The sequence below is a fragment of the Siphateles boraxobius genome, unplaced genomic scaffold (assembly GCF_051911475.1).
Source record: "Siphateles boraxobius isolate OS27281-9 unplaced genomic scaffold, OSU_SipBor_1 111, whole genome shotgun sequence".
Classification (NCBI taxonomy): domain Eukaryota; kingdom Metazoa; phylum Chordata; class Actinopteri; order Cypriniformes; family Leuciscidae; genus Siphateles; species Siphateles boraxobius.
The window spans coordinates 988151-1132329 of NW_027508713.1; the positions used below are offsets into that span (position 1 = coordinate 988151).

The window sequence follows — 144179 nt, forward strand, 5'->3', positions numbered from 1 at the left end:
CTGCTCAAAGCGCTTCACATAGAAGGAACCTCCTCAACCACCACCAATGTGCAGCATCCACCTGGATGATGCGACGGCAGCCATATTGTGCCAGAACGCCCACCACATACAAGCTTACTGGTGGAGAGGAGACAGAGTGATGAAGCCAATTGGTATATATATACATGGGGATGATTAGGAGGCCATGAAGGACAGAGGCCACTGGGCAAATTTGGCCAGGATGCCGAGGTTACACCCCTACTCTTTCGAAAGACATCCTGGGATTTTTTGTGACCACAGAGAGTCAGGACCTCGGTTTAACGTCTCATCTGAAGGACAGATACAAATAAAGTGAACAGCATTAAAAGGTAATTTATATAAATATAACTATTATATTATGCCATGTGGTAGGTTTAATTTAAGTCTCAATTTGGTCCTGGAGTATCTTAAACTCTGGTTTAGACTAAGTCTAGGACTATTTAAAACCATGACATATAAAGCAGATAATCTGAAGATAAAGCTTAATCTCTCTCCTGGAAAACATCCCATTGAGAGAGAAGAGATGGATTGAACCAGACTCTGTAAATGAAGTTGAGTTGGACAGAATAGAACAATGATTGTATAGGCTATTAAACTTGAGAGATTGAACTTTGCCTATTAAAAAGCCTCAAAATAGTATCTATGAGTTCCTGTATTTCATAACACTGATAAACATGTTTTAAGTGTTGAAAGTGGCTCAATTATGATTATAAGGCAATTGCACCCTTTTTTTTCATTGTTGGATCGTTTTCATTGGGATTTTAAGTATTATTTAATCAAGAAAGAGCCATGATTTTTCTTTCACACAATGTTATTAATTTTAAATCGCATGTGTTTTTCCAGAGCATTTGTGCCACCATGTCAGGGAAAATATTTACCGCAAAGAAATCAATCCTCTGGATGGAAAAACTGTTGTTTGGGGGTTTTTTTTCTGTGATATTGATTATTGATTATGCATTTCTGCACAAATAAATGTGCAGATCAGTGTCTGATAGTTTTAATTTTTTTGGCATATTGTTCTCATAGAACACAAAAATCTCAGCTACAGCTTCTTTTAGCAGTAGCTAATACTAAAAACAGAAGAACCACATCAGGGCAAGAAAGGGCCGTTATTTACCTCAGTTCATGTTACAGAGAAGAACAGATTCACACACAGAAATGCAATAATATACACGACACCTACAGTTACAGTAGGAAATCAAGTAATGGTGTCGTGAACATGACAAATCAAGTAACAGCAACACTTACTTACATGATCCTGGTCATCAATTGAACAATGTAACTCTTTACAATAGAGAAAAACATCTAGCTGACGGTTTGGGCGGTATTTTCAAGTTTGTAGCTAAGCCACAGGAATTCAAGCTTGTTTTTGATTGAGAAAATGACGGAGAAAGTTTGCTGTGGACACGATATATCTACAGACTAGCGTTTCTTACTGAAACCTGTAGGAGTCGCTGTGACGCTCTTCAGTCCGCCGGTAAAACCACTGAAGAAAAGCCTGACGCGCTCTCAGACTGAGGTATGTTTAAACTGTTTGTGTGATCGTGTATTTTCTGTCTGTAGTGTTTTAATGAGCTTTAAATGAAGTACTTATTCGCAGTTATCATAAAAAAACGAATTAGCCATGATTTTACCAGAGTAACCATAGTCTAGCTTGGCATTTGTAATAATAAATAATAGTATATTTGTAGTTATAAACACACATTTACCGTTGTTTACTACAGTAGCTGTGTTTTAACTGTGATATTTGTAATAAAACCATAGTTAACATGTTTAATTTTCAATGCTGGACACTTAAATGACGCTTAGAAACGAGTACAAGTATCACAATATAATGTTTAATTTCTGAAATCTGTGTAAATCCAGCAGATAAATTTAAGTTTTAGATAATGATAATGTATTATAACTATATTCTTAGGATAATGAATTTAAACATAAACACGCCTAAACACATGTTTATTTTATATCTGTAATTAATATCTACCTGTGTATTGATAATTTCATAAATTGCGATCACTTTCTTATTCTGTGTAGTTCTGTTCTCCTTCATAATCGTTAGTCATTTTGAGTTTAAATCAGTGTAAGTTCATTATAATTCAATTCAATTCACATTTATTTGTATATCGCTTTTCACAATCACAATACACATCGTTTCAAAGCAGCTTCACAGAAAATGGGTCTACAATACAACTTAATTTAATACAAATGTGGATAAATGTGTCTTAATAATAGTAATAATAATACATTTTATTTAAATTGCGCTTTTCTTATACCCAAAGCGCTAGTAATATCTTTGTAATAATGATGATGTTTGTCTTCAGATGTTGACCATGACAGCACAGATGGATGTGATCTGCTGTAAATCAGTAGGAACGGATCTGTCCATGCTTGATATTGAGGATTTCATCACTGAAATCTGTCAGCTGAAGAAAGAGGTGGCGTCACTGGAGGCAAAGCTGAGAGAAAGAGGAGACAAACCCAACAGAGAGGTTTGAGCAGCTCATCATTTCATCCTTCAGCTCAATCAAACCAAAGTTGTGTTAGCTTCTCACTTCTTATGCACATCTCAAGTTAAGCCAGCAGCAAAATATGCTAACAAATCACCAATATAACCACTAGAGATAACTGCTGAGTAAAGGCTGATTTATACTTCTGCGTCAGACTTATGCCGGAGCCTCTACGCTGTAAACTACTCGTCGTTTTTCATTTATACTTCTGTGTCGTTTTCCACGTTGACGTGCAATTACACATGCATGTGAAACCCGAGGCAGGGGTTCTAGCAGACCAATCACAGCACTTGCGTCCACGTAGAATTGAGACATTGTTACATTTTTGCAGAGGTGCACGTCAGGGTACGCACAGCCTATGACGTAGCTACAGCGTGAGTTCGACGCAGAAGTATAAATTGGGCTTAATGAAGCTAATATAAACAGGTTGTTGTTTATTTGTGTTGATCTCTGATGTGTTTGTCAGGATCTGGAGAAGGTTTCAGTGTGTGTGACTGATGGGACAGAAGCTCAGGATTCAGTCTGGAGATCCAGAGACACACAGGACTCAGAACTCAGCCTCACTTTACTGTGTTATACTGACACTCAGGATCATGGATCCGCTGATCAAACCTCTGACTGTAATGCTGGAGAACAGCAGATGAAGATGTGCTCCGTCAAACTGGAGGACTGCAGGAACCTGATAAAGAGACAAGGAGAAGAAACCACAGCAGAGGAACAACAACAGAGACATGAGGAGGAGGAGGATGAAGATCAGAATGAGGATGATGAAGGAAATGATGTTGAGGATGAAGAAAATGAGGATGATGATGAGTTTATCCCTGCAGGTATGTTTCTGTATTTATTATCTTTTTTTATCGCAAATCATAGTAAGAATTTGGGTAAACATGTAGTTGTGTTCCTAAATCAGATGTGCAGACATTAGTTACTGTGAACCGATATGTTCACATTTTAAGTTAGACATTTTAACACCATTGTTTTGTTTAGTTTTCAGATGTGAATGGAGGTTCATCTAGTGATGAAGAAACAACCTCGACATCAAAAGATCAGCTGACGGTCAAGAGTTTCTCCTGCGTAACCTGTGGGAAAACATTGAGCTCACAGGGACATTTAGCGAGACATGAGAGAAAACACACAGAACAGAAAGACTTCACCTGCAAGAGATGCAACATCAGCTTTTCTACCTTAGAAGAGAAGAGACGTCATATAACAGAGCACAGCATGAAGAAGGAGTTTCACTGCGAACAATGCGGGAAGGATTTTTTCACCACTCCATCTAGTATGAGAGCTCATATGAAGACACACAGCGAAAAGACTTTCCACTGCAGTGAGTGCAACAAGTATTTCAGCACCAAAGGGAATCTTGATGCTCATAAGCGAATCCACACGGGTGAAAGGCCGTACAAGTGTCCTCACTGCGATAGAAGATTCACGTATGGATCTCATCTGACGAAGCATGTGCGCGTTCACACCAACGAGAGGCCGTACCAGTGCAGCGAATGTGGGAAAACCTTCACAAACTCAAGTTCTCTGAAGTCACACCAGAAAATACACTCTGAGGAGAAACCATATCAGTGTTCACACTGCGATAAACGATTCCGTCACAAACCTAATTTGATTTGCCATGAGAGGACTCACACCGGAGAGAAACCGTACCTGTGCTCCTACTGCGGGAAGAGCTTCTTTAGTCCGGCTCATTTCGGATTTCATCTGAGAGTTCACACTGGAGAAAGGCCGTATCACTGTAGCGTTTGTGGGAAGGGTTTCGGTAAACATGGTACCTTCAAAAATCACCAGCGGATTCATACAGGAGAAAGACCGTTCAAGTGTTCTCAGTGTGACAAGACGTTTGCTCGATCAGACGTCCTGAAGACTCATGAGCGAGTTCATACAGGAGAGAAGCCTTACCGCTGCTCCATCTGCGACGAGAGATTCGGTTATTTAGGGGGTTTTCAGACCCACCAGAAGAAACACACTAAAGAACAAACTGCTCCTGAATCATCCTAATGTCTTTTCATCAGTAAATCTGGATAAAAGACTCATTGAGCTCATCCTGAAACTGCACATTGAGCTCTTTCTGCCAGTAGGAGGCAGTGTCACATTGAGCTTGTGGATTGAGAGAGTAGAGATGGATTGAACTAAACTCTGTATATGTGCAAGTTGTGTTGGACAGAATAGAACAATGATTGTAACTTGAACTATTACTAGTACAGTTAATGTGTTTGACAAACACACTGTCACAGCAGCCAGACACAAAAAAATATATATATAATTAATGTTAATCCTCAATAACAACTTATGTAGACGTATGACAGAAATAAAGTCAGTCTGGTTAGAATTCGGGTTAACTGAAGAGAAAAGAAGACATTAAATCTGAAGATCTCAGCAGAGGAGGATTAAACAACTCCACAAACAGCATTACCAGATTCACTTATTACTAACCAGACTGACTTTATTTCTGTCAGATGTCTACAGAAGTTCTTATTGAGAATTAACAGAGGTTTAGATGTTGATGTTGTATTGAAAATATCTGGTCACCATTATGGTGATCATTGTTTCTTTCTGTTGGTCAGTTTGACTCTTGGCTTTTTGTGTGAGCTGGTGGTTTTTAACATACTATATATTGAAACGATTTTATATGGTTTTATGTGGTAAATAAATAATAGCTTAATGCTTATATTTAACACTCTATTACATGCCAAACATTTATTACTGTCTCAGAGACTGGAGATCCAGACATAAAAGTGCATTGGCATGTCAGACTTTTCTCTGTCTTGGTTTGCTAATTACCTGTTTTTAAATTTGTCACTTATATCCCTGTAAGGGTGCTTTTGGTTTTAATTAAAATATTTTCTTGTAATCAGGTCAAATATGTCTGTAGGTATAGATATTTGACACTAGGTGGGGATATTTGACAGCTTTTAGGTTGCAATATAATTACACTATAAAAGCCATGCATTATTACAAATACAAAAATATAACAAATATGTGACTATATTCTGGAAATAGGATCCAAACAGACACACACACACACACACACACACAATGACTAGACGTTTGTAAGTAATTTTATAAAAACCAAAATCCCCTTATAATTAGCAGCAAACTGCTACAGTTGATGAACATATTCCAGTATATTAACATAATCTTTAGCTTGTCCTTTCCTTCTTTCAAATCCTCTACAAAAGATTTATGAACCAAATGAAACTTTTTAAATTTACTGACTAACATATTAAACAAGTAAATTAACTGCAGTCATGTGATCATATATTAGAATACGGGGAGTTAACCTGAGCCGTCTCAGTCTGTCCTTCCATTCACCCGTCATTGATCCATCCAGATCAAGAAAGAGAAAGAGAGCAGTGAGCAGTGCAAGTAAAAGCGATCATTGAGCATCTGAATCAGAAAAAGAGGATTTCTAGAGAAATGGCACCACCAATTACAGGTCAGTAAATCAATCACCTGATTAATCTGATGTGGTTAATCAAGAAGAAAATTGATCTTATTCTGGACATTCTTACAAGATCTGATTATCTAACCACAAAATTAGAGAATAGACTATTTATCTCTAAACAAAGCTATTGGATTTCTAAAAATGACAACAGTAAAAAATGACAAAAATCATGGGAATACACATGAGAATAAAATCATTCGAGAAATTAGATACTAAGAAATCAGTTTATTGCTCGACCTGATAAAGGAATAATTCATAAATTAATCAGTTATATTGTCTACGCATGTGGAAAATAATTAAAAGAAAGCATAATGGTAAAAAAAAAAATTAATTACTAAACAAGATGTTTTATTTTTCCGTTGGTACTTGCTAAACCACTTGGCACTTGCGAAACTTGCAGTCATATGATTGTTCTAAGTGGTTGTTTACTGGTCCATTGTTTACTGAATCTCTATGACTCAGGTCTATCCTACAATTTAAAAGTCTATGAGACTTTCATCAGTTTTATAATCTTGCCAGGTGAAAGTGATCACTGTGAAACTTCAAGGACAAAAAGTACCATATTATTTCTAATCCATAACAAATTTTTATGATTAACTGATGTGTGTGTGTGTGTGTGTGTGTGTGTGTGTGTGTGTGTGTGTGTGTGTGTGTGTGTGTGTGTGTGTGTGTGTGTGTGTGTGTGTGTGTGAGATGTGTTATTTTGAAAACAATTTGTCTTTCTATCTTCAGGAGATCTGAGGATTGTTATGTTGGGTGTGACTGGAGCTGGAAAGAGTGGAACAGGAAACACCATCCTGGGCAGAGATGTGTTTGAAGTGAATTTGAATGCAGATTCAGTTACAAAACAATCTGAGAGAAAAATAACAAGACATGCTAGCAGGAGTATCTCGATAATTGACACTCCAGGCCTCCAAGATACATCAACCAAAATGTATCGAGAGAAAATGAAGGCAGAAATTAAGAAGTGTATGAAAATATCTGCTCCTGGTCCTCATGTGTTTCTGCTGGTCATCAGACTGGATGAGAGATTCACAGACGAAAAGAAGAACGCTGTGAAATGGATTCAGAAGAAGCTGCACGTTACACCGTCATTCTGTTCACTCATGCTGATTCACTACGTAAACCACTGAAAGAACGTATAGAAGAGAGTCGAGATCTACGGCAGTTTGTTATGAGCTGTGGTGGCAGATATCATGCATTCTGTAGAAAAGGAACTGTATTGCACTAATTACTATTACGATGCCAACCGTTTCAGAGGGTCGATTACCACATTTTGATGTCCAATGACCACGAGAGTAATGAAGAGCAAGCAGTTATACTAAGTTGTACTATTTTACTCTTAATATCATTGATTAACAATAATCAAATACAGTCTGTACATGTTCACCGTCAAAGGATTACACAAATGCAAAGAAAATGTATATATGAATAGCGTAGGCCTACACAAAATAATAAACAAAATAAACAATGACTTATTTCAACAGATTTGAAATTCAAGAATACAGATGTTAGCTGGTCTTGCGGTTTGGCAGTGAAAACAAAGATTGCAGCAGTCCGTGTTAGTCTTTACCGTTCTTTAAGATGTTCAGATGTCCAAAATAGATTTGTGAAGTTGGTCGTTGAGCTGCAATCTCAGGCCCTGATGTATGAGGAATCCTAATCTTCAATGACGCACATTCAAGAATCGTCATATGGAAACTTCAGCGTGAAGTTTAATACCATCCACTGCCAATCAAGGGCACAAATATTCTATTATGCAGTTCACAAAGTGAAGGCGCTGCAGAAAGACATTTTAATCTATCTTATTTACTGCTTTACAGGTAAGATTGCAGGACTCAGCTTCCCTCAGGATCCGAACGGAAAATATGATCCGCTTCCGCGCGAACTCAGATTAAACCATACCTCCTCACATTCAAATCAACGACCAACATAATAGCTGCACAGTCATTATAATAAATGAACACAAACTGAACATGAGCTTTTTTACACACTCAACAATGAGGACAGAGAGAATCAGGATCAAGTAAACAAGCTGCTGGATAAGATGGATGAAATTGTGCTTAAAAATGGAGGAAAGCACTACACTAATGAGATGTTTAATGATGTCCAGCGAAGGCTTAACTTGTGGAAAACTGCAATTACTTTAGGAGTAGTCTGTGGGGTACAGGTAGCAGCAATAGTAGTAATGAAGAAAAGCAAAAAGTAAAGTGAAAATATTAGCAGATTAGTCTTGAAATAGATTGAAAATCTGTTACAGGTTTTAAGTTTATTTCACTGTCATTATAATTTTGGAACTTTGGTTATTAAAGTCTTTTTATCCAAATGTTTAACAAACCTTTATCAGCAAAGCATTAAAGGGACAATGTGTAGTTTTTTAGGTATTTTATTATCTAAAATCAATATTTTAATTCATAAATATGTCCTCAATGGTGTACAAATACCTCTGCCAATTATCTGACTTATCCTCGTAAACGAAGAATTTATTATCTTTATATACATGTGACGGGAAGGTCCGCGAAGGCTTCCATGTAGTTCCGCCATCTTGAAAAACTGTAATAGCAGAGAGGGTTAAAAAGTACTAGGCCAACGCGTTTCAACAACACGTTTTCGTTCAGAGCCAGCATCACGTGACTGAAAGCAGCAGAAACGGAGGAGCAGAGCAGTGAGAGGCGCTTCACTGCCCCGGCAAGTCAGTCAGTAATTCATACTGTATAATTTGTTTGTTCGTTGTGTTGCAGTTTGTTTGAAATAACAAACCTGTTCACCCGAAGGAAAACTCGACGAAGTGCTATTAGAAGATATCCTCTCATAGCTTTTTGGTACATAACAACTACCGTAGATGCAACCATCATTTGAAAAAGTGAGGCGCTGGAGAGCACAATTCGTTTGAATGCAAAATACAATTTCACTGCTAGATGGGAGAAATTCCTACACAATGTCCCTTTGAACCAATGCATATTCAAAAAATGCAAGGCAAGTTTATTATATAGTAGGCCTACATTTCATACACTATGGTAATTCAAAGTGCTTTACACAGAAAGGAATTAAAATTTAAACAAAAAGTTGATTTGATGCCACAAAAGTATGTTTTTATTTTGTAGAACTTAAAAACTAAATAAATAGGTATATAGATATGTTACATAGATCAGATATAGATATAGATGCAATACACAAACATAAACTTGGAGGGCGGTTGTACATCTCTGTGACACAAACTGAGCCCAGCAAACACAGTACTTCAACGTGATGTCAGAAAGACACATTAAATTTGTGAAGATCTCAGCAGAGGATTAAACAACTCCACAAACAGCATTACCAGCTTCACTTATTACTAACCAGAAAACATTTAGTTGTTGCTCTACAATATTAATTAGCCATCAAGAATCAGTGTATGACTCTCAACAATGGTGACAATCAATGAAACGCTTCATGCTGCAGTGCATGCTGGGTACAACCAATCAAAACTCACCCATATATCCCAGTATGCCTTGCGGCATTAATAAATTATGCAGCTGGATTTTTTGTAGCTTGTTTTATGCTCAGGGGTGATCTGATTATCTGGATATTTTGTTTGATTGTCTCCATTGTTGAGATTCATATGATGTTTCTTGATGTCTTTGTGTGTCTAAGTAAAGCAATAGATGAAAGGTTTTTGTGCACTAAATAGTTTTTAAAAACCAAGTATATTATTTGATAAACAACACTGCTAGATATGCTGTAGAATCAAATGCTGCATGAAGCATTTCATTGATTGTCACCATTGTTGAGAGTCATACACTGATTCTTGATGGCTAAGTAATAATGTAGAGGAACAACTAATTTTTTTTAAATCATTTATATTACTTGATAAAGAACATTGCTCTCATGCTGTAAAATTAAATGGCTTCTATTATAAAACAACATTAAAAACACAAATCATCAATAATCAGTCAACATCACCTAATCTAATTTTCTCCAGGCTTTTTTGCCACAACAAATGTGCTTTATAAACACACAATTAAAGCAGCCAGAGAAAATGTTATACTAAATAGTCAAGTATAAACAAACGTTGGGTTTAGACATCAACCTGACTGTCATTTTCAACCAAAATATGACATCTGAATGACGTTGGATTAGTTAGAGTCCAACGTCTTCCTGACGTCACATTGACATACTGTGTTTGCTACTAACCAGACTGACTTTATTTCTGTCAGACGTCTAAAGTTCTGTTTGAGAATCAACAGAGGTTTAAATGTTGATGATTTATTGTTTTGTTTGTAGTCACCATGTTGGGCTTTAGTTGGGTGTTACAAATTACAAACTGCATAATTTAAAATTATTATCAGCCTAACTCAAGAGTCCGATAATGAAGAAGCTGCGCGTCCAACTCCTTCAATTTAATAGTCAGCATATCAAAACGGAATTGACTATGATATATGGGAAAAGAAAAGGGATCCGTTCCCCATTACTCCTTCCCCAGACTCATCCAGCTAATTATACAATATACATTTTTTTTCAATTAACTGATTCTAATTTTGCATCCATCGTCATCACTAATAATGTCATAATCTGATCTGATCTGTTAAAGTTATTTCAGTTTTTCGTGGTTTGAAACTGATCCTTGTAAATTTGCTTTTGTTTTCTTTTTGGACTTTAGATTTTCCATGAGTTTTGATAAATCAGTGTCTAAACATTTTTGTGAGTATATGGTTTACTTTTATTTGACAGTTTTTTTTGCCATCTTTAATGTTAGAAGACTTTGCAAGTAAGTAAATGTTTATGTCACCGGGTGATTGAGTAAATGAGCGGCAGGTGTGGAGGGAGTGGTGATTGGGGCACATGCTCCCAAAGTGGAGTATAAAAAAAGGGCCATTTTGAAGAGAGAAACGTCGAGGAAAGAGTGAAGACACAGGGAGAGAGGCACAAAGGCAGCGGAGGGAAGCCGTGAAAGAAGAGAACTTGTGGTATGTTTATTCCTCACAAAGTCTGAAAAACCACAAGCCAGCGGCATGAAGGATCCCGGCGGAGATATGAGTGGAGGCTTAATTCACTGGGAGGTATTGTGGATTGGAGTGTCTAGTGTGGAAACAAGCACGTTTGAAGTCTCGAGTGTTTTACTGATTGCACGAGTGCGGGAAATTCTAAATTCTACTTCCACTCGTAGTCTCAGCTGTTGCTGATCCTCTTTTGTTCAGTCTCTGTCGCCAGGAATGAAGAATCACTGAGCCGGTGAGCGAATGAGAAGCTATTAACTGTTACTGACCGTCTGATGTTCGGGATTGGAAGAATCACTGAGCCGGTGAGCGAATGAGAAGCTATTAACTGTTACTGACCCTCTGATGTTCAGAGCTGGTGGAACCACTGAGCCGGTGAGCGAATAAGAAGCTAAGAGCTGTTGCTGATCCTCTGTTGTTCAGTCTCTTTCACCAGGAATGAAGAATCACCGAGCCGGTGAGCGAACGAGAAGCTATGAACTGTTACTGACCCTCTGATGTTCAGAGCTCGAAGAATCACTGAGCCGGTGAGCGAATGAGAAGCTAAGAGCTGTTTCTGACCTTCTGATGTTCAGAGCTGGAGGAACCACTGAGCCGTCTCTGTCGCCAGGAAAGAAGAACCACGGAGCCAACTTTTTAAGACTTTTTATAATCCAATAAAGAGACATTATTATTTATTTTAACTTCTTGTCTGCCTCATGTGTGTCCACGGTCTGCTCCTCGGGCGGTGTTTCAGTTTAGGGGTGGGCGGCCCGCTGGCGCTCACCCCGACCTGTGACATTTAGTCTTCACTTAGGTCCTGTAGCTCCAACCGAGCTTGATGCAGCACAAGGTCATGGGTTTAATGACCAAGCAATGAATGAACTGATGAAATGTTGAATGCATAGATAAAAGCATCTGCCAAATACGTAAATGTATTAGTATTTAAAAAGGTACCTGCGCACAATTTCAGGCTGCAGTTTTACAGTTGGTGGGAACTTGGCATTAAATATTTTAATTTGTCATGACAAAACAGGCAAATGCAAGTTCATACTCTTAAGATTTTATTTTTTCAGAAAAATAAAAAATGCAACTGGAATAAAGAACAAATTTAATTTACTTTACTTCATTGTTGTTAATTTTACAGATAATATGAAATAAGCAAAGATGAATATGTGAGAATAAACAATATGAACATTTTTATTTTTTGCAGCTGAACATTTATTATGTCTGCAGTAAAATAAAGGATTCACAAAAAGTTGTTGAATTGGTTTCCAATTCAATGTGACATTACACTAGTCATTATGTTTTCATAACATTAAGACTCAATTCAAATGGAAAGTAAAATGTATATAGAATTCTAATTTGTATTTTCCATGATAATATGTGGAATGTATTAGTTGTGTTTATAATTCATTGAAATACTCTAGTTGGTAGGAAATTAAACTGTAATTTTGTATCCCTTAAAATAGCCAATATATGTACATTTATATTGATGATAAAAGTCCATCCCAAAGAGCTAGAGACTCTCATAAAGCTATTCTAGAGTACTGAAAAGTTTCTAGTCCTCTAAATACTTCTTTGCTGCTTCCGCTGCCCTTTCCACGCAGAAAACGCAGATGCGCCTCCTCTGGCCCCTGGAGATACAACTCCTGCCACTGCTTCTCCTGCGACTGCTAGTCCTCTCTGTCCAGCGTCTGTTAGCATCTGCTCCTTCCTAAACTTATCTTGAGCTGCTTTATACATGGCATTAGTGCAGTGCTTCGCTCCATTAAAACTGACCATTTTTTTTATCATTTGCAGTACACAGCAAAATCCCCAGTGTTAAATCAACACTGCTCAGAGCACATATGGTCCCACTCTACAGAGTGTTAAAGTAACACTGAAGCAGTGTTGAAGTTAATGAGGTAATGAAGTGATTAATTAAGTGATTATTGAGCATTAGTGATGAACACCTGCTGTTAACAAGCAGAATCACTGAAGGAAAGAGAAACACAAGAACTACAACTGACTTCAGACACAGCCTAACCCCTAAAATCCACTTCATCCGTCTATGGCGCGGAACGTCAGCGTCGCAGATGCCAGAGCTAATCGCGGCCATCATAGTCAATGCTCTTAAGTTCACCAGCTGCGGACGCAGCGCGTCTCAGCAGCGTCCCAGAGGCGTCTCTCCGCTCCGCTCCACAGAGAATAGGTAGCAGGTCTATTTTCGCCGCTTGCCGCGTCAAGCAGCACAGAGTACATTGTACCGGGCAGGAAGTCAGACACAGAACGGCATAAAGGATCCGGTCGAATTTTCAAAATAAAACACCCTGTGGAGACCAACGCTTCGCTGATGAAACGCGTCTGAGACGCTTCCAGTGGACTTTGACGCCAAGCTAGGTACACATCAAAAACTTGACGCTGACGTTCCCGCGCTGTAGACGGATCCAGTGGATTTTAGGGGTAAGATGAAATCAACTGAAGAGAAAATAAGACATTAAATCTGTGAAGATCTCAGCAGAGGATTAAACAACTCCACAAACAGCATTACCAGCTTCACTTCACTTATTGCTGGAAGTCAATTAGAACAATTTAAACTAATAAGGTTTCACTACACTCTCAGAAATAAAAGGTACGAAAGCTGTCACTGGGGCTGTACCTTTTCAAAAGGAACACTTTAGTACCTAAAGGGTTCATATTGGTACCTTAATGGTACATATTAGCAGCTGAACTCAGAGGTGGGTAATCCAGGGGTCAGAAAGTAAAAGTCCTGCCATAGTTTATTCCACCCATGAACTCAGTCAGCTGATTTCACTAATTAGTTATATCTCCTGTCTGAATTAGCAAATCCAGGTCAAGTGATTGGAACAAAATACTAAGGAGGACTTTTACTTTCTGAACCTGGACTTTACATCTCTGCATAGCAATGCCACATGTCAGCCAAGAGCAAAGAAATAAACCAGAACTGGACCTTACCGTAGCTAATAATAAACAACTCCACAAACAGCATTACCAGCTTCACTTATTACTAACCAGACTGACTTTATTTCTGTCAGACGTCTACACAAGTTTTTATTGAGAATTATCAGAGGTTTAACTCTTTCTCATTTGAAGTCACCATAACAGTGATTCGTGTTTCCATTAGTTGGGCTCTTAACTCTTATTGTATATTTTGGTTTTCCTGTCTGCTGTGACAGTGTGTTTGTCAAACACATTTGGAGCAGCAAAGAAAGCAAAAGTGAAATGAGATCAGGTGATGATGGTTACCTGTTGATGGTTTTATAATCTTCATGAAACAGACTGATTCACTGAGATATTTTAATCTAACAATTATTTTTTTCACATCACATAACTTGTGTTACTGCAGCATGAGATCAAGCAATAATATAACAATAAGTTAGAAGACCTTAACGAACATGAGCACAAAAAGTCAGTTTATAATGACACACACAGACATAAACAATCAGCGTATAAATCTCAACAATGGTGACAATCAAAAGTACTATGCTGCAATGCGTGCTGGATACCACCATAGTACAAAACTCCCAGCATGCATTGCAACATGAATAAATGATGCTGAATTGTCCTATAATTTAGTTTGATTCTAAATATTTGCTATTATTTTTTTCTGTTGTTTTTGTTGTGAATTAGTAGCTTTTCAGTGATGTTCTGAATTAATCTGTTTATCTAAATATTTGTGACTGTCACCATTGTTGAGATTCATGTGCTGATTGTTGATATCTGTGTGTCTCAGCGTAAGCCACATTTTTTTTAATTCATTTTTGGTTAAATGTCTAAACTGACTGTTACATTGCTGGACCTCTTGCAGCAGTAATACAGGGTTTGTGATGTGATTATATTAGTCGAACAAGATAATTGTTAGATTATAAAAATCTCAGTAAATCAGTCTACTTCATGATGATTATTAAACCATCACTAGGTAACCATCATCACCTGATCTTATTTCACTTTAGCTTCCTTTGCTGTTGCAGATGTGTTTAACAAACACACTGTCAAAGGAATCAAAAAAGACAAAATATAAAAAAAGAGTTAAGAGCCCAACTAATGGAAACACTAATCACCGTTATGGTGACTTCAAATGAAAGAGTTAAACCTCTGTTAATTCTCAATAAAACTTCTGTAGAAGTCTGACAGAAATAAAGTAAATCCGGTTAGTAATAAGGGAAGCTGGTAATGCTGTTTGTGTAGTTGTTTAATCCTCCTCTGCTGAGATCTTCACAGATTTAATGTCTTCTTTTCTCTTCCAGTTGATTTAATCTAAGGCTGTAGCTGAAATTACTCCACATTTAATATACACATATGTTTTGGCTACGATAAGGTCCAGTTCTGGTTTATTTCTTTGCTCTTGGCTGACATGTGGCATTGCTATGCAGAGGTGTAAAGTCCAGGTTTAGAAAGTAAAGTAGTATTAGTATTTTATTCCAATCACCTGGATTTGCTAATTCATACAGGAGATAGAACTAATTAGTGAAATCAGCTCATGGGTGGAATAAACATATGGCAGGACTTTTACTTTCTGACCCCTGGATTACCCACCTCTGATTTCAGGTGCTATTATGTACCATTAAGGTACCAATATGCACCCTTTAGGTACTAAAATGTACCTTTTGAAAAGGTACAGCCCCAGTGACAGCTTCCGTACCCTTTTTTCTGAGAGTGTATAGTCTGTCCTCAGAGAATACAAAAAAATATAACAGAAAAAGGACAGAACATATAACACCAATCATGGGTAAATAGGCTCTTCTTAGAAACTTTACTTCACACTGGAAATTTTTGCAGCTTTTTTTGGTTTGTCTTCTTTACATTTCCTATAATATTCCTTTCTAAACTCAATATAACTCAATATAAATAACTCTTGTTATTTGACTATACCAAGGTAAATTCAATTTTGAATTATAGGTCACCTTTAACATTCTAAAATGACTAGGGCTGTAAGGATGCCATATCATATGAAACCGAAATCGCGACACTCAGATCCACGAACCTGCAGAATCGCGACACACCCCTTCCAACTCCCAGCGTTATACCGTCCAGATCCAATGCTACCACATCTGTGAATTACTATTAGTATTATCTGAAGTTAACTTAACATTATAAAATACGTAGACCTACACCACAAAACTAGTTGAGGATAAATTATTTAAAATTTGGGAATTCCAGTGTTATGGACATGACATTTGCAGTCAAAACTTGAAATATAAATTCTCAGAAAATGCATTAATACAACAATATTGAAACGTCTGTTTATCCATAGGCTCCTCCCTGAAAGGAGTCCAGACATTAGAAAAATATCAGTCTACACATGCGTTTTATATTTAATATTAGGGAAATAGACAGTCATGCGTGACAAAAAAAATCTTTAACTTTAGGAAGCAACGAATTTTTTTTTTTTTTTTTTTTTTTATTCTCTGAATTACACTGCGCAAATCGGATGAAGAAGGGTTGGCTCTCCACAGAACATAAACTATTCATTTTATTTTATTTTTCGTGTTCGCATTTATGAGGAAAAAATAATGTTACATACGTGACAGTTCTCCGTTACGGACGCGACCGCTCTGAAGCGGCACTAAAAGACTGCTTTAAAACATTCACAGAGACCTTACACACACAAAGCCTTTCTTTAAAGTGAATTTCGTTTTGTATTAATTGTATCTTAATTTTAATCAATGTTTCGTCAACCAATTGCCTGGATTTAAGCGCGTGAACTGGAGCGCGTCTCATAAATGAACCGAAACTCAGCGTATAAGGTAGCCTATTCACGGACCTGAAAAATATATCTATATTGAAATGTCTACTTGTAAACAGAACAATTCAAAACGAAAGAAAACAGACTGCTCTCTGCTTATGAAATGAAATGTGCATTTCTCTCTGGTGCATTCACTACTGCGAAGATCGCGAGGCAGCATCGTCAACTTCAACTTGACTTTATTAATAAACAATTAAAATGTCTCCTTGCTATATTTGACATATTCATAATCATTGCTTTTGCCGGTTCTTTGTGACAGCTTTTCGGTGCTTTATCGGCAGCGCCGCCGCCCTTACATGAACTCACTACCGCATCAAAAACATGATTGCGTGATGAAAACATGAAAAGTACCACATAAACACAGCCTAACTGTTTAGAAAGAAAACACAGAACGAATAGCCTAATGCGCATACATCCATCTCGCAAATGCAGCCTACAGTCTTCTTCATGCCATCTTCACCATTAGCCGCTCAAAAAGTAATATGTTACTGTAATGCATTACTTTTGTAACGCGTTACTCCCAACACTGGTTACCGTCTTCAGTGTCATCCTTCAGAAATCATTCTTCTAATATGACAATTTGCAGTTGAAAATTTGCAGTTGAAAATGCTTAATGAAGTGTGGTAACTGTCATACTTTTTTTCAGGGTTCTCAGATCATCACAAAGAGTGAACTCCATTTATTTCAAACAGAAAGATTGTGGAACATGTAACGTCATTTACAGCGCGCCTCTGATATCTGCGCGCGCTTTCTTATGTCTTCCACAGAAAGCCGCGAACTCACGTAATTCAAAAAATAACGGTCATTTCCATTTACCGTCTGACTGACTAACATTTGTTTATCAATCGTCTTTATTTAATAATCACGTTACGATAGTGAATTAGTCTCTTGTCAACGCCATTGTTGTACAATGGTATTTTGATTGAGAAATGGTTTGGTGAAGCCTCTACTCTTATACTCCATCGCTCGAACTGTAGGAGGCGCTGTGACGTTATTTAGTCTACCGGTTCGGTAAAACCACTGAAGAAAGAAAGACAACTGGAGCTCTCACTCAGACGGTGAGTGTTTTATCTGTTTTACATTGTTTATGTGTTTTAGCACTCTGTGCTTGTTGTTGCTTTTTTCTAGTGATTTTATGATCTTAAATAAAGTTTTTCCTCGCACCCTCGTTTAATAAAAAATAACCATGATTTTACTATAGTAACCATAACAAATGCCCTGTTGTTTTACCACAGTAGCCATGATATTTGTAGTAAACAGTTAGGGGCGGTTTCCCGGACAAAGATTAAGCCTAGTCCTAGACTAAAATGGCCCTTTAAACCAGATTAACAGAAATCTGCTTTCTCTGTCATGGCTTTAAATAGTCTTAGATTTAGTTTTGTCCAGAGTTTAATAAGTTAATTTCCCGGAGGAAGACTAGAGTTACTCCAGGACTAAATTGAGGCTTAAATTAAACCTACCAGGAGGCAGATTTAACTTCAGATTAACTTTGTGTTTCAAAGAAAACACCTGCATTACTTGGATACACACACACACACGCATATATTAATATATAATTTAAACATTTAATTTTGTTTTAACGCCATTGTATCGAGTTTCTGGTTCAAAATGTTTTCATTTTGAAATATGTTTCAATCTAGTAACCCAGTCATACAAGGACATTCACTTCCAATCATGCTTTGCACAGGGCTGAAATGTACATTTTAAAATAAAGTGATATTTTATGAATTGTTTTTTAGCAAGATGAGAAAACGGAGAGACTTGTTAATGTTTAATGTTGTATTATTATGTTGGTATTCAAAAGTTTCTGCTATGTTAGTATTTTCGGGGGTTACCATTGTGGTGAAGTGTTGAGCCTGTGCTCGGACCGAGGACCTGCTGCCCAGCATTTTGTTTGTATCAATAATAAAGCAATGGTAGTATTCTAGTTGAAACTAGTATTGTTTCTAGACTGCCAACACCACATGTATAAAGAAATGTTATAGTAAGTTTGTTATGTAAATCACAGGAATAAACAAGCAGCATTAATTATTGTGTTATTTGAATAGTTCATGTTAAATGAAAACCATTCGTTGTCAATGAACACCATGGATACTAGTTGTACATCGTTGATATATATATATATATATATATATATATATATATATATATATATATATATATCATTAGAAACAGATTTCCCATTTCTTTTCTTTTGTTCCATAGCAGGTGTGTATAGATTATTTAGCTTGCTTAAAAATAATTTTCTCTTGTTAGTAAATGTTTTTTGATTGCAGTCTTTTTCTGATGCCATTGTTTTCCTTGGAATTGCTTCTCAGTTCCATGCAATTCTAAGATTTTCTGGAATTTAAACCCTGTCCGGGAAACCGCCCCTTAGTGTACTAATACAATGCTTAATTTTCAGTGCTAAATACTTTAAAAGGGTTCACTAGTTTGGAAAAAGGAGTAGAAATCGGACAATATTATGTTTAATCTTTGATTATATGCATGCAATTATCATATATTGTAACATTTCATAATATTCCTGCTCTGTGCTTGCTTAATATTAAACTAGCCTAAACAAAGCTCCTAAACACATTTACATCTGAAATAAAGTTGTCTGAATAGGCTATAAAACGATTAATAATAAGATGTTATTTTCTTAAATTCGGCTTATAATGTGTTTGTCTTCAGATGTTGACCATGAGAGCGCAGATGGATGTGATCTGCTGTAAATCAGTAGGAACGGATCTGTCCATGCTGGATATTGAGGATTTCATCACTGAAATCTGTCAGCTGAAGAAAGAGGTGGCGTCACTGGAGGCAAAGCTGAGAGAAAGAGGAGACAAACCCAACAGAGAGGTTTGAGCAGCTCATCATTTCATCCTTCAGCTCAATCAATCCAAAGTTGTGTTAGCTTCTCACTTCTTATGCACATCTCAAATGAAGTTAACAGCAAAATTTGCTAGCAAATCACCAATGTAACCACTAGAACTGCTGAGTAATGAGGCAAATATCAACAGGTTGTTGTTTATTTGTGTTGATCTATCATGTGTTTGTCAGGATCTGGAGAAGGTTTCAGTGTGTGTGACTGATGGGACAGAAGCTCAGGATTCAGTCTGGAGATCCAGAGACACACAGGACTCAGAGCTCAGCCTCACTTTACTGTGTTATACTGACGCTCAGGATCATGGATCCGCTGATCAAACCTCTGACTGTAACGCTGGAGAACAGCAGATGAAGATGTGCTTTGTCAAACTGGAGGACTGCAGGAACCTGATAGAGAGACGAGGAGAAGAAACCACAGCAGAGGAACAACAACAGAGCCATGAGGAGGAGGAGGAGGAGGAGGAAGATGAAGGAAATGATGTTGAGGATGAAGAAAATGAGGATGAGAATAATGGAAGTGATGACAATGATGATTTTATTCCTTCAGGTATGCATCTTCCATTTATTATCTTTTGTTATGGCAAATCATAGTAAGACTTTGGAACCTTATTGTAATGTGTTTCTGATTTGTTATGTCTCTTGAGTTCAGTGTTGGACATAGGGCTAGTGATCGACCGATATTGATTTTTTATAACCGATACCGATACAGATTATTTGCATGTGTATGTGCCCGATAACCGATATGCAGAACCGATATTTATTTACTGTTATACTTCTGTTTTTGGCACAATTATTACAACACAAATGAACTGAACTGAACAAACCATTTTATTTATAACAATCACTCCCTCCTTGCATACAAAAAAAAACCTTGATATTTATACACAAATAAATAGAGGGGTCTGAGTCCAAAAAATAAAGTGCACTTTGTTTAAAAATAAAAGCTTTGATGAGGTAAAAAATAAAGCACAAAAACTATTCTAACATATTTGGATATGTTTATTTGTTTTCATAAATGGTAAACTAATCAAATTACAATAAAAACATTTATATAATTACATTATATAATTTATATCTAAATTATACATATCATTTATAAGCATCAGCAGCAACAATGTTAACAATAGGCAAAATAAATGTTAAAAGTCTAATGTTTTCATATGGAAAAAATAATTGACAGGGGAGTCATATCACCTTTGCAGAAATGTAATTCATTTTAAACAGTTTTAGAAGGTTTATGTGCTGTTTAATAGGTTTAAACTAAGAGCGAGGAATAATTCACTGGGTAATATTAATTCACTGCATAATATTAGCTGGAATAGCCTACAACATCAGGAAAGTAACAAACAAAACAGCATATACATCATTGCATTTTCCAACTAGTATGTTATTAATTATTATTAATATTTTTGTCGGTCTAGATCATGAAATACTTTATGACAAAGTGCTGTTTATCTATGCATTTACACATAACTATAACATTAGGCTATACGTTACTCAACCGCGATCGCGCTTGCAGATAATAAATAATTAATTTCCACAAAGCGGTATATTTAGATGTCTATTAGCGAAATAATTGCTATGTAGTAAATGATAATATAATCTAGGGTGTTTAAACAAGATAATCTTGTCAAAAGTTTCATTCAGTGGCCGTGCTCGAGCATTCCTCATCATCAACCCAGTGAATGCTCAGCAATATGAACGAACTTTTTTTTCGAGACTAATGGTGAGCAAATACAACAGATAGAGAATTAAATTCAGCGCTTTTATTTTCAACATGCACTCATTCATGTCTGTTTTATTTAATTAGTGTAAAGTTACGTCTTTATTGGGGAAGGACGTGACGGATTACGCTACGTGGCTCAATGAGTTCGTCTCAATTTTTTAGAAACAAGCTGCATAAATAAACTATATCAGGAATTTATGTCTCAAATCTCATTTCTGCATGTCTGTTATGTTAAATAAAGTTGAATAATTAAAGCAAAGCAAGTAGAACATATACTTTACCTGTGCACAGAGTTGTTATTGACTGATCTCCTCAGACGCGGGCTGCAATGGCGGAATTCTCAAAACGGCCACAAGATGGCGCCGTTTATCGGAAAATCCGATATTACAAAACCGATTCCCGATTATGGGAAAATGCTTAAATATCGGGAAAAATATCGGTAAACCGATACATCGGTCGATCACTACATAGGGCTGGGCGATATATCGCATCACATTGTTATGCGCATCTCGTCAGTAAAGCCGGTTCCTTGATTAGTAGTAAATCGCCTTCACCTGCTTTCAGATGGAGCGGCATTTACTACAAAGAGCCATAGTTAACTGACAAGCTGAGCCATATCGCATTAATATCACGGACGTATCGCCAGCGATAATTAATGCGATATGGCTCAGCTTGACAGTTAACTACGGCTCTTTGTACACAGAAAAAACTCCAGTGTTAAATTAACACTCCTGCGAGTGTATAAGAGTCCACACTCAAGAGTGTTGAAGTTAATGAGATAATTAAGTGATTAATTTAGTGATGATTGAGCATTATTGAACACACCTAAAGCAGAATCACTGAAGGAGAAAATCTCAAATTGTAAGCCACCATTATGGGGATCATTGTTTACTTGAGGCCCTGTTTACACGAGAACGATTCTGGGTGAAAATGTAAAAAATATTTTATCGGATGTGCCTTTCTTTTACACGGCGACGGCGTTTTGGAGGCTTAAAAACGATAAAAAGTGAAACCACCCTCCAGAGTGGAAATTAGAGTTGAGCCGGATACTCGGCTGAAACGAGTATCCGGTACGGATAAAGCACTTTTGCCGAGTACGAGTATAATACGAGTAATACGAGTCAATATCTGTGCTCGGATTGAATAAAAATCCTCATTGGGTAGCTGACTGTGTCTGCGTTCTGTGATAGACTAGTCACAACGCCCCTCCCCTACACGCATACAGATTTGATTTATTGTGCTGCTGTGTCCCGCTCTGCTCACTCACACACAGAACACTCTCTCCCTCTGTCTCTCCCTCAGTCACTCAGGTTCGCGGGTCTTTTTTCCGTTAACGTTTAGGGTTTCTTCAGCTTCAGGTTTGTTTTTTACTTCGGTTTGTAGTACACTTACTTATTAACCAGTAGAGTTCTGGTAAACGTGGGGTTTGTTCAGACGTGGTGCTTGGTAGAATGCGACTCGCGTTGCGTCTCTGCCAGTCGGAGTTTTTTTTTTTTTTTTAAACCGTTTGTTTTACTTCATGCACTGAGTGTCTGACACTTTTTGCTGGATTTCGTTAAAAAAAATAAAGGAAGTGGTGGTATAAAACTATATTACAAATGAATTAGCTAGCAACACACACACACACTCTCTCTCTCTCTCTCTGCCGGTCATCTGAGTTTTTTTTTTAAACCGTCTGCTGGCTCTAACCAGTTTTTTTTTACTTCACGCACTGAGTGACACTTTCTTGCTGTATTTTATAAATAAAATAAAGGTAGTTGTGTTATAAATAATATTACAAATTAAGCTGCTACACTCACAAAAACACAAACACCCCCCCCCCCCCCCCTCTCATGATCAGTGATACAGAATAATGAGTAAATAGTTTTCTAATCAGCAATAAATAACAATTTCTGAACAACCCATATAAATTGCATGCTTAAAATACCATACCGGTTAAAGCCCCGCCCATTTCAAGACAACCTGACCCACTTCCGGGTTAAATCCCGCCCACTTCCGGGTTAGGCCCCGCCCAGTCCGAGTACAGATACAGATACAGATAATTCATATGGTTAACAGATACAGATACAGATAATGCTGTACTCGCTCATCCCTAGTGGAAATCTTAAAAACGATCCACCGTCGCGTTCCCATCTAAAACGTAAAAACGCAAATCTGCTCACTGTGGCTCTCGTTGCGTACGTGTTTACCTCACAGGCATGCGCCATTACAGGAAAATAACCCCAATATGTCGGATTATTTCCATACGTCGGACCTTCAAGTTGCCATAGCAGCTCTGATAAACGTACAAGAGTCTTTTCAGCAGTTGTACAAAATATTATCAGATATTTTGTTGTTGTGTCGCAGTGCTTCACATTGCCCCCTTGCCGCCTGGAGTGCATACTACATCGAATTTCACACACTTTTGCATCATCATATGCACGGGATTTCCCCCCGATAACGCTCATCTAAACGCAGAATAAAAAGTAATAACGTAACGCCACTTTTGCGTTTTCTCTTCAGATCGTTTCCGTGTAAACATAGCCTTAGTTGGGCTCTTGACCCTTATATTATTAACTTCAGATTTTGTTTGGCTGCTTTATCTGAGTTATAACTGCCAGATGAACAAAGAAAAGAAGTGATCTGATGGTGTTGGTTATATTTTGACAATCATCATTTGAACTTTGTTTTTGATTTATGTTGTTTGTTACAGCATAACTGTGATTTTGCATAAATATCCAGAATCTTAGCTAAATATAAAGGATTTCTTAAAAGTTGTTTTCTAAAAAAAAAAAATCTTTCTTTTAGGCACACACAGACTTCAAGATTCAGTCTATGCATCTCAACAATGGTGACAAGCAGAATATTCAATTAGGAAAAGTAAATTACATCGAAAATTCAGATCATAATTTATTCATATCGCAATGCATGATTAATGAGTTGTGATTGGTGGCAGCCACTGCAACATGCATTATTATTGTCACCATTGTTGAGATTCACAGGCTGATTATTGATGTCTGTGTTTCTAAATAAATCTATTTGAAAGTTTTTTGATCAGAACAATGTTTATTAAATATTTTGGATTATAAGAAACATACCTATACTCATATATGCTCTAAAATCACAAAGTTATTGCCAATAAGATTCATTTTCAGATCACAGCATGATTATGCCAGAATATAACCAACACTATCAGATCATACTTTTCTTTGTTCATTTGACTGTTATAATTAAATAACAGCAGACAAACAAATTTAAAGTGAATGTATGAAGGTTAAGAGCCCAACTAAAGCAAACACTGATCACCATAACGGTTGCTTACAATTTGTGTTTTCTCCTTCAGTGATTCTGCTTGTTAACATCAGGTGTCTTCAATAATGCTCAAACATCACTCAATTAATCACTTAATTATCTCATTAACTTTAACACTCTTGAGTGTTAATTTAACACTGGAGTTTGTGCTGTAGAGTAAATGCCGCTCCATCTGAAAGCAGGTGAAGGCGATTTACTACTAACCAAGGAACCAGCTTTACTGACGAGATGCACATAACAATATCGTGCGATATATCGCCTAGCCCTAGTTGGACATATCAGTTGTCCTTTCATTAAAGGGACATTGTGTAGAAGTTTCTCCCATCTAGCGATGAGCAAATTGTGCTCTCCAGCGCCTCGCTTTTTCAAATGCGTGTTGCATCTACGGTAGCTGTTATGTACCAAAAAGCTATGACAGGATGTCTTCTAATAGCACTTCGTCGAGTTTTCCTTCGGGTGAACAGGTTTGTTATTTCAAACAAACTGCAACTTGACACAACGAAGAAACGAATGTTACAGTATGGATTACTGACCGACTTGCCGGGCCAGTGAAGCGCCTCTCACTGCTCTGCTCCTCTGTTTCTGCTGCTTTCAGTCACGTGACGCTGGCTCTGAACGAAAACGCCTTGTGGAAACGCGTTGGCCTAGTACTTGTTGTCCCTCTCTGCTATTAAAGTTTTTCAAGATGGCGGAACAACATGGAAGCCTCCGTGGACCTACCCGTCACATGTATATGAAGATAATAAATTCTTTATTTACGAGGATAAGTCAGATAATTGGCAGAGGTATTTGTACACCATTGAAGACATATTTATGAATAAAAATATTGATTTTAGATAATAAAATACCTAAAAAGCTGCACATTGTCCCTTTAAAGTGAATCGGTTCAAATGGGTCATTAGTTCGCGAATCGGACGTGTTATTAACGAACCACGACACACATTGTGTGATTATCCCGGCAGTTTAGGACATCGCACAAGATTTGTGTCAACACAGAAAACGTTTCATCACTGGATGGATTTTATTTTTGTTTATTGAAAGTGTGGTTTATGTCTTCTGAATGTGTGGAACGCTTTTCAGGGAAGATAAGGCAACGTTATTTTAGCACAATTCACAACCAGCTGTAGTTCAGGAAAAAAAAACTTCGGTCTTCCGACCTTTTACCATCGTGTACTCTCAAAGATACTCGGGTCAACTCAATTCATTAATATGCGCGAGGGAGGGAGAGATAGCAAGACAGTTTGAAGACGATGAGAGTGTGCGCGCTCGCAACCGGGGCTTTCACTCTCTCTGCTCGTTCTCTGTTAAACAAGCGCAGCAGTCAGTCATCTACATCACTCACTCAGGCTTTGGCGGGACAATAATACGCTTTAGTAAGGCTGATAGAAAACAGCGCGCAAGTTCCAGTCTTCTTGCGCTTGATGTTTAAACCGACAGGAATTTAATGCAAATTGATAAACTCTCACTCTATGATGGTTAAACTTTGCAATTAATCAGCGAATCACAAGCATTACGGGCCGGGGAGCTGCTGGGCTGTAGCCTACTGATCATGAATCACAGATCAACTACGATCCCTATACTTGACATCGCACATCCTGTGATGTGACTATCGTGGATGCGCACATCGCGATATTGATGCTAAACTAATACATCGTGCAGCCCTAATTTGTATACTCTTTATTAACATGACTAACCATTAATAAAGCATTTAATAATGGATTTTTGAATTAACATTAACTAACTAATGGAACCTTATTGTATAGTCCTACTGACTTTTTAATACTTTTTTTTTTCTTTACAGATGTGAATGGCGGTTCTTCTACTGATGAAGAAACAACCTCAACATCAAAAGATCAGCTGAAGGTCAAGAGTTTCTCCTGTGTAACCTGTGGGAAAACATTGAGCTCACAGGGACATTTAGCGAGACATGAGAGAAAACACACAGAACAGAAAGACTTCACCTGCAAGAGATGCAACATCAGCTTTCCTACCTTAGAAGAGAAGAGACTTCATTCAAAAGATCACAGCGTGAAGAAGGAGTTTCATTGTGAACAGTGCGGGAAGAATTTTTTCACCTCTCCATCTAGTATTAGAGCTCATATGAAGACACACAGCAAAAAGACTTTCCACTGCAGTGAGTGCGACAAGTATTTCAGCACCAAACAACAACTTTCAAGTCATAATAGAATCCACACGGGCGATAAGCTTTTTCACTGTATTGAGTGCAACAAGTATTTCACCACCAAAGGGAATCTTGATGCTCACAAGCGAATCCACACCGGTGAAAGGCCGTACAAGTGTCCTCACTGTGAGAAGAGTTACAACCATGGATCCCATTTAAAGAAGCATGTGCGCGTTCACACCAACGAGAGGCCGTACCAGTGCAGCGAATGTGGGAAAACCTTCACAAACTCAAGCTGTCTAAAGTCACACCAGAAAATACACTCTGAGGGGAAACCATATCAGTGTTCACACTGCGATAAACGATTCCGTCACAAATTTTATTTTATTTGCCATGAGAGGACTCACACCGGAGAGAAACCGTACCTGTGCTCCTACTGCGGGAAGAGCTTCTTTAGTCCGGCTAATTTTGGACTTCATCTTAGAGTTCACACTGGAGAAAGGCCGTATCACTGTAGCGTCTGTGGGAAGAGTTTCGGTAAACATGGTACCTTCAAAAATCACCAGCGGATTCATACAGGAGAAAGACCGTTCAAGTGTTCTCAGTGTGACAAGACGTTTGCTCGATCAGACGTCCTGAAGACTCATGAGCGAGTTCATACAGGAGAGAAGCCTTACCGCTGCTCCATCTGCGACGAGAGATTCGCTTATTTAGGTAGTTTTCAGACCCACCAGAAGAAACACACTAAAGAACAAACTGCTCCTGAATCATCCTAGTGTCTTTTCATCAGTAAATCTGGATAAAGGACTCATTGAGCTCATCCTGAAACTGCACATTTCTTGTGAAATCGGATGAAGTAACCTGTTGATGGCTACGATGGTTGATGATGGCGTCATTTTAATCTAATGGAATATAACAATTTTGTTTTTCAATGAATATATTAACATTACAAACCCTCTGAAACTGCAGCATAAGATCCAGCAGTATTATAACAATTGGTTGGTATTTAATTACACTAACAGAATGAGGAGGACTAATTCTTTTAGCAGTTATTTAACACTTACTGAAAATCATGATGGAATGAGATGAGCCTTATTTCCCTCAGACACTTTGTTACACACAACTGAAATGATCCAGACATGGATATACAATAATACACTACAGATACAGTAACATGTTCAAAGGTCACACAGTCAGTTTTTGAAATGCCTCATTTACAAATCAACTTAAAGTAGCGCCTTAATAGTGTCTGTATGAACAGGTAAAGGAAGTCAAGCCTGTATTTACTTACTAGTAACCATAGCGACAGTGACCAAAGTAAACAGCATACAACAAAGCAGTGTAATGCAATAAAATATCCAAGTTTATTGTGTCACCTCTCTCCGTTTGTCTCAGGGAGTGTGTGCATTTATTCTTGTCTGCGTTCTGCTGAAGGGAGTGCAGTAAAAACAGCAAAATACTGTTAAGTATTATTTCAATTTAAAATCTGTTTTCTATTGAATCTATATTAAAATGTTGTTGTTTTTTTCAGTGAGTCTAATCTGCATTTTGATGGGCTGTTACCCTAATCTTCTTCAGTGTCATATGTTCCTACTATGCCAATGTGCTGTTCAAGAAAGCTTTATTATTAATGCTGTTGAAAATGCTTAATTAAGTGTGGTAACTGTCATACATGTTTCAGGGTTCTCAGATCATCAGAAAGAGTGAACAGCATTTATTTCAAACAGAAAGATTCTGGAACATGTAACGTCATTTACAGCGCGCCTCTGATATGTGCGCGCGCTTTCTCATGTCTTCCACAGAAAGCCGCGAACTCGCGTAATTCAAAAAATAACGGTCATTTCCATTTACCGTCTGGCTGACTAACATTTGTTTATCAATCGTCTTAATTTAATAATCACGTTACGATAGTGAATTAGTCTCTTGTCAACGGCAGTGAAGTACAATGGTATTTTGAATGAGAAACTTTTACTCCTTCGCTCGAACTGTAGGAGGCGCAGTTACGTTATTTAGTCTACCGGTTCGGTAAAACCACTGAAGAAAGAAAAACAACTGGAGCTCTCACTCAGACGGTGAGTGTTTTACATTGTTTATGTGTTTTAGCACTCTGTGCTTGTTGTTGCTTTTTTCTAGTGATTTTATGATCTTAAATAAAGTTTTTCCTCGCACCCTCGTTTAATAAAAAATAACCATTGTTTTACTATAGTAACCATAACAAATGCCCTGTTGTTTTACTACAGGTACCATGATATTTGTAGTAAACAGTTAGTGTACTCTAATACAATGCTTAATTTTCAGTGAAATACTTTAAAAGGGTTCACAAGTTTGGAAAAAGGAGAAGAAATCGGACAATATTATGTTTAATCTTTGATTATATGCATGCAATTATCATATATTGTAACATTTCATAATATTCCTGCTCTGTGCTTGCTCAATATTAAACTAAACAAAGCTCCTAAACACATTTACATCTGAAATAATGTTGTCTGAATAGGCTAAGACGATTAATAATAAGATGTTATTTTCTTATATTCGGCTTAAGATGTGTTTGTCTTCAGATGTTGACCATGAGAGCGCAGATGGATGTGATCTGCTGTAAATCAGTAGGAACGGATCTGTCCATGCTGGATATTGAGGATTTCATCACTGAAATCTGTCAGCTGAAGAAAGAGGTGGCGTCACTGAAGGCAAAGCTGAGAAAAAGAGGAGACAAACCTAACAGAGAGGTTTGAGCAGCTCATCATTTCATCCTTCAGCTCAATCAAACCAAAGTTTTGTTAGCTTCTCACTTCTTATGCACATCTCAAGTTAAGCCAGCAGCAAAATATGCAAACAAATCACCAATATAACCACTAGAGATAACTGCTGAGTAATGAGGCTAATATCAACATTATTATGATGTGTTTGTCAGGATCTGGAGAAGGTTTCAGTGTGTGTGACTGATGGGACAGAAGCTCAGGATTCAGTCTGGAGATCCAGAGACACACAGGACTCAGAGCTCAGCCTCACTTTACTGTGTTATACTGACGCTCAGGATCATGGATCCGCTGATCAAACCTCTGACTGTAATGCTGGAGAACAGCAGATGAAGATGTGCTCCGTCAAACTGGAGGACTGCAGGAACCTGATAGAGAGACGAGAAGAAGAAACCACAGCAGAGGAACAACAACAGCGCTTTAAGGAGGAGGAGGATGAAGATCAGAATGATGATGTTTATGATGATGATGACTTTGCTCCGCCAGGTATGTTTCTTCCCTTTATGATCAGATGTGCTGAATTAACAGAATTATTACTATTATTAAATTGTAAAAAATATTAAATATGTGCATACCTAAATTCATGCAGCATTTATAGCTAATTCTGCCAATTTGACACTGAGAACTCGTTATCCTGCTTTCAGAGGTGAGTGCCTGCTGTTGGGAATACAGTTGTGTAAGTCAGTTCAGGGAGGTAATAATTACCTCCGTCTTCAACACTATGAAGTTTTGAAGTTGGTAAACATGAAATTGTATGTCTTGGACAGATCACACAGAAGTTGTACACATCAAGAGACTTTTACGCTTTTAACTTCTCCTGGGTATATACAATTGGAGTGTCGATCAGGTAATTATATATCTCTGGCCACATGGATGCTTGGCCATTTCGTTTCATCGTTTAACCATTGACAAGGTGCTATGGCAATCGGATCTGTAAGACGTATCTCACTCACTAACGTCAATTTCATTGAATATCAGTGCTTATCGCTGGGTGACAAGCTGTTGTAATATGCGGAGAACATTTTATAAAATCAAATATAAACTCTATTTTTAAATCAAATTATTTTTTATATCGTATCCGTGTAATTCTCTAGCTGTTATAAGGCTATCTCTTCCGAGTCTTCTGCAACCTCGATATCCCGCATGTTTACAAACCTATAATTAGTCTATTGTTGCTGTATACTTGCACAACGTTCTTCAATTAATAATTTATTAGATGTACACAAGTCTGTTTTGTAAATCAACTTTACATTTTCAACATGATGCGGAAGAAAGCGAACTATGATTGGTTGCGTTACATGTCAGTCAAACGTCCTCTTCGGCGGTCCTTGGCTGATATTCTTTATTCATAAATACATGTAAGTGAATGTGTTTTGTCATTTAGAAACCTTTATAATGATCATGATTCATGTTAGTTGATCTATAAAGCACGACGGGCACCACCATATGAACCGCAGTTCAGAGAATTGTATTTGTCAGATTTACAACACGTCAATTCATCCACTTCTCCTGAAATACATGAAAGTGTCCGGTGAAGTAGGAGAATTGAGTAATAGTTACCTACAAAATGTGTATCTAACGTCAAAATGTGTATCTAACGTCATCAATTTGTAAAGGATTGTTATCGCCGCGTCCATAGACTGTGTGTGTTTTACAAACTATAAATGTATTGTTTTGCTACTTGTGTATTTAAATTTCTGAAACCTAAAATAAACCTTATGTGGTTGAAAACACTGCGTAGTTGTGATATATGACAGCGCTGTGCACGTCTGTCTCTTTCTCAGCTCCAGCCAACTCGCGAAGTTGATGATCACGCGATCTGAACGTTCTAATGGTTCAGCGGTGTGAATGATCGTACGCGTCAAAGGGTTAACTAGCGTTAAGTTTCTTACATTCATTTTGGAGAATCAGAGGGCAAGTATTTTGCAGTTTTGCAGCCTTTGCAGTTTGATAACCGCACTAAGACAGACATCACAATTTAAATTTTATTTTGACTAATCGTTCAGTTCTAGAAGTTACAGAAAAAGTTCAATATTTCATGCCCATTATGTTCCTTTCAGATGACAACGCTGGTTCATCTTCTGATGGAGAAACTGCCTCTGCATCCAAAGAGCTACAGACAAAAAAGGGATTCTCCTGTGGAAAAACATTCAGAAAACAGGAAAATGTAGCGATACGTGAGAGAAAACACACAGAACAGAACCCCTTTACCTGTAAGACATGCAACATTCACTTTTCTACCTCAAAAGAGAAGAGACTTCATTCCAAAGAGCACAGCGTGAAGAAGGAGTTTCGCTGTGAACAGTGCGGGAAGGATTTTTTCACCACTCCTTATAATATGAGAGCTCATATAAAGATGCACACTGGTGAAAAGCCTTACAAGTGTCCTCACTGTGAGAAGACGTTCAACCAGAGATCCCATCTAAAAAGCCATCTACTCACACACACCAATGAGAGGCCGTTTCAGTGCAGTGAATGTGGGAGTACCTTTAAAGACTCAAAATGTCTGAAGGCACACCAAAAAATACACTCTGATAACAGACCATATCAGTGTTCACACTGTGAGAAACGTTTCCGTCAGACGACTCACCGGAAAGCGCATGAGAGGATTCACACCGGAGAGAAACCGTACCTGTGCTCCTTCTGCGGGAAGAGCTTTGCTAGTCCATATTATTTCAAAGTTCACATGAGAGTTCACACTGGAGAAAGACCTTATCACTGTAGCGATTGTGGGAAGAGTTTTTATAATGCAAGTGACTTAAAAATACACAGGAGGACTCATACAGGAGAAAAACCTTTTAAATGCTCACATTGTAACAAGACTTTTGCTCGATCAAGTGCCATGAAGGTCCATGAGCGAATACATACAGGAGAGAAACCTTACCGCTGCTCCATCTGTGGCGAGAGTTTCGCTTTTAAATGGGGTTTTCAGACTCACCAGAAGAAACACGTTGCTCACGGTGCTCAAGATTCATCATAGCTTCATCATGTCATCGTTTTTAGGTTGTGTAAAAAAAAACACCTTGCAGTGTTACGGGACGTTATATTATGGTTGTAAAAAACCTAAAACTAGAATGTGTCTAGAACAGGGATGCCCAAACTGTCCTGCAGAGTTTATCTCCAACCATAATTAAACACACCTGAACCAGCTAATCAAGAGCTGAGTCTGAAATCTGCATATACCCTAAAATAGGGCAATATTTGAAGACACAGCCATTTGTGGTGGCGTCCAAAACCATAGTCGATGTTATCAAGGGCATTCATTCATTTCCCACAATGCACTGCAATGACAAGTGTACAACTAATATACACTCAGTGGCTATAGAATACCCATAATGCACTGTGAGGGTCGCGCTGAATAAAGTCCTGCATCTATCCAGAAGATGGCGCCCACAGCTCAATCATCCATCCATCCATTTTCCAAACCGCTGGTCGTATGTGGCGACAACGTAATATCATACAGGTATAAGTTCCTTTTTAAATGATTATTAAATAGTTTAATTAAGGTTTATACATCGTTTCCATGACAGAGTAGTATCTCACTAGTGGAGCTGCCAGTCTGCTCCGTTTCAAATGATTATTAAACTGCTTAAACTATGCAAAAGCGGAAGCCCTTCTAGTGCACTCAGTGTCTGAATTCACCCAATCGATTTCATTCACTCCTTCAAGTGAATGTCTCTGGCTACTCAACGTAACCGTAGTTCCCTGAGAGGAGGGAACGAGACATTACGTATGGAGAAAACCATTTTCCTCAAAATGCTGAAGCCTGATTGAATCAATCTTGCTTGCAAATAGCCAATGGGGTTCGAGTATTTGCCTGATTGGCTGTGTCAGCTACTATATAGGCGACGTCGGGCGCCAAAATACCTAGACCGCTAGATCGTTTTGGCAGGAGATGTGGCATCTTCACCTTCAGCATCTTCGCCTGCTTCTAAGCCTCGTGAACTTTTTGGAAAAAGGCCTCAACCGCGACACCGAATAGACCTTGCGGGCTTACCGGAGCATCAAGGAGCTGCTGCTTCTCCGCATCTCGGTGAGTGTAAGCCACAGGTGGCGATGCAGGACTACGAGGCTTCTCATACTGCGGCCGATTCCCTAGGCGACCTTCTTAGAAGTGGCCAGGGCCAGGCAGCTTCTGGAGGGACTCTGGGTTCGGGCCTTCCTCGTCCAGGGACCTCAGAAGTCACGTCTAGAAGAGGGCGTTCGACAATCCCACTGCTCGTGTGTATCTGGGAAATCGACCGGCCCACCACACATGCGGCAAAGAGACATCCTTGGTCATGATAATCCGCATACGCAAGAGGGGATCGCAATCCGCGTTGTCCACTCTAGTCCCGTATGTGAAACCAGGCTCCAGGTGAAGAATAAAGATGCTGAGGTATTTTGGCACCCGACGTCGCCTACGACGCAGCCAATCAGGCGAATACTCGAACGCCATTGGCTATTTGCAAGCAAAAAAGTGTTTCAATCAGGCTTCAGACTTTCAAGGAAAAAGGGATTTCCCCATACGTAATGTCGAGAAACTGACTCGATAAGGGAACTACATTCACTATATAGGAGTGGTGGTAACTATTAACTATATTAGTGGACTATAGGGAATAGTGAATGAGGCTATAGGGGGTGATTTTGAACACAGCAAAGGCCCATAGACTCAATGGAAACTTCCAGGCAAGTGTGTTGGAGCTGAACTGTGCAGGACGTTGGCCCTCCAGGAGCAGGATTGGACGCCCCTGTTCTCGAACATTATTAACTGTGTAGAAATGAATCCTCTGGATGAAAATCAACATTTCTTTGTGACAAATTTAAATTCTCTTGGTTGATCCAGAAATCGATATGACGTTATAAACTACAGGTACAGTAACATGTTCTAAGGTCACACTGTCAGTTTTTAGGATTGACAAATGGATCTCAATCTTAAAACGTCTCGTTCACAAAGCAACTTACATTTAACAGCCTTTGGAAGGCCTTTTTAAGATATGCTGACAGAACATGATCTTCCGTTACATTTTTCTTAAGTGTTTCTACTGATTGATGTTTTATTAACAAGGTTCGGGAGGAACACGTTCTAATGATCAAACAATAAAGCCATTCCAGCCAGCTGTCAGCAATCAGTAATCAACAGGTCCACTCAAACAGCAAGAGTAAAGCCTATAAATATACACAGTCGACTCACCCATATTCCTCGACAGTTTTCAGCATCCCTCCACCACCCCATCTCCTCACAATTGCCTAGTTATCTTCCTAAAAAGAGATACGGGGGGAGTACTCTGGGTTCGGGCCCAATTTCCGAGCTCGGAGCCCTCCCCCCGGACAGCACGCCAAATACGCATAACCATTTATTCTCTGATCGTTTGTAAGTGTGAACTTGTGAAATGAGAGTAAGATAATAATTTGAATCACTTTGCAGCATTTGTTCTCGTTGTTTTCTATAAGTCTGATTATCTAAAGCTGGAAAAGAAACAAGCTCATGTACTTATTGTAATGTTAAATTTATTAAAATTGTTGAGAAAATCGGAGTTCAAGTAAATGTAAAATAGTCAAAACATCTGAAAAAGAATAAAACAATCTGATTTCCCAGACAGCAACATAGTGATCCGGCCCAGATCACACGAAACTTGGATTTCACACGGGCCGAATCTGGGCCGTCACTATATGTTGCTGTCTGGGTTTCTAATGGTTAATGATTAAGTAAATTTCACATCAAAACATTTTGATTCAATACACTTCACTGAGACTGAGTTGCTCAGAAGTCTTTGCTTTAAAAAAAGAAATTCTACAGTTTAACGTGATTTGAGATGTTTCACATACTGTTCGTCTGTAATACTATTACCATTTCTAGTCAGTAAGACTGAAATTGAAGACTCAATTACAGTGTTGACCACATAAACAGTGCTGTCAATCGATAATACCTGGATAAAGCTATTCATCCTCAGTTGCAGATGAATAGGAAAACCTCCAAAATCTCCAAAACCATCAAACGCAAACATGCAAAATGATGCACAGACTGATATCTAGTCTTCTGACGGACTAGTTAATCACACACAACCTCTTTTTCTGTCGTTTACAGTAATGTTTAACTCGTGAAACCTATTTCTGTGATATCTGACAGATATTTTATGTAATCCATTGAGAGTTTAGTTCAGCTTCTCAGATAATCTCACAAAGTAAATTCAGTCCATTATTTCTAATCAGAAAACTCAATAAACATGTAAGAAGTCTGCAATTATAAAATAAATTTTGTGCCTGAATTGAAATAAGGTTCTTGTTTTACTAGAATGATGTGAAAGGCAGAACTAGTAGTTTCAAGTACTAACCGAACAGTGTGTCAAGTATGAGCTTGATTGCAGTGCAGTTATCTCACTGATTTTGTACAATAAACTGCGTATTGATGCCCCACTATGACATTTACACAATAAAGACAGTGTGTCTCTCTTATAGAGACACGTTTCCCGTCATGACGTCGCTGTAGAGTTCATCCGTCAGACTCTCGTAACGCCCCGAACGGCTGTTGAGGAAGTAGAGCTGGTCGCTGGTTTGTCCTGGGTCGAATCCCTCCTTCTGTAAGCGAGTTTTTTTTATTTTAAATGTGTCTGGGGATAAAAAAACATGAAATATTTTACACTGTTAAATTAAAGAAACAGTGAAACTCACAGCTGTAGTTGCCAGAACTTTACCATAAAAAAAATCTTGGTCGTAACATTTTAGGTTTTTATGGATTAAATCTGCAGTAGAAAAACAAACGTACATTTCTTTAACTGATATATGAATGAATGAATATATCAGTTTACTTATTAAAGTAAATTATAGGTGGTAAGGTTGTTGAGTCAAGATGAAAAAATAATAATTTTATAATAATAATAACAAATACATAAAAGAAAAGAAAAAATATTGTTAGTATAATGTTATAAGGTATAATGCTAGTTTACTAAAAGTACTCCTCTGTTCTGCACCTCCCCCACTTTTTTTTTCTTTTTTTTCCTTTTCTTTATGTATGTTTTTTTTTATTATAAAATTATGTTTTACTTATTTGAATAGAGTTTCAACCAGTGTATCTTATAAAGAGTTTTTATTAAAATCAATTACCTACCTTACCTACTTCAGTGTAATATGCTACCATATCATCACGCTTAACTGAGAATTTAAATAATTGTAGCATGACGATCGGGTAAGTGTACTTTGTATTTTGAGTAATTGTAATGTGATATCTATATCAGAAAAAAATCTGGTTTGGACAGGTGGATGATTTATTTTTAAAAGCAGATTTGGTTGACGTAACATATATATATATACATAGTTAGGGTAGTATTACCAATTAACAGGTTTTTAATTTAGCATTTTTACCATTGAATTTAGCTTTAATAATTGTTTACAGAGTATGTTTGAGGAAAACAATGTAAGATTGTGGGGGATTGTTTATGTATCCGTCACCTGTTTTGTCGACCTCAGGTAAAAGCCGTAAGAAGACGGGCCGAGCGTAAGAAGGAAGTGTGTTCTGCATATCTTTCAGAAGGGCCTCGCAGTCGAAGTTACCCGTCACATCCGCTATGGCGGCCATCCCTGCCTTCCCCTCCACACCTGATGAAGAAAAGGAACTATTTTATTGCATATACTCGGCTAAAAAAAAAAACCACTCCATTAAATAAACCATCTGCAGCATCTTTTCTTTATATAAAACGTCTTCTAGGGGTGTAACAATATATCATGTCACAATATATCGCAATACAAAAATCCAACAATATGTATCCAAAAATAAAATTTCTGTGTGAGGAAAAGAAATTCAAGTTCTCTGAGTTTTAGTGTCAGTACTACATTAAACTACTATATATAATGTATAATTATGCAATGTGGGAATATTTGTGGGTCCTGCTGATAATGCCAGATGTGTTATGTTACCAGTAAAAAGTCCAACATTATTTTAAATATATCTAGTCAGAATGGAAATATTTTGGTCTGAAATAATTCTGTGTTTTCAGCTTCAGAATGATGAATATTGTTATTCTGGTGTCTCTATTGTCCTGTTCATTGGGTTTCCAGCACCAAGTCCAATCCTAATCATTTACAGACACGATGTAGCACCACATTTAGCGTTTTAATCAACAGTACTTTTTTTGTTATTTCTTTTACCTTGTCTTGGAGTATAGCAATAATATGGGATCGTGAGTTCAGTATTGTGATATGCAGAGATGCTCACAAGTCTCTGAGCTAGAGTCCAAGTCAAGTCTCAAGTCTTTGAGCTAGTCCAAGTCAAGTCTCTGAGCCAGAGTCCAAGTCAAGTCTCAAGTCTTTAAGCTAGAGTCCAAGTCAAGTCTCAAGTCTTTGAGCTAGAGTCCAAGTCAGGTCTCAAGTCTTTAGACTAGAGTCTAAGTCAAGTCTCAAGTCTTTGAGCTAGAGTCCAAGTCAGGTCTCAAGTCTTTGAACTAGAGTCTAAGTCAAGTCTCAAGTCTTTGAACTAGAGTCCAAGTCAAGTCTCTGAGCTAGAGTCCAACTCAAGTCTCAAGTCTTTGAACTAGAGTCCAAGTCAAGTCTCAAGTCTCTGAGCTAGAGTCCAAGTCAAGTCTCAAGTCTTTGAGCTAGAGTCCAAGTCAAGTCTCTGAGCTAGGGTCCAAGTCAGGTCTCAAGTCTTTGAACTAGAGTCTAAGTCAAGTCTCAAGTCTTTGAGCTAGAGTCCAAGTCAAGTCTCAAGTCTCTGAGCTAGAGTCCAAGTCAAGTCTCAAGTCTCTGAGCTAGAGTCCAAGTCAAGTCAAAAGTCTTTGAGCTAGAGTCCAAGTCAAGTCTCAAGCACTGTTGCCAACTAATTTTCAGGGGAAGTTGCTAAAGGCAGATCGATTTGTTGCTAAAAGTTGCTAAATGACGTTGTGACGTCATTGCACTATGACGTAATTACGTAATCGCTACGCAAAACTATGCCATTATGTTATATGTATTATTTGAAATGCTAATTTAGATTTGCTTGTAAAATCCCCAAGACCTGTTTTCAATTGTGTGGTGATTTGTACAGCCCCAAGCAGCACACGAAGCAGGCATTTTTCTCAATTCCCGTAATGAGAGGTTTTGGAAAGTTGCCCTCTGCAATATGGCGGCGCCGTTGACATACGCTCCAGTGGCCAATAAGGCATCTTATTATGTCTATGGCCACGTCCCTGTCCTTGTTGTATTTTGTCTTCCGGTTTTCACAGCGATTTCCACAGTGATCTTAAGGAATTACGAATGAACCGCTCAGTCTATGTAGCTAGCTTGTACAAATGTGGTTTGGATTAGAGTCAGTTTCCAAAAGTTGATAAAATTGCCAAATAAATGTAAAAATTTGCTAAATTTGTTGCTAGGTGATTTTTGGCAAAAAAAAGTTGCTAGGGTAGTCAAAAAAGTTGCTAAATCTAGCAACAAAATTGCTAAGTTGGCAACACTGGTCTCAAGTCTCTGAGCTAGAGTCCAAGTCAAGTCTCAAGTCTCTGAGCTAGAGTCCAAGTCAAGTCTCAAGTATTTGAGCTAGAGTCTAAGTCAAGTCTCAAGCCTTTGAGCTAGAGTCTAAGTCAAGTCTCAAGTTTCTGAGCTAGAGTCCAAGTCAAGTCTCAAGTCTCTGAGCTAGAGTCAAGTCAAGTCTCTGAGCTAGAGTCCAAGTCAAGTCTCAAGTCTTTGAGCTAGAGTCCAAGTCAAGTCTCAAGTCTTTGAGCTAGAGTCCAAGCCAAGTCTCAAGTCTTTGAGCTAGAGTCTAAGTCAAGTCTCAAGTCTTTGAGCTGGAGTCCAAGTCAAGTCTCAAGTCTTTGAGCTAGAGTCTAAGTCAAGTCTCAAGTCTTTGAGCTAGAGTCCAAGTCAGGTCTCAAGTCTTTGAGCTAGAGTCTAAGTCAAGTCTCAAGTCTTTGAGCTAGAGTCTAAGTCAAGTCTCAAGTCTCTGAGCTAGAGTCCACCTCAAGTCTTTGAGCTAGAGTCCAAGTCAAGTCTCAAGTCTCTGAGCTAGAGTCCAAGTCAAGTCTCTGAGCTAGAGTCCAAGTCAAGTCTCAAGTCTTTGAGCTAGAGTCCAAGTCAAGTCTCATGTCTTTGAGCTAGAGTCCAAGTGAAGTCTCAAGTCTCTGAGCTAGAGTCCAAGTCAAGTCTCAAGTCTCTGAGCTAGAGTCCAAGTCAAGTCTCTAGTCTTTGAGCTAGAGTCCAAGTCAAGTCTCAAGTCTCTGAGCTAGAGTCCAAGTCAAGTCTCAAGTCTTTGAGCCAGAGTCCAAGTCAAGTCTCAAGTCTTTGAGCTAGAGTCCAAGTCAAGTCTCAAGTCTTACGATGAAAGGCACAGCAGCGGCCGGTGCAGTCGACATGTTTGTTTGTTGTCCTCTCATGTGTGGCCGCGCGCAGCCAATGTTATGTATGTTACGTAGGCAGGTTATACGTAACGGCGGGAGGGGAATAACAGCGAGCTCATCAGACGTTTCCTAAAAATAAACATTGTTCACGAGTCCCGCAGCTCGAGTAAAGTCTAAAGTCTTTTGAGGACGAGTCTCAAGTCGAGTCTGAAGTCACCGTGTGTACGACTTAAGTCGCACTCGAGTGCGACTCCATCTCTGGTGATATGTATCGGATCGTGACATGAGGGTCTCGTTACACTCCTAACGTCTTCGGCTAATGATTTCAAGCATGTCACCTGGCACTGAGACGCCGTAGACGGCCACGTCCGTCTGATTCAGCAGAGAGCTCAGGACTCCCTCCACCTCCGTGGTCGAGACGTTCTCGCCCCGCCAGCGAAACGTATCTCCGCCTCGGTCCCGGAAATACACGTACCCAAACTCGTCCATCACCATCAGATCACCTGAGACAGAAGAACAGTGAGAGGAATCCAAGAGCATCGTCCGCATCCGGAGAGCTCGACTTTACCTGATACATACGCAGAATCTCCCTTTCTGAAGACGTTGTGCGCAATCTTTTTACTGGTGGCCTCTTGATTCGCGTAGCCATCAAAGCGACGTAATGGATCATGTGGATTGATTCTGCCCACGATGATCCCTGGTTCTCCTAAAATGCTCAGAAAATACACAAAAAAAACTTGTTTTGTAGTGCTAAATGTTTTGTTGGTGCATATTTACACCGGGGTAATTATATATATATATATATAATATATATATATATTTTTTTTTTATAGCAGAACACAAAATACAGTTAAACGATACCATTAATACAAAATACAGAAAACAGAAAGTAGGATGTACGTGTAATTATGCGAAGTGTGTGTGTAAAATTGTGTTTCTTATATACGCAGAACAATGCTTATTTTATATATATATATATATATATATATATATATATATATATATATATATATCAATAGTAATAGTATAAAATAGATTTAATAAGGAAGATGAAAGGCGAGAGAAAGAAGAGAAAAAAATTCGGGTAATTATAGATAACTAAAAGAAAAAACATTTTTGTTACTTGAAATAAAATGCATGTTAACTGAAATAAAATATATATAGAAAAACACGTTTATTTTATTTCAGCTAGTTTCCAAGGCAAAAATTCTCATTTTTGTTTTGTTTAACTTAACGTACTAAAATAACTAAAACTCAAATAATAATTAAAACTATATAGACTTTTTTTTTTAAACTAATAAAAATGTCCAAAAAAAAATTTAAATGAAAAATATAAAAAACTAATTCAAACATTAATTAAAAAAACAAACATAGTATGTCAATGACACTAAGGTTACATTTACAGAACAGCGATGTACTCAAAATGGAAAAGTTTCTCCTTTGTGTTTTTTCGCGTACAAACGACAACATTGTCAAAATGATCCCGTACACTATAAACACGCTGAAATTTGCTGCCAGGCCAGTATTTGGCGACTTCATTTTGTGAATAAACAATACGCGCCTGTAATACTCACCGCCATGATGTCACCGTTCAAAATCACGTTTTTGTTGTTTACATGGAGACGATATCAGCATAATTTTCAAAAACGTGCACTTTGAAACTCATTTTCAAAAGCTAGCATTTTCAGGGCCCCAAAACACTGTTGTCGTGTAAATGAACGGCCAAAACGCATAGAAAGTTTCTCGTTTTTAGTTGAAAATGGTGTTCTTTAAATGGCCCCTAAAATAACAAAGATTTGCACCGGAAACTCTCATTTCACACTCCAAGTCATAATAAATGCTGGTTTCTCATTGGCTGTCAGTTGTCTCTGTTGTGAAACATGTTTTTTTTAAACTCAAAGCACAAACACACGAAGTGTACGTAACAGTTACCAGCCAGACAGAAGATGCCTTTTGACCCATTTACAAATTATCCACAAAGGAAGAACTTTTGAAGCACTTTCGAAATTCACTGGTTTACTCTGTCATGTTCTGTGTGTTCAGAAAACTGTGTGTTCGGTTTGATTCCAGTTGCCAGACAAATATATAGAAAACATTCACAACGTGATGTGCTAATATATTAGAAGAAACGATAAATCATTCATTCTACATCCACATACTTTGTTGAAGTAAGGGACAATGTACGATCACCAGATCATTTTTGCAAAATATACAATGCGGTTCAAAAGTTTGGGGTCGGTACGATTTTTTTTTTTTTTAAAGATACTGATCTTTTTAATCAACAAGGAAGCATTAAATTGATCAAAAGTGAAGTAATGCATAATGTTACAAAATATTTCTATGTCAAAGAACCTGAATATATGAAAATAAGCCTTAAGAGACTTTCAGAAACATTCAAACATCTCACTGAGCCCAAACTTTTTTGTTTCAATTATAAAGTTTAACGTCATTATACAAAAATATTTAATATTGTACGCAGTTTATTATTATTTAAATAAATCACATCTTGTGTGTGTTTCCAGGTTCAGATTGTGTGTGTGTGTGTGTGTGTGTGTGTGTGTGTGTGTGTGTGTGTGTGTGTGTGTGTGTGTGTGTGTGTGTGTGTGTGTGTGTGTGTGTGTGTGTGTGTGTGTGTGTGTGTGTGTGTTTCTCTCACCAGGTTTGCAGGGGACACACAGTCCTCGACTGTCCCTGATTAACTCCATGGTGTCCTCGTCGGCCCTCAGGAGCCGGATGGGATAAACGCTGGGCAGAATCACGCTGTTGAAGCCACACGCCCCCACCTGGCCGGAGGAGCACATTACACATAAATAACACACATAATACCTATTGGGCCCTATCACACACCCGGTGCAACCCGGAACGCAAGTGTTTTGCTAGTTTCAGCCCGACGCACTTATCATTTTCACATCCTACGTCACGGTGTTTAAATAGGAAATGCATCTGTGCGCCCATGCGCTGCTGGTGTGTGTTCTGGCGCATTGCTATTTTGAGGAACTGAAATAGACTGAAACATTGACCAACCTGGTCTAAAGTCAATGGCGCAATATTTTTTTGTTATTTAAAGACCGCGTTAATAATGTGTGCTTATAGGCGGGTCCACAACGCTCGTACACTCTGCTTATTACACACACACTCTGCTTACTTATTACACACACACACTCTGCTTACTTATTACACACACACTCTCTGCTTACTTATTACACACACACACACACACTCTCTGCTTACTTATTACACACCTTCTTCTTACTTATTACACACACACACTCTGCTTATTACAGACACACTCTGCTTACTTATTACACACACTCTGCACACACTCTGCTTATTACACACACACACTCTGCTTACTTATTACACACACTCTGCTTACTTATTACACACACAAGCACACTCTGCTTACTTATTACACAAACACACACACACACACACTCTCTGCTTATTACACACACACTCTCCTTACTTATTACACACCTTCTGCTTACTTATTACACACACACACACACACACACACACACACTCTGCTTACTTATTACACACACACTCTGCTTACTTATTACACACCTTCTGCTTACTTATTACACACACACTCTGCTTACTTATTACACACCTTCTGCTTACTTATTACACACACACATTCTGCTTATTATAGACACACTCTGCTTACTTATTAAACACACACACACTCTGCACATACTCTGCTTATTACACACTTTGCTTACTTATTACACACACACTCTGCTTACTTATTACACACTCTGCTTATTACACACAGACACGCTGCTTATTACAGCACACAAACATGCCAAATATTAAAAATAAAAGGATTACAATGTAAAACATTAATATTGTGTACATAAAGATATGGTGAATCCGGCTTGTCCCGTTGATGGTCTGCTTATGCTTTAAGCTCACACACACACACACACACACACACACACACACACACACACACACACACAATGGGGTCCAGAAACGTGCCGGCGCAGGAAAATAGACTTAAAATACTCTGTCATTTTTGGTCATTCAGACTTAAGAAATATAACAAAATAAACTGTTGAATGTCTATTTTTTTACGTGTTCACTTACAATAGAAATAAAACATTGTGCTTTTGTAAAATAAAGAAAATAAACAGGGTGTGCTTTCTGTCTCTCCATCTCCGTTAACCTTTTTTCTGGAGCACGTCTCTAAACTTAAACAAAACTCAGCGAATACTATTCACCCAAGCATGAGCAATACATCTTTATAATCATTTAAGTTTGTACTATTAAAATATCTAATTCAAAACTAAAATAAATATTCTCTGTTTATGTAATCTATAAAAAAAGAGAGAGGTGTCAGCCGATCTCATTATCGTTCACTCAGCTCATTATTCTGCTAATGTGACACGCCCACGGAGAGCGCGCGGTATTCAAACGCAAATGATCTAAGGCAAGCCATTCAAACATGCCAACGTCCACCAGCTGGTTTATAATACACATCATGTTTAATAAAAACTTGTACTTTACCTCGTCTTGCTACCTGTGAGGAATAATACTAATAACCCTGGAAAATGTACCAGTAGTGCTGGTAGTTTCATTTCGAGGAGCAACGGATCCAGCTGATGTAGTGTCTGTGTGTAGGCTAAATGATGAATGAACGGCACAGGCGCACGCGCGTTGTTTACTTCAGTTATACAGCGCGTGTCTGTGCCGTTCATTCACTCTCGCACCTACATTAGTATACGTTATTTTTACATGAACACATCCAAACTATATTGCTATAGCCTACTAAGATGAGTAAAAATAGACTGAAATATGTTGACATAGAATGTCTGTATAAGCAACAAACTGTAAATTAACATGTATATGCTAATATATCATGAACAATATGTTATAGACTAAATATGAATGTTTAGACAAGATTTTGTGATTAGTTTTGGATAGATTATAAAGTTTTGACTGTAAAAAAAGACTAATGTCACATTAAATAGTTAAGCTTTTGTTCACCACTTTCTGCTCATGTTAAATATACTATAGTATGATGTTTTGTCAAAAATAAAGCAGGTATATTGAATTATCAACTAAGATGTTATTATAGTGTTTGTTCCAATATTCAGTCTAATGAATCCTTACCTTTTTTAATACATATGATAAAATGTATACTTTTTACAAAGAAAGAATACACTTGAAATATTGTTAAAATTGTAATTGTTGTTGTAATTGTAACCTATTTGTAATTGGTTACAATTTGGACCCTGTGACACTCCTGTGTGAAAGGCTAATTAATATGCAGCTCATTATGTATGTGGCACATTATCCGGCCTTTGTCTTCTAAGGTGTGAACACGCCTCCATGCATATTGCCTTTCCAAACAAAAGGTGTCTTATAAAATTTAAATCAATGTATTGTTTTGTGTAAATGATTAGGCAGGATGATTTTAAGATCATTTTGAAGCAAAAACTATAGGCAACAACACTCATTAGTCAAAAGTCTTGTGGACACATATTTAGTATGTGTTTTGTGGCCTTATTTCAGACACTTTAAGTTTTAGTTTTTCAATTACCATGCATAAACAATATTCTCTCAAAAATGCAAACATGTACATACATTTTGCTCACATATTATGGTAGCCCTGTTTGTGCTAAATAGAGTGTAATTACACCTTTGCTATTAATATGTTTATAAGCAACTGAAAAAAGCACATATGTCAGGGCATGTCAGAACACCTCAAGGACCCCAAAAACACCCTGGACCCCAGAGGGTTAACCTCACGCACAAGCAGATCTGTTTGCTCTTTTGAGATGCGTTCAGTTTTTCCGCTTGCCAAATAGTGAATCCGCCATGACGCAAGCGCAACTGCCTTTTAAAGGGAATGGGAGATGAGACTCTGATTGGTTTATATCTCGTTACGCCCAAAACACACCCATTACTCATTAAGAGGATAAGGAACAATCCTTTCAGACCATGCGCTGGGAGCGCCGACCATTTTTGCCGTCTTTAAACTAGCAAAAGTGAAAAAAAAGCGACAAAAAAAAGCCTTGCGCTTTAGACCACGCGCTTAGATCGTCAAAATAGGGCCCATTAAATGTGATGAGTTCAGATTCACACACACCTTGTTGTCCATGTTGGCCAGGCTGCAGTTGCACTCGGTGGCTCCGTAAAACTCACCGATGCGCTTGATGTTGAAGCGTTTAGTGAACGCTTCCCAGACATTGGGCCGCAAACCGTTGCCCGTGGCAACACGCACCTTGTGCAGAGACTCGGACGCGCGGACCGGCTGTGCTAACAGGTACCGGCAGATCTCGCCGATGTACTGGACCACCTGCAAACACACACACACACACACACACACACACACACACACACACACACACACACACACACACACACACACACACACACACACACACACACACACACACAAACAGTCTGTAAGAAAGTGACTTTGTACTTAAAACTAGCAAAATTATCTGCCAATGGGGTAAGAAAACAAAATCTTAATTCAAATGGAAAACAAGATTATTTTTCTTAACTCATTGGCAGATAATTTTGCTTGTTTTAAGTAAAAACTCACTTAATTTGATATTTCTTTTATCAGGAAACAAGGCAGAATTTCTTATGGCGTTTTACTTATCTAGTAAATGCTGATTTCTTTTTAGATATTTTTTTTTAGAAACAAGAAAAAAACACTAAGAAAGAAAGCATTTTTTGCAGTGAATTTGCACCAAAATACTGTACAATTTGATTGGAATTACAAATGTACTGTAAAAGTCTGCAAATTTACTGTCCTTGCACAATTACAAGATGAGCTGCACTAGACGGATCTCTCGATGGCCAATCAAAACATGACAGTGATTGAGGTCAAAGGTCATCACCGTGCAGTTGTATTTGACACAGTCGTCCCAGAAACGACTGGCGGAAAACTTCCTGCGGATCACGACTGTCAGACCGTGCAGGAGACACTGCCCTACGCCCACGATGTTACCTGGAAAACACGGAACGAAGAGAGATGATTGGTTGATGTGACATAAACTACACATTCAATGGCCATTTCATAATGTAAAAAGGATCATTAATGTGGTAGTTCCTTTAAAAACTTGCAGAGACACAGAATAAAGTCTTGAATGTCACAACAGGCTTCATACTGAATACCTTTACTATATATATATATATATATAAAATCTATAGATCTATGTATATACTGTATATATACTGTATATATATATATATATATATATATATATATATATATATATATCTTTTTAATTATAGATATTTCTGGATTAAACATTGTTTTTTGATGCATTGGTCAAATTTGATATTTTCATAAAGTGTTGTTTCAGTAGAAAGAAAACAGGAAAGCTTTTAAGTGTTTTTTATTGCACTTTATCTATTTGCTTCCGTAGATTTCATATACAGTACATATTTTTTTTAAAGGCGTTTTTCTCTAAATTAGTTTTCTTTTCCACTTTAGCAGCACTTACATACACCAAACTTAACAGTTTTATTAATATCTATATCCTGAAGGTTTTTACTGAGGAGTTTGTACATATATAATTCGCCTGATAATTATTTAACATCTCAAAATAAGTTTTTTATCTCCACTTTAGCAGCACTTACATATATACACCAAACTTAAAAATGTTATTAATATCTATAATCTGAAGGTTTTTACTGAGGGGTTTGTTCATATAAAATTCACCTGATAAACATTTAATATTTTATTCATAAAGCTGTCAGAGTTATGTTTGGTTTTTGATCTGTTTCCCGGTTTTGTTCGTTTGTTCAGTTTCCATGGTTACCGTCATCATTAGTTCATTAGTTTCAGCTGTGTGTCATTTATTATCTAGTTTCAGTGTGTTATTTAAGCCTCACCCTGGCCTTCACTCGTTCAGTCTCTGTTAAGTTGAGATGTGTTTGCACTGTCTGTGTGTTTGTGTTTGTTTGTTTGCTTTTTGAGTTGAAATTAAACCTATTAGGGTTTTGTTAGAACCTGAGTCTTGTCTTCTTCAGCTTCCCTGCATACATCGTTACAAAACCTACGGTGTAAATGTCTTTTTCCTTACTGTTGACAGTATGTTCTGATTTATTTAGTGTAATAAAAACAGAAATCCAAAATCCTCTCTGTAAAAACTCTTACAAAATCAAATAAGAATTTTGAAACTGCTTTATTCAATCTTCATATTTACGTTCTAAATGTAAGTTGTTTTTTAATACCAGCGTAATATACACAAAACATGAAAAGTGTCCATATGCACTGGTAGTCATCCGTTATGGTTTTAAAAGGTCAGTGGTGATATCTGATGATAAAATGCTGGTATCTACAGGTGAAACTCGAAAAATTTTAATATCGTGCAAAAGTTCATGTGTTTCACTAATTCAAATTAAAAGGTGAAACTAATATATTTAGTATATATAACTATATACATATGCATGATTATACTTTTCAGAGGGCCGACATTTGTGTATTTAAAATCTTTTTTTTTATTGATTTCATGTAATATTCAAATTTTCTGAGATTTTCAATTTGGGGTTTTCATAAGCTGTAAGTCATAATCATCAAAATTATAACTTTTGCACGATATAAATTTTTTTTGAGTTTCCCCTGTACTTAAATTTATAGTATTTACTTAAACTGACTATGTAAATAATACACACAAAACTGCTGAATTTAAACAAACACCCATCTTACACAATATTTACTCAAACAAATGTTTTATCCATTGACAAGGCTGTTGGTAGATTATGGATTTGACCCAAGGTGAACTATTACACCGGTTGGTATATCAGTAAATTCAAAACTATTGGCCTGTACAAACTCAGGGTCACAGAATTAGTTTCGAGCTGACAAAACCAAACCAATCCAACCAGGCTTTGTTGGTACCATGATGCTGATCATCAACTCTCATGCTGATCAGGCTTTATACTGAGTTTAGGGGTTTAGGAGTGACATCAGTACCGAACAGCCAATCACATGCTGAGAAAAAGTGAAACTGCGATTTATTTCTCACTTCGGCAGAATATTACGAGATTTAAAAAAATTAAGAATTTAAACAAATTTACACAGCAAGAAGAAAATATCTGTCTATGAAACACAACAACTAAAAGAAAAAGTATTGCTATATCAGTGCATGTAACAGTTGATAAACGTATAGAGAGAATTGAACATTTCAACTCACATGTAGTCATTTTATAGATTTATCTATTGATTCTTAATCAAATTTATATTACCTTTATATATTTATTCAATAAAACTGTGCGTAATAATAATTGATAAACTAAAATTGTATTAAATTACATAAATCATATCTAAATCATACTATATTATTCATCTAAATAAGCATTACTAAAAGCCAGATGATTTTGTTTTTAAACATCATTTGCAACGTAGTGACCTTTAATTTACAGGTGGAGTGGCTCAAAGTGTCTCATTAAGAGAATAAAGGGGGTAAAAGTGGAGGTAAAGTGTCGCATCAGACATGTGACACTTTGCTCACAGCTGATTGGTCCATGTTCGGTTTGCAGCCTCTCACCCAGAACATCACCTGACCCGGACCAGGTTAGCCGTGAGTTACTATGGCGATGAACACCGCTAAAAGCCAAAACACTTTCATGGTGCCTAAAACCCAGAGTTGGAGCAAACTACACTGAAACATATCAGGCTAGCCAGCTAAAGCTAAGCTTCATGGTACAGACCCTGCTCTATATCCCTAGAATGAAGAGTTATTCAAGGTATTCTTAGCGATGTGGTGTTTTAATCGATAAGCTGAAATGGGGTGTGTTTCCCGAAAGCATCGTTAGCCAACTACGTTCGCAAGTTCCTTCGTTATCAGCAGTTCAACGAGTCTGTGTTTCCCGAAACCATCGTTGTAGCGAACATTCGCAAACAGCATCGCAGAGTTGTGTGTTTGAGCGACAGATCTCGACCTGCGGTTAGAAGCAGTTTCATGACTCAATAAATCCTGATCTGGAGCAAAATAATCAAGATGACATTCAGTACAACCTATATCTTTCATTTAGAATACATACAAATGTTATTTACGTGTTGTAGTTTGTCAAGAGATTGAAAGCACAGTTTTTGAAGTGTGTGTGTGTGTGTGTGTTTGTGTGCTCTAGTGCGCAAGAACGAGCCTATGATTGAATCAGAAAATAAAGCAAAATAACTGAAAAAAGAGATAAATAGTCCTCAGATGCCATTTCTGTAATTTATATCAAAACATCATTAATTAGCATTAATTCGATCAAAAGGAGTTTTATTAAAAGTAGTTATTACTCCATAACCTGCGTGACATCATTAAACAACGTGGCTGAACGACCGATTTGCGACATTATGGTTTCGGGAAACAGTCGTGACTGTGTGTGTGTGTGTGTGTGTGTGTGTGTGTGTGTGTGTGTGTGTGTGTGTGTGTGTGTGTGTGTGTGTGTGTGTGTGTGTGTGTGTGTGTGTGTGTGTGTGTGTGTGTGTGTCCTGCAAACCTGCGGAGTGATAGAGCGGCAGACAGCAGTAAACAACATCATCTGGCCGCAGACCGAACGAGTGATATCCGAACGCAGCGATGCGATAGTACCTGTTGACACACACACACACACACACAGTGAAACAGTCGTAGATGATGTTTGGTCAGTATTTTCAGAACAGTGTTGCACAAACCTGCTGTGAACCACGATGGCAGCTTTAGGTAAACCTGTGGTCCCCGAGGTGTAGATGTAAAATAGCCTGTCTGAGGCCAGAAACACACACCGCATGAGCACATACTGTATCACACACTTCCACAGTCTTGTTTGCAAAGATAATTATATTCATCTGTTTTTTTTTTTTTTTAAGTTCCCTTATATTTCAAGGTTGTCCATAACTGTAATAGCCCTGTTTTATTCCATTTACATGTGATCCCACAGATGCATTATGGGGGAAAGGTCAGGAATACATAGTGTGAATCATGTTTCCAGTTGTTTCAGATTTGACTGGCGTCTGGAGATGATTGTACCACCACACACACACACACACACACACACACACACACACACACACACACACACACACACACACACACACACACACACACGCGCGCGCTGTCAGCCCAGCTGACTGGGTCACAGGTGATTAACCAATGACAGTTCACCCTCTGACACATGTACACATTGACTCTGTGTGTGTGTTTCTCCTGATCCTGGTTTCTCTGCGTTCTCCTCAGGGACCGGATGTGTTTTCTGCTCTCTTTCTCCTTTCATTATGCTTTTCTCACACAATCTGCTTTTGTACCTCTCTCTCTCTCTCTCTCTCTCTCTCTCTCTCTCTCTCTCTCTCTCTCTCTCTCTCTCTCTGTCTCTCTCTCTCTCTCTCTCTGTCTCTCTCTCTCTCTCTCTCTCTCTCTGTCTCTCTCTCTCTCTCTCTCTCTCTCTCTCTCTCTCTCTCTCTCTCTCTCTGTCTCTCTCTCTCTCTCTCTCTCTCTCTCTCTCTCTCTCTCTGTCTCTCTCTCTCTCTCTCTCTCTGTCTCTCTCTCTCTCTCTCTCTCTCAGTCTCTCTTAGTCTCTCTCAGTCTCTCTCTCTCTCTCTCTCTCTCTCTCTCTCTCTCTCTCTCTCTCTCTCTCTCTCTCTCTCTCTCTCTCTCTCTCTCTCTCTCTCTCTCTCTCTCTGTCTCTCTCTCTCTCTCTCTCTCTCTCTCTCTCTCTCTCTGTCTCTCTCTCTCTCTCTCTCTCTGTCTCTCTCTCTCTCTCTCTCTCTCTCAGTCTCTCTCCTCTCTCTCAGTCTCTCTCTCTCTCTCTCTCTCAGTCTCTCTCTCTCTCTCTCTCTCTCTCTCTCTCTCTCTCTCTCTCTCTCAGTCTCTCTCTCTCTCTCTCTCTCTCTCTCTCTCTGCCACTGTGCTCTTGGCTGGTATGTAACCTTTTCCCCACTTTAACCACTCGCTCTCTGACTGAAAACACACGTGATCTCTCTTTTTAAAGGGGTGAATCTCATGCAACCTGCCAAAAAACACGTCCGGCTCGTTTTCAACTAGAACTCGCAAGAAAAAACAAACAAGAAATAATGATATGATATAATAAGAATCTGATGACAATCAACATTCCATAATAAATAATACATTTATTATTTGCATTCTATTTGCATTGGTTGCATTCCAAACAACCATAATAAATTGTTATTATTATTTATTATTACTCGATTCAGTATTTATCGTTGATTATAGCATTCAATTTATGTTGTTTTTTATGGTGCTGTATACATATATTTGACATTTGTTGGGGGTGGGAAAATGTGCTTTATTTTAATGAAAAGGTAAAAAACATAATGAAAAGGTCTTCTTTAGGCAAAATATCATTTCTTTTCATAATATTTTTCATAATGGTTTTGGCAGTGAAATGTGACCCGGATGTGGCTTCATGACAGCAAACATTTGAGATTGCAAAATCTAAAATATGTAAGACATGTGGAGGCATTTACCCCACTCTCTCTCACACACACCATAAATCATCCATACACACAGACAGTGAAGTGATGCTGGAAGTCCACCGACCGTTGAAGCCCTTGTTGTGTGTGAGGGCGGGTGGTGTGTGAGCGGATGAAGCCAGCAGCGAGTCCAGGTTCTGTGCCGACAGCGAGTCCAGCGTCTCGAGTCCAGGAGCCGCACCGGTGCAGAAGAGAGAGAGCGAGCGCAGAGACCCCTTCACCTCCGACAACACTGCACACACACACACACACACACACACACGTGAGCCATTCACAAGGGCTTTTTGTCACCACTGTGTTCATGGACTTTTCAGTTAGTTGTCATTAGTCACATGTTCCTCTATTCAGTTTCCCGCCACTAGTCTGTCTCCATGGTTACCATCATTAGTTCATCTGTATCACCTGTGTCCTGTTAATCACCATCATCTGTGTTTGCTATTTAGTTCCTCCAGTTCTCTCTGTCTTTGTCCGATCTCCGTTATGTGTGTGTTTATCCTGTCTGCCCGCTCTGAGAACTTTCATTAAAATAGATTCGTATCCTATCTAAGCCAACCGTGACACTTTTAGTGGAACTGATGCGACTTATTATTTATTTGATTTACTTATCACTATATTCATTAGTTATTACTATATTATTTTACACTGTTATATATTTGATTTATTTATTATCATTATTTGTATTTTTATTTATATACTATATTTATTATTTGTATATTATTATTCATTGTATTTATTTATTATCATTATTTATTACTTGATTGTTTATTGTTTATTTTATTTATTTATGATCATTATTTATGTTATTTTTACTATATTATTTATTTATTCTATTAATTTTATTTGAACGTGAAATATCAAAGGGCTTGTCCTTTTTTGACCCGTGCATTTACAAAACCATCGTTGCCTACTTTGTTAATGAATTAAACAATTAATTGAGCATCTGATTGGATAAAAATTTGTGTCTGGCTTTGACTAGATGATGTCACTAAAACTCATAATTAAATAAAAAAAATTGTCCATAGTAAATATTGTACTAAATACGAGGGGGAATTTTTTTTTTAAATGATATATATATATATATATATATATATATATATATATAATATATACACTCACCTAAAGGATTATTAGGAACACCATACTAATACTGTCTTTGACCCCCTTTCGCCTTCAGAACTGCCTTAATTCTACGTGGCATTGATTCAACAAGGTGCTGAAAGTATTCTTAAGAAATGTTGGCCCATATTGATAGGATAGCATCTTGCAGTTGATGGAGATTTGTGGGATGCACATCCAGGGCACGAAGCTCCCGTTCCACCACATCCCAAAGATGCTCTATTGGGTTGAGATCTGATGACTGTGGGGGCCATTTTAGTACAGTGAACTCATTGTCATGTTCAAGAAACCAATTTGAAATGATTCGAGCTTTGTGACATGTTGCATTATCCTGCTGGAAGTAGCCATCAGAGGATGGGTACATGGTGGCCATAAAGGGATGGACGTGGTCAGAAACAATGCTCAGGTAGGCCGTGGCATTTAAACGATGCCCAATTGGCACTAAGGGGCCTAAAGTGTGCCAAGAAAATATCCCCCACACCATTACACCACCACCACCAGCCTGCACAGTGGTAACAAGGCATGATGGATCCATGTTCTCATTCTGTTTACGCCAAATTCTGACTCTATCATCTGAATGTCTCAACAGAAATCGAGACTCATCAGACCAGGCAACATTTTTCCAGTCTTCAACTGTCCAATTTTGGTGAGCTCTTGCAAAGTGTAGCCTCTTTTTCCTATTTGTAGTGGAGATGAGTGGTACCCGGTGGGGTCTTCTGCTGTTGTAGCCCATCCGCCTCAAGGTTGTGCGTGTTGTGGCTTCACAAATGCTTTGCTGCATACCTCGGTTGTAACGAGTGGTTATTTCAGTCAAAGTTGCTCTTCTATCAGCTTGAATCAGTCGGCCCATTCTCCTCTGACCTCTAGCTTCAACAAGGCATTTTCGCCCACAGGACTGCCGCATACTGGATGTTTTTCCCTTTTCACACCATTCTTTGTAACCCTAGAAATGGTTGTGCGTGAAAATCCCAGTAACTGAGCAGATTGTGAAATACTCAGACCGGCCCGTCTGGCACCAACAACCATGCCACGCTCAAAATTGCTTAAATCAACTTTCTTTCCCATTCTGACATTCAGTTTGGAGTTCAGGAGATTGTCTTGACCAGGACCACACCCCTAAATGCATTGAAGCAACTGCCATGTGATTGGTTGATTATATAATTGCATTAATGAGAAATTGAACAGGTGTTCCTAATAATCCTTTAGGTGAGTGTATGTAATGTCAACATAATATACCTTGTAATATTTCAACAGATTTCAGTTATTAAACTCATTTTTAGTAAATGTTGTGCTAAAAATTAACCAAAAAAAAATAATTTGGTCTCATTTGCACATATTGAATTATGTATACCATCAGTTCTTAGACACAATTCTCATAATATTTCAACAGATTTTAGTTATTAAACTAATTTTGAGTAAATATTGTGCTAAAACTTAACAAAAAAAGTAATTTAGTCTCATTTGCTCATATTGAATTATGTATATACCATCAGTTATTAGACACACTTCTCACACAATGTCTCTACTGGCCATTGAAATAAATCACGTCAATTTAGTTCGCGAACAGACGAACAAAATAAAAAGTGCCTCTCACTGTCCAGATGCTCTGTCACTGACTAGTATATTTAAAATAATGTAAGTAATTTTTTACTGGTAACATAAGACATTTGACATTATCAGGGTCCACAAATATTCCCGCATTCCATTAATTATACATTATACTGTATATTGCAGTTTAATGTAGTACTGACACTAAAACTCGCACAGTAATTTTCATTTTGGGAGAACTATCCACGATACACATTGTTGCATTTTTGTATTGCGATTTATTGTGACACTATATATTGTTACGCCCCTCGTTATTAGACACACTTCTCATTCAATTTTCTCTACTGGCCATTGAAAAAAATCACGCCAGTTAAGTTTGCGAACAGACGACCAAAGTAAAGCGCATCTCACCGTCCAGAAGCTCCACCCCGAACACCATCCCGCGCGCTCCTGACGCGTTCACGCAGTGCATCAGCGAATCGCGCCGCAGGTTGAAATTGATGAACGCCGGCTCTACGCCCACTTTAGCCAGTCCGAGCCACAGCGCCACCGTGGGCAGGCGACTCTCCATGAAGATGGCCACCACGTCGCCCGACGCCCAGCCCTGCGTGACGGCCCACCGCGCCACAGCGTTAGAGCGCCGGTCCAGCTCGGAGAAGCTCCACACCTCGCCCGTGGACTCCTCTATAAGAGCTGGTTTGTCCGGGTGGAGCGCCACCTGCTGGGCGAATATAGACGGGACGGTGCTGCGTGTACGGGTGTAATGATCCATGAAGAATTTCACACGCAACAGTACGTACAGACCACTGGAAGAGACAAAGAAAGAGTTAAAGGTGCAGTCTGTAAGAATGACACTAGTGGTGGAAATAGGTACTGCAGTCCACATTCAAAATATCGGAGATCGTCGTTTCTCCCGCCTCCACAGACTCGACGGCGCTCATGCGGGTCGCCAGTTTGAGCACACGCAACAGGAACGAGTGCAATGGACAATGAAAATTATCCAGACCAAAACAATAACAATAACGTTTCCTCAATATATGCAAACATATTATGGTACTTTTATGCTTTAGTAGAGTGAAAAAGTTACATACAGCACCTTTAAATATGTGTATGTTATATGTAGTTCTATTTTTTAAAAGGTTTCATGACTAATAGTAGATGTGTCCATGTCAATTTTCACTGCGTCATTTTACACCACACAAGGGGTGGGCATCTGGGCAATCTTCCCAAAAGTTCATATTACGATCTTATAACAAACAACCACAATCCACGATCTGAATTGCGATCTTCCCAAGTTTGAGATGTAGTATCGAGAATATCCAGACTTGTACATTTCCACAATTTAAAAACAATCAGTTGTCAAAATAGTCATTAACCCCTGAGTTAAACTTTAAAGCAGTGATTTTTATTAAAACTACTGAAGTTATTCAGTCAAGAGCAGTGAATGGTTTTCTCTTTGTCTTTTGTTGAACATTAAAGCTACAGTCCGTAACTTTTTTGGGTTAAAAATGATCCAAAATACATTTTTGAGCAACTACATAACCAGCCAGTGTTTTCGAAACTATCCGCCTGCCGTGGCTCGATTCAAAACGGTAAGCTTGTAATAATGTTTTTAATTCCAGTGGTACTAGTGGATTTCTGCGGGAAATTCGAGCATGTCTTTGTGTCATTACGTCACATCTGTACAAATAAAGAAGAGTCTCGGCTAGTAGGCTACGAGTGTGAGGATGTTGAGCAGGAGATTTATAGCCTTTTCTCACAGCACTTGATATAATTAAACGTATTAATTTAATGGCGGATCCAGAAAGGTTCAAACAACAATCACCAGCAGGGACAACTGGAGAATCACCCGCTATAAAATGTGGCTACAGAAAAAAAAGAGCGAAAACAAGGATAAATATCTGAAGGGCATTAAATGTAGTCACGCAATGCTGATGTTGTTAACATTAACAATTTGAGAACAAAGTATAATTTGCACGGTTTGACGTGATATGATAAGCGATCGTTAGATTTAATCAGCGTGATTTACTGCAATGCTTTTTTACCCTTAGTTGGTCAGAACAAAAGTGGATGTTACTTGTTCATATGTTTATTTCTTCATACTTGTTCTGAGTAAATTTTCCGGTGAAAATTCTTATGTTGCTCATACTTCCAAAAAGTATAATCTGTGATTGCGAATGCCAGTCTCCACACCGACTGACAGCCGCACATTCTCCTCAAAACACTGGATTCATCCGCGCTGTGCCGTGCCGAGGCACAACCCACGTAAAGCTGATCATTCCGCCAATAACTGCAATTGCAGATTTCGAACAGAGATGGCGACAGAGAGGAAAAACTACGGACTGCAGCTTTAATGACACAGACAGCAGTATTTGCAATAGGGTTTAAAACTGAATGCATTGATCTAATATAATGACACGCATCCAATTTCTTTCCCAACAGTTTATTCATTTAAGACATAACTGACTGTCTGTATGTAAATACTCGGGAATACGGACATTTGGACATATTTTTGTGTATATTTGACCATTTAGGCGAGTGTCTGGAACCACAAGTATACTTTTCTCGTGGGGATCAGACTCTTTCGCAGTTTAATACGCTAACTCTTTTTTTTTAAGCATGTTCCGCACTAGACTTTACTTTACGACAGTCACATTATTTGATGTGAAGTTAAGTTTAGGCTTTTAAGGTGGGGATAGCGCACCGTTTTAAAGGAAATGAACGCCATGTCGCACAATAATCATTTTATCGTGATTATCATATTTTCATAATCGTTGAAGGTCAAAATCAAAACCGAAATGAAAATTTGATTCATCGCACAGCCCTACTGCTCGATCCCTACGATTCGCTTGAAAAGTGGATTGTGGACGTCTTCAAGATCGTCAGATCACCCACTGGTCCGAACAACATGACTAAACAAAGTGGGAGTACTTACATAATGTCTCTCTTGATGGTACATGCGGCCACATAGAGAAACCACCATCCTCCAGAACACAAATAAACTCCTAAAAGTGCCACCAAACTCCAGAACCACGAGAGCCCCAGGACACTCACTAACCCGGCCGCGATCACCGCCACTGGGGCACGAAACCCGTCTCCAGCACCCATCCTGGAGGACAGAAGACCAGACAAACGTGTTCATTGAGGAACTACATGGAGTATTGTCCTTCTGAAAATGTATTTCTGACACTGCATGACCTAAAATTATCCAGTGAAGGTGGAAAAAAAGTGATTAAAAAGGTGAAAACGAAATGGTTACCAGTTAGAAGACCTGCGATATACACTTTCCCTTAGACGTCCATCTACATTTTAACCTATAATTTTTATACTAATTATTGGTAAATCTTGGTAATGACATGTAATGGCATTTTTTCTTTTTTTAAACAAGTGGATGAGCCTTGAACCTGAACAAGTCTGCTACCTGTCAATAAAGTAAAAATATGAAATGTTTCTGAATTACAATTCTCATATACTGATGGTTTTGGTAATGACAGCTAATGTATCTAAAAATCTTAAAATAAATTGCATCTCGGAAATTGAAACTCTTTTTTCTGTTCCACTGTCATCACATCTCATTTCAAAAGTTTATGAATAAAATCAATTATACTCTAAAATGCTTGGTGTGATGGAAATGACAGCACAATTTTGGACAGTGATTCTTTATTACAAAAAGTATCAACTGCACATACCCAATTGAAAATGTTTAAATTATTCTGACAAAGTAAAAAAAAAAATAGAATTTCCTCATTTGATACTTTTTCTTACACTTTTTTTCTTCTTCAAAAAGACAGTAATCACAAAAATACAACTAAATCGTTTAGATATTTTTTAATCTATTCTGTAAACCTAAAATGGATGGAATAAAAACATATTTTCATCATCCATTATTTTAAAACGTTATCCTAACTGAAGAATCAACTAAATAAATTTAAAAGCATTGCGTAGGCTATAATAATTGTAAAGTAGCCTGATACGCTCACGAAACGCACTTGCCTGCGCCCCCGTTTGGTTTTGACCGCTGTTCAATCCTCTGACCAAATAAATCCCTCAGAAACGCTGAACGTTATAGCAGTTGACGAGAAATTATTGAGAAATGTGTGTAACGAACATACTTTCTACAGAAGATGACACCTAACCCTTTATTTACGCTCGCGAACTCTCACTTGGCTCACAGTGCGCGTTCCTAAGCCTGGAAGCCCCGCCTCCACGTTCAGGAGCACCGCTCTCATTGGTGGACTCAGCCGTCAATCACGGGCTCTCCGGGTTCTGCGTGTCTAGACTGGCTGTTTTGGGGTCCTGTCAGAACTCAACTCTCTGACAAACGAGGGACTGTCTCAGCTCACAACAAAATATGTTGTAAGAACGTTTTTATCACGTTCTCATTAAGTTATAAAACCGTCAGCGAGATCAGTATCATGTAGCCTACGCAACGTAATTTTAATGAATGACTCAATGTCGAAATATTATAACTCGCTATATTTCACAATTTGTTTGATTTCATAATAGTTTAAATAGGCCTAAAATGTGTAACAGATATGAGACACTTTGAAAGGGTTATTCACTTATCACCACTTCTATTTACTAAGGTTGTGGTAGTTTTTTCTCACGTGCACAGATTTTACTGTTCGCAAAACTCCTCTATCCTGAAGACACACAGTGTAATAAGTTGATGAGACAAATGAGATGATTTTTCCTTTCACACATGACCTCAGCTCTAAATCTTATCTTACGTATAATATAAAATTTAACAGACATCACTCAGTCTTAACATTCAATGAAGGCAGAAACAGGAAAAACAACAGGTTAGAAATAAGATTAATATGCACAAAAAATCAGGACTACTGTTTCTCAGTAAAATTATCAGCATAAATGAATTTGAAAAAAATATATATTTTAATCTATTTTCTGGAAATATTAGTAGCCTACACAAACACTTGCATACTTTGTTATATATTTATATATATATACCCTATATATTTCCGCAGTCTCTGATTAAATATCCATAGTAAAGCTGTCATAAATGAACTCTCTCTATTGTTTAAAACCCAGCTTCAGATTCACCTTTATAATCGAACCAAGATCTCCCTCAACACAATAAAACATTTATCATTTTTAATAAGCTGCCTTTTGAAGAAAAGACAAAAACAAACTAAATATTACGTTCAAATAATGGTGTGGTCAGTTTTATCTGTTCTTACATTACGGACACAGCCTTCGCTATGTTTTTCATAACAGAAAGAGCCTCCGCTTGCACTCGAGAAAGTGCAACTCGCTCATCAACTGCTTTGTGCCTGAATAAATCAAACGTTTTAAACAAACCTTTTGAGTGAATGATTCAATGACTCACTCGTTAAGACAACGATTTGCTGCCACCTATTGGTGGTTTTGGTTTCATATTTTAAAGTATATCATAGAATAGATATAATGCATATAGTGGTAAATTGAATGTATTTATAAATAGACTATTAGGAGTGAAATATGAAATAATATTGTTAAATATAACAGACAAAGATTAAAGATAATAAAGTAATTGCAGTTGAATTGGATACGTTTTTTTTGTCTTTTTTTTTCTCGTTGGCACATGCGCTATATGATGAACCCACATCTACAATATTCATCAGATGACAACAACACTTTGTGAAAGTCTTCATTTTTTACAGGAAGTGTTCAAGTGCCTTGTTTTCAGGAGTTTGTAAAAATCCACCAGCACTTTATATCTGTGACTCTCCAGTGCTGCTGTCGCTCCGCAGAGGTTTCTGTGAAAGTCAAAGGAAGAATGAAGAAGCTGAAGACACAAACACAGCATTAAAACACTCAAACACCCTCACTAGTGTATACTGTACCTGACTGCTGCTGGACCGGCTGACACGGTATTCTTCTTTCTTCTTATGCGGACAGACTGGACACTTTCGGATAAACAGATTGTAATACTCCGTCCTGACCTGAAGGGGGCGACAAAACAGCTAAAGCAAATGATGTTTGACTAAATAGTAAATTACAGTTTCTGGACAAACATAAATTGCGTGGATTCTGTATAGTGGTCCACTGAAAGGGATTTTCTGATGAAATAAACACTGTAACTAGCAGTTCACCCAGTAATGTGATGTGATTTACACACTGGGAATCATATCATACTTTTCACAAATAAAGAGCAGGTAATTTTACATACAGTACACAGAGAATATGACATGAATATGATGTAGTGGCCATTTGGTTATAGCAAAGCATAGTTTTAACAACACAAACTGGACATAGAGAGAAATGCTGAGACTTGACTTTATCTGCTTTCCTTCATCTCTTATTTTAATCATAAAAAAATCTGCATGAGCGATGAGTCCATGTCATTATAAATTCGCCCATTATTTGAAAACCCTCATTCCTCCAGATTCACTCTTTCGTGTTAAACACACACGAGGCACGTAAATCAGTGTCATTTATAATGAATTAAAATCATATTCGTTAGAGCCGACCCACCCTGTCAGCCATCATAACTCTACACAACACTCATTTCAATAAAACCAAGACATTTAACAGCCCATTACATTTGCCACTAGATGGAGCCGAATGTTTAAAAGACTCTTCTGATGAACAGGACGAACAAGAAATTACAAACACAAACTCTAAAGAGATTCAAAGAGACGTATTTAATAACTAGATTAATGAAAAACTAATCCAATAACAAAGCTATTTAAAAAAAAGAAAAAAGACTCTTTACCAGTGAATTAATCCAGCAGAGAAAAATGTCCACAGTCGTGCTGACAGACTTTTAACATTTGAACACCAAGACATTTTAAAACACACACTTCCCTTTGATACTGTAAAAAAAAAGTCATTCCACATGCAACAGAAGCATCATGACATCTATATTTCAAACAACCTGAATACAAATATGTTTGATAATATTACACAAATTCACAGCATCTCTTTAAGGAGTGGAAACACTCAAAAAAATGATTCAAGCCCTTCTTAGAGGTGACACATTTAAATCTAATTTGCTTTATTTAAATAAATCTATTTAAGATCATATGTGTAAATATATTTAATTGGTTTAACTAAAAAATTATTAATAGCTCCACTCAAAAAAAATATTCATTGGATGAACTCAATTAAGTTGTGGGCAGGATTTCCATCCAATAAATATATGTAGCCCCAACTCAATCTGAGTACATCCATTCAACAGAATGTAAATCAGTTAGCCTAACTCATTTGTAATAAATAGATGCAAAAGAATATAAACGAGAGAGGCTAGCTTATTTTTAACAAATACTTATCACTAACCAGAATGACTTTATTTCTGTCAGGCGTCTACAAATGTTTTATTGAGAATTAACAGGGGTTTAACTCTATGTTTTCCATTTGAAGTCACCATAACAGTGATCAATGATTCCATTAGTTGGGCTCTTAACTCTTATTATATCTATTGTCTCTTTTTGCTGCTGTGACAGTGTGTTTGTTAAACACATTTGGAGCAGCAAAGAAAGCTAAAGTGAAATGAGATCAGCTGATGATGGTTAATGGTTGATGGTTTTATAATCATCATGAACCAGACTGATTCACTGAGGTATTTTAATCTAACAATTATGTTTTTTTCACAACAAACCTTGATACTGCAGCATGAGATCAAGCATTATTATAACAATAAGTTCGAAAACTTTAACGAACATGAGCACAAAAAATCAGTTTCTGATGACACACACAGACATCAACAATCAGCGTATGAATCTCAACAATGGTGACAATCACAAATATTTAGATAAACAGATTAATTCAGAACACCACTGAAAAGCTACTAATTCACAACAAACACAACAGCAAAAAATAAAAGCAAATATTTAGAATCAAACAAAATTATAGGACAGTTCAGCTGCATAATTTATTCATGTTGCAATGCATGCTGGGAGTTTTGTACTATGGTGGTACCCAGCATGCATTGCAGCAAAGTACTTTTGATTGTCACCATTGTTGAGATTCATACGCTGATTGTTGATGTCTGTGTGTGTCATCAGAAACAGACTTTTTGTGCTCATGTTCGTTAAAGTCTTCAAACTTAGTGTTATAATATTCCTTGATCTCATGCTGCAAGGTATGTGTTGTGAAAAAAAAACATGAAAACATAATGGTTAGATTATAAAAACCTCAGTAAATCATTCTGTTTCATAATGATTATAAAACCATCAACAGGTAACCATCATCAGCTGATCTCACTTTAGCTTACTTTGCTGCTCCAAATGTGTTTAACAAACACACTGTCACAGCAGCCTAAAAAGACAATGGATATAATAAGAGTTAAGAGCCCAACTAATGGAAACACTAATCACTGTTATGGTAACTTTAAATGGAAAACAGTTATAAACCCCTGTTAATTTTCAATAAAACTTTTGTAGACATCTGACAGAAATAAAGTCAGTCTGGTTAGTAATAAGTATTTGATAGAAATAAGTTAATCAAGTCACTCATTTATATTCTTTTGCATCTATTTGATACAAATGAGTTAGGTTAACTAATTTACATTCTGTTGAATGGATGTACTCAGTTTGAGTTGGGGCTACATATATTTATTGGATGGAAATCCTGCCCACAACTTAATTGAGTCCATCCAATGAATTATTTTTTTGAGTGAAGTGCGTGTCCAACGTTTCGAAAGAAACCTGTTTTTATGACATACGCAGGACCCTGAAGCGCATATCGGTTCGAGTAAAAGAATATAAAGAGCAAGAGCCAAAGAAAACCACAAGAGAACCCGTTTCTCTTCAGCTCACTGACCACATATATCCTGCAAAACCTTACAAACACATTTCAGCACAGCAAAACAACTCACATTACCTCTAGATCATGTGGAATAGTCTGATCTATTTGATAATAGTCATTTTGAAGTTTTAAGAGTAATGTGTTGAGCTCAATATATAAATGCATAAAGTATTTTTATGATTTAAAATTATGATCCACCGTGAACGTGGTTTCCATTCTTTCAACATTTATAGGATGTTTACAGATATTCTGTCATTGATTTGTGGCTCATTGTATTTATTTAATTTGATCAGTTTTTAAAAGTACAATTTTTAAACCACACATGGATCATTTGTAAATCATAAACGTTTTTCCGCCTTTTCCTCATTAAACAGAGTAAATGTTGAAGGAGAACTGAACGATCAGCTCTTTAGAAACTTCTTTTCATCTTCTGTCTCTCTGTTCAGTCTCATGTGTCTCTCTGTGGGTTCCTGAATATGTCTGTTTGTTCATAGAAAAGATCTAAAAATAGAGCCTGAACCTTCACATGTTTTCTGTGGCTTTGAGATGGTCGGAAAATGACGGAAACACAAACACAAACACCACAGCCCAGCAGGCACAGTACGTCAATGTGACGTCAGGAAGACGTTGGACTCCAACTAATCCAACGTCAGCCAGACGTCATATTTTGGTTGAAAATGAAAGTCAGGTTGACATCTAAACCCAACGTTTGTTTGGCGTCAAGCTCCAACGTCAGACAGATGTTGAATTTTGGCTGGAATAATCACCGCAAAAAAATGTAACATGCATGGCAGCACATTAAATCTGTGAAGATTTCAGCAGAAGAGGAGTAAACAACTCAAACAGCATTACCAGCTTCACTTAATACTAACCAGACTGACTTTATTTCACTTCCGGTTTAATGAAATCAATAGTGGTATTTTAAAGTCACCATGATGGAGGTTAGCGTTTGCTTTAGTCGGACTCTTGACCCTTGATTCTTTATTGTAAAATTTACTCTGGCTGCTATAATTGTGTGTTTATAAAGCACATATTTTGGGGCAAAAATAAACTAGAGAAAATGAGGTTAGGTGATGTTGGCAGTTTATTGATGATGAAGTCATAGTCATGTAAGTGCTTGAGTCCCTGATCTTAATCAGAGTCTAATGTTTTGATTATATTGAACTTGTGTTTTTAATGTTGTTTTATAACAGAAGCCATTTCATTTTACAGCAAGAGAGCAATGTTGTTTATCAAATAATATAAAGGATTTTTAAAACATTTAGTGCATTAAACTTTTTCTTCTACATTATTACTTAGACATCAAGAATCAGCGTATGACTCTCAACAATGGTGACAATCAATGAAATGCTTTATGCTGCAGTGCATGCTGGGTACCACCAATCAAAACTCACCCATATCTCCCAGCATGCATTGTGGCATTAATAAATTATGCAGCTGGATTTTTTGTAGCTCATGAGTTGATCTGATTATCAGGATATTTTGTTTGATTGTCACCATTGTTGAGATTCATATGCTGTTTATTGATGTCTGTGTGTGTATAAGTAATGCCATAGATGAAAGGTTTTTGTGCACTAAATAGTATTTAAAAAAACAAGTATATTATGTGATGACACCGCTAGATATGCTGTAGAATCAAATGACTTCTATATGAAAACCACATTAAAACCAGAAGTATTAGTAAAATACTCAAAACAATAAAAAAAATCAGGGATTCAGGCAATTACATGATGATATCATAAATAAACAATCAACATCACCTGACCTCATTGTCTCATGGCTTTTTTAGCTACAAGTGTGCTTTATAAACCCACAATTATGGCAGCAAGAGAAAAAATTGTATTAGAGAGTTAAGGATCAAGACCACAACTAAAGCAAACGCTAACCACCATCATGGTGACTTTAAAATACAAAATATGATTTAATTAAAATTGAAATGAAATAAAGTAAATCTGGTTAGTTTTAAGTGAAGCTGGAAATAAGTGTACGGCCATGCATTTCACCTTTTTGTTTGGTTTATTCCAACCAAAATTCAACGACTGCACAACGTTGGAGCTTGACGTCAAACAAACATTGGATTTAGACGTCAACCCGACTTTCATTTTCAACCAAAATCCAACGTCTCACCGACGTCGTAGTCTATATCCCGTGCCTGCTGGGAGAGTTCATGAAATAGCTCATGACAAAAAGATATGCAAAGCCTTAATAATTATTAATAATATTTTTAATAATGGTTCAAATCAAGGCCTTGTCAAACAAAGTGTTGGTCTATAAATCGCACATTCACAGATGTAAAGCCCTCAGAGGGGATTGTGGGAAGATTAGTAGACAAATAAAGTGGATCTACTAATGAATCTGCTCAAGAATGTGCGATCTGAGATTAAAAAGAGAAAAACATGATGTGCAGAATGAAACTTACAAATGAAACACAAGAACTTAAGATCTCAACACAACATCAGCGATGAAAAACAGTGAGATGCATCTGACAAAACATTTTAAAATGCCCTAATTTATTGCAAATAATTATTTCATGGTTTAGGTTAGTCTTTAATAGTTATAATAATCTGCTTCATAGATGAATGTGTGTGTGTGTGTGTGTGTGTGTGTGTGTGTGTGTGTGTGTGTGTGTGTGTGTGTGTGTGTGTGTGTGTGTGTGTGTGTGTGTGTGTGTGTGTGTGTGTGTGTGTGTGTGTGGAACAGCATCACCTCATCTTAATAAACACTCAGTCACAGTGAATCCTCCAATCAGCAACAGAGTCAAACACAAGGAAATGATGTTGATCAAAGAGAAATCTGAAAAACACACAAACACATTAGGGAGAAACGGGGATTTAATCGCGGGGATGTAATCGCATGTGTGAAAAAAATGATAATAATAATAACGATAATAAAAATACTGTATATACTGTATATATATATATATATATATATATATATATATATATATATATATATATATATGTATGTATACAGTATATAAAGTATTTTACATTATTTTTTTAACTTATGATAAAATATATATATATCATAAGTATGAAACATTCATGGCAAATATGTAACCGGTCTCTGAGCATCTGTCGCTTGCGTGCTTCTTGAGATCTGGGGCCTCATTTATAAAACTGTGCGTAGGATCCTTACTAAAAGTGTATGTGCGCCAGAAAGCCAAAAATGGCGTACGAAAAAAAATATTTAGACTTATAAAACCGTGCGTACGCCAGAACCTGCGCAATTCACTTTATAAATCCCAGTCAGCGGAAGATTGCGCGCACATGCGTCTCCTCCCCGAAACAACCATATATGGAGCTTACAACGCCTAGTTTTACTATGCATATCCTCATCTGCATATCATTTGTATATGATTATTCATCCACGTGATAACATGTTTAGGTACAAGACATTAGGAAAATATGAAATGCGGATGTGCTGTCACATTATTACATTAATAAAAATCAATTAGTAGCCTATCCTTGCCTTGTTTTTGAATAAATACATTAAATAGTGTAAAATACATTTCGGAGAAAGTTTCTCCCAATCTTTTCCACTGGCCAAATAGTATTTTTAATTGATTTATGTTTTTAATGGAAACAGATAGACCTTGTTGCGCATTATTTGCACAGCAACTAGCATGCCAGAGGATAAGTGTTCGAAAGCATTGCATCCACAACAAATATTTCTATTTATTGAATATAAAAAATGTTGCAACTTCTCAGTAATTAGGGCCCGAGCGCCGATGGTGTGAGGACCCTCTTGGAATTGCTCTGTTTATTATGATTTCATGTAATTTAATTAATAACTCCATTAATCAGAATGGCATATTTAATCTAAATCTTTACAACAGAAGTAAAACAAAGTTTAAATCATTCTTTTATTTATTTAAACTGTTATTGTGAACATGAACTGTACTTATGATTAGGACTTATAATGAAGATCTATGGTTTCAGATGCGTTAGATTCTATATATGCGTCAGTTTCACTAAACGGCCCAACGCGCTCGCTGGCGCTGACATTTAAGAAGGGATGGATGTTTGCTTCATGTGATAGGCTTGGTTTGTGAAATTGTATTTGTATTATCTTTCTGTATATATGTATAATTTTTTAGATTTTCTGTCTAAGGGTGATCAAAAAGACATGTAACTCCAGCTCACCATTGGTGTCACCAAACTGCTCCATCTCCAAAACGTTCGTACGTATGGGTCAGAGTATGCGTGCAGGTGGGCAAATTTTCCCGTCAAGTTTGTTTTTATAAATCACAACTTGTGTGTCGGAAGTGGCGTACGCCTCTTTCAGGGCCTGTTTTGTGCGTACGCAATGGTTATAAATGAGGACCCAATGGAGTGAGGTTTACACACACGGCTTTTACTAACTGGCCTCCGTTACACTCACATCCCTAAACCTCACTCCCACCAGGGTCACGGCACCAAATGTAGCTGGCCTTACCCGACCCGTTTGGAGCAGGACTCGAATCAGTGTTTCCAGCATGGGAGGCGGATGCACTAACAAGGAGGCTAAAGACATGTGGTAGAAAACTGCATGTGCAGAAGGCCCAGCGTAAGCCCTGGCGACGCAGAGCCCATGAGCCCTAGCGTCCTCTGAAAGCTTCTGAGAGGGATAAGGGATCCTGCTCTGAACTAAACAACTGGCATACCTCAATCCAAGGAGCGGGATAAACGGTTGAGTATCGATGCAGCGGGAGTTCCCTTACGAAAGGGAACGTCTTGGGTCCTGAGTAGGGAACGAGACGCTGCATCCCTCGGCCACACTTTTCGCGCCCCTGAGAACGACTTGCTTTGACCAATCAGAAGCTAGCATTTCCTGGTTCCTGTGACCTTTTATAGCTTCCGGATCACCGTCACATGCGACGTCACGAGTGACGTAATGACGCTACACCAATCGAGATTGGAATAATTCCATAGTTGACTTCAGACGCTGCATGCCGAAGGCATTACCCAAAGCGTAGAGTATCGATGCAGCATCTCGTTCCCTACGCAGGGAATGAGGGTTACAATAGTAACCCGAGACGTTTTCCCCATGGCGTCTAGCAAAGACGGAATGCGAGTAAACGTTTCGGAAGGGAACCTATATTATTAATATAAATCTTCAAGAGACTTACCCAAATTAACAGTGAGAGTGACTTTAGTGATGTTGTGAGCTCCACACCAGTATAATTTATATCAATTATATAAATTTATATCAATTTAAAGCCTTGTTCCATGTGCCCCAACCGGTCTCTGAGCGGGATTCGATCTTGGCACAGGACGCTGAGATCTGCAGTCTCTAGTATCTGTCGCTTGCGTTCCTCTTGAGATCAGGGGAGTGAGATTTACACACACGGCTTTTACTAACTGGCCTCCGTTACACTCACCCCCTAAACCTCACTCCCACCGGGTCACGGCACCAAATGTAACTGGTCCAACCCGACCCGTTTGAATCGATATTATTAATATAAATCTTCAAAAAGATCAGGGACTTACCCATATTAACAGTGAGAGTGACTTTAGTGATGATGTGAGCTCCACACCAGTATATCCCAGAATCCTCTTCTCTCAGATCAGTGATGTTTACAGTAAAGACTCCAGTAGAAGCTTCATCACTGAAAGAGAATCGATCGTCTCTGATCTTCTCCAATGAAACTCCATCCTTCACACACATGGAGGGTTCATGTGCTTTGCAGAAGTATTTCTGAAGTTCATCATGATGTTTGCACTGGATTGACATGTCGTCTCCTTCATTCTTAGTCAAGTTCAGCTCTGGAAATATTAGAAATATAAGAACATCAATTCACAGCCATAGTTTAACGTATTCATATGTATAAACCTTCCTCACCCTCGTTCATGATGACGATCAGATGAGTGTAAAGATAATTCACGTCTCTCTCTAATGTCACTGCACACCAGTATTTCCCAGCATCCTCTGCTCTCAGTCCAGTGATGGTCCCAGTGAAGACACTTGCAGTGACGTCATCATTCAGAGTCAATCTGTCAGTCTTGGTCTCTTTCTCTTCTCTCACAGTCTCATTGAGAGTATTTCTATCTCTAGTGGAGCACTTCCCCTTACAGAGAGACTTTGACTTTGATTTATAGGTTGAATCATAAGGGCAGAAGATCTCAGCAGATTCTCCTTCACGTCTCACTACTGGAGCCACTGCAAACAAACACAGACATTTAACACTCATGATTCTCAATATACTGTATTTACAGCAATGAAATCATCTGAATTCACTCACTGATGAGGTTGAGCTGAATTTTGGTGGTCAGGGAGATGAAAGTCAAATGTGTGTCTCTGGTTTCTGCTCCACACCAGTAAACTCCAGCATCTCTCACGCTCACATTACTGATACTCACTGTAAAAACTCTCTCTTCATTTCTCTCAGATGAAGGACTCATTTCTGTCACTGCAGATGTGCGGATGTTTTGACAGATGTGATTATCATCATCTTTGCAGAAATAAACTTCATGTTCCTCTGGGATCTGACAGGTGATGTTGACTTCTTCACCAAGATGAGCAGATGCAGTCTTTGTCTTTAGATATTTTGCACCTATAAACCAGGACAAGTTTACATAAAGATCAGAACAAATATTGGATTTAAGAGATAAAGTATGTGCGGTTCCTCACCGTCTCTGACGTCCAGCTGAAGTTCAGTGAAGCTCTCAGTATAGTGAGACACATTCACTCCACATCTGTATGTTCCTGCATCTGCAGCTTTCAGCTCTCTAAAAAACACCATCAAGACTCCTGCTCTGGTGTCGTCATATAAAGAAACATCTCCATTCTCCATCCATTCATCCTGAACTCCTGGATTCTTCCTCTCTGAACATCCATCTGATTCTTTACACATGTATTTTGGCTTGGTTTTGTATTGAGGATGTTCACACTTGATCATCATACGACCTCCTGATTGGCCAGTCGCTCTAGACACGCCCACTTTAGCTGTCAATCACAAATATCTGACTGAATCAGTCTTCATCGAATGCAAAATCTAGCAAATACTGAATATGAAAATATTGATATCAACTTGACACAGAGTTTGTTCTACTCACTCATAATGTGCAGACTAACTTTAGCACTAATGGAGTAGAAGAGTCTGTAGATCCAAACTCCACATAAATAAACTCCTCCATCATCTGGAGTCACAGCAGAAATTCTCACATTGAAAAGATTTCTATGTCTGTCATCAGAAACACTGAATCTTCCTTCCTTATTCAATGTGTCAGTGGCGTGTATCAACTTTTCAATGGAGTTTTGTCGTTCTTTGAATATGACTTTTGCATCGTTAATATGATTCTGTGAATATTCACAGCTGAAGGTTGCAGTTTCTCCACTTTTTACCAAAACTTTCTTTGACCCTTTACAACATGAATCTGTAATTATAATCATATCATGAATCACATAATAAAGAAATAAACTCCACAATTATCCATGCATTTAAAATGAGGATTTTAATTATTGAATTTCTTACCTTCTTTCACATTCAAATGTATATCTATATACCATTTGTCAAGAACCCTGATTCTGTATTTTCCAGTATCCTTTGTGTTCAGTTCTATGATAAATATCATGAGGTTTCCATATTTGTTACGGAAAAGAATAAATCTTCCTTCACCAATCCATTCATTGTGTTTCTTGTAATTGATTATGGTTCTCCATGGGTCATGTTTAACCACATATTTAGCGGAGTTACTGAACCAAAGCTTCTGTGAATCAACAAGAAGACTTCCTCCAGAATATCCAGTGACACTGACGCATCTCACTGCACCTGTCAATCAGATTGATACTGTGATCAGAAAGCTCATGAACAGAAAACAGCATCATTACTGCAGTGATGAAAGAGAAAAGCTCTGACCTGAGATCAGGGAGAAAGTGAAGAAGATGAGGAGGATCTTCATTGTGAGTTGAGTTCAGTCTTCTTTATGCTGAATGTTCTCTGTGTGCAAGAGGACTGTTAGTAGGGTTTTATAGTATGACATCATATAGATAGATCTCCTCTGACTCTGTGCTAAATTAAACACCGAGAAAGAGCGCCATCTGGCTGAGGTTACAGTAGCCGATTTTGACGTGCGTCTTGTTTTAATGCAGATATTATAATGAATGTAAGAAACTTCAACATCTCTTGTATATTTGTGCTTGTATTGTGTGTCAGTAAAAACATTTTGTGACAGATTTGGGAAATTTCTATGTCTGCCATTTGGGAGGATAAATAACAAGTGATTAATTGCCCATACAAAAGAGAAAAGTATGAATACCAGCAACGAATTAAACCTTTGAGAAGCCTCATGAAGAAGACTAGTCTAGAATCTAAAAGACTAGATATGGACAGTGACATCTAGTGGACACACGTTCATGCAGCAGAAGTTCTCACACTAATTCAATTTAATTCACATTTATCTGTATAGCTCTTTTCACAATATATATTGTTTCACAGCAGCTATACAGAAGATCTGTCTACATTTCAATTTTGAGTGATCTGTTATTTACATTTACATTTATTCCTTTAGTAGACGCTTTTATCCAAAGCGATTTACAAATGAGAACAATAGAAGCAGTACAGAGGCTGTGATGAGCTTTTTTTTATGCTGTATACATAAGTTGTACATTGTTTTTGCTGCGTAAAACTTTCTTTTTGTAAATACAAATGATTACTTCTGAATCATGCTTTGGTTTTCATGTATTCTACTGTCACACAATTTGTACAGAGTGAGCATAAATGATATACCTGAAATAAAATGATTGCTGCTCATTTGTCCCTGTGACTACAGACTTAACCAAAGTATCTTCAGCAAGCTGACACTTTAGTCAGTGAATATAGAAACATAATAAAGCATGTGACATGAATTTACATTTTATATGCACATGTGCATATATAGGTGTGCATATGTGTGTACACGCAGGTACGCATGCGCGACAAAAATCAGGAATGCATAATGCCACTTGTGTTACTACGCGCCTTTGCGTACTTAAAGGGTAACTTTTGTAAGGGTCTTTTTGTTAATCTACCCGAGGCAAACTTTTGTTTAAAAGCATAATTAAACTTGAAACGCCATTTTAAAGTTTGACCGTATTTTCGTTTTCGGTCAAATTGCCTTTTGAATGGGAGCGCTACGGGCACGTATATGATAGGATCAAAAATCACTATTTTTAAAACACTGAGAAGGCTCGACACAACATGAAACTTTGCTCGAAGTATCACCAGGGGCTCTACACATGAACTCGGGCATGAGAACATTGTTTGTGTACACAGAGTTTACTAAAAAGAAAGGTTTTCAAAGCTAACTCACTGTAGCTGTGTCCGCCGACATTTTGTCAGACAAAAATAGTCAATCTACGAATGCGAATGAACTGACTCTGAATTTTAGTATTGTTTCTTATACGAGGATCCTTTTTCCAATACAAGGTCAATATTGTTTTTCACTTACGACAAAACAACAAATTATACGTGAATTTAAATGAAACTAAGCTTAAGGAGCTTTCCATCTTTACTCTAGTCTCCTCCCTGTTAAGTTGCATTCGGAGATCGACTATTTTTGACTGACAAATCGCATACCGGCTGACACAGCTACAGTGAGTTATTCAAAATCCTCCCCATGAAGTCTAAAGAACGCGTTGGAAACTAAACAATCAAATTACACTTCTAATTATTTTTTTCCAAAGATGTTTTCTGTCATTTTAGGTAGTTTTTTTTTTCACGCTTACGTAAATTTAAGAGTTCGTTTTTTTAATATAAGTTTTTAAAAAATAATAATAATAAGTCTTTAGTTAGTTATATGCAATAAAAAAGGGAACGTGACATCATGATTGACAGCTGTGATTGACAGCTTCTACACTGAGGAGGACAGTGAGGAAGACTGCACTTATTAAGACCACGCTACATGGGGTGAATACCAAACACCATCTCCTGGTACTCACCTGAGTAACTCACTGAAAAAGTTATGTGCACCCCTGTTTATACGTATTATGACAGAGCCAAATATATATTTTTTTAAATAATTACAAATAACAATTGTCAATAGGCAGATCATTCCACCAGCAGGGAACAGTCAAGATAAAGGACAGATAAAGAGATTTTGTGCCTCTTTGAGATGGCCCACAAGACAACATTCACTTGCAGAGCCCAAGTTTCTGGATGGCATGTAAGTTCTGTTTGTATGGTCATTGACACTACTGTCTGTCTGACTACTAATCTAACTGCGTCAGAAATATATTTACTACAAATGTGAATAGAGTAAAACAATATAGGCTACTCACCAAAAAGAAGTGTCCATTTTAGCTCCATGTTAGGAAACAGTTAATAGCTGCTTTTTTAAGTCTTTAAATATTTTTATGATATATGAAATTCCTAAAGAAAATCTCCTGCTGAGTGTCCTGAAAGTCTTAAGCTCTTTCAAAGGTTATTTCTAGCCTGTTATTTGTTCCAAGGAAGCAGAAAATTATTTTCCACTACGTTCTGCTGTATTCCTGCTCGTGTCAAGAAAGATGCTGTTCTGACTTTTCTGATTCGGTCTATGATTTCCAGCTCTACAGCTCTTCAAAACCCAACCAAAACATTCACTGCCAAAATAATGTGATAGAATTCTATAGTCATGACAAACCAGGTTTATAAGGACCATTTACTTTCTTAAAACTTATAATAAAATTATAAAAAAGGAAGAAATGTCCTTGCCATGAGAACAATACAACAGGAAAACTGATAAAAAAATGTCAAAAACAGTAAACAAAAAGTAGCAAATATAACAAGTGTCAAAAAAAACGAAACTATTAAACTACGTAAAATATTTGCAATTGGCAGTCAAGAGGTTAACAGACTTTAAACACACTCTGAAACACACGCTTCATTTGCAATATCAACAGCAAAAACTGTCACAGTTTTCGTCTGTCAGCCAGAGACTATTCACGTCCCGTCTGCCGAGCCAGAGACTGTTCACGTCACGTCTGCCGAGCCAGAGACTGTTCACGTCACGTCTGCCGGGCCAGAGACTGTTCACGTCACATCTGCCGAGCCAGAGACTGTTCACGTCACGTCTGCCGAGCCAGAGACTGTTCACGTCACGTCTGCCGAGCCAGAGACTGTTCACGTCACGTCTGCCCAGCCAGAGACTGTTCACGTCACGTCTGCCCAGCCAGAGACTGTTCACGTCACGTCTGCCCAGCCAGAGACTGTTCACGTCACGTCTGCCGAGCCAGAGACTGTTCACGTCACGTCTGCCCAGCCAGAGACTGTTCACGTCACGTCTGCCGAGCCAGAGACTGTTCACGTCACGTCTGCCCAGCCAGAGACTGTTCACGTCACGTCTGCCGAGCCAGAGACTGTTCACGTCACATCTGCCCAGCCAGAGACTGTTCACGTCACGTCTGCCCAGCCAGAGACTGTTCACGTCACGTCTGCCGAGCCAGAGACTTTTCACGTCACGTCTGCCCAGCCAGAGACTGTTCACGTCACGTCTGCCGAGCCAGAGACTGTTCACGTCACGTCTGCCCAGCCAGAGACTGTTCACGTCACGTCTGCCCAGCCAGAGACTGTTCACGTCACGTCTGCCGAGCCAGAGACTGTTCACGTCACGTCTGCCCAGCCAGAGACTGTTCATGTCCCGTCTGCCCAACCAGAGACTGTTCACGTGGTGGTTACCAAGCCTGTCCCTGTCCCAGAGCCTGTCCTAGTCCTAGAGCCTGTCCTAGAGCCTGTCTCAGAGGCTATTCCTAACTCTGTCACAGCCACCAGAAAAATCATCTCCGCCATGGCCACCCGAAGGGTCTTCACCGCCATGGCCGCCCAAGGGGTATGCTCCGCCCTGGAGGCTTCCTGCCCAGGATAGGCGAAGTCCTGATCGGCCTTCAGGCACCCCGCCCTGTTGATGTTTTACGGCGCGAGGTCACGTCTTTTTGAAGGGGGTGTTCTGTCACAGTCTTCATCTGCACCCTTCTGTCTTCGTCTGCAATAGACTTCCCAGTTACTAACTCACTCCCTCAATTACCCACCTGTTCATCATCTTCATCATCCGTGTCACCTGTGTTCCCCTCGTTATATTTGATTTGTGTCTGTATTTAGTTTCCTTCTGTTCAGTTAGTCCTGGTCGGTTCTTGTATGTAAATGTTACGTTATCTCGTTTGTGTACCCTCTGCCCGTTTGCCTGCCTGTACCTGTTTGTTGTTTTTGAAATTAGTAAAAGTTTAAATTGGAACTTTGAACTCTATTTGTCTTCAGCCCATACCACACCCGTAACAGAAACAAGCCAATTCAAGTGCAACAAAAAAAGCCCAGTATATCAGAATAAGCAATGTAATCAGTGCAACAAGTTGGGTTAACACTGACACTTCTCTTCTCACACCACGTAACAGCAAAAAAAAAGTTTAATTTGTGTAAAAAAAAAGAAAGAATGACAATAATATGCACTAATTGAGTTGCGCTTTAACTTCAAACAGAACTCAGGGTAACAGAAGTTTTCGCAAACAGACAACATAAAAACAAAATCCCCTTTCACAAGGATTTGCGAAAACAACTATAAACGCTGTATATGCATAGTAGTTGGCGATGCCACTTTGTGAAGAAACAATACATGCCTATAGACTGAAAACGTAATACGCGTGCGCATAAAGTCACAGTTTTCGTCAGCAGTGTGTATTGATTGTAGACCGTAGCGATTGGCCTATCAAGCGAGCCTTCAGATGATAACGCTAATGTGAATGAGACATCCCTTATGAAAAACAACTATAGGAATCTTGTATTTTAGGACAAAATATTATAGTAATCCTATAGGAATACTGTAGTATTTTGGGACACACTATAGAAGTACTATAGAGGTATTGCAGAACATCACAGAAGTATTACACTACTATTTATTGCTTGTAGCCATTTCGTCCTCCATTCCGCTTCTGTGTGTTTATTAGGAAGGATGTAGAACTTCAATTCATAATTTGTTTGTTTATTAGCGGTACAGAAAACGATACAGCACCTCTTCGGCATGATCGTCGCGTGTATTTCAATGAGCGCCAAGGCCATGTTTTCCCCCACTGGCTAAATTCACATCACGTGACGGGGCGTTCCCGGGGGCGTTCCCAGACCAACCGACTGTATCTATGCCATTGTCATGTAAATGAACGGCCACAACATTAGTTGAAAACGGTGTCATGTAAACGACCCCTCAGTCTTTATTTAAAAACATTTTCCCTGAAAGTTCAAGTTAGAAATGTTTTCAAGAGCGCGATTATAAACACGAGGCTGTGAAAGCCAATTAGTGAGTAGATGAGTTTACCTGTTCGCTAATCCCTTGTCAAAAAATACTATTGGAATTTCAGTTTATTCTGTAGGATCTTATTGGATTCTTATAATCCTATTGGACATTCTGATTTATTTTAATGAAATTTCACTCTGTCCTGTAGGTGGATTCTTAGAATCCTTAATTCAGATTTATTTTCATTTTCAGTTTATGCTGTAGTATATATTTTTTAATTCTATATCATTTCTCTATGTTGTGCTGTTTTTCCAGGTAATTACAATTAAATATTATAAACATTTATACAGCAAGATCATTTTAATCATTTCAGTTCAGAAATTATATACATTATAGATAGATTCATAAATAAAATAATATAAATAAAATTTAGATAGAATGTCAAATAGTTGATACAATAAAAGGATTTATTTACACTTTCAGGAACACCATGCAGCTCAGTTACTCTAGAAATATTCATCCATCAGCTGAGCTCTATGCTAGCCCTATTCATCAGTCAAGCTCTATGCTGTTTGGTTGTAATGCAATATAGCATGTTTTTTTTTAAGCGAATGTGCACAACTTTGAGGTCAATTTTCAGAGGTTTTACAATCATACGTGTTGGAGTTGCAGTGGCGGAGCCAGAGGGGGGTCCGGGGTGGCACTGGACACCCCTGACATGCGATTGGCCACCCCGGGTGCCACCCCAAAATTTTATTTGCTATTGGCAGTTGCTGATGCTGATTTTTTTTTAAATTACGTTCGCCGGCAGCGCGGCGCGCGCAGTTTTCAAACGGACGAGCAGAGGACGAGAGACGGTTGCAAGATACCGAACTTCACCGAATAAGAAAACATCATATTTGAAGTAAGCTTTTAAGGTTTAGCATCAGGGTGGTTTGCTCCCAATAGCCTACATTAGGCCTAATACACGCATATACAGTACCTTGCCGTGTGTAGCCTACTTTACAGTATACAAATGTTCTAGCTAATGTGAGGATAGGAGATCAAAACGCAGGCAAAGAAGAGCAGCAACAAGCGATATCATAATGCGATCACTATAGGACTATGAAGCTTTATGGGTGTAGGTTGTTGATGGACTCGATCTACTGTGTTTTGATCATCATTATGAATCTTATCTAGATGTAGTCTTTGATAAAAATGCGATTTTCTCAGCTTTTTGCTCATGTTGCTTTTTATGAAACTTGCCAACATTCAAGTGTTGATTTTAAAAAAAGATGCACGAAGCTAGAATAACATTATTTTTTTGTTTTAAAAGCACAGGGTTTGTTCTTTCTTTTGGTATGTACAGATATTCATACAACAAAATATTCTGGGGTGCCATGAAATTGTGAAAATTACCAAAACCACTTTTTTTTTTATACTGGCAAGAAAGAGTTAAATGTTGGTAATTGGATGATGATTAGAATGTGATTATGATTGGAATCATATTTTAAATTTGTCATATTTTTGAACAGGGTCAATTAAACATGAAAAGAAAGGGAGAGATATCAGTTATTTTAAAATAAGCACAAACATAGTCCAGTCATTTTATGAAAAAAAGTTTGAACAAATTGCAACAGAAGCAAACTCAAATAATTTTGTATCCTCATTATGTCCTGAGTAAGGAAACAAAGTCCCTAAGAATCCCATTAGGGGAAAGTTTCGAAATCTGTTTCTGGGGATTCACTTTTTATTTTACTTACCTTTTGTCTTCTGCATTCTCCTTACCCTTGTCTCCTGTTCTTCCCTTAGACTCGTCCCCCAGAAACAGTCGCACAGACCCAGCCCCAAACCCCATCTCTTAATAATTAAAAAAGCTGGTTTCTAAAGTACTTCTTCCTGCCTCTATGTATTAATGCTCGTGGGTAGCCTAAATGGGTTCCATTCAGACCTTAACATTAAGTATTTTACTGTTATATGTCAACAAGATTCAACAAGACATTTTCACCTGGCTAGACCCAATGTTTAGATCTGTTGTGGTATTTATGCAAATTACCACATACATAATTAGATTATGCACCGTTTGTCCATCTTAACAAACAATTTTTAAAAACTTGGAATACATTTTTTGTTTGTCTTGATGTAAGTAATCAATCAAAGTAATAAATTTTCATGGTGATATCTAAAGGTTAAACTTTTTACCCTATTCTCGTAAGAAAAAGGCTATATTTGTGTTTTTTTCTAATCTTTCCCTAATGGGATACTTTGGGACTTTTTTTCCTTACTCAGGACATATTGAGGATACAAAATCAGTTGAGTTTGCTTGTTGCAATTTGTTCAAGGTTGACCCCCATTTTGGCTTAAAATGACTGGACTAACAGGCAGATCCGGTGCAAACAGACCCCCCAGCCCTTGCATCACCACTGGCTAGTCAGAGTCAGTGTGGTCAGACTTCAGAACCAGCAACAGGTCAGAGCATCTACCAGACACAGGCAGTCAATCACATACCCAATTCAGGAATTTAAGTTGAGATGATTTTGCCAGATTAAAAGGATTGTTCACCCAAAAATGAACACAAAAAAAATAATTATAAATTAAATAATTAGAACTAGAATTATTATAAATTATTATAAAGAAAGAATTATGTTGTATTTAATCTTCCCAGGATAAGATTTTATATTGATGGGCAATAAAATTGTTTAACTTTTTCAAGGACATGTCTGCTTGATGCCTGCTATATCTAATAAAAGATTAAATTAAATTAATTTTTTTTTTTTGTAAATGTGAGTTTTTTTGTAAATAAATGCAGCAGTTCATAACAGACACACATGCAGTATCTTATCTACTTGGTGCTTCAGCTTTGTTTTCTGCAATATTTTGGATGTTCAACACTTCGACACAAACAGATTGACCCAATTCCTTCCACAAGCTTTTCCACTGTGTGTGTGTACTGTGTACCCCCGAAAGTAGCAGTGGCCACCCCCTGGCCACCCCATGGATAAAACTCTAGTTCCGCCACTGTGGAGTTGGCACCACTTTTATATGGAAGCAAGTATGGTTTGTAAAAGCTGAACTTGAATGAGCGGATTGTTTTTGTGATCATGTATGATATTTACAATTGACTCAATCTTTTCAATGCAACCATTATTTAGCTGAACAGTAAAACGGTTGTGTTTTAACAGTTGTCCATTCACAATTGCTATGTCAAATGTCTCTGCAGAGTACTCATCCTTTTCAGATAGATCACAGACTGGGAGCATTAAGAACTCTTTGTGATCTAACATTTTTTGTCGAGAACATCCCAGCAAAACAAGACCTTCTAGCTTTGTGCCTTCGCAACAAGAGGATAATTGACAAGTTTGCCCACAATATTTGAGACATCAGCACTAGTCGTTGTTCGTTTCAGTAGTGGGGGAATTGACTGAAGTATGTTGAATTGGCGTGCAATTTGAGATGGAATTTGTTCCATGACACAACCTCTTCAGTTTCTGGTTGTTACCCTCAAATTAAAATGCAGATGTACACTAAAGAGGTCCATACATCTTGATAGAGAAAGGCAAATGTGTAAGTTGATGGGCATTGAAGGACATATGTTGTTGGTATCTCCTGCACAAACTTTTTGATCTTGGATGTTTCTGCTGCCAAGTCATTTTCTGTGACAGTGTCTTTCAGAAAGCAAAAAATGGCAGTGACCAGAAGTAGCCAATGTTTAAAAAATTTAGTTGGAAGAATCTTGTACAGATCAGGACCACTGTAGAATAATAGCCTTCCACCTTTGCGCAACTTTCACAGTCCGTGGTATTCTTGGTATATCAGATGGAGGTTTGATGGTTTGATCAACAAGCTTATGTGATGTCCCAATGTACTATGGGCTGTCATGGTACTTGCTATTGAACCACAAGTCCGAGAATTGCTTTGTCACTCCCAAGAGAACACAGTGCATGTAGTCAATTGGAAAGCTGTTCACAATGTCAAAACCAGTCGAGGGATTCAGGAGGACTAATGGTGATACTGTCTTCACCCCAAAAACATGGTCAACATCATTCTCAATGGCCCTCTGCCCACATTCAATGACATGGTCATGGGTTATTTTCTGTGCCTCAGTGGGTGGGTAGACTCTGGCATATCCTCTTCCCTTTGGCACGGTTTTCCCTTCATTTAAGCAATGTGCACATCCATATGTGTAATACCCCTGAAAAGAAGTATATAAGATTAAAGTGACTTCAAACATTTCTTATCACACTGACACAGTGACACTCAAATCTCATGTTCTTTACCAAAGAAAACATTTTCAAACTGAATATTTACTCTTAACCACTAAAAATACTGTGTGAAATTAATAACAGAACAATGCAGCCGAAATATTAATCACATGCTCTAAACAATGTTCACTCCATCGTCTCTAATGAATAGCGGGATATCGCACTAATTTAATAAATGCACATAACACTTTTTTTTAACACAGCACCAATAAGCATTTAAACAATATTAGCAACATTAGAAAAACAATATTTACCAATTCTATAATGCCCCCGAAGAAAAATGAATAACATAAAATCCACTATATCACATATGCACCATTGAACTGATGTATACCTTGAAGCACACATCGGACTACTGCCTCACATGAGCATACGATAGGGAAAACCTTAGACACCACGGTTGTTTTTGTATGTGGTTCCCTTCATTCCAGACCTTGTGAATTGATTTTTAGAATGTCATCCACAAATTGCTTAAGGTAGGTGGACATGTCAGGTTTACCACGCCCAAAACAGACACATGCGAGTACCATGTTTTTGAAACGAACATTTGGTTGGAGTTCATTTATTACACATCTGATGGGCCACAATGAAAAAGGTGAAGATTTAAACATTGGAATGCCATCACAGTTCCATAGTAGTGATATGTCATTAGCTGTGAAATTAGGGAGAGTTTGATACATTTCACCCTTTCTCACATCCTTTGTTTCATATACTTCTGATTGAAATGCACAATCATCTTTTTGTAGGATGTCTCTTAGCTGTTCCTCGATAGAGAGACTTATATAAAAATTGCCTTCTACAATGTTCTTTTTTGGGTCATTTATTTCATTACACTCTGGACAATGCATGTTGTTTGGCAAATGTTGCAGAAAAGGTGAATATTGAAGACTCAGATGGATCATGGAATATATTTCGGAAGAGGTGGAGAGACTCTGGTAATATGTTGCTACTCGGGAGAAAGACATTTAAGAGCTTTAAAAGGTCTTTCACAGCACTTGCTGTTAAACTGTGCCTCAGAGAAAAGGACACAATTAGAACCATTGCCTGTGCAATTGTTATATCTGATCCTGTGTAAAGAGGGGACACAGATTTTTCAAATTGTGAATTTGAATCAGACTTTGTGACAGTAGTGTCATCTATAGTAGAGTCTAATCCTCCCTGAGTGTCACTCCACTCATCTTCACCATGGTCCATTTCATCAACAGAATCATAACATTCCTCCTCGTCTTCCTCACTGTCTGCAGGGGATTCATCCTGATGGGTAAGATCATTCCAATTGTAATGAGTAGTTGTAAAGTTGTTTGTCCGCCATCGACTTGTCTTTGGAAGGGGGCAACTCGATTCTTGATCCAAAAATCTAATAATATGATCAAAAGACCATTTTAACATGTGATAGTGCTTTCAAGTAATAATAAGATAAAGATATAATTTTTATTTAACCCTCTGGTACTTTTCAGTCATTTTCGTGTTTTGAAGTTGTTCCATTTTTTACTTAATCAAAATGGTACAAAGCTTTGTGATTTTGTAGCACTTGCTGCAGTAAACACACATTTATTTGACTATAGTAAGGAGTTCATATCAAGCTAAAACTACTTTCTAATTTAATAATATAATAAAAACATGTTTTTGGCAGGAGGATGTGTTTCCCCTTCATTTTGTTTTGGTTCAGTCCTATTTCTCAGTTTTCCCGCTCCTCGTAAGTCCTCAGTTATAGCACCTGTGTCTGTTAATCATCATTTCACTCACCTGTGCCCTCATTATGTTCCTTTGTTCACCCTTGTATTTATACCATGTGTTCTCCCTCATTCCTCGTCCGTTCTCGTTTTATGTACGTGTATGTGATTCCTGAGTTTTGCTAAATAAATTCCTGTTTCCCATCGTCTTCCTCGTGATTCCTGGTATACCGTGTACCATAACAGAGGACATATAAAAGCGGGCGTACACGGTGTGATTTTTGCTGTTTTACGAGCTCGCAGATGATCGTGCACAGTAAAATCCCCAGAGTTAAATTAACTCTGCTCAGAGAACATTTGGTCCCTCTCTACAGAGAGTTAAAATAACTCTGAATCAGAGTTACATTTAATGAGATACTTAAGTGATTAATTAAGTGATGATTGGGCATTAATGATGAACACCTGCTGTTAACAAGCAGAAGCACTGAAGGAAAGACAAACAACAAGAACAGAAAAAAGAGAAACACAAGAACTACAACTGACTTCTAGCCACAGCCTTAGATGAAATCAAATTAAGACAAAAGACATTCCATCTCTAAAGATCTCAGCAGAGAAGGATTATACAACTCGCTTATTACTAACAATACTGACTTTATTTCTGTCAGACGTCTACAGAAGTTCTTATTGAGAATTAACTGAGGTTTAGATGTTGACGACTTATTGAAAATGGTTGGTCACCATTATGGTGACGAGTGTTTAATTTAGTTGGGCAGTTTGACTCTTAGCTTTTTTCTTATGAGTTTGTGGTTTTTGTAACAGCTTTTACCATAATACGTAATGTGTTGCAAAGAAAGCCAGAAGCAAAGATGATCAGGTAATTTAGTTTTCAACAACAAAAAGTCGAATGATGCATTTATCTCATCACTGTCCAAAAGTGGTCATTTGGTGGTAATAGATTATATTCACTAACAATACTCTCTTGCCACAGATAAGATTTTTTAAATGGGGGAATTTCTTTATTTAAGACATAGACATCAAGAATCAGCATATGAATCTCAACAATGGTGACATGTTTCATGCCGCAATTCATCCTGGGAGACATGAGTGTTATACTATTGTGGCTCCCAGCATGCATTGAGGCATGTTACCATTGTTGAGATTCATATGCTGATTCTTGATGTCTATGTCTTAAATAAATAAATCCCCCCATTTAAAAAATCTTATCTGTGGCAAGAGAGTATTGTTAGTGAATATAATCTATTAACATCAAATAACCATTTTCGGAAAGTGATGACATAAGTTCATTATTCAATTTTTTGTTGTTGAAAACTATATCACCTGATCATCTATGATTCTCGCATTCTTTGTAACAAATGACTTGTTTTGGTAAAAACTGTTACAAAACCACAAACTTGCAAAAAAAGTCAAGAGTCCAACTGCCCAGCTAAAGGTAACACTCATCACTATAATGGTGATCAAACATTTTCAGTAAATCGTCAACATCTAAACCTCAGTTAATTCTCAATAAAACCTTCTGTAGACGTAAGACACAAATAAAGTAAATCTGGTTAGTAATAAGTGAAGCTGGTAATGCTGTTTGTGGAGTTAATCCTCCTCTGCTGAGATCTTCACAGATTTAATGTATTTTGTCTTAATTTGATTTCATTTAAGATTGTGGCTAGAAGTCAGTTGTAGTTCTTGTGTTTCTCTTGTTGTTTCTCTTTTCTTCTGTGATTATGCTTGTTGACAGCAGGTGTTCATCAGTAATGCCCAATCATTAATTAATTAATCAATTAAGTATCTCATTAACTTTAACTCTGATTCAGAGTTATTTTAACTCTCTGTAGAGAGGGACCAAATGTTCTCTGAGCAGAGTTAATTTAACTCTGGGGATTTTGCTGTGTGTGGATATCGGTGATGCTCGCATGGTCGCGGCTCGCAGTGTGTGAGGAATTACGAGCCGAGCAGAGCACGTTACGAGCACTTCCCGACCTCCCGATAATTTTTAAACAGGTTTAAAAAATTCGGGGAGTCGGCCCGATTTTCACCAGCGTATAGGCGTATAGGCTGTCCCCATTGCCAAATCATACACAACCACATCACAGGCTAGATCGATGGGACACACACACTTCTCTCTCTCTCGTTTATGTTGAAAGGAATGGCTACTGCTCTCTGCTTTTCAACAAATCATTTTCACACACATTTCTGTCATTTCTCTATCTTAAGCTATAGTTGCTTGCAACATTGAAAGCTGCGGTCTCAGTGTTTAGCGCGAACGCTCACGTGATTGCCGCCGGCTCGGGATAAAATTTGTGCCGTGTACCAGCGTCTTTGACACAATTATCAAGTTAACTGACTCGTAACGTGTGCTATAACTCACGACCTCCCAAGTGTCCGAACTCGCACCGTGTACGCCCGCCTTAACCCTAACCCTACCCTACTCTTCCCTACCCTAACCCTCAAGGTTATTTTATTTTATGTTTATACTTAACAAACTGTATATTCTGTCTCTTAACTCCAACCCTACAGTTAAACCTACAAATCACAAAAAAATTCTGAATTTTTACATTTTCAAAAAACATCACTAAGTCTGATTTATAAGCTGTTTTCATTAGGGGAGCAAAGAATATTCCCACAAGGATTTCGGATATTGACAGCTTTGTAGGGACATTTTGTCCTCATAATGTAGGTTGTACCTAGAAGCACACACGAGATTGTGACATGAATTAATTAATTAATTAAGAATTAAGAAATACAGGTATCTAGTGGCTAAACCATTGTTCTATAGATGATTTTCTTTATTTCCATCTGATACCATCAATAGATTTGTAAAACAAATTATGTAGAATTAAATGGTCCATAATTTAGATATTTAGAATATTGTTTAGTAACTTGTTAATTCCTCCAAATTTCCAAATATTAAAGAAACATTACTGAAATGAAATGTAAAACATTCTTTTAATAAAACTTAAATAATTATACAAATATAATCTCGGCTCTGTTTTGTACGGAAGCCCTGAACCGCAACGTGAGAAAAAAAATTATAGCATTTCGAGATTAAAGTCGAAACACTTCGAGATTAAAGTCGAAACAATACGAGAATAAAGTCGAAACACTTCGAGATTAAAGTCGAAACACTACGAGAATAAAGTCGTAATATTTTTTTTAGTAAATAACTGCGCTCGTGAAGTCGAACTGCTTCTGGCATGGATCTAAACTTCATAGTAGCTTTTTTTTTTACTTTAATTTTGACTTTAATCTTGTAATATTTCGACTTTAATCTCGAAATATTTCGACTTTAATCGAAAACCCCATTCGTCATCATCCGACGTAACTCGGAGTGATAACTGTGCAGTGATCTGCCAGTGCGTGTGTTTCTCCCTGGGCACTTCAACATCCCTGGAGTTTTAAAAAAAAAGGTTTACATTTTTTTTCCCATTTACTAAGGTTGTGGTAGTTTTTTCTCACGTGCACAGATTTTACTGTTCGCAATACTCCTCTATCCTGAAGGCACACAGTGTAATAAGTTGACGAGACAAATGAGATGATCTGTCCTTTCACACATGACCTCAGCTCTAAATCTTACCTTGCATATAATATAATATAATATAATATAATATAATATAATATAATATAATATAATATAATATAATATAATATAATATAATATATCATAACAGACATCTCACTCAGTCTTTACATTCAATGGAGGCAGAAACAAGAGAAACTTAGAACTTAGAAACTTAGGTTAGAAGTAAGATTAATATGCACTAAAAATCAGGACTTTTCTCAGTAAAATTATCAGCATAATAACAGGACAAAATGACTTTGAAAAAAATATATATTTTAATATATTTTCTGGAAATATTAGTAAACTACACAAACAGACAACATAACTTGCATAATATATATATATATATATATATATATATATATATATATATATATATGATTTTTATAATGATATAATGATTTTTTTTATATATATGTCTCTGATCTATAGTAAAGCTGTGATAAATGAACTCTCTCTATTGTTTAAAACCCAGCTACAGTTTTGCCTTTATAATCAAACCAAGATCTCCCTCAACACAATAAAACATTTATCATTTTTAAGAAGCTGCCTTTTGAAGAAAAGACAAAAACAAACTAAATATTACGTTCAAATAATGGTGTGGTCAGTTTTATCTGTTCTTACATTACGGACACGGCCTTCGCTATGTTTTTCGTAACAGAAAGAGCCTCCGCTTGCACTCGAGAAAGTGCAACTCGCTCATCAACTGCTTTGTGCCTGAATAAATCAAACGTTTTAAACAAACCTTTTGAGTGAATGATTCAATGACTCACTCGTTCAGACAACGATTTGCTGCCACCTATTGTTGGTTTTGGTTTCATATTTTAAAGTATATCATAGAATAGATATAATGCGTAGATATAGTGGTAAATAGAATGTATTTATAAATAGACTATTAGGAGTGAAATATGAAATAATATTGTTAAATATAACAGACAAAGATTAAAGATAATAAAGTAATTGCAGTTGAATTGGATACGTTTTTGTTTTTTTTTGTCTTTTTTTTTCTCGTTGGCACATGCGCTATATGATGAACCCACATCTACAATATTCATCAGATGACAACAACACTTTGTGAAAGTCTTCATTTTTTACAGGAAGTGTTCAAGTGCCTTGTGTTCAGGAGTTTGTAAAAATCCACCAGCACTTTATATCTGTGACTCTCCAGTGCTGTTGTCGCTCCGCAGAGGTTTCTGTGAAAGTCAAAGGAAGAATGAAGAAGCTGAAGACACAAACACAGCATTAAGACACTCAAACACACTCACTAGTGTATACTGTACCTGACTGCTGCTGGACCGGCTGACACGGTATTCTTCTTTCTTCTTATGTGGACAGACTGGACACGTTTGGACAAACAGATTGTAATACTCCGTCCTGACCTGAATGGGGCGACAAAACAGCTAAAGCAAATGATGTTTGACTAAATACTAAATTACAGTTTCTGGTAAACTCAAATTGCTTGCATTCAGAATAGTGGTCAACTGAAATGGATTTTCTAATGAAATGAACACTAACTAGCATTTCACCCAGTAATGTGATGTGATTTACACACTGGGAATCATATACTTTCCATAAATAAAGAGCAGGTAATGGTAATTTTACATACAGTACACAGAGAATATGACATGAATATGATGTAGTGCCCATTTGGTTATAGCGCAGCATAGTTTAAATCAAGGATTTAAAGATTACGCTTGCAACTGCGCTCAGACGCTGGTGTTCTTAGCGCTGTCAAAATAAAAGTACCATCGATGTCAAAATAAAAGCTGCTTCTGACACTTGACAGTCAAACAGAAAAACATTGGTCAATGGCAATAATTTAAAAATGCCAAATATCAGTTCTTGGAGATACATATATTAGTCAACTACTACTTCAGAATACTTGGCTATCTATATGGCATGAATTGAATTTTGTGATCCGTTTGCGTCCTTTTTGGTGGAGTGAACTGTCACTTCAAATCACTGAAATCCTGCGAGATACTTCAAAACCTTTTACCAAACCTTCAGTGTGTTGAAGCCCATTCATCATGTGTTTTGTGCTGTCATGGTGTGTGTAAGTACCGGTTTGGACAGCAGGCAGTGCATGATGAAGATGAGCGCCCCCTGGAGGCTGTTGAGGATGGTGAAGAGGTACAACATGACTTCAGTCTCGTTCTCCTGGAAGAGAAAGAAGCCAAAGACCCACGTCCCGCCGAGAACACACACCTGAGCCACTGCGGTCATCGTAAAACTCCTACAGACAAACACACACTGATAGAAAACCACTGATAGAAAACTATTAAAGACTGATTGAATCTATTTTAAGATCGGAACCCACAAACATTGGGTTTCAATGTTTTATGGCGGCTCTCCATAGACATAATGGTTTTTATACTGTACAAACTGTATAATCTCTCACCTTACACTCGTCCTCCCCTAAACCTACCCATCACTCAAAACTTTTTAATTCTGAATAAACATAATTCTGTAGGGTTTATACACTGTTTTCATCACTGTTTTCTTCAAAAAATCTAAACTAGTTCAAAACATAAATAAAAGACTATAATAGTATATGAATGATAGTAAAATTGTCATGATTCTGCCTTAGTGTTCTTGATTTTCCCTGGTTGTGAGGCAGGATCATGAAAGAATCATGTTTTGTGCACATGCGCATGGTCTGTTATTTGGGCCATGTGCTTGTGTTGTCTTGTTATGTAACTCCGCCCCCTTGTTACCCTCGTCTTGTCATTGTTGTCTAGTCAGTTTCACCTGTCCTCATCATTAGTGTTCCCTATATAATCCCCTTGTGTTTGCTGTCCTGTGTCGGTTCATTGTTTGATACTGTGATTCCTATCTGCGAGTTTACTTACCTGTGAGTACCTTGTGAGAGTTTTGTTTAGTGTATTACCGTACCTGTTTCTGTTGTTAGGTTATAGTCTAGTTTGTCAAGTCTTAGTCTAGTTTAGTCATTCCTGTTCCAGTCCCGTTTTGCCCCCATGTGGGTTTTGTTTTCCCTGTTTTTGTCTATTATTAAATGTTGTGTCACCGCATCCTGTCTTCGCCTGGGTTCATCCGCCACCCACATAACAGAATGAACCGACCAGAACAGAACCCAGCAGACAGTATGCCTGACGATCATCCTGACCATCTTGTACATTGGTGGCAGGAGGCGATTTCCGATTCCAGGAATGGAAAGCTTCCGTTTCCTTCCCAGGGTGAGCGGACCATGAGACAGTATGACCGGGTCGCGGAGGAGAGGCGGTTCTTCTTGCCTGAGTCTCTAGTCAATCGCTACCTCATCGCGGGCCTAAATGTTCTGCCTTCTCTGGCTGAACGGGAGAGTCTGGTTCGCCGCCCGTTCCTGGATATGGTGGCCTGCTTGTCAAGGAAGGATTCGCAGGCTCCCACCATGTCATCTTCACCCGGCACGCTTGGCGTCGTGACGCTGGGAGACCAGAGTCACCTTGTTTCGACTCCAGAGGCATCTTCCACACCCGCTGACCTCCGCGGTAAACGGGGGAGACGGGTTTCTTGGGATTCCCCCTCGGAGTCATCGTCATCTGAGCATACCCAACCAGAAGTGGTCTTTCTATTCCTGTTTCGTCCCCCATTGAGCCCGGCCAGCCGATCGCGAGCCCCGCTGTGACCATTGCCCCGCGGCCAAAGAGAAAGAGGAGAAGGAAGGGAACTTCCTGTTTCCCATCACCCTCTCCTGACTCTTCAGCCGCAAGCGCGGTTCCTGAGGTTGCAACAGTAAGCGCTGTCCCAGAGTCTGCAGATGAAAGCGCTGTTCCTGAAGCTGCTACTGTAAGCGCTGTTCCTGAATCTGCAGCCGCGAGCGCTGTCCCAGAGTCTGCAGCTGTAAGCGCTGTCCCAGTGTCTGCAGCTGTAAGCGCTGTTCCTGAAGCTGCTACTGTAAGCGCTGTTCCTGAATCTGCAGCCGCGACCACCGTCCCAGAGCCCGCTCCAGCAAGCGCCGTCCCGGAGCCCGCTACTGCAAGCGCTGTTCCTGACCCAGCAGCTGGTTGCCCGGTTACAGAATCTGCCTCTGTGAGAGCTGCGGCTGATCAAGCTGCAGAAGCAGTCCTGCAAGCGGTGTCTGCTCGTAAGAGGATGCCTATCGTAGTTGCTGCCGAGACTCTAGCAGACTACCTTGGCAAGCTTGTCAAGATCCTCGATGTGCCCGTCATGTCTTGTCCCGAGCCCACTGTGTCTGTGAGCTCTATTCCCAAGCCTACCCCTGTGAGCGCCGCACCCGATCCTGTCCCTGTGAGCGCTGCACCCGATCCTGTCCCTGTGAGCGTTGCACCCAAGTCTGCCACTGAGAGCGCTGCACCCAGTCCTGCCCCTTCGCCTGCCATGTTCCCCGTCAGGAGTCCCGTTTCCTCATCGTCTGAGTCTGTTGCTGCTGCCGCCAATACAGTATCCCAGTCTGTCTTCCCGGTCGCCCCTGTCTCCACTAATTCCCGGACTGTTTCTCCGTTTGTCCCTGTTGCCACTAGTCCCCGGACTGTTTCCCCTGTCTCCACCTCCCCTCGGACTGTTCCTCGTGTATGCCCATCCAGTTCTCCCCGGACTCCCCGCCCAAGATCATCACCTTGTCAACCCAAGACCCCTAGTCCACCTATTCACCCTGGACTGCCCCCTAAGAACTTTGTGTTTCTTCCACCTCCCCTGCCTTGTTTATTGTTTTTGATGTTTCACCCCAACCCAGTAATTGTCTTTTCGTGTATGCCTTTGTTAGTTTTTGTCATGTATTGTTGGTTTGTGTCTTTGTCACAGTCTGTCATGTCCCGTGTTTAATGTCCCCTTGAGGAGCGTCTGGAAGCCGCTCCTTAAGGTGGGGGTTCTGTCATGATTCTGCCTTAGTGTTCTTGATTTTCCCTGGTCGTGAGGCAGGATCATGAAAGAATCATGTTTTGTGCACATGCGCATGGTCTGTTATTTGGGCCATGTGCTTGTGTTGTCTTGTTATGTAACTCCGCCCCCTTGTTACCCTTGTCTTGTCATTGTTGTCTAGTCAGTTTCACCTGTCCTCGTCATTAGTGTTCCCTATATAATCCTCTTGTGTTTGCTGTCCTGTGTCGGTTCATTGTTTGACGTTGTTTGATACTGTGATTCCTATCTGCGAGTTTACTTACCTGTGAGTACCTTGTGAGTTTTGTTTAGTGTATTACTGTACCTGTTTCTGTTGTTAGGTTATAGTCTAGTTTGTCAAGTCTTAGTCTAGTTTAGTCATTCCTGTTCCAGTCCCGTTTTGCCCCCTCGTGGGTTTTGTTTTCCCTGTTTTTGTCTATTATTAAATGTTGTCACCGCATCCTGTCTGCGCCTGGGTTCATCCTCCACCCACATAACAAAAATAACACACACACCTGATCTGTTTGAGTTTGGAGAGGTCTGGATTGAGACTGGAGAATTTGTTTGCCAGTTTCCACACAGTGATGATGAAGAAGAAACAGTTGAGGAGGACGATGATGCAGACGGGTGCGAAAAAACTCAAGATAAAATAACCATCAAGAGAGAGCCAACAGCTGGAACACACGTTTGAACGATAAATCAGTCACATTGTTACAAACACACACACACACACACACACACACACACACACACACACACACACACACACACACACACACACACACACACACAAAAAAAAGAATAATTCATCCCTCTTTCCCTATCCTATTCCCTTTGAAAATGAATCAGAGACTCGTGAATGATCTGATGTGTTGATGTATAGAAGTAGCCGAAGGAGAAACTATTGGAGATCAGGTGCTTGTGTTGATAACAAATATTAATCTCTTGCATTTTGACTCTAGCTCACATCTAGTTCTGGATCAGAATGACCTTTTTATCCAGAGTATTATTTAACCTTTTAAATTATTATATTTATGGGCAATGTATTAATTTTTCAGACAGGAAGTTGGGGACATTTTTAGTTTACAATTACTTTAGTTTACATCACAGCCATGAACCTTGATTTAAATGATTTGTTTGCATATAAGATGAGTAATCAATATATTTGCTCCATTTCCCAAAGGAAAAGATAAATATAAGTGTTCATAATTGTTAAAACTTTTAAACAATACACTAGCATACAGACCAAAAAGTTAAAAGAAAAATTTCACTTTAACTATATTATATAGTGCATGTGCATAATTATTAGTCAATATTCTGATCATGTAACATATTTTACCAATTCCAAACCACATCAATATTAAAGGGGTGCTTCACCGCTGGCAAAATGGACTTTACATAAAATAAATTTCTTAGGCAATGCAAACTGGAAACAGAAGTGTTTGGTTCATCTTCGGGTTTGAGACGTTTGTTATTTTGTCACGTGACTGCTTCCGGTTAAGTATTTTACAACAAATACATTAGTGTTATTCACTGTATGTTGTCTAATAGTTGTATAACTAGACATGTGCTATAAATATTTTCTAAAAAAAAAAATCTTCTTGTTCCTGTCTCTTTTTATTGTTAAATGTTTCTTGAGTATCTGAGGTGTGTGCTGTGTGTGGGTTTACATGTGAATTTTCAGTTAAAAAGAAAACTTGTAAACTTTTTTTGAGATTTATTATTAAAGGGACATTGTGTAGGAATTTCTCACATCTAGCGGTGAAATTGCATTTTGCATTCAAGCCAATTGTGCTCTCCAGCGCCTCGCTTTTTCAAATGCGTGTTGCATCTACGATAGCTGTTATGTGCCAAAAAGCTATGACAGGATGTCTTTTTCAATAGCACTCGAAACGAACGAAAACGCGTTGTGGAAACGCGTTGGCCTAGTACTTTTTGACCCTCTCTGCTATTATAGTTTTTCGAAATGGCGGAACTACATGGAAGCCTCTGTGGACCTACCCTTCACATGTATATAAAGATAATAAATTCTTCGTTTACGAGGATAAGTCAGATCATTGGCAGAGGTATTTGTACACCTTTGAGGACAAATTTATGAATAAAAATATTGATTTTAGATAATAAAATACCTAAAAAACGACACATTGTCCCTTTAACTAATAAACCCGGTGAGATTATTAAGACTGATGTAGTTTGGAATTGGTAAAATGTGCTTGGAAAAAATATATATGATCAGAATATCGACTTGCCTAATAATTATGCATGTGCATACAGTATGTACATACACAAACACACACATAGTTATACAGTTGAACAGCATTGGATGCAGAAACTCACTGTCTTTGGGTGCCGTATCCCTTTGGGAAGGCGATGGCAGAGATAATGACGATGGCGAGAGGGACTCCGTATCCCACCGCATACATGTAGAGATGTTTAAATTGTGTGTGAAACACCAGCACAACCATCCGGTAGAGCTGAACCCCCTCCAGCAGCATCCAGACGAACGCAGACAAGAAGAAGAAATGAAGTAGCCCGGCCACAATCGCACACACTACCTGAGAGAGAAACAGACATGTCAGATCAGCTCCTGTTTGATTATAATAACATTTTATATCCAGCAGCCAATATCACCCCGTAGCCCAAGACCGGTTGCCCACTGAAGCTAAGCAAGGTTGAGTCTGGTCAGTACCTTGATGGGAGACTCCTGAGAAAACCAGTTTTCTGCTGGAAGAGGTGTTAGTAAGGCCAATAGGGGCGCTCACCCTGTGATCTGTGTGGGTCCTCACACCCCAGTATAGTGATGGGGACACTATACTGTCAAAGAGCACCGTCCTTCAAATGAGACGTTAAACGGAGGTCCTGACTCTCTGTGGTCATAAAAAATCCCAGGATGTCCTTCGAAAAAGAGTTTGGGATTAACCCTGGTGTCCTGGCCAAATTTGCCTCTGTCCATCATGGCCTCCTAATCATCCCCATGGATGATTGGGACCGGGGTCAAATTAGTTAAGGGCAGGAGGGGGGATAGGGGTCTGTAGAAATTGCGTTTGTACGTTACATATGTAACCTGAGATGTTCCCTTTCAGATGGGAACTTTGACACTGTGCCATGGTGTTGACACTATGGGAACTATAATACCCACGCTACCATGCTAGGCTGTAAACTCTTGCTGAAGCAAATTTTGAAGGCAGAACGACCTGGATAATCCCTGAAGAACCTGAGATCCTGGGGGCGTATTACAGAAACATTCTGTCTTAAGTCTTAAGTTAAGATCTGACAAGTTAATTTGGAATTTTTCACAAATTCATATTACAGAAGCAAATCTTAAGTTGATTTAGGGTTCTTATCCAAGCAACCAACGACACGCAAACAGCTTGTATGAAGTAAAATGGAAAAACTGGTGAATGGAGAAACAAAATAAGTGGTGCTTTTCAAGAGTTTTGATAAGCTTGGTAGAAAGGGCAAAGCCTAATCTTTTTATTTCATAGGAGTCTGTAATTATTTGTCGAGGGTTTTGTCGTCAAAGTGCAGCACATCATTTGGGTGTTCACAAAATCTTTCCACCATCAAACATTGCTGGTCTTCCTCTTGTATCATTAATAAATGTGACACCATTCCCAGACAGGGCTATTATTGTGTGATTTTTATAGTTGGCTTTCAAATAATTTTTGAGTAAGGACTCCATTGGGGATGTCCCAAAGTTAAGACAGTTTTAGGATTTTTTGTGGAGTTAGGATGCTTCTGTATGCTTCTTGCGCTTCTTCCCTTTTCCTATCTGTAGTTAAGATAAGATTATGCACTTAAGAAAGTCATTTTGTAATAGCTTTTGTCACAAATGAGGTCCTAACTGAAATTGCCATGGTTACCAAACAGATAAGTTAGGAACTTTCTGTAATTTGCCCCCTGGTGTTGAATCAGTGTCCAAGCTATAACATTTTAAAAACATGTGTGATGATGACCATCCTGCTGTAGCACAAACCCTTGGCAAGAGCCTTAGAGGATGCCACTCTCAAAAAAATATTTTGGCTTTAATTAACTTTTTTATTTCAACAGGTTCCACATAACTGCACTCAAAAAAATTATATGTTGGCTTTAATTAACTTTTTTATGTCAACAGGTTCCACATAACTGGGTTACATTAAACAAATATAATTTGTTCATGTAACTTCAACATCATGGAATTAAGTAATTTTAAGCAACCCGATTAAAGTACACAGCAAAATCCCCAGTGTTAAATTAACACTGAGAGTGTGAATTATATCAACTCTGAGCAGAGTGTTAAATGAACACTGAAGCAGTGTTAAAGTTAATGAGATCATTAAGTGAATAATTGAGTGATGATTGAGCATTATTGAAGTCATCTGATGGTAACAAGCAGAATCACTGAAGGAGAAAACCGTAATGTTTAAGTCATCATTATGGTGATCAGTATTCATACTCTAATTCTTGATGTCTGTGTGTTCCTACATAAAATATTTTTTTAGAAGTTTCTTTTTTTATTGATTTGACCATTTGGATTTCACTGAAAAGGCTAAAATTTGCATGCTCTACAATGACAGTTCTGGTATAATCCACTTAAACTTAACTCAGGGTGTATTCACACCTGCCTTGTTTGGTTCGATTGAATCGAACTCTAGTTCGTTTCCCCCCTTGGTGCGGACCTTTTGGGCAGGTGTGAATACAGCAATCGAACTCGGGTGCGGACCAAACAACCGAACCGAGACCCAGCTGAAGAGGTGGTCTCGGTACGGTTCCAAACGAACTCTGGTACCGTTCGTTTACGGTGTGAACATGAACCGACCCAATTGCAAGAAAGTACTGCGCCTTTGAGTTAACAGGCTTCCGTAGTCGGAGTTGCGTTATGGGAAAGTGATCTGTTGTAGCCTACTACATTCCATTCCGGTGTTGTGCCGAATTTCGACTCCCTGCCAAATTATTACCCCACTTGTTGAAATTAGTATCTGATTGCCTAATCCTAACCCCACCCCTAATCCTAACCCCTCCCACACAGCTAATCCTAAACCTACCATACTGGGGGGTAATAATTTAGCGGGGGTCAGAATTCGGCACCACACCGAATATCGTGTGGCCGGCGCGCTGTCTGGCCACACGATACTGTTGTGCGTCTTTCTGCGCGTCGTGTGTGCATCATTGGAATGGAATGAATGAATGAGTGACAAGGCTCTCAAGTGTCACGCATTGAGCGTGACAGTCACTCATTTCGGTCTTTTGTCACGCTCTCCCGCCAGACATTGTATTTCTCACGCTGAAAAACTATTTGTAATATATTTAATATGCCGCAGTGCCCAAAACTCTGGCCGCGCCGCTCTCACTGTGGAACCGGTGTCGTGCCGAAAAGTGATGGTCTGCCGAAAATTGATTGCATTATTTATTGCAATAAGTAGAGGTTTCAATCATTTTCTTGTTAATAGAATACTGCATTTTATGGGTTGTTTTCGACATTTAAAGGTATTTTAACAGGTAAAAAGGCTGGATTGGTTGGTACACAGCAGGTAAAATAATGCATAAGGATAATTGCAAAAGAGATCATGTATTTATTTTATATCAGCAATAAGTCATGTTATTATAGGCTACAGTCCGTTTTCCAAATACAAACACGTATTCCATCGGCAACAACAGGCTTCTATTATTATTTCCTATAATCACGTAAATGTCATACCTGATTAAGCTATAACCTGCAAACACTTATTTGGCCACAATTGGTATTATTATGTTAAAAGAAACGTTAAAGTATCACACAGACATACCTTTGCTATTAGGCCTACCACGGACATAAACTGATGGTTGTTTGCACGTTATTTCTGTTTGATCCAGCTGTAGACGTAAAGAGATTGGGCGCAATCAATTTTCGGCGACCATCACTTTTCGGCACAACACCGGCAGGAATCATGCGAGTCTCCTCTGGTGTTGTTAGCCAATCAGAAAATAGCACTATTGTATCTGGGTAAGATTTAACGCAACAACCAATGACACCGCGTCGGCAAAACACACGTGTGGTTTTGTTTACAAATTTTGGTTCACTTGCAAAAAGAGCAGTGTGAAAGCGAACCGTACCAAAAAAAACAAAAAAAAAACGTTTTTGGTCCGGACCAAAGCAAGTGAACTATCGGACTTTCCTGGTGTGAACACACCCTCAGAAATTTGGTTCTATATGAGTTCAGTGATTCAGGTCAAATGATTGTGAAATAATGATTATGTTAAAACACAACCAACATCATCAGATCACCTTTTCTATTTGTTCATCCGGTTGTTATAACTCATGTACAGCATCCAAACAAAATCTAAAGTTAATGATGTTAGGGTCAAGAGCCCAACTAAACAAACACTGATCACCATAATGGTGACTTACACATTCCGGTTTTCTCCTTCAGTGATTCTGCTTGTTACCATCAGGTGTCTTGAATAATGCTCAATCATCACTCAATTATTCACTTAATTATCTCATTAACTTTAACAATGCTTCAGTGTTCACTTAACACTCTGCTCAGAGTTTAATTGGGTCAAATGACTTAATTCCATGATGTTGAAGTTACATGAACAAATTATGTTTGTTTAACATAACCCAGTTATGTGGAACCTGTTCACATAAAAAAGATAAAGACAACATATCGTTTTTTTGAGTGCAGTAAAGTGAACCCTAACCCCTCAGCGAAGCCATACTGCACGCCTCATAAGAGAGGGCAATGGCATCAGTGTTCCAATGTGAAATACGCTGTTTAGTGACAACATTTCCCCTTATTGCTGGACCAAACATAGCAGGTGAAGAGTTTCTTGCTTCCACTATTCAAGAGGCAGAGGAAAGAAAGCTTGCAAAACTATAGGCTGACTATTTGGAGAAGGCACCTTAGCGCTATAGTCCGGCCTGGGGTATAGAATAGCCTGGACCTTTACAGGAGCAAATGGAGCTTCTGTTATTGCCCCCAGGACAAGAGATAGGTCCCAAGGAGGAACTCACAGCTGACAGATAGGCTTGCCGTCAGGGGAACTGTGGGTTAACTCCTTGGATGCAAACAGATCCACTTCCACTTTGCCGTATTTCCCTCATACCAACACCAGCACTGGTGGATGGAATCGCTATTCCCCGGGCCCCAGTCCCTGCCTCAACAGCAAGTCTGACTCCAGGTTGACCTGTCCCAGATTATAAACTGCTCTCAGGGAGGAAAATTCAGTATTCAGTCTCAGAAAAGGATCTGCTGCGCCTTTCAGAAAAAAAAGATGCAAACGTAGCCCACCCTATGTAAGAAACTACCGTAATGTTGTCTCTAACACATGATAGCCCATCAACTGAACGGGAAAGTATTTTAATACCAGAAATACCACCCTTATCTCTAGACAATTTATGTGCCACAAAATATCCATTCCCTTCCAAAAACCCTGAGTGGGGTGGCCCCCTGAGGGAAGCATCTGTCGTAAGAGTCTTGCAAAAACAACACGCCCCCTAGGATGGGGGCCTGGTTTAGAAACCAATGTCTCTTTCGAAGCTGAAGGGTACAAAGTTCTCTGTGCATAACCATTATTACTCTGGAAGGATGGTTCAGAAGATGAAACCCCTTGAACTGGTATGGCCTCGTGTGCTGCAGACCCATTGTAATGACCCTGGCTGCTGTCGCCATGAAACTTAACTGTATTTGAACCTGAACATCTGACAACTTCAGGTCTAACCTAATGCCTTCATGGTTAAGGTAGAGTCTACATGTGCAGGAGACAAACACAGGGCTGTAGTACTCGAGTCCGGTCTTGGACTCGAGTCCGGACTCGAGACCGTTTTTCTATGGTCTCGGACTTGTCTCGGACTCGCTGGTATTCGGACTCGGACTTGTCTCGGTCTCGGCCACTGGTCTTGCCAAATATGGCTTTTGGTCTCGACCGAGTCCAGGTGTCTTTATTATGTTCCCAGTAACGTATTATTGTAGTATGCACCCGCAGACTTCCCCAGAAACCTCCGCAGATTACCGCAGATTGTAGTGCCTGTCATTGACAAGTACGACCTGCGCGTGTGTGATCTATTTTGTACTATTTGCTACTGGAATACCGGCGCATCGCTGAAATAACAGATATGTCTATTCACTGCCGATCATAATATGAAATTGCTATATGGACTAGTGACAGTGAATATTAAATTAAAGTACACAGCAAAATACCCAGTGTTAAATTAACACTGAGAGTGTGAATTATATCAACTCTGAGCAGAGTGTTAAATGAACACTGAAGCAGTGTTAAAGTTAATGAGATCATTAAATGAATAATTGAGTGATGATTGAGCATTATTGAACTCAGTTATTGAAGCAGAATCACTGAAGGAGAAAACCGTAATGTTTAAGTCATCATTATGGTGATCGGTATTCATACTCTAATTCTTGATGTCTGTGTGTGCCTACATAAAATATGTTTTTAGAAGTTTCTTTTTTTATTGATTTGATCATTTGGATTTCACTGAAAAGGCTAAAATTTGCATGCTCTACAATGACAGTGCTGGTATAATTCACTTAAACATAGGTGAAATAACAGATCTGTCTATTCACTGCCGATCATAATATGAAATTGCTATATGGACTAGTGACTGTGAATATTAAAGACTGCTATCAAATCTGATTGTTCACCGAGTCTCTGCAAATGAGTGCCGCAGGTTCATGTACTACACATACTCAAGTACACGTTTATCTTCAGCATTTCATCGTCAGGTACACTCAGAAACCCGTCAAAATAAAAGTTCGGTTTAACGTGAAGAAATTACCACAGATATATTTTACTGGAGTGAAGCTATATTGTCATTTAGTTGCTCAAATGCTCAGTAGGCTACTAGTAGCCTACCTAGCAGTGGTAATAGTAATGGGTTGGTGTTTGTATCAGTTCTAACACTGCTATTATGAGGTATCACCACATGTCATAATTTTTTTTCTTTAGATTAGAAGATTATATGATATCAAGGGGAATGTTTATACTTAAAAATCATGGGTGTTGTGACACTGTTTTTGCTTTTAGATCAACAAATAATAACCAAAAATGATTGTCTTGATAATGTCATGCATAAGACTTTTTTCCTGTCCTGGACTCGGTCTTGACTCGGACACAAACCTTTTTGGACTCGGTCTTGTCTTGGATTCTAACCTCTTTGGACTTGGTCTTGACTTGGACTCGACTAGTCCTGGTCTTGGACTTGTCTTGGACTCGACAAAGGTGGTCTTGACTACAGCCCTAGACAAACATGCCTCCATCATTGTAGAGTCCCAAACAACTCATAGAAAAAGGGTTCTCTGAGAGGGAGATTGCAAAAAACTTCTTGAGGTTCAACCTGAGCCCTAAACACTTCATATGAGCATGGACAACATCTCAATGTCATGCTATTTTAACTGGGATCAAATCAACCAAACATCTATATAATTGAGCACATGAATTCCCTGGAGTCCCAGAAGAGCCAGAGCAGGATCCATGCACTAGTTTGTCAAGGCTAAATAAGTGTTCTTTAGGTCTATTGTTACAAATCAATCCTTGGATTGAATTTGAGACAATTTGAGTATGAGCATTAGCATCTTGTATCTGTATCTCCTCAGAGTACAATTAAGGCCATGTGGATCCAAAACTGGATTCAGCCCCCAGTCTTTTTTTGGCACAATAAAGTACCAACTAAAAAACCTGCCTCTCTCACAGGAAGATGTACAACTTCTATGGAGTCTTTTGCTAGGAGAGGTTGCAGTTTTTGATTTAGGAACCTTGATTGATCTTAGTTCAACGCTGTTTCTAACACCCCATTGAAATGAGGCGTACGGAAGGCAAACTTAATTTTGTAAACTTTTTCCAAAATATTCAGAACCCTCTGAGAAACACTGGGCAAAAGCTGCCCCACTGCCACAAAGTTTGACGGAGGGATCATTTTTTTCAATAGTCTACCTGTTCGGGGCCCCGAAACAAAGAACTAGCAAGGAAACATTGAACAAGCCCTCGAAAGAGATTGTCCATGAGCAAGGGTGGGTCTACCGTTGGGTGTCTCTGCTGGTACACCATGTTGTGGTATGTCCGGACCCTCCACAAGAAGGTACCTAATATTAGGTGTCATCTAAACTGAGTTCAAACAAATTTTCCAAGTGTCCTGCCACTATACTGCAGCGAATTCAGTTGTAAAGAAATATGGAATATCGAGAACAGGTACATCCGATTATAAGCATTTTAAAAGGAAAGGAAATGTATTATTTCCAAATAATTCCTTCACGACCGACACTTGTTTTCTCATTCGAACACACCTGATTGTGAGTGCTGGAGATCCTACAGAGGAAGATGAGGTCTGCGATGAAGAGGCACAAGCTCAGGTGAAGATGAATGCTGTTTCGGGTTCCTTGGATGGAGCGGCAGAACCGGAAAGTCAGGATACAGAGAAATAAACAGAGCAGTGACAAAACTAAACCAACTCGCGTGATCAACACCAGCACAAACGAGTCCTGGAGGAGAGGAAGAGCAAACGGACGGGTTAATATCGTCATAATTTAGTCTCAAATCTGAAATATGTCACAGATGTACCTGGACAGGGTAGAGGGCCATGAGCAGAGCGAAACTACTGAGATGAGAGTAGGAACACATTGTATGAGTGTCATTAGACCACACCCTCTCACAGCCCCGCCCAGACCACGCCCCCTCAGTCTCATTCCAGAACACACAGGAAAAAAACACGCTCTCAGACTCCACCCTCTCCTGAAGAAGTGAGAAGAAGAGTTTAGGAAATGAGGAATACGTGAACACCTGCCTGAAAAGTTTAGAAGCGTGCCATGAGATCCGATCTTGTGATATTAAAACATGACGATATTTCTTGTCAAGTTAAAAAGCAACATCGCAGAGCAAAGAGGACACGGACAACGTGCTGATAGACAAGACAGAGCATGACATGAAGCGAAGTCTCAGCTTTATATAAACAGGTAACATGCTGCATTTGTCCAGTCAGTAACAGTGACACCGCAAATGTGCAAATAAGGACTTTAACCCAGGGTTTAGGAATGTGCAGTGTGAAACAGAAGCTTATAGAATAACCAGGATTAACTGTTAACCCCAGGTATAGTATGAGTGTCACGATGAGGTGGAAGCAAGGAGGAAGCAGGATCCATGTGCAGCACACTTTATTCAATAAACTGAAAACAATACAAAGACTCAGACTAGGAACAGGACTCAGGAGCAGTACGACCAATATCGACAGTAACACAAGAACTCACAAAGACTGAAACTGAAACACAGGGCTTAAATACAAGGCCAAACAAGATAACAAGGGGTTAATATGAAACACCTGGGGAGACTAATAAACATGACAGGGAACTGCTAAACATGCAGCCATGGGCGGCCATGGCGGTGAGGATCTTTCTAGTGGCAGTGGGCCCCTGGGCGTCCTACTAAACACCCCAACCAAAAAAAATTTCTTGGGGGCAGCTAGGGGGTCATAGGCTGGAGCAGCTACTGGCTCAGGAACATACACCGGCTCAGGAACGAACACCGGCTCAGGAGGAGCAGACACTGGCTCAGGAGGAGACACTGGCTCAGGAGGAGACAGCAGGTCAGGAGGAGACACAGGCTCAAGGGATACTGGTTCGATGGCGGCCATCTTGTCCAGAGACACCAGCTCAGTGGTGGCCATCTTGTCCGGGGACACTGGCTCGGCGAACGTGACGAGACCAGTCTCTGGCTGGGCAGACGTGACGTGAACGGTCTCTGGCTGAGCAGACGAGACGTGAACAGTCTCTGGCTGGGCAGACGTGACTTGAATAGTCTCTGGGCTGTACGGGACCAGCGGTAAGGGTTCTGGGCTGGACGGGACAAGTGGTTAGGGCTCTGGGCTGGACGGGACCAGCGGCGAGGGCTCTGGGCTGGAAGGGACCAGCGGCGAGGGCTCTGGGCTGGACGGGACCAGCGGCGAGGGCTCTGGGCTGGACGGGACCAGCTGGACGGGCTCTGGCTGGAAGGGCTCTGGCTGGACGGGCTCTGGCTGGACGGGCTCAGGAACGATGGTCCTCTTGGCAGCACGAGCTGACATCAGCGGGGAATCAGCTACGCTGGAAACCAGTCCTGGATGGCCATAGACCGATCCGGTGGCTGGCTTGATGGCTGCCGTGACATGGAGAAACTCAGGCTCGGCTAGGCTGACGTGAAGGAACTCAGGCTCGGCTAGGCTGACGTGAAGGAACTCAGGCTGGACGGGCGAAATGTGAATTGACTCAGGGGGTACTGTGAGCTTGCGGGGTGTTTCATCAGCCAAGCCCACAGTAAATGCCGAACCGCTCGAGGAAAGTTCAAGGTCTATATATCCTTCTAAGGTCCAGCCAGTATAGTCGTCCGGCATCAGCTTAGCGGAATATCCACATCCTGCTCGCTCCAGAACAGCTCCATGAGTTCGGTGTCATCAAATGATCCCAGATGACAGCAAGCCAAGAAGTCCTTCACATACCTCTCATTCAGCTGGCCATCTTGAAATATAGAAGAGAGAAATCTTCATAGCACCTAGTTGCTAACAACTGCTGGATCCATCTTGTGGTGAGTTCTTCTGTCACAATGAGGTGAAAACAAGGAGGAAGCAGGATCCACGTGCAGCACACTTTATTCAATAAACTAAAAACAATTCAAAGACTCACACTAGGAACAGGACTCAGGAGCAGTACGACCAACATCAACAGTAACAACACAAGAACTCACATAGACTGAACTGAAATACAGGGCTTAAATACAAGGCCAAACAAGCTAAACAAGATAACAAGGGGCCGTGGTTAATATGAAACACCAGGGGAGACTAATAAACATGACAGGGAACAGCTAAACATTAAAAAGACAGGGGAACACAGACTGACATCACAATGAGCAATGTGAAACATGAATAAAGATAACCCAGGATTCCGTTTACCCAGGGTTTAGAATGACCCAGGGTTAACTATTTCAAATGTGAAAAGCCCTATTATGTACTTTAACAGTGTTGTTCAATAAAACTATATAATTACTTGCATTTGAAACTTTATTTGAACCAATTGCCTCATTTTTAATATGTTATAATTTATGTATTTTAAGTAATTCTAAAGGCTATTGTTCACATAAGTCTAGTTTTATTTCTACAAAACACATCAGAAAACCATAAAAATCATTAGAAAAAATCATTAGAGACAGACTTAGATTAGTTTCAAAATGCTACTGCATTATTTTGCATTGTGTATCTTTCAGTCGAATAAAATACACATTTTCAGTCATATATTTCATCATTGAAGATTTCATAAAAATAATGTTAAAATATCATCTTGTTTTTTTATCGTGACCCCAATATTGTCTATCATCAAATTTCTGGACACCCCTAATAATAATAAATCAATTATACAAAAATAATAATGGTGGAGCATCTTGGGCCAGAAACAAACCAGTTACTTGCTGGTCACACCAGCTTAATGTGGTCAAGCTGGTTTTTGGAACATAATATGGTGAACCAGCTAGAATCCCGTTTAAACCGGATTTTCAAACAGGGAATGCACATTTATGTGGTTTTTCATTTGTAAACTGTAAAATTTCATTACACTGTTTAACATCTTCACCTGTTTGTGTGTAAAGATGATCGTCACCGGCTCAGACAGCTGTTTGGTTTCTGGATTACTGACGATGACTGTCACCACCTTCGAGTTGAGCTGATAAGTGATGTTTCTCTCTCTATCGTCTGATCTCTCTCTGCTCATTGTGTGAAACTGATCGCTGGATGAGTTCATATCTTTAAAACTGACCAGCGCCACAAATGCAAAACCTAAAAGACAACAACATTCACATCTGGTCTTAAATACACTGATGCTTTCATAAGTACATATATGTGCATGTGTGTATTGTACCTGGATATGATTTCCCTACAACTGTTTCCCAGCTGGTGTTGAAGAGGGCGGAGTCTGTGCTCAGAGTGACACGCCCACTGGGTGGAGCCTGACCCCGCCTGACTGCAACCTCAGCGACTGTGAATCACATGACCATACAGAACAACTGCTTTCAGTAGCTCAGTACTCAATATCGGTTTAATTTTATGCACATTTGAAACACAGTATTTCCATTCAGTAGCAGAATGAGATCATGTGTAAACTGTAAATGTTTGTGTCTCACAGGTGTTGTGCGTCTCCATCCTGCTCACAGGCTCTTTAAGCTGAGGTCCAATCAGATGCATGCCTTTCTCCACTGTGTCCAGAAACTGACTCAATGTCTCGCCGTCAGCGATGTTTCCGTCCGACAGCAGATCATTGGTGGAATTGCAAAAGTTCTGCGAAATGAACTTCATTCAGCCACTGTGAGAGTGCATGTACACAAACTACTGTGAGAATATATCATGCAGTGTGTTTAACCTTCAGTAACTCCTCCCCGGTGAAATGTTCTCCCTGTGTGTCATTCAGAGACTCACAGCTGTTCTTCAACAGTGACATCAAATGCTTCAACTAAAAGAAGACACAGAAATCAAATTCCATTGACATCTTTACACAGGCTGCTCTGTGCCTGATCACAATTACTTTCTGTTTACTTGTCTTTTTTGTGAATTAAGTACAAAGTTTAAAATAAAGCCTCCCTGTGCTGTGAGTAATAAAATTTTCAAACAATTATGAGATAATTAAAAAAATACTATATGGCAGTTTTCCCTGTGGTATCAAAAATAGTATCGAATATCGATATTTTTCATGTACCGTATCGAAGTTAGAATTTCCAGTATCGTGAAAACTCTAGTTTGTTTTAATTTTTTATATATTTTATTTAAAGCTTTTCACATTTTTACAGAACAACCCCCCACCCCATGCCAGCATATAACAAGTAAATAAAGTAAATAAATAATAATAATAAAATAAAGAAATAAATAAACAATAATGATAAATGCCTACATATATATATATATATATATATATACGTACATATACACACATAAACATACAATGTCCATACATATATAGTATATACACAGATACACATTGCAAACCTCTACATAAACATATATTTAAAAGTAAAATATTTAGAATAAAATGCCAATAACCAATGATTACCCAATTATGGAAATAAAGTTAGTTATTACACCCTGCAAGACGCTATATAATCTACAGTACCACACCTCTTAGAACATATGTCCAACATGTTAAATTCCATGATCCCCTTCCAGAAATTCTGTAAAGGACGTCCAAATCTGAAAAAATTTCTTCGGTTTACCAGCAATTTCATATCTGATCTTTTCCATATGTAGCACACTGCTAGCCTCTGCAAGCCACATCTCAAATTTAGGTACAAACTCTTTGTTTCACATCAACAAAATAGCCTTCTTCGCTATTGTCATCCCATATTGTATCGTCAGGATTTGATTAAGGTTATAGGTCGCTAAAGAAGGGGCCCAGACTAATATTGCAACACTGGGATCATAAGGAAAATCAGTCTTAAGTACCTTTGAGTAAAAACAAAAGACCTCAGACCAGAATTTACATATTTTTGGATATGTACCAGAATAGATGAGCCAATGTACCCTCATTGGACATTTAATACACAAAGGAGAGACAGAGGGATTTATAGAATGTAATTTTGTACGAGAGAAGTGCAATCTATGCACCACTTTGTATTGTATCAGCTGAAAATTAGAACTGATGGAGCAAGACCTAATACCCCGGAGGGCCTCGGCCCAGGAGTCTTCCGAAATATCTATACCTAAGTCTTTTTCCCAAGACATCTTAAAATTTTGTATAGTAGGAACTCTGGAGTCATTTAAGCATTAAACAAATTTAGAAACCAGACCCTTAATGTCAAGTTCAGAGGTCATACAATAATAAAGATGCTCAGGGGGTTTATAGGTTTCAAAATTAGGTATATTACTTTTAACATAGCTTCGTACTTGTAAATACCTGAAAAAATGAGAGGGGGGAAGTGCAAACTTTTGTCTAAGCTAGGCGAAAGAAGCAAATACATTGTTAATGTATAAATCACCTATCGATACAATTCCTTTTTCTTTCCATGATAAAAAAGTTTGATCTGTCTGCGCGTGGAGGAAATGCGTGGAGGAAATGCGTAGTTATAGGCTATAGGAGTAAGAGAGCATGTTTGAGGGAGTTTAAAGACCTTTCTAAGCTGATACCACACCTTGAAAGAATTTACAACGATGGGGTTACATTTCTTAAATGTTCTAATAGGTTTATTTTCTGCAAAGAGTAAAGCAGGGAGGGAGCAATCCTGAATATCTCGTTCAATAACGAGCCATGCAGGAATGGTGGTAGTAGTCAATACTTCGGGATGCACTACGCCAATACAATAAGGCCCTTATGTTGGCTGCCCAATAGTACTGTTGAAAACAGGGAAGGCCTAAACCTCCTATATCTTTTGTTTTACAAATATGAGCTTTAGATATACAATGGGCTTTATACCCCCAAATAAATGGCATGATCACCGAATCAAGTGTCTTAAAGAATGACTGGGTTAGAAAGATTTGTACAATTTGAAACAAATAGAGAAATCTGGGTAAGGTAACCATTTTGATTGCGTTGAGACAACCAATCATTGTTAAAGGAAGTACTCACCAAGTCTCTACATCACTCTTCAATTTGTCTATCATAACATTTGAAATGTCTAGGGACAGTGATGCCAAGATATTTTAATTCGCTTAACTCTAGTTTTAAGAAAGTTTTTTCTCAACAAAGAAATGAGAACACATATCAAATATTAATAATATATGAACATTAAATGCTATTTTAAGAACGTTTCATCTTAACATAACATAATAATAATTATATAATTATAACAATCATAATAAACAGAAGTACACACTCTACCTTCTTCTGTGTGTGTTCAGCATCAGGCTGAGGTTTAAACTGATCACAGTCCAATTCTGTGCATAACAACAGCAAAGATCAAAATAAATAAAAAGACTACAGTGCACTAATTAACTTCTACAAGATTCTCTGCATAATGAACAGAACCTGCTGTAATTCTCACCGATGCATTTTGACTGGTTGTTGCCGTAGTTACTGTAACCCGGGTGACATTCGCAGATGAAGCTGCCTGGATGATTTTTGCAATCTGCGTTTGTGCCGCAAACATCTGGATCTTTACACTCATCGATGTCTGAGAGAGAGAGAGAGAGAGAAAAGATGGGTGAGAGAACGTTATTAGAATATTAATAATATTCAAATTGTCATTTTAAAGTGGTCTTATTATGCCCTTTTATGAAGTCTTGATTTTTTTTTGGGGGGGGGGGGGGGTACTAGAATATGCTTTTAATGTTTGATTGTTAAAAAAAACACATTATGTTTTATAAATTTTACATGATTACAGCACCTCTCTCCCTAGTCTGACTTGAATGTGTCTTTAGTTCCTGTTTCGATAAAGCCCCTCCTTCCGAAACACGAAATGTGCTGTGATTGGTTAGCTGACCCAGTGTGCTGTAATTGGTTAGCTGGCCCAGTGTGCTGTGATTGGTTAGCTGACTCAGTGTGCTGTGATTGGTTAGCTGGCCCAGTGTGCTGTGATTGGTTAGCTGACTCAGTGTTCTGTGATTGGTTAGCTGGCCCAGTGTGCTGTGATTGGTTAGCTGGCCCAGTGTGCTGTGATTGGTTAGCTGGCCCAGTGTGCTGTGATTGGTTAGCTGGCCCAGTGTGCTGTGATTGGTTAGCTGGCCCAGTGTGCTGTGATTAGCCACATTTCCACTGTCGGGCCAGGGCCAGGCCAGGGCTAACAGCGAGTCGAGCCGGGCCACTGGCCTCGGGCCTCAAGCACCGGGCTTGCGGTGCCCCGCAGCTCTGCCATAAACCCCGCCCTTAACACGCCTTCCTGGATCGAACGTCATACAACCCCACCCATTTCAGCGGGAATTATGAAGTTCATTCAGGCAGGACACACTAGCTTGCTAAAATCACACGACGATCGAGATGGAGAGGACGGAAACGTCTGTTTGTTTGCTCTTTTTGGTATTTGCTTGGTGGAAGGTGAGGCAGCAAAGCCAAGATAAGAAGATGGAGGTTCAGTGGCGACAACGGCGAAAGCTTATGTTGGCGATCCAACGACGTGCGATTCGGTTACAGCGAATGCAGAGTCGCCAGCAATGGATGGAAATGTTAAATATTTTATTTTATAGTATAGTTAATTCTTATCTTGTAGTCGATGTGAGCATAACTTCAAATCATATTGCACGGAGTTGTTTTTATGAGCTTTTCACTAACTTTACTATCTGCTGAAAAGACACAAATATTTTGCTAGCTTATCATATCTTGCTTGCTATATTAATAAAAATAAAGTTAGGTGTTAATGTTAAACTGTCATTGTATTCTTCGTTTAATACATCTATTTATACCCATGATTATGAATATATGCATTTACATTTCGCATAATTAGGGAAGTAATGTTTACAGTACCACTTTGCAAGAAAGTAAAGTATGTAATGTATGGGTTAACATGAACGAAACATTAGCAATACATTTGTTACTGTATTTGTTTAACTTTGTTAACACTAGATTTTCAAAAAAATCAGCTGTTGGTTTGTTAGTTTGTTCACAGTGCGAGAACTGATTTTAACAATTAAAACATTGGAGTGTAATGTATTAATAAATGGGTTAGTAAATATTAATAAATACTGTACTTGATAACATCCTCGTTTCTGCACACGCCGTCAAATTGACGTTGTACTCTTTCTTTTGCCCAAATGCTCAAAGGAGCTTTGGTATCCTCGACAGACCAGTACAGGTGATTCTCCATTTCGAGCAGCGATAATTTTGCGCGATATATTCGACGGGCCAGAAATCCTGGCCGTTGGCCCCAAGTAAGCCCCGCTCAAGCACTGGAAGTGACAGTGGAAACGCGACTGGCCCTGGCACGCACTAGCACGGCTCGGCCTTGGCCCGGCAGTGGAAACGCGGCTATTCATTAGCTGGCCCAGGGTGCTGTAATTGGTTAGTTGACCCAGTGTTCTGTGATTGGTTAGCTGACTTAGTGTTCTGTGATTGGTTAGCTGGCCCAGTGTGCTGTGATTGGTTAGCTGGCCCAGTATTCTGTGATTGGTTAGCTGGCCCAGTGTGCTGTGATTGGTTAGCTGGCCCAGTGTGCTGTGATTGGTTAGTTGACCCAGTGTCCTGTGATTGGTTAGCTGAACCAGTGTGCTGTGATTGATTAGCTGAACCAGTGTACAGTGATCGGTTAGCTGACCCAGTGTGCTGTGATTGGTTAGCTGACCTAGTGTGCTGTGATTGGTTAGCTGGCCCAGTGTGCTGTGATTGGTTAGCTGACCCAGTGTGCTGTGATTGGTTAGCTGACCCAGTGTGCTGTGATTGGTTAGTTGACCCAGTGTGCTGTGATTGGTTAGCTGACCCAGTGTGCTGTGATTGGTTAGCTGAACCAGTGTGCTGTGAATGGTTACACTGTAAAAAAAAATGTTTGTTGACTTAAGTCATTATTTTGTGTTATCTTTTTGCATGTTTTTTTGAGTTTAACTAACTTATTTTGAAAAGTGTACCTGACAAATTTGGAAAGGTTTACCTGACAAATTATAAAGTACAATGAACTGATTTAATTTAGTTAAGTAAACTTTGAATCTAAGTTTGGCCAACTAAAGTTAAGTTTTCTAAACTACATCCAATAAGTTTGGCCAACTAAAGTGGTGTTATGAAAATCAAAATTTTAGCCACCATTATGGCGATCAGTGTTTGCTTTAATTGGGCTCGTGACCCTTAAACTGTTAACATTAAATTTTGTTTGTTAAATGTATCGGAGTTATAACTGCCAGATTATCAAAGAGAAAAGGTGATGGTGTTGATTATGTTTTAACATAGTCATTACTTGAGAGTTTTTTAGTGATTCTATAGCAAACGATATACACGCTTTTTAATATAGTCCAAAATATTTCTTACAAGTTTTTCCGATCAAAACACTCTGAAAAATGATTTTATTTAGATACACTGACATCAATAATCAGCCTGTGAATCTCAAAAATGGTGACAATTATAAAGCATGTTGCAGTGCAATCTGGGTGCCACCAATCAAATCTCATTCATGGCTCCCATCATGTATTGCGGTATGAATAAATTAGGATCTGAAATGTCTTAGTAATATCCTATTCCTAATTGAATATTCTGTTTGTCACCATTGTTGAGATTCATACACTGATTATTTATGTCTGTGCCAATTTTTTTTTTTTTATCAGAACAACTTTTAAGAAATCCTTTGGATTATTTAGACATTTCTAGATCTACTGTAGAATCACTGTGATGTTGTAATCAACATTATACATTTAAAGTCAGAGATAAGGCTTTAAATGAGCTTTGTGATGCATGTCAAGTAATGATTATGTCAAAACATAACCAACACCGTCAGATCACCTTTTTTCTTTGATTATCTGGCAGTTATAACTCAAATACAACAGCCGAAACAAAATATAATGTTAACAGTTTAAGGGTCACAAGACCAACTAAAGCAAACATTAATCACCATAATGGTGGCTTTAAAAATTAGATTTTCTCCTTTAGTGATTCTGCTTGTTAACATCAGGTGTCTTCAATAATGGTCAATCATCACTCAATGAATCACTTAATTAGCTCTTTAACTTTAACACTCCCAACTTTAACAAGCCATATAAACTCCCAGGAGAGTTCATTTAACACTGGAGTTTTTGCTGTGAATAATTCTGAAAAAAATCCTTTTACTAATGTTCATTTGCACTTATGAATTTTAATGTATGATTTATTATTATATTATTTGTTAACACAAGACTATAAAACGCTTATTACGAACTAAAAACTCACAACAATCACTTTCACAATATAATATGTCACACTTACTCTGTATCAGTCTACTTCTTCTGAAGACACGTGTAAGGAATTATTTTTTGTGTAATTTAATGAATCTGTGCTCATAATTGTAAAAACATTGTTGAAGTTGAAGATTTATGTTTGAAGCGGTTTTAAAAGGTTGAAGTTTAGGTTTTAAGACCATGCAGTCTACCAGACAGCAAGATAGATGAATTAAGTTTAGTTTACTATCAATGCATTAGAGAATAATTGAAGTAAAACCTGCAGAAAATGTAGTGCAGTTGTTTCAACTTACATTTATAAGTTAAAATAACAAGTATACTTGTTAATTCAACAGAAAATCTAGTGCAGTTGTTTAAACATACATTTTTGAGTTAAAATAACAATTTTACTTGTTCATTCAACTTTCAGTCTAGTTGAGGACAAGAAAACTTAACATTTCTTGTTGTCTGGACAATCTAGTTATCTCTACTCAAAAAAATAAGTTGAAATAACTAAATTGCTAAAATATTTTTTACAGTGTAGCTGAACAGGTGTACAGTGATTGGTTAGCTGACCCAGTGTGCTGTGATTGGTTAGCTGACCCAGTGTGCTGTGATTGGTTAGTTGACCCAGTGTGCTGTGATTGGTTAGCTGGCCCAGTGTGCTGTGATTGGTTAGCTGAGCCAGTGTGCTGTGATTGGTTAGCTGACCCAGTGTGCTGTGATTGGTTAGCTGGACAGAGCTTGTTCGGGAAATGTCACGCCCCTTACCAATAAATGAAAATTTCATCTCCTCAGGTGTAAATATTAAGGATGGCGTCAATTTCAAACCAATTGAAGCCTGATTCAGACTTAAGATGGTTAACAAACAAGAGGATTGTCCAGAACATATTTCATGCACGGACTTTGCAAGCACAGATTTCACAGGACGTTTCAGAGTATGATGTATCATTTTCATATTCGTTTTAGATACGATGTTATACACCATCTTATCATGATATTTATCGGGAAAGTCTGTATTAGGTGAGATCTTAAACATATCAGTTGCGGTCTGAAAGTCTGTATTAGGTGAGATCTTCTGAAAGTCTGTATTAGGTGAGATCTTCTGAAAGTCTGTATAGGTGAGATCTTCTGAACGTCTGTATTAGGTGAGATCTTAATCTTATATCAGTTGTGGTCTGAAAGTTTGTATTAGGTGAGATCTTCGTCTGTATTAGGTGAGATCTTCTGAAAGTCTGTATTAGGTGAGATCTTAAATATAACAGTTGCAGTCTGAAAGTCTGTATAAGGTGAGATCTTAAACATATCAGTTGTGATCTGAAAGTCTGTATTAGGTGAGATCTTCTGAAAGTCTGTATTAGGTGAGATCTTAAACATATCAGTTGTGGTCTGAAAGTCTGTATTAGGTGAGATCTTTTGAAAGTCTGTATTAGTTGAGATCTTCTGAAAGTCTGTATTAGGTGAGATCGTAACAAACATATCAGTTGTGGTCTGAAAGTGTGTATTAGGTGAGATCTTCTGAAAGTCTGTATTAGGTGAGATCTTAAACATAGCAGTTGTGGTCTGAAAGTCTGTATTAGGTGAGATCTTCTGGAAGTCTGTATTAGGTGAGATCTTAAACATATCAGTTGTGGTCTGAAAGTCCATACCAGGTGAGATATCTATGTACATATCATCATCGCTCCAATCGTCTGTTGGGCTCTCAAACTCCACATCACCAGAGCCAGAAAATGTATCAGTGGGTCCGTTGTTTATATCTGACAGGAAAGAAAGTGCAGTTGGCATGAATTATTGTTTTAGAACAAATGATATAATTATAATTTAAGCAAAGACATAAAGCCAAAATGATGAACTGCAATTGTTTCTTTTATGATAAAATGCTTTTACGTTGTTTTGTAAGTCATTTAGGAATTTCTGCTAAATTAATAATTAATGTACAAGGTGGACTCCTCAATCTACTTTTGCAATCAATCTACTCCTCAATCAATTTACTTTTGCAACTACCTGTCTGCCCAGCACCCAGTTTTATTGTTCTGGATGTGTGTGCTGCACCCTTTGAACTCTATTACATGAATTTTGATCGGCACAGCACTCCTCTTTTTGACTCCTGAATTCAAGCAACCACATTGGTGCAGCTCACTTATACAATCTAGACAATGCATTCGAATGCTTCTGCAACTTTTGAGTTCTCTCGAGAAGATTACTCACAAATCATCTTTTAAGACTCACTTTTTAGCGGCTCAACAAGAGAATCCGCTGGAGTGTCGTCCAGAACTCTGGAAAGATTACAAGAAAGAGAGACACGCTTGTACCTACATGCTGTTACGCTCAGCGATTATATGCGGGCAAAGAGAATCCCTAGGGGTCTCAGGATCAATAAAGGTCCTATTATCAGTAAAGATAAGGATAAATTCTGCGATCGCTGGAGCGAAATATCACTCAATAAATGTTCTTTTGACCTAATGGCTCTAACTATACAGGAAGCGTCTGCCAATTTAGCGATAGTGCGCGAGGAAATATCTACAGTCAAACAACAACTAGAGAGTGAGCACACAGACCCCAATAAATGCAAACAGCTCCTTGACGAGTGTGAATATCATAAAAATGAGCTGGTAAAAGAAATCACGGCTTCAAAGAAAAATAAATTTGAGAGAGACGCTGCTGATTACGATAGTGGGAGAATCTATCAATGGAGAAACCCACTTCCATGGAGAAGCTGTGGATCCAGGCCAGAACGCGGCAATGCACGCGGTAAATACACAAGATGCAACATCCGGAAGGATAGTCCACACCAGTCATCAATGGACCTGGAATACGACTCAGAGTCTAGCGCCTACTCTCAGACAAGTGGCCCTTTTTTAGGCAACGTGAGACGAAACAAACCGAAACCTCCATATACAGGAGCAAGAAAAAAATGCAGGCGAGGGAAGAGCGCCTCCAGTCAGAGAGCCATATTGGACTCGCCAGACACAGAAACAGAACAGGTACAAAATGTGATTAATTTATCGAGTAAATCACTATCTGACACTTGCTTGACTGCCTTAAGTAAAGGGCTCTCTTTTGTTCCCACTACACATTGTCGAGATTTTGATACAATTGTAGACTTTCATACGTTTTTTTGAACGTTGAGACTTAGGGAATTTTTCAGTAACCATAATGAGTTTACTTCTAACTCTACTGGCAATGTGATGGAAGGTACTGAGGACCCAGATGACTTACCCGTTGCGTTAGAATGGGAGAGTGACTTAAGCTCCAGGCTTCCTGCTGGACCAAGGACTCCTTTTAGAGGTAAAAGCACCTTTATTCCCCCTCATAAAAGAAATGCATGAATAGATACTTATTGCAGACTTGTGGAGAAGGATGTTTCCCTCCTATTAGGCAAAAAGAGGGATTATAAGGTAGCCAATAACCTGTCTAAGGATCAGAGGATAGAACTGAACTCTATAAAAAACGATAAGTCAGTGGTGATCCAAAGCGCAGATAAGGGTGATGCCATTGTCATCATGGACCGGACAGCATATGATGGGGAAATTCAGAGACAGCTGAGCAATACGATTTTTTATACTAAACTCAATCGTAATCCCACACAGGAGTTCAAACAGCGTATTAGAAAGAAGTTAGATTCCCTCCTACAAATTGGAGAAATAACAAAACTAGAACATGCTTTCATGGTAGTAGACTTTCCTGTCACTCCAGTTTTGTATACTCTCCCCAAAATCCATAAAACCTATACAAATCTACCCCCAGGACGGCCCATCGTGTCAGCCATCGGGTCTCTAACAGAGAAAATTGCAGCATTCATGGATCATTTTCTCCAACCACTCATCACTTCTCTTCCATCCTATGTAAAAGACTCAATGGAATTCATTAATATGATTCAATCTATCCAATTATCAGATGAACATTGTTTCCTGGTGACTATGGACATTGAGTCTCTTTACACCAAGGTTTGAAGGGGGTCTAAAAGCAGTAGAATTCTTTTTAAATCAGCGCTCCAGATGCACCCCAAGCACTTCCTGTATTGTGGACCTCATTGAAATTGTTCTTACATCCAACTATTTTCTTTCTGGCTCTGAATTTTACCTCCAGGTGTCAGGCACGAGTATGGGAGCTAAAATGGCCCCAAGTTTTGCATCCCTATACTGCGGACTTCTTGAAAAGGAAATCATCCTGAATCAACAATGCAACCCATTCCAACCTCAATTTCCAACTGGAGGAGGTATATAGATGATATTTGTTTCATTTGGACGGGCTCTGAGACTCAGTTAAAAGAGTTCCATGATTTTATCAACGCTAATAGTAGCGATTTGAAATTTACAATGGATTATGACAAGCACAGGATGAACTTTTTAGAAATTCTTGTTTACAGAGACTTGAATAGACTAGGATCTAACTTATACAGAAAAAGCACTGACAGAAATTCTACTCTTCATGGACAATCTTTTCATCCCATTCCACTCAAGAGGAGTCTGCCTTTGTCTCAGTTTAGTCGCATTCGCCTGATCTGTAGTTCTGATAGTGATTTCCAAGCCCAAGCAGTTGATTTGGAAAAACCTTTTCAACAGAGACAATACAAACATGAATGGATTACCCAAGCAGGTAATCGTTTTGAAAATACATCGCAAATTGACTGTCTCAGCAACACCAGACCCAGAACTTCTGAGTCTAGAGTTAACTGTATTGTCGAATATTCACCTCTTGGCAGAGAGTTCGAATCCATCGTTAAAAAACATTGGCACATTATTGACTCTGATCCAGCCCTTAAATGCTTTACTACATCACCCCGCATTGTGTACAAAAGAGCACCTAATCTCAAAAATATGTTGGTGAGAGCTCATCTTCCACCATTGACTCCACCACATTTTTTGCAGTCTATTCCCTTTGGGAATTACAGATGTGGCCACTGCACTCAATGCAACTTCACACATAAAACTACCACCTTCAATCACCCATGCACTGGAAAACTTTATGATAACAAAGGTGTGATTACTTGTAACACAATTTTTTTTTTATTATTTACTTAAATGCCCGTGTTGCTTGGCCTATGTTGGTAAAACGACCAGGCCACTGAAAATAAGAATCTCAGAACAAAAGCAAACATTCGTAGCGGTGCACTTTTTACAAGCCTGTCATAACATTTCTTCTCTCAGATATTGTGGCATTGAACTTGTGAAACAGCCCTCCTGTGGAGCAGATGTTAATCGTCTGTTACTTAAAAGAGAAGCATTCTGGATTTATACCCTGGACACTTTAGATCCAAAAGGGTTGAATGAAGACTTTGATCTGAGGCCATTCCTGTAAATAACTCCTGTCAATGAAAATGTTTGTAAATGTTGTGCGATCGCTTTGCTGACTTGCTATATGATATATGTAACACACCATTGTGGTATCCTTTATATATTTATATTCTTGCTCATCTATCATTGTTCTTTATACTTTTTCAAAAAAACTTTTTAGGCTGTGCTTTAAGTATTGCAGGACATTTCTTAGCTACTTAATATATTTCTATTAGATTATTTTGTATTATAAATGTTGATATACTTCTTACATGTTTTTATCTGCTTTTCTGATGTAATTGCTTTTTCACTTGATTGGTCCTATCATTGATCATGTAACCATGTATGGCTGTATATATGGAGGTGTGTCTCCCCACTTGTTTATGTCTGATGAAGGGCTTGGGCCCGAAACGTTACACGTGGTGAGCAACTATTAAAATCGCTTAGGAGCATTTTCTGGTGTGCGGGCTCATTGTTTACTTTAGGGACTCCGCAATCCTCTTTAATACCTGTACACTGTCCTGTTGGGAAGCTCATTATGAAACCTTGATCACAGGTGCAGTAGTAACTTCCATGTGTATTGATACACTCGGAGTGATCGCCACACACACTCGGAAAAGTTGCACACTCATTCTCATCTAAACACCAGACAGACAGAGGAGTGGATTGAAGAAGGAAACATTATAAAAGTAGGAAAGACTACAACTACAGTTACACAAATTCCCTCTATTAAATGTGCAGACCATTAAAAACTTGAAAAAGTCATAATTACCAACACATTTCGTTTTAACAAGTTTAAATCCAATGAGACATCCACTACATGATGGCAGAAAGAGACCTGGAAAGAGAAAGAAAAAAATACAGCTATAGTAAAAACTCACAACTTTGTGATAGTTTTTAGCTATAGGCTACTTTTTACATCAGCTACGTAGGCTATGCTTAACGTCATTAAATGTGTGCAATTTGCAAACAAATCGCATTTGATGAGACAAATGTTATAAATCAGACTAAGCATATTGTGGAAAAAGATACAAAAATACATTTGTGCTTAACTTACTTCAATGTCCCATTGTCCCTGCGCTTTTTTGAGCCGCGCATGATTTATTAGGAATGTGAAATTGTAATTTTGAGTGCCACTTTGACGAAACTATTTAGTTCTCTGTTGTATACCCGTATGAGTAAGAGAAAATTGTTAAACTTTGAGCCTTATGGCTAATCATAAATGGTCATATATAGCTAAGCTCTTCTGAATTGCTTTTTGCTGCACAACAGTAAAGGACCTTAAGGAAAAATACAAGTCAAGCTCTGTCGACGGCTTCTGTGACAAAATATTTTCTGAAATAATTGATGTAGCATGTCATAAAAGCAGCAGAATTGTGTCTTTATTACATGCGAGAAAATAAATGATGTGTGAGAAAAAAAAAGTTATCACACTGATAGCAAAAAAGCATTTCATGAGAAAAAAAGTAATATTTGAGATAAAAAGTTTTCATACCAATAGCAAAAAATAATAATATTTGAGACTAAACATAAATAGAACATAAAAAAATTATTTCTGAGAAAAAAAATCTCTCTCAAAATACTTTGAAAAAAAATCTCAAATATATATTTTTTGCTATCAGTGTGAAAACATTTTCTCTAAAAAAAAAAGTGTTTCTCTCAAAACGCTTTTTTTTTGCTCTCAATGCAATTTCTTGCTCGTGTCAGGATTTTGCCACGTTCCTATTGGTCAGTTGGGTGAGCATCGTGTTGTCTTGAGAGTCGAACTGAATCATTATATCATTGTTCGGTTCACCGAGATAGATGCCGCCTCTGCCTTAGTTTAGCACGGACACTCCAATGTTGGGGTAAGATGATGACACACACAACTCGATGGGTAGCTGGCTGAGCAAGTTCACTATCATTGAAGATTAAACATTAAAAAATAGCACTCATATTCATGAATATATCAAATACGCTTGCATGTAATAATCTGAAACTCGGTACACATATAGATGTCATCGGGCCAAACAACTTTCGCGCTCTAAGTTTTACGCCAACCCAACAGGAAGTCGGCTATCTAGGGTTGTTTGGAAATGCATGGTCAGGAATTTGAAACACTTCTCCTAGGGAATTCACCCGATCGTCACCAAACTCGGTGTGCATGAAGTCAAGACATTGAGGATGAAAAAGTGCCAGGGGATTTTTGATATCTCGAACGGTTTGGCCGTGGCGAGGAAACGAATTTATGGCGAATAATGGAAACAGGAAGTGTGTTATAACTTCTTTATACATTAATTGATCTTGATGAAACTTCAGCAGTGTGTTCATTGTAAGAGGCCGATCACATGGAAGTGACTATTGTGAGTCAAAGTTATAGCGCCACCAACTGGCACCAGGAAGTGTCTCACTTTCAAAATGCTTTGAAATCACCCTCTTATTTTTACCCGATTTGCTTCAAACTTTATGTGTATAATGTAAACACACGCCAGATGTAGTGTGTGTGTGTGGGGGGGGGGGAGCTAGATAAACCATTTGTATATATATATATATATATATATATATATAAAACGATGTATATATATATATGTGTGAATGTATATTTTTATATATATATATATATATATATATATATATACAGTATATATATTTTTATATATATAAATATAGCTGCGTAGGGGGTAACGGTCGCTGCTCGCAGATATATTTCCTTTCTTGCTATTGGTATGAAAACTTTTTCTCTCAAATATTCTTTTTTCTCTCATGAAATACTTTTTTGCTATCAGTGTGATAACTTTTTCTCTCAAACTTTTTCTTTCTCTCTGATCATTTATTTTCTCGCATGTAATAAAGACACAATTCTAGCTCTATACAGACAGAGCTAACTTGTATTTACTGTAATATCCCCCTCAGACAGTTGCTCCTTCAGACCTTTGTGAACACGAGCATATGTGCTGGATTCATGTGGGTGGTTAAAAAACTATTTTGTGCACTATCTCACAATCATTTCCTCATTGTGAAAAAGTGCCAGGGGATTTTTGATATTTCGAACGGTTTGGCCGTGGCGAGGTAACGAATTTATGGTGAATAATGGAAACAGGAAGTGTTATAACTCCTTTATACATTAATTTATCTTGATGAAACTTCAGCAGTGTGTTCATTGTAAGAGGCCGATCACATGGATGTGATTATTGTGAGTAAAAGTTATAACCAAATGGCAGCAGGAAGTGTCTCACTTTCATAATGCTTTTAAATCACCCTCTTATTTTTACCCGATTTGCTTCAAACTTTATGAGTATAATGTAAACACACGCCAGATGTGGTGTGTGTGTGTGTGGTTGGGGGGGGTGCTAGATAAACCATTTGTGTATATATATATATAGGTGTGTGTGTGAATGTGTATATATATATATATATATATATATATATATATATATTATATATTTATTTATATAAATATAGCTGCGAGCAGCGATGAAGGGCCCAAGCCGGTGCCACCGCCACCCCGGTGCCTTTAGGTAAGGGGTAAGGGTTAGGGTCGCTCCTCGCAGCTATATTTACTTTTTTGCTATTGGCATGAAAACTTTTTCTCTCAAATATTCTTTTTTCTCTCATCAAATATTTTTTTGCTATCAGTGTGATAACTTTTTCTCTCCAGCTTTTTTTTTCTCTCAGATCATTTATTTTCACGCATGTAATAAAGACACAATTCTAGCTCTATACAGACAGAGCTAACTTGTATTTACTGTAATATCCCCCTCAGACAGTTGCTCCTTCAGACCTTTGTGAACATGAGCATATGTGCTGGATTCATGTGGGTGGTTAAAAAACTCTTTAGTGCACTATCTCACAATCATTTCCTCATTGTGAAAAAGTGCCAGGGGATTTTTGATATTTCGAACGGTTTGGCCGTGGCGAGGTAACGAATTTATGGTGAATAATGGAAACAGGAAGTGTTATAACTTCTTTATACATTAATTGATCTTGATGAAACTTCAGCAGTGTGTTCATTGTAAGAGGCCGATCACATGGATGTGATTATTGTGAGTAAAAGTTATAACCAAATGGCAGCAGGAAGTGTCTCACTTTCATAATGCTTTTAAATCACCCTCTTATTTTTACCCGATTTGCTTCAAACTTTATGAGTATAATGTAAACACACGCCAGATGTGGTGTGTGTGTGTGTGGGGGGGGGGTCGGGGGGGGGGGGTGCTAGATAAACCATTTGTGTATATATATATATAGGTGTGTGTGTGAATGTGTATATATATATATATATATATATATTATATATTTATTTATATAAATATAGCTGCGAGCAGCGATGAAGGGCCCAAGCCGGTGCCACCGCCACCCCGGTGCCTTTAGGTAAGGGGTAAGGGTTAGGGTCGCTGCTCGCAGCTATATTAACTTTTTTGCTATTGGCATGAAAACTTTTTCTCTCAAATATTCTTTTTTCTCTCATGAAATATTTTTTTGCTATCAGTGTGATAACTTTTTCTCTCCAGCTTTTTTTTTCTCTCAGATCATTTATTTTCACGCATGTAATAAAGACACAATTCTAGCTCTATACAGACAGAGCTAACTTGTATTTACTGTAATATCCCCCTCAGACAGTTGCTCCTTCAGACCTTTGTGAACATGAGCATATGTGCTGGATTTATGTGGGTGGTTAAAAAACTCTTTAGTACACTATCTCACAATCATTTCCTCATTGTTAGGGGTGCTCATTGTTCCTCATTGTTATTTTTCTTTCTTATACACCAACACGTACAGATAAATCTGTGCGTTTGAGTGTACAAGAAAGAAAAATGGCGATACTGCCATTACTGAATAATATCCCCAAAGTCTATCTGGTTTCAAATTTAACACACACAGGCACAGTTCTGTTCGTATGGTCTCTGACACATGTTCCCAGCAGCTGTCTGACTACTAATCTAACTCAAGTTCGTCAGAAATATATATCCACTACACATGTGAATATAGAGCAAAACAATATAGGCTACTCACCAAAAAGAAGTTTCCAATTTAGCTCCATGTTAGGAAACAATTAATAGCAGCTTTCTAAGTCTTGAAATATTTTTATGATATATGAAATTCCTAAAGAAAATCTCCTGCAGACTGTCCTGAAAGTCTTAAGCTCTTTCAAAGGTTATTTCTAGCCTGTCATTTGTTCCAAGGAAGCAGAAAATGTATACGTTCTCAGGAGGTCAGATATTTTGGTTTGAATGTGGATTTTTCAAGCTTTTCTCTCCCTCTCTCACTGACTCTCTTTGTCTCTGCCTCTGCGTCTCTATGTGTGTGTGGGTGAGATTTGATTTTCTTCTTGTTTTTCAAGGTTTCGGGGGCTTTTGGGGCCCTTAACGTGCTCAAAAATCTTGAAACTCTGCACACAGGTCAGAACCCACGGCCATCAGGGACCGGCTGAAGCTGGTACCCGGGCGTGGCTGGGGGGCTCGACAGCGCCCCCTGGAACGGCGTTTGAAAACTTGGTCCATATATCAAACACACTTGCATGAATTAATATGAAATTTGGTACACATATAGATCTCATCGAGCCAAACAACTTTCATACTCTAAGTTTTACGCCAACCAAACAGGAAGTCGGCTATTATGGGTTGTTTGGAAAACGCATGCTTTGGAATTTGATATACTTCTCCGAGAGATCGCATCCGATTGTCACCAAACTCGATGTGCGTGAAGTCAAGACTTTGAGGATGCTAAATTGCGGACGGATTTTTGATATCTCGAATGGTTTGGCCGTGGCAAGGAAACGAATTTATGGCGAGAAAAGAGAAACACGAAGTGTTATAACTTCTGCATACATTAACTGATCTTGATAAAACTTCAGCAGTGTGTTCGAGGTAAGAGGCCGATCAGATGGATGTGACTATTGTGAGTCAAAGTTCTAGTGCCACCAACTGGCAGCAGGAAGTGTGTCACTTTCTAAATTCTTTTGACAAAAGTGGGGGGATTAGTTTTACCCAAAGTAACAAAACTCTGTAGGTATATTGTTCTCATCAAGCCGGACAACTTTCTAATTTACAGTCATTAGCTCCGACCAACAGGAAGTCAGATATTTTGGTTGGAACATGGTCATTTTCTCTCTCTCTGTGTGTCCATGTGTGTGTGTGCTGGGGGGTGCTAGATAAACCATTTGTATATATATTTATATATATATATCTTATATATATATATATATCAGAGACCATACGAACAGAACTGTGCCTGTGTGTGTTAAATTTCAAACCAGATAGACTTTGGGGATATTATTCACAATGCAGTATTGCAATTTTTCAATTTTTAGCTGCGAGCAGCGATGAAGGGTCCAAGCCACCCCGGTGCCTATATATATATATATATATATACATATCGTTTATTATATATATGTGTGTGTGTGAATGTATATTTATATATAAATAGCTGCGAGCAGCGATGAAGGGCCCAAGCCACCCCGGTGGCTTTAGGAAAGGGGTAAGGGTTAGGGTCTTACTTATAGGGTCAGCTATATTTATTTTTTGCTATTGGTATGAAAACTTTTTCTCTCAAATATTCTTTTTTCTCTCATGAGATGCTTTTTTGCTCCCAGTGTGATAACTTTTTCTCTCAAACTTTTTTTTTTCTCTCAGATCATTTATTTTCTCGCATGTAATAAAGACACAATTCTAGCTCTATACAGACAGAGCTAACTTGTATTTACTGTAATATCCCCCTCAGACAGTTGCTCCTTCAGACCTTTGTGAACATGAGCATATGTGCTGGATTCATGTGGGTGGTTAAAACCCTTTTGTGCACTATCTCACAATCATTTCCTCATTGTTAGGGGTGATTTCTGTGCGTGTTGGTGTATAAGAAAGAAAAATTGCAATACTGCTTTGTGAATAATATCCCCAAAGTCTATCTGGTTTCAAATTTAACACACACAGGCACAGTTCTGTTCGTATGGTCTCTGACACATGTTCCCAGCAGCTGTCTGACTACTAATCTAGCTCAAGTTCGTCAGAAATATATATCCACTACACATGTGAATAGAGCAAAACAATATAGGCTACTCACTAAAAAGAAATTTCCAATTTAGCTCCATGTTAGGAAACAGTTAATAGCAGCTTTCTAAGTCTTGAAATATTTTTATGATGTATGAAATTCCTAAAGAAAATCTCCTGCAGACTGTCCTGAAAGTCTTAAGCTCTTTCAAAGGTTATTTATAGCCTGTTATTTGTTCCAAGGAAGCAGAAAATGTATTTGTTCTGCTGTATTCCTGCTCGTGTCAAGAGAGATGTGTTCGGACTTGTCTGATTCGGTCTATGATTTCCAGCTCTACAGCTCTTCAAAACCCAACCAAAACATTCACTGCTAAAATAATGTGATAGAATTCTATAGTCATGACAAACCAGGTTTATAAGGACCGTTTACTTTCTTAAAACTTATAGTAAGGAGGGAGGGAGTTGAACAAAAGTCAAGTGACCTTAGGTGAGAACACCTAAATTCTTGATGCCCACTCCTACCTACTACATCATAAAACAAAGAGCAGTCATCCATCTCGCATTCACTTGGACCTCTCAGCTTTTATTTAACATGAACAGGAACAGGTGGCCCACAGAAATTTTTGGCAACTGCAAAAATACCATTTCTTGCATCAATACACTGGCTGGCAAGGTGGCGATCTGCACGCATGTCAATTTTTTCAGTTCTATGCTTTCTTTGTATGTGTCGTTGTACATTTTTCAAGTATAATGTCACATCACATTTAGGACAGGAAACTTTTTTTTGACTTGATTTCTGATGTCTTAGCTCCTGCTCCACCGATGGTAGACCCCAGTGTTTCTGGTTTGTGGTAGAAGGCTGGTCATTTGGTCCAGAAACTATTATGGGCTGCTGGTCCCTCCCCTCACTGGCCATTGCTGATGGCTGGTCAGTTTTTCCAGAAACTATTATGGGCTGCTGGTCCCTCCCCTCACTGGCCATTGCTGATGGCTGGTCAGTTGGTCCAGAAACTATTATGGACTGCTGGTCCCTCCCCTCACTGGCCATTGCTGATGGCTGGTCAGTTGGTCCAGAAACTATTATGGACTGCTGGTCCCTCCGCTCACTGGCCATTGCTGATGGCTAGTCAGTTTTTCCAGAAACTATTATGGGCTGCTGGTCCCTCCCCTCACTGGCCATTGCTGATGGCTGGTCAGTTGGTCCAGAAACTATTATGGACTGCTGGTCCCTCCGCTCACTGGCCATTACTGATGGCTGGTCAGTCGGTCCAGAAACTATTATGGACTGCTGGTCCCTCCCCTCACTGGCCATTGCTGATGGCTGGTCAGTTTTTCCAGAAACTATTATGGACTGCTGGTCCCTCCGCTCACTGGCCATTACTGATGGCTGGTCAGTCGGTCCAGAAACTATTATGGGCTGCTGGTCCCTCCCCTCACTGGCCATTGCTGATGGCTGGTCAGTTGGTCCAGAAACTATTATGGACTGCTGGTCCCTCCCCTCACTGGCCATTGCTGATGGCTGGTCAGTTGGTCCAGAAACTATTATGGACTGCTGGTCCCTCCGCTCACTGGCCATTGCTGATGGCTAGTCAGTTTTTCCAGAAACTATTATGGGCTGCTGGTCCCTCCCCTCACTGGCCATTGCTGATGGCTGGTCAGTTGGTCCAGAAACTATTATGGACTGCTGGTCCCTCCCCTCACTGGCCATTGCTGATGGCTGGTCAGTTGGTCCAGAAACTATTATGGACTGCTGGTCCCTCCGCTCACTGGCCATTGCTGATGGCTAGTCAGTTTTTCCAGAAACTATTATGGGCTGCTGGTCCCTCCCCTCACTGGCCATTGCTGAGGGCTGGTCAGTTGGTCCATGAACCAGAGTGAATGACTTTTCCCCCTGGTTATTAGCCACAGTCCTGGTGGCTGGTCCACCTGCACTCTTACAGCATACTCTGCTGTATGAGTAAGCAGGTGTTTTGTGAAGTCAGTCCGACCCGACGTATTACTGTTTTGTTACAGTAACAACAGTGGTAGTGCGCTGTTTTGCGACACATGAGGTGACATTTATAGATTTTGAAACCTGAAATAAGTATTATTAAAAAAAGTTAACAAATTTCAACTTTTGTCAAAAATGATTGGACACGATCTCCTATTTATAGTGAATATAACAATAATATTTTGGTCAACTTACACCCATGTACTACCACCCAAGATGAATGGGACTGAAGGTGGCCTGTTGCCTGGAAGTTCACATCACATTTTATATTGTCCTTAGGACAAAGCGGACAGTGACAATTTTTGTGAAAGACACTGGTATGCCTCAAGAGTGTCCAGCACATCTTTCACTGATAAGTGAACCTAAAACACAATAACATGCGTTTCACATTTATTTCACTTTGACTGTTATGAGTAATACATTTTATAAAATAATTATGATATTAAAACAAATGTTTCAATTACATTACATTACATTGTGGATTACGCAGAAAAAAGCATAACTACAATGAAAATAAGTTTTAAAAGAATTGCATGCATTGTACAATTAAGTTAGGAGTTGTATTCTAATATCAAATCCATTTACAAAACGTTTACATTTACAATTTGAAAATCAATGCAGTCCTAAAACGTACAAAAATTACACTGCCACAATACCTTATTATGGTCTTCAGAATCCATAACCTGGAGAGTAAATTGTAGAAATGGAATGCAGAAAAGATCTAGTCATGCACGTTACAGATTTTGTAATTTGTGTGCTACTAAAAAAACTACAGAAATGTATTTGGATACACTTTACCCTTATTCTTTTTTAATACATCAAGACTTAAAACAGTGTACAAACGCCATTATGAAATGGTCTTTTTCAGAACTTATAATGCTTTTTAACAAAACTAAAAACTGTACAACAAGCGTACCCCTTCATCTCAACGGCACGCTGACATGTGAAAGCCAGGTGAAAGCGGTTTTCTTCTTTGTTTTCTGATGGATCGCAACAAAACTTACACATTACCGCCACCAACTGTGGAGCATAAACCAATAGCTACTACAGCACAGGTGATACTACAGTAAATAAACCAATCAAAAACCTCTGGAAGTTTGTACTTGCGGCTAAAGCTCCACCCACTTGCTGCTAACCCACATATTTGCAGCTGGCTCCGACCTCCGTTTATACCCATCTCCTGTGTATAGATGGTGGAGACTCCCTGTTATACAATGTAAGGGCCTTTCTGGATTCAACTAGCCGGAAACTGGCCACATATGGACATATTTGATGTAATGTACATTCTTATTGGCTAGATCTGTAATTCTGCCCTCATATTCTTCCTATATATTCTGATACAAAGCATAAATAGAGCTGAGCTATTTTGATCTCCCTCAGCACTGGGTCATTATTCATTCAATTGCTAACAAAGGCCGTAATTTCTAACAATATCTCAATGAAAATAAGACAGAGGATGTAGTGTTCGGCCCACTGTCATTATATGTTAAAGAACGTGTTAAAAACGTGGGTGTTCATATTGATAGCTCCCTGAAGTTGAATGCACAGATAAATCATGTGGTAAAGGCGAGTTTTCATCATCTGAGAAATTTGGCTAAGACGAAATCATGTCTGACGTATAAGAGCCTTGGAATTGCAATCCATGCTCTTATATTATCAAGACTTGACTACTGTAATTCTTTATATAAGGGTATTAGTCAAGCATCTGTTCTACGGCTGCAAAAGGTTCAAAACGCTGCAGCGAGATTATTAACGAATATTAAAAAACGTGAACACATCACTCCGTCCTTTCTCTCTCTACATTGATTTGATTAGATTACATTAGATTACATAGGAATAGCGTATCCTTACATGTTAGGGACACTGACTCTGTACATGTGCTAACCTAAAATACAAATCAACACACATTTGTTTGCAATGGCCTATTCATCCTTTTGATGATAATCTTATTTTTTATTAACTATTTGGGGTGGTGATGGCGCAGTGGATAAGACACATGCCTTTGGTGTGAGAGACCCGGGTTCGAATCCACTGTGAGACACCAATGTGTCCCTGAGCAAGACACTTAACCCCTAGTTGCTCCAGAGGCGTGCGACCTCTGACATATAGCAATTGTAAGTCGCTTTGGATAAAAGCGTCAGCTAAATGTAAAATGTAAATGTAAACTATTTTGTCTATTTTACTGAGATTATGTATAAAGCCGTCATAAATTAACCTGTTTAAAACCCAACTACAGTTTCACTTTCATTTTTCAGACTTCTGAGGGATTTTTTAAAGGCTTTTTAACTTAATTTTGAATCTTTTAAGATCTCCCTTTAACGCAATAAAACATTGATTATTTTGAAAGAAGCTACAATTTGCATGATATAAAATGTAAGACCCTCCAGTTGCACAAAAAACAACAAAGAAAAGTCGAAGACAGAAACACCCTAAATATTTTATTAATTTAATGGAGTCATTGGTTTCAGCTGTTCCCATGACAGACCGATTACTCCATCTCCAGTTAGAGATGTGACATTAATACACCTTAAAAGTGTATAAATCTCACATAACTTTAATCATAACCCAGCAAATTAGACAGTTATAGACCAATGTTATAAAAATAAAGAACTTTCCAAGGACTTCAAAGCTCAAAAGTATGAATATTATCCAATTTAAATGTTATTTGTTAATGTGATGACCAAACAACATTTCTTTATTCATACTTCAAAGATTGTCCTCAGTTGTAAAACTAAATGTTTCCCGATGTAGGAAAACTAACCCTCGGTGAAAAACAAACATTTATTTTAAAATTAAAAAAAGACATTAAATAACCACTATAACCGGTAGATGGCGGCAGAGGAGTCATCTTTTTTCACGGTTTGCTTTCGATTTTTTTTTTTGGCCATTAATGTGTAGAACTTTAGTAAACTTGCGCTAAACAATGCTCAGCGTTTTGAGAGATACCCTGCAGATTCTCACTACCAGTAACTTAAACACCTGTGATTGGTCATATTTTTTAACAGAAATTTCTGTTATTGGCTACAATATTTAACGCTGCAAAATCAGATTGAAAATAGACACATTTTCCGTGCCGTTGACAGGAACATAACAACCATATCGCTTTAATTTATTTGCTTTTCTTTTATTAAACAATTACAAATTATATGTTACACGTACTAATACACAATTCGTTAATCCTGCAATAAAAATGTATTACTTTGCATTGAACTGACCAGGCCGCCGCCATACTCTGTACAATGTTCTGACTGAACAGACGGATGCAAAGCAATTTTAAGATTTTCTGACTGGAAACGTTGAACTGAAGGTCTTCGTTTGTCGTTGAAAGTGACTTGTGTTCCAGAGTTTGTAAAAAACCATTAGCACTTTATATCTGTGACTCTCCAGTGCTGTTGTCGCTCCGCAGAGGCTTCTGTGAAAGTCAAAGGAAGAATGAAGAAGCTGAAGACGCAAACACTGCTTTAAAACACTCAAACACACTGACTTAAAGCCCAAAATATACTTTTACACGTACACTAGCGTATGCGTAGAGTTGAATGCGTAGCCTTTCAAAGTATACTCCGTTTGTTAGGGTGCATAAACGCAGGCGGTCAACAATCGCTCTAGAAAGTTTCATCTTTGTTCAGTGTCTGCAATCATTTTTCTCCAGAAGTTATGACCAATAAAAATGTCTTTGTATTCTTTTAAACTAAAGTCACGGCTCTCTCACACAAGCGCTTGTCAATGCGGGCGCCTGTTGTTGTTGTTCCATCTCTTTAGTTTCGTTTTCTACTGTGAAACAACGGCCCGAGACAGTGCTGCCACCTTGTGGAACAACTGACGAGTGTGCAAAACACATTCAGTGCGCATGTGCAACTTCCCAAAAATGGGCGGCGCACATACTATTCTGGTGACGAAATTTGCATCACGTAAACTGTACGCGGACCCTCGCATACGAGTAAAAGCTGAAGTATACTTTGGGCTTGACGTACCTGACTGCTGTTGGACTGGCTGGTACTGTATTCTGCTTTCTTCCTTTGTGGACACATTCGGATAAACAGTTTGTGATACTCCGCCCTGACCTGAAGGGGGCGACAAAACAGCCAAAATAATTGATAAAAACTAACTGACTAAACAATAAATTACCGTCTGTTTATGATCGAACCCTTGTGGTCGATATGATATTACACAATTAAATGTATGCATAATTACTGCAGTGAAATTCAGATTTATGTTACATACTTACTAAATTAGAATAAATTAATTGTAAAATTAATCACTATGAAAAAAAGTATTTGAATGATTTCTGAAAGATCATGTGACACTGAAGACTGGAGTAATGATCAAAATTCAGCTTTGCATCACAAAAATAAATTATATTTTAAAGTGTATTAAAATAGAAAACCTTTATTTTAAATTGTAATCATATTTTACAATATTACTATTTTTTTCTGTATTTTTGATCAAATAAATGCAGGCTTAAAAAGGCTAAGAGACTTTCTTTCAAAAACATTAAAAATGGTAATGTTTCCAAAACCGGTACTGTATATCGATCAACCACTAATTCAGAACAATAAGTATATATGGTATGAATCATGGGATTTCTGTGATAATTTTGCATCCTTTTTTAAAACGTAAATAAGGTCACTATTCACTGCAATTATACAGATGAGCACAAGCTGTATTTTTCAAAATCTCTCTTTTTGTGGTCCGAAAAACAAACAAGGGCAAATGAACAACGCAAGGGTGACTAAATAATGTCTGAATTTTGAGTTTAGGTGAACTGTCACTTTAAACTGTTGAAGTCCTGCGAGATGTGACTGAAACAAACCACTGTTACCAAACCTTCAGTGTGTTGAAGCCCATTCATCATGTGTTTTGTGCTGTCATGGTGTGTGTAAGTACCGGTTTGGACAGTAGGCAGTGCATGATGAAGATGAGCGCCCCCTGGAGGCTGTTGAGGATGGTGAAGAGGTACAACATGACTTCAGTCCCGTTCTCCTGGAAGAGGAAGAAGCCAAAGACCCACGTCCCGCCGAGAACACACACCTGAGCCACTGCGGTCATCGTGAAACTCCTACAGAGAAACACACAACGAATATAATGTATCAAAGCCACTGAGATAAAACTAAGGGGGGGAGGGCGCTGCGGACAGGGCTTAATGTTGTGGGTTCCCTTCGAGATGAGGTTTTTCAATATATGAGTAAAACAAAGCCTGTGGTAAAATAACTTGACGACTTTGACATTTTGTTCTACAACGTAAATTACACACACCCATAGCGAAAACATTGATTTCTTTCACTACTGAAAACGTATGTTCCCTTTCGTTGTCACTCCGAGTTACGTCGGATGACGACGAATGGGGTTTCGCTTAGAACACCTATCGACTTCGAGTATTACAAAACGAGCCAATTGCAAAGAAATGCCATGGGTCTGCGGAATTTGCATAGCGTATCTCCGCCTTACCTCGTGGGTATAAAAGGAGGACGCCGGCAACAGGCAGATATGTTTTCGCTTCGGAGCCAAGAGCATTTCTTCACTCCACAGTCATCTCTGACTTCGCTCTACGAGACGATCTTCTCTCTCCGGTGTTGGTGTGACGGCGATCTGCAGCGAGCTCACAGTGCCTGCTGATCTGTGCAGTAATCTGCCAGTGTGTGTGTGTCTCCCTGTGCGCTTCAACATCGCGGAGTTTTTTTCTCTCCTCTCATAAAAGAGCTCGCACGCGGCACGTCTTTTTAAAGACGGCTCGCCCGTGCATTTCTAGTTGCAGCGGACTGGTATCGGACTCTGATGGGCACGAGCGCTGTCTAGTGTGTTTGATCATGCTTGAACAGCGCTCGTGGGTGACTCATGTTCTCGCAAGGGAACGTGATCATCGCATCATATATAGGTCGAGACTCGGTGAACTCGCAAGAGTGAGAGTCCCCTCATCCACCCCCCGATCTTCGGCTGGTGGCCAGGGTGACCTGAGGGTTACGGTCTGGAACAAGGCGCCGACTATGTGTCCGTGACCCCAGCCCCCCTCTTCAATGACGGTGCCCGCTAGTGAACTGCTGATTCCCGCGAGTCTACCCTCTGGTGGCCCGCGTGTTTCAGTTGAAGCTACAGAGGAAGATGCCATGTCTGTTGCAGCATCACTAGGTGGGCTTGAGTCTTCTGGAAGTGAGGGCTCGTCACAGCTGCCACCTTCCGGTGTGCATACGGCTGTGCCTGAGTCTGATCCGGAGATGACGGCCATGCTTTCCTGGGACGATTGGTTTTGGGTAAGGCCACCGACCCTCGTCCGCGGCAAACCCCAATACCTCTCTACCCGGACGTGCATGATGAGATCTCGAAGTCCTAGAAGACCCCCTTGTCTTCTCAGGACCGCTCGCTGATCTCATCCGCCTTTCCTCCCCTCGATGGGGCCGCTGCCCTTGGGTACACAGGGGTTCCCCCGGCTGAACGCTCTGTTGCGATGCTATGTGTCCTCAGAGTGCTTCTTCTCGGCGCAATCCTAAGCACCCGCCCGTGGCCTGTAGTTTTTCGTCTACGCTTGTGGCGAGATCCTATAGTGCCACGGGACTGGCAGCCGCCTCACTGCATGTCATGGTCATTCTGCTGGTCCACCTGACCCAGATGCTCATGGACCTGCTCGAGGGCAAGACTGACCCAGGGCTCTTCACTGAGCTGCGTGCCGTCACTTACCTTGCTCTCCGAGCGACGAAAGTGGCCGTACGCTCCCTGGGTCAGGTGATGCTCACCATTCTGTGGCCCACCATTCTGCTCCCAGGTCGGCCTCTGTGCGGTTGAGGGCTTGACCAACAGCTCTCAGCCGCTCATGAGCAGACTGACGTTGATTCTGTCCCGACGGCCCCGCCGTCCGCCCAGGTCCCTCGGTCTGCCCACCGCCGAAGGCGCCCCCCCACGGCTCCCACGGTTTTGACCTTGGTTTGACCACGGTTTTGCGGTTTTGACCTTGCCCCCACACCGGGCCGCTATGCAGTCCACGTCTGGGCCGGTCATTCCGCTTCGCTGCACCACCGGGGGGACGTCTGTGGTTCTCGACGCCGCTGGCACAGTTGGGAGCCTGCCTAGAGCTTCCCTTCTGTTCCGCTGGGTTGCGCGAACCATCGGCTCGGCTATGCGATTCAGTTCGCACGGTCTCCTCCCCACTTCAGGGGAGTCCGCTCCACTTTGGTCGATGGCTATGCCCTATCATGAGAGCGGAGGTTGCTACCCTACTGGCGAAGGGTGCGATTGAGACTGTCCCTCCAGCCGAAAGGAGGTCCGGGGGTACAGCCCCTACCTCATTGCCCCGGAGAAGTCTGGTGGGTTAGGGCCAATCCTGGTCCGAACCGCTCCCTTCACAGGCTGCCGTTCAAGATGCTCCTGGCCAAACGCATTTCTGGATGTGTGCGGCCACAGGATTGGTTTGCAGCGATCGACCTGAAGGACGCCTACTTTTATGTCTCCGTTCTCCCTCGACTCAGACCATACCTACAGTTTGCTGTCAGGGCGCGCGCATATCAGTACGCTGTTTTCCCATTCGGGCTAGCCCTGTCTCTTCGCGCCTTCACAAGGTTGTTGAGGCTGCCTTTGTTCCTCCATGGGAACACGGGGTTCGCATCCTGAACTATCTCGGTGACTGGCTGTCTTAAGCTCACTCCTGAGACCAGGTTTGCGAATACAGGGACCCAGCGCTCCGGCACCTAGCTCGTCTGGGCCTTCGGGTCAACCGGGGAAGGAGTAAACTTTGCCCCGTGCAGAGGAGCTCTTTTCTCGGTATGGACTTGGTCGCCTTCTCCACTCAGCCATTGCTGACTTGCCTGAGACTATCAAGCGCAAGAGTGCGGTTCCACTGAAGTTTCTTCAGAGGCTCCTGGGGCATATGGCATCTGCAGCCGGGGTTCGCCGCTCAGATTGCTTCATATGAGACCGCTTCAGGTTTGGCTCCGCGACCGAGTCCCGAGGTGGGCATGGCAACACGGCACCCTCCGAGTACCAGTTACTCCGACCTGCCGTCAGACCTTCACCCCGTGGTCGAACCTCAGTTTTCTACGGGCCGAGTGCCCCTGGAACAAGCTTCGCGGCATGTTGTTGTAACGACAGATGCCTCCTCCACGGGGTGGGGTGCCATGTGCAATGGACGTGCTGCCGCGGGCTCCTGGACAGGACCCCGACGCCTCTGGCACGTCAATTGCCTCGAGTTGCTGGCCGTACGTCTTGCTTTGCGCCGCTTCCGGGCCGTGCTCAAGAACCAACACGTACTAGTCCGTTCAGACTATACCGCCTCTGTAGCGTACATCAACCATCAAGGTGGTCTACGCTCCCGCCGTATGTCGCAACTCGCCCGCCACCTCCTCATATGGAGTCAGAAGCATCTGAGGTCGCTTCATGCCATTTATATCCCCGGAGCCCTGAACTGTGCAGCCGACGAGCTCTCACGGCTTCAGCCCCTCCCGGGAGATTGGCGACTCCATCCCCAGTCGGTTCAGCTGATTTGGGACCAGTTCGGGGACGCACAGATAGATCTGTTTGCCTCCCACGACTCGACCCATTGCGCCCAGTTTTATTCCCTGACCGAGGGCATGCTCGGCACGGATGCTCTGGCGCACAGCTGGCCGCAGGGCCGCAAGTATGCGTTTCCCCCAGTGAGCCTTCTTGCGCAGACTTTGCGCAAGGTCAGGGAGGACGCGGAGCAGGTCATTCTGGTCGCGCCGTACTGGCTCGCCCAGACCTGGTTCTCCGAACTAGTACTCCTCGCGACAGCACCTCCCTGGCCGATCCCTCTGAGGAAGAACCTTCTTCCTCAGGGACGGGGCCACCTATGGCACCCTCGTCCCGATCTCTGGAACCTCCACGTGTGGCTCCTCGATGGGACGAGGCAAGTTTGAGTACCCTACCACCAGCGGTGGTGGCTACCATCACTTCCGCTAGGGCGTCGTCCACGTGACACGTCTATGCGTTGAAGTGGAACCTCTTCCGTCAGCTGGTGCTCTTCTCACCGAGAAGACCCCCGGAGATGCTCGATCAGCGTTTTGCCTTCCTTCCTTCAACAGGGGCTGGAGCGAAGGCTGTCTCCCTCCACTCTGAAGGTCTACGTTGCCGCTATTGCCGCACACCATGACCTCATCGAAGGTAAGTCGGTGGGGAAGCACGACCTGGTTATCAGGTTCCTGAGAGGAGCGAGGAGACTAAATCCGCCCCCCTCCTCTCGTTCCCTCTTCGGACCTCTCAGTGGTTCTAACTGCCCTGAAGAGTGCTCCATCTGAGCCCCTGCAATCAGTCGAGCTTAAATTCCTGTCTATGAAGACAGCGCTCCTGGTTGCACTGGCCTCCATCAAGAGGGTAGGGGACCTGCACGCATTCTCCGTTCCGACCGTGCCCCCTTGGTGTGACTGCCCACTCCACCCGGAGTGTGGCATCCTCTTGGGCTCTAGCTCATGGCGCCTCGCTAACAGACATCTGCAGAGCTGCAGGCTGGGCGACACCTAACACATTCTCCAGATTCTTTAATCTCCGAGTGGAGCCAGTGTCCTCTCGTGTACTCGCTTCAACCAGCTAGTACCGGACCCGCTCAGGTGTCTTCGCTTGCTCGCCATTCCACTCCACGGACTGGATACGTGCGATATTCTCCTCAGGTGAGCTTCCCCGAAAGCCCTGAGCTCCTCCAGCACTCCTGACGTCGGCGCCAGTGTCTATTGCCTGCGTGTCGGCTAGGTGCCTCCCGTGTGCATGGTCCCTCGTCTGAGCGACCCCCACATGTGTATTTCCACTGGAAGCTTCTTTGAGCATGTGTCTTTCCCTTGGCAAGCCACCTTGCCACCCCTGGGGTTGAAATATTCCACCTGCGGCTGGACACCCCAGTGTTCTCCATATGTCTCCTTCGGGTCATATGTGTATTCTCTAAGTCCCCCCCTCTGGGTTGGCAGTAATTGCATATTTCCCCTAAACTTTGGGATATGCTCCCCAGTGTACCTTGGTATTCCTGTGCTAAATAGGAGTCCTTCGTCCGTGCCAGTCTCACGACAGGGATCTCAGATTTACGCAGGGCACTGGAAGACAGCTGAGAAGGTGGCGTGATTAGACTGGTAACCCCATTCGTCGTCATCCGACGTAACTCGGAGTGACAACGAAAGGGAACGTCTCGGTTACGTATGTAACCCTCGTTCCCTGAGTAGGGAACGGAGACGTTACGTCTTCCTGCCACTTTCCGCTGTACCGCGGGGATCGCCTGAGCTCAGTCTTGGCTCCTCAGCGAAGAAACATATCTGCCTGTTGCCGGCGTCCTCCTTTTATACCCACGAGGTAAGGCGGAGATACGCTATGCAAATTCCGCAGACCCATGGCATTTCTTTGCCATTGGCTCGTTTTGTAATACTCGAAGTCGATAGGTGTTCTAAGCGAAACCCCATTCGTCGTCATCCGACGTAACGTCTCCGTTCCCTACTCAGGGAACGAGGGTTACATACGTAACCGAGACGTTTTTACAATACAAAATGTAAAGTATCGTCAAGCTATGTTTACCGCAGGCTATGTTTAGTTTACTCATAAATTGAAAAACCCCATAGGAAAATCTCGAGAATTAGTCTTCCGGGTTCGGGTCACCCAGAAAAAAACACTTACTGATGAACATACAAATGAATGGAGGACAGAGTTATATGCAAATTAATATACATAGGCTATTTGTGCTATATATATTAGTTAAATAATAATATTTATTTAATATTTTGTATTTTAAGTGGATTTTAGGGTACAAAATATTTACCTCTAATTTATGCAGTTTTTATCATCTGTAATACCATGGTGTAACCACTAAATAGCTGTATAGCCCTATACACATTTATAAACAGTTGCTGCTGAGAACATTGTTTTCAGACATAATCCATACATGCATTGGATATATATTTAGAGATTATTAAAGACTACTTTTCATAAAAGTAGACATTTAAATGTTATAATAATAATAACATTTAAATGTTGATTTGAAGCGTCAGTTTTTGCGTTATTATTGCAGGCAAATCTTGACTCAGAAAAAGCATTTAGTTACTCATGCTAGCGACATATAATGGTGTGATCAGTCACAAGAAAGTAATCAGAATAAATATTGACTCAGTATGACCAGGGCGATATTTCAAAACATATAATAGAGTGTTTACATACCATGAAAAGAATCGTGTTTCGCGGTCGAGTCATGTATCGTCCTCCTATTTGAAAAACTGCATCGCAATTCAAATAGTTTTATAATTTGGTACAGTAAAAACGGCAAAGCGCTAGGTACAGTTTACATTGCCAAAGCATTGACAGCGCTCCGAACCAATGGTGTTGATCCAACGGCCAAAAGTGCTCATTCGACAACATATAAAAACAAAATAATCCTTAAAGCAATTTTAAGAATAAAGGTGGAAAAATAAAAACATGTCGCCGCAGCACCTCTAGTTCCCAGGGCCATGACTATAATAGTATATGAATGATAGTAAAATAACACACACACATACACACCTGATCTGTTTGAGTTTGGAGAGGTCTGGATTGAGACTGGAGAATTTGTTTGCCAGTTTCCACACAGTGAGGATGAAGAAGAAACAGTTGAGGAGGACGATGATGCAGACGGGTGCGAAAAAACTCAAGATGAAATAACGATCAAGAGAGAGCCAACAGCTGGAATGATAAATCAGTCACATGGTTACAAACACACACACACACACACACACACGACTTCCTGTGGCTAATTCATCTCTTTGATATTCCCTTTGACTGTATTCAAGCTGGTTCCATTCATCCAGTGTTACTTGAGTTATCTGTGATCAAATATTTTAGTTTTTAACATTTTGAATTTGTTTCTTGCATTTGTATTTGTAAATGTGGCCTTTGCTACTAGCTAAAAATAAAAATGTTTTTTTCAAGTATTTCAATTTTTTTATCGTCTTCAGTTTTGGATAATACCCTGATGTCATCATGCCCTGCTGGCCTTCTTCGCTCTTCCGCAGAAAGTACAGTCATACTGCGGGTCTATGATCTGATAATAACATGTTGAGACTGGAAAATCATTGGCCTCATTATTGTATGTCTTCAGTCACTCTGTGAATGATTCATCTGGATTTACTGCTTCTGAGTTGATGTTTGACCATGAAGTTTCTGAAGCCTAACAGTGAATTATTGATACAGGATTTGGAGATCAGGTGGTTTGTGTTGATGATGCCTATGAGGGTCACATCATGAGCGGCGAGTTTTGTGCCTCCTATTATCTGAATTCAATTAATACACCTGATCGGTGACAGAAAGACATGAATCTCTTGCATTTTGAATAGTTTATCTTTAGTTCTAGTTCAGAATGAGCCCTTTGTAGCGAGTATTACTATATCCTTGTATTACATTAAAATATGGGTATGAACTTTATGGTGTGGGTGAACTTGACTAATTGGAATCAATATAATTCACCCAAAAATCACACTATGACAAATGTACGTTTACATTACTTTGGATAAAAGCATCTTCCAAATGCATAAATGTTAATCCCCTTAAAGAGGAGTTGAGAAATCTACATTAATTTACTTTTTGCTTCTTTGGAGCTGCGTTTAACCATTTTGGGGCATCACATATCAAAGACCTCCATTTTTAACAGCTTTTAAAATATTACCTTGATTTGCATGATTTGTTTGCAAACGAGGCAAATCATCAAAACGTTAGGCCCGTTTTGCCAAAAGGAAATCATTTGCAATTTTAAGGGTGTATATCAGCCAAAAGTAAACTTTTAGATGGGTTCAACATCGACCAAAAAGAAAAACTCTCATTTTGATTCATGGGGTTTTTATTAGGGGTGTCGAAATTAATCATTTCTACGATGCATCTCGATGCAGATGAGGACGATCCGGTATCGGTTCAGTAATAGACCAAAAACGATTACAATATACTGACGCTTTTATGACGTCATTTATCGCGTATGTGCTTTGTCGTCTCCAACGTCACAAAACGTCAAAAACAGATCATCCACCCGGCCGCATAATGCTCTCTGATTTAAGTATCCGCACCCGATGGTCAAATTACAATTATTCTGTGTTGTTACGCGTGATTATAAATGGATGATCGTCACCTTCAACAGCAGACTCGGCGACGGTTGGTGCGCGCATCTCTAGGGTAACATTATACAATGAATGAGCGCTGCTTTTAAATGGACATTTCTTTAAAACAAAATTGATTTGACAGAATTTAATTTTCTTAATGGCATAAACAGGCTTTACTCCTTTGAAACTTAAACTGGAATGTCACTGTTTCTGTCAGTGCGACTTCCCGAACACGCATGCGCGCGCACACATCACTTTTTAAGTAAAATTGAAAATTGAGGATGCGATGCATCGAGATATTGAATTGACCTGAATCGATGACATGATAATCATAATCGAACCGAACCTTGAGACCAGTGCAGGTTCACACCCCTAGTTTTTATCTATTAAAGGTGGGGTATGTGATTTTCTTTTTTGACCATTTTTTCAAAATTACTTGAAATCCTATTCCTGACCCACTTGCTAGCTGTAAAATTAGAAGCACTGAAATGAAAATTAAGCAATTTAATCATCTGTGGAACGGGCAGGACTCGAAAAACTCCAGCCAATCATTTTCAAGACCGTCTAGAATCATTGGACAGAGAATGCGTCACTCAAACGGTCTTACCATGCCCAACTCCCCCCACCCCCTCGCGCGCGTGTCCCGTTCGTGCGCATACTCAAAGCTCGAGACCCAGTCACAGGAAGTGCAAGTCACCCCGGTACAGAGAGAGAGAGAGAGAGAGAGAGAGAGAGAGAGAGAGAGAGAGAGAGAGAGAGAGAGAGAAGGAGAAGGTTGCTTCCGTCTGGAGAATGTCAGACAAGACACCATCACAGAAAAGGAAATCTATTTTCGAGAGAGCAATTGCGAACAAAACGGCCGAAAGAGAAAGGTCTAAAACAAGGGTCATTCTAGGCGATGCTTTTCAACGTTGGCGGAAACTGAAGGACCAGGAAGGACTACCAACAGATGCGGCTGTGGCATTTTTTCTGCTTGACCGGTGAGAAGCCGATTATCTTGTAGAATTTACTAATAATCAGGGAACTTTCTTTACTGACGATATGCGCACGAGAATTGTAGCTGTTCTAACGTTATAGCCCAGCCATATGTAGAACTAGCTAGCTAAACAACCTGTTTGGGGAGGAAGCTAATGTGAGCGATTGTATCTATGTATGGGCATCTGAGTTTTCGCTCGTGCTTGATTGCGCGTCCATGTTATTCGAATGGGTGGAGTCAGAGCCAGCGTTGGAGGAGAAGTAGGTAGGACCTTATGAGTTGTGTATTTTCAAAATCTGCCGGCCGTTTTGCAAATCACATACCCCACCTTTAATTTTTTTTATTTAATACTTTATTTTACAAAAATTGTTGGGGTGGCAAGAGTGGTATTTATTTCAAAGTAGGGTTATTATCGTTAACAAAAGCTAAAACTATTCATTATTTTACAATAATAAAATTCCAATAATAACTAAGATAACACTGATTCAGAGATCTAAAAGATGCTGCACACACACACACACACACACACACAAACACTACAGCTGAACAGTAGTGGGTTCAGACACTCACTGTCGATCGGTGCCGTATCCCCGTGGATAAGAGATGGCAGAGATAATGACGATGGCGAGAGGGACTCCGTATCCCGCCGCATACATGTAGAGATGTTTTAATGTGGTGTGAAATACCAGCACAACCATCCGGTAGAGCTGAACCCCCTCCAGCAGCATCCAGCAGAACGCAGACAAGAAGAAGAAATGAAGCAGCCCGGCCACAATCGCACACCCTACCTGAGACAAACCGAGAGAAAAAAACACAATAAACTATTGTGTTTTAATTGCTTGTGATTCTCTATAGAATCATAATGTAAAAAAAAAAAATGTCAAGTCATCTTAAAAAACTTTAAGATTGTTAACTTGACAATACATTTCTTGTATTGAAGTTGAGTTGTCAACTTTTTAAAAAAAAAGTCAAAGTAATGGATTTATTTAAGTTGATTTAACTGTTATTTCCTAGTCGTGTCAGTTATGTCAACTAAATCCAAGTCAAGTGAGTTGATAAAACTTAATTGAATTAAGATTACTTTTTTTGCCTTGTGTTAACTTAATGATTGAGACATCTTTTTTCATTCCCATCTTTAATGCAAATAATTAGCAATCTTATGTCAGACAGAGAAAGATATCAATTGAAAACCAAATCAATTAAATCTCTCAAGATCTCAGCAGAGCAGAATTAAACAACTCCACAAACTGCATTACCAGCTTCACTTATTACTCAACAGATTGACTTTATTTCTGTCAGATATCTACAGAAGGTCTTATTGAGAATTAACAGAGATTTAGACGTTTCGTGTAAAGTCACCATTATGATGATTAGTGTTTGCTTTAGTTGGGCTCTTGGTCTTTAAACATTACATTTTCTCTGGCTGTTGTAACTGTGTGTTTATAAGGCACATGTGTTGTAGCAAACAAAAGCCAAGAGAAAATGTGATCAGGTGTTCATGATTATGTTTTAATGATAAACTCATATAGTGATCTATCTGGATGGTGTTTTTTTTAATTTTCAATTTTTGTACCCATGACTCTACTGTTTAAACACTTTAAACTACTGAATCACTGAACAGACATCAAGAATCAGTGTATGATTCTCACCAATGGAGAGAATCAAAAGTTTCATGCCACAATGCATGCTGGGTACAATGTAGCCTTGCTGGATAGTCTGTGTTACCTGTGTTACACTGTGTTCAGCCACACACCACTTGCCCACCGCGGCACCGCCCCCACCGTTGTTTTGATTTTTTATAGTAATAAAAATAATTAAGTTCAGTTAGAGAACTAGTCAAATGATTCGCAGCACAAATCAGCAGCAGGAGTCAGATTTAATGTATCATATAATGAGAGTGAGGCGGGTTGACTGACAAGACGATGGCGGAAGATTTGGTTTCAAAGAAAAATGTAAAAGTGGGAAAAAAGTTCACTTATTTAAAAAAAATTGTAAGCGCAAGTAACTAAATTTGTAAGTAATTACAACTTACCTAAATCTGTGAAAAAACATTACTCAAAAAGTTAAGTTGAGTTAACAATTCTTTTTTACAGTGTACCTTTTAGACTTCAAAGCTCCCATATACACACCTGATTGTGAGTGCTGGAGATCCCGCAGAGGAAGACGAGGTCTGCGATGAAGAGGCACACGCTCAGATGAAGATGCATGGTGGTTCTGGTTCCTTGGATGGAGCGGCAGAACCGGAACGTCAAGATACAGAGAAATAAACAGAGTAGAGACAGAACTAAACACACTCGCGTGATCAACACCAGCTCAAATGACTCCTAGAGGAGAGGAAGAGGGAAAAAAATCATAATTTATTTAAAAATCTGAATTAAATGTGTGAAATCTCATTTTTTTCTGGGTCACAGATGTACCTGTATGAGATAAAGGGCCATCAGTACAGCGAAACTACTGAGATGAGAGCAGGAACACGCTGTATGAGTGCTGTTAGACCACGCCTCCTCACAGCCCTGCCCAGACCACGCCCCTTCAGCCTCATTCCAGTACACACATGAATAAGCCATGCCCTCAGACTCCGCCCTCTCCTGAAGAAGTGAGAAGAACCATTTAAGAAACGAGGAACACCTGAACATCTGCCTGAAAAGTTTGGAAAAGTTGTAAACTAATGCAAACTGCAAAGTGTGTGTGTGTGCATGAACTATGGCGTCTTCACAATTCTCAGCTCTGACGTTACTTCGCTTCTTCATAAATGAAAAGCAGCACCAGGTACATGAAGCACATTGTAGGTGTTTTATCATTTCTACAGTCACATTTTAGAATGTCTTCAGTCATCATTTGAATTTTTGAAGTTCATTCTGCAGTTGTAAATCTTGTGTAAATGCATTCTGGCACTTTAGAACAGCATTAAACAATCTCTTTAAACCCTGATGGGAAATCCAGCTTAAGTTTGGGCACATGGTAGATGGTTTTCTGCTGGTCTAAGCAGGTCATTAGTTTATGCAAACTGGTAGACCATTTTGGACCAGTAACAAACCAGCTACTTAAAATGAATTAAACTGGATTTTCAACCGGGGAATATATATTTATGTGGTAGTTTTTTCATTTATAACTGTTTAACAGTGAAGTTACTGAGTAGTTGTGCTGGCCGGCATCTTCACCTGCTCGTGTGTAAAGATGAGCGTCACCGGCTCAGACAGCTGTTTGGTTTCTGGATTACTGACGACGGCCGTCACCACCTTCGAGTTGAGCTGATAAGTGATTTTTCTCTCTCTGCTCTCCTGCTCATGTGATGATATGCTCATCTTGTTCAACAGATCGCTGGATGAGTTCATATCTTTAAAACTGACCAATGCCACAAACGCAAAACCTAAAGGAAAACAACATTCAAATCTGTACATGAATGCGCTCATGCTTTTATATGTACATACAGGCCTACACTATATTGCCAAAAGTATTGGGGCACCCCTCCAAATCATTGAATTCAGGTGTTCCGATCACTTCCATGGCCACAGTTGTATCAAATCAAGCACCTAGGCATAAAGAGGCTTCTTCAAACATTTGTGAAAGAATGGGTCGCTCTCAGGAGCTCAGTGAATTCAAGCGTGGTACCATGATAGGTTGCCACCTGTGCAATAAGTCCATTCGTGAAATTTCCTCACTACTAAATATTCCACGGTCAACTGTTAGTGGTATTATAACAAAGTGGAAGGAATTGGGAACAATAACAACTCAACCACGAAGTGGTAGGCCATGTAAAATCACAGAGTGGGGTCAGCGCATGCTGAGCATGCTAAAATGACAGTGCGCAGAAGTCACCAACTTTCCGCAGAGTCAATAGCTACAGACCTCCAAACATAGTGTGGCCTTCAGATTAGCTCAAGAACAGTGTGTAGAGAGCTTCATGGAATGGGTTTTCATGGCCCAGCAGCTGCATCAAAGCCTAACGTCACCAAGTGCAATGTAAAGCGTGGAATGCAGTGGTGTAAAGTAGGGTTTCTCAACCTTTTGCCTAGGGCTGGGTATCGATTCAGATGTTCAAATTCGATTCAATTTCGATTCGCAAGCTCTCGATTCGATTTCGATTTTGATTCCCGATTCGATTTTTTTTTTTTCGATTCTCGATTCGACTCAATGAAAATAGATGTAATACAAATCCTATAT

At 39.2% G+C, this 144179-nt stretch overlaps 6 protein-coding genes and 1 pseudogene across 7 annotated transcripts in view; 3 read left to right on the top strand and 4 right to left on the bottom strand.

The window, feature by feature from the left end:
• The first annotated feature begins 2324 nt into the window (after positions 1-2324).
• Positions 2325-5510, top strand: LOC143706613 (uncharacterized). Its single transcript, XM_077198744.1, has 3 exons — positions 2325-2507; positions 3004-3352; positions 3520-5510. Exons 1-3 carry the CDS (start codon positions 2340-2342, stop codon positions 4530-4532), a joined length of 1530 nt encoding a protein of 509 aa, XP_077054859.1. The 5' UTR covers positions 2325-2339; the 3' UTR covers positions 4533-5510.
• A 444-nt stretch (positions 5511-5954) lies between these two features.
• LOC143706740 (GTPase IMAP family member 9-like) lies at positions 5955-11186 on the top strand (annotated as a pseudogene).
• Positions 11187-17637: 6451 nt separating this feature from the next.
• Positions 17638-32909, top strand: LOC143706747 (uncharacterized). Its single transcript, XM_077199003.1, has 9 exons — positions 17638-17741; positions 19357-19524; positions 19726-20098; positions 26370-27465; positions 28627-28630; positions 28682-28762; positions 29249-29416; positions 29602-29932; positions 31507-32909. Exons 2-9 carry the CDS (start codon positions 19357-19359, stop codon positions 32424-32426), a joined length of 3141 nt encoding a protein of 1046 aa, XP_077055118.1. The 5' UTR covers positions 17638-17741; the 3' UTR covers positions 32427-32909.
• A 2010-nt stretch (positions 32910-34919) lies between these two features.
• slc27a1b (solute carrier family 27 member 1b) lies at positions 34920-59041 on the bottom strand. 2 transcript variants are annotated; one of them, XM_077197728.1, is made up of 13 exons: positions 58817-59041; positions 57759-57932; positions 55235-55629; positions 52227-52391; positions 50366-50435; positions 50191-50282; positions 46590-46699; positions 45827-46036; positions 42386-42512; positions 40298-40435; positions 40068-40232; positions 36875-37021; positions 34920-36036 (listed from the first exon to the last, which is right to left on the bottom strand). In XM_077197728.1, the coding sequence occupies exons 2-13, from the start codon at positions 57929-57931 to the stop codon at positions 35879-35881; spliced, it is 1950 nt and encodes a 649-aa protein (XP_077053843.1). In that variant the 5' UTR covers position 57932; positions 58817-59041; the 3' UTR covers positions 34920-35878. The 2 variants fall into 2 exon arrangements, with proteins under 2 accessions (XP_077053843.1, XP_077053852.1); XM_077197737.1 differs by having other exon boundaries at positions 58813-59041.
• A 1422-nt stretch (positions 59042-60463) lies between these two features.
• On the bottom strand, positions 60464-71500 carry LOC143706100 (polymeric immunoglobulin receptor-like). The gene is made up of 10 exons (XM_077197669.1): positions 71412-71500; positions 71028-71324; positions 70609-70929; positions 70184-70498; positions 69795-70106; positions 69395-69712; positions 69043-69318; positions 66278-66364; positions 60667-60765; positions 60464-60579 (listed from the first exon to the last, which is right to left on the bottom strand). Exons 1-8 carry the CDS (start codon positions 71452-71454, stop codon positions 66279-66281), a joined length of 1968 nt encoding a protein of 655 aa, XP_077053784.1. The 5' UTR covers positions 71455-71500; the 3' UTR covers positions 60464-60579; positions 60667-60765; position 66278.
• A 15580-nt stretch (positions 71501-87080) lies between these two features.
• On the bottom strand, positions 87081-124296 carry LOC143706070 (adhesion G protein-coupled receptor E3-like). Its single transcript, XM_077197622.1, has 18 exons — positions 124095-124296; positions 117832-117897; positions 117569-117697; positions 115003-115062; positions 113433-113540; positions 108003-108131; positions 107840-107895; positions 105395-105484; positions 105159-105312; positions 104897-105013; positions 104612-104814; positions 101583-101753; positions 101309-101503; positions 93390-93607; positions 91568-91726; positions 88278-88449; positions 87497-87595; positions 87081-87409 (listed from the first exon to the last, which is right to left on the bottom strand). Exons 1-18 carry the CDS (start codon positions 124120-124122, stop codon positions 87365-87367), a joined length of 2199 nt encoding a protein of 732 aa, XP_077053737.1. The 5' UTR covers positions 124123-124296; the 3' UTR covers positions 87081-87364.
• A 4134-nt stretch (positions 124297-128430) lies between these two features.
• The window catches only part of LOC143706080 (adhesion G protein-coupled receptor E5-like), a 27832-nt gene continuing 12083 nt past the window's right edge, over positions 128431-144179 (bottom strand). The window contains exons 9-16 of the mRNA XM_077197635.1: positions 143177-143385; positions 142433-142603; positions 142145-142339; positions 140586-140803; positions 137478-137636; positions 130896-131067; positions 129983-130072; positions 128431-129423 (exon numbers count right to left, since the gene is read on the bottom strand). Coding sequence (XP_077053750.1) covers positions 129379-129423; positions 129983-130072; positions 130896-131067; positions 137478-137636; positions 140586-140803; positions 142145-142339; positions 142433-142603; positions 143177-143385 — 1259 coding nt within the window. The 3' untranslated portion in view covers positions 128431-129378. The remainder of the gene's footprint in view (positions 129424-129982; positions 130073-130895; positions 131068-137477; positions 137637-140585; positions 140804-142144; positions 142340-142432; positions 142604-143176; positions 143386-144179) is intronic.

What these genes read in the sequence shown, in the direction of transcription:
- LOC143706100 (XM_077197669.1), bottom strand. Translation starts at nt 71,454, where the DNA reads ATGAAGATCCTCCTCATCTTCTTCACTTTCTCCCTGATCTCAG. An exon ending in TCAGCTGGACGTCAGAGACG is followed by an intron (nt 70,107 to 70,183) that starts GTGAGGAACCGC and finishes CCTGGTTTATAG; the next exon opens with GTGCAAAATATCTAAAGACA. An exon ending in GATCGTCATCATGAACGAGG is followed by an intron (nt 69,319 to 69,394) that starts GTGAGGAAGGTT and finishes TAATATTTCCAG; the next exon opens with AGCTGAACTTGACTAAGAAT.
- LOC143706070 (XM_077197622.1), bottom strand. Translation starts at nt 124,122, where the DNA reads ATGGAGCTAAATTGGAAATTTCTTTTTA. An exon ending in CCGGGGAGGAGTTACTGAAG is followed by an intron (nt 105,313 to 105,394) that starts GTTAAACACACT and finishes TTCATTTCGCAG; the next exon opens with AACTTTTGCAATTCCACCAA. An exon ending in TCATCTTTACACACAAACAG is followed by an intron (nt 101,754 to 104,611) that starts GTGAAGATGTTA and finishes TCACTTCTTCAG; the next exon opens with GAGAGGGTGGAGTCTGAGAG.
- slc27a1b (XM_077197728.1), bottom strand. Translation starts at nt 57,931, where the DNA reads ATGGGTGCTGGAGACGGGTTTCGTGCCCCAGTGGCGGTGATCGCGGCC. An exon ending in GTGTCAAATACAACTGCACG is followed by an intron (nt 46,037 to 46,589) that starts GTGATGACCTTT and finishes GTGTGTTTGCAG; the next exon opens with GTGGTCCAGTACATCGGCGA. An exon ending in ACCTGAGGTCGACAAAACAG is followed by an intron (nt 36,037 to 36,874) that starts GTGACGGATACA and finishes TTTTATCCCCAG; the next exon opens with ACACATTTAAAATAAAAAAA.
- LOC143706747 (XM_077199003.1), top strand. Translation starts at nt 19,357, where the DNA reads ATGTTGACCATGAGAGCGCAGATGGATGTGATCTGCTGTAAATCAGTA. An exon ending in TGATGATTTTATTCCTTCAG is followed by an intron (nt 20,099 to 26,369) that starts GTATGCATCTTC and finishes TTTTCTTTACAG; the next exon opens with ATGTGAATGGCGGTTCTTCT. An exon ending in CTGGAGCTCTCACTCAGACG is followed by an intron (nt 28,763 to 29,248) that starts GTGAGTGTTTTA and finishes GTTTGTCTTCAG; the next exon opens with ATGTTGACCATGAGAGCGCA.
- LOC143706613 (XM_077198744.1), top strand. Translation starts at nt 2,340, where the DNA reads ATGTTGACCATGACAGCACAGATGGATGTGATCTGCTGTAAATCAGTA. An exon ending in GAGACAAACCCAACAGAGAG is followed by an intron (nt 2,508 to 3,003) that starts GTTTGAGCAGCT and finishes GATCTGGAGAAG; the next exon opens with GTTTCAGTGTGTGTGACTGA. An exon ending in TGATGAGTTTATCCCTGCAG is followed by an intron (nt 3,353 to 3,519) that starts GTATGTTTCTGT and finishes TTTAGTTTTCAG; the next exon opens with ATGTGAATGGAGGTTCATCT.